Raw genomic sequence first — 124,018 nt, forward strand, 5'->3', positions numbered from 1 at the left:
CGCTTGATTGCTTGATTGGCTGCGCAACTTTTGATTGATTGACTGCTTGATCAAGCGCTTGATCAAGCATCAAGCAGTGCTTGGTTGTGCAGAAGTCTGTGCGTATAGCAGATATCATTCGGTATTGCATTCGATATTTTTTGCGCTCAAGTCTTAAGTGCCGCTCATCTAGGTGTGTGCAGACGCTCTGCGCTTTCTTATTGGATTTGATAGATCAAAGCGGTCAAGGACATGCGGTAACCGCCGTACGGTACACAGAGGGAGAAAAGAACTTCGAAAAGCGAGGTTACAGTAGAAGAAAGGTGAGGAGCACTGACAGAAGCGGCGGAGATGTGTGGACATTTTAGCATAGTACGTTCACAAAAGCTATGCGGAATAGCCCGATCGATCGCTCTGATAGTGTTCTGGGAGCAGAGAAAGCGAAACTAGGGTCGAATTGTCTGGAGAGTCGAATCCTTCCGGTACTACCTAGGATATGTGGATGGATTCGCCTCTTATTCTGTAGTTTGACCTTATGTGTATGTAGCTCACTACCGTTTGCATCTGCTAGCTTACATAGCGTTCTGAAGTGGTGTTCCAAAACTGACCCTTGTCTTTTTCTATGAGGGGGTCAATGTAATGCTTGTTGCCACCCCAGCCCGCACGAAGCATGACAATATCGATGGGGTATAGCTGAATTTGTGTTACAAGGGGCAAAGCTGACTGTGCCCCTTTATAGTGGTGGAAAATGCGCTCCAAGCGAGACCCAGGCCCAGCCTGGCCCGAATACAAGAAAGCAAAAATCTGAGATACCAAACTGGCTTACGACGATATCTAGATCCAGCCGGATCCGAGGATGGCATTCAGGCCGCTAAACCAGGCATCTGCCATTTTCTTGTACCCGGAATCATTGGCGTATAGGAAGTCGGCCAAGTCGTTGTTTCAAGTCAAGAACACTGCTCATATCGACAACTTCAAGCTTTTCCCCTAATTGGTAACGGCTGACAACGATATCTGTCCAAGGAGTTAGAACGCTAATACCCAACGCCGCTATAGGCTCACACTCATCGTTATTTGAGGCTTGGCTCTTGGGAGAAAAACATCCATGCTTCCCGGCCTTGCCGCCGGCAGACAGCGAGTGCTAGATAGCAGCGGGCACGTCTAGGTATCCCTTATGCCTCTTCCTAGGTCCAGCTACTGCCCGGCCTTCGTCATGATCCCCATTAGCGAAGGCAAGGCGCAGACGACTGAGATCGTGTCGTATATCCATGCCTCGACTGTCGAGGCGGATGCGGACGTCATATCGCTTTGTTTCTACATAGCATTCATCTTGGGGTGAGTCACCTGGTACGATATTCAATAGCTCAGATTCGAGCACTAGGTCGTGGAAGATTGGGATCGCCAGGTAGAAAGCAACGGTAGATTGGTAGCGTTCTGCGGACTGTGGTCCCGAGCAGGTTCGCGTTCTGCGTATGGTCTATCAAAACAAATTTGCTGTCTGTGCACATTTGGAGTTTGTATACAAAATGCGCTGCGATCCCGGTACGAATAGAGCCCAGCATTGTGAACTCCCATCCTGTGAGCGTCATGTCATCCAATATGTATATCAAATTGGCGGGTGCGGGACTTCGTGTTGCAGCACACGCTGTCTCTGCTTCAAACAACGCCATCGGCTCTGCGGGCACGTACGCCATCCATACGCCTAGCTTCAGCCTCGAACTCGATGTCGCGAACCAAGTAGCTGATCGTCTCGTCGCCAATCCCGGACCGAATGCGGGCGGCTCCTCCTTCAACTTTTTGCTACCGAAATCGGGCAGAACAGACGACGGTTACTATGTTAGAGACCCGACCACAATCAATCAAGGCATCCTGCAATCTTGCTGAGGGGTCTGCTAGGCTTTGGGGGATATTCAAATCCTATGCGCCCGGTATATACTAACCTGTGGACTGATTTATCTTCACATTTTGCTTGTCAGCCAGTAAATGTCACTCCAGTATACGGAGATATTTTAACCAGCGCTAATCTGACTTCATCGCTTGGGGAAAATCTTCTCATCACTGTGAACCGCACTTGGAGTAGAGACCGGGACTCGATCGTCATGATAGCCCGAGTGCTAACCGCTAATGCCACCCTACCGACTCCATCTTTCGAGTTATATGACTAGGTACTTAGTAATTAGTATACTTAGCGATACTAAGATTATTAATTAAACTAATTACTCTGACTATACTTATATATCGATAGTTACTTGAGAATTTCATAAATTCTATAATTTGCTTCTTCTTCTACCATCTGATCCTTTTTACACATAGCTTACTATTGAGTAGCAAGAACTAGACTGACGTCATACCCGCAGTAGTACTTAGTACCTCGATGCTTACGGGGTATTACGTACACGCTAACTTGTGGAACGAGAATAGATTCGCAATCACAAATTTTCTTCGGCGACATGTAGGCCCCCAGCACCGATGTCGAGCCTACCGCAGCCATCAGCAACTTCCACTGGGCGGAAGAACAGGCTGTCAATAGCCTGTCAAACCTGCCGCTACAAGCACTTCCGATGCGACGGGCAGAAACCCGTCTGTTCACGGTGCTCAATCAACGGCAAACAATGCGTGTACCCTCCTTCACGAAGAGGTAATCTGCGTAATAGAGCTTCACCAAACCCGGCGATACCGAGAGATCCGTTGAGCGACCTTGCGGGAACCAAGATACGTGAGAGCGTTCTGACCGACTATGATGCACCAGCCTTCCCGCCAGGTCAAACTCTCAATCTTGAATCAAGTACCTCGGAGCTCGAAGGCGGCTTAAGGCTCGATCTGTTAGATCTATACTATGAGTTTTTCCATGCAGCTCATCCTTGTGCTCTTCCGCGACGGTTCCTCATGCACCATCTGTTTGAAAACGAGCTTCAGCTTTTGGTGAAGGTGATTCACCACCTCGGGTCTTTGTTCGCTCCAATGGGCCGGCCAGAACGAATACAAGACCTGATTGAGTCTGCTCTGAGTGACTTCAGGTGTGGAACAAGAGTGCCGAACAGCTTCGATGTCCAGGCGGTGCTTCTCTACTCTATCGCTGTTTACTGGAGGAACGAGCCAAATGCCGGCACCGCCTTACTGGAAGAGACCATTCGCATGGCGACAGGGCTGGGAATGCACCGCAGAGAATTTTCAGAGCAAAACGGCCGAGGAATTGCAGTTCTAGAGGAAAGCTGGCGTCGAACGTGGTGGCAAATCTTCATTGCCGATGCCCATATCGCTGGTAGTGCACATACATTTTCCTTCCGCACGAGTGGTGTGGACATGACCGTGGACCTCCCGTGTGAAGAGCATGAGTATGAAGCTGGCGTATGATTGGCCTTGCATTTCATTATCCACGTAGCTATTGACCTATTCGACAGACGATTCCTGCACCCAAAAGCCTACAGGAGTATGATACGCGAGAGTTCTCGTCAAACGAAGAAATACAGTTCTCATCACATGCAGAGCTTGTAGGCTTGACGAGAGGCTTGTATCTGGCTCTATCTTGTGACGGCGAGTCCGTATCCGAGGAAGAATGGTCTACATGCGCCAACGTCGACATCAGCATGAGGGGATGGTATTCATTGCTGCCCCCTTCGAAGCAATGCATACTCCGCCCCGATGGCTCACATGATGAGATAATGTTCAAAGCACAATTCATAATGCACACGTAAGAAGCTCCTTCTGCAGCTCCGTACTCATCTTACTGACCTGGGCAGGTGCACCGTGGAATTCCATCGGCGTCTCTCCTCGCTCAAAGCCAGCCCGATCGAGTCCATCTCCAGGTGTGCGCCCTTAGCTCCGACTGAATCATCTCAGTACTGCAGTCGCACCGGAATTAACGTGCATACCGTCAAATGTATACAAGCCATCCGAAATATCGACGAACTTCTGATCCTGCCAACTAAACTGACCACCCACTCACCCTTCTTGATCTGCATGATCGCCAACGTCACCATCGCAGACTTATCTGCGTGTCGGCTGGTCTTGCAAGGCAAGGAGCTGGCGCAACATCGCGAAAGAATCCGCTTGACCCTGGGTACTCTGAAATCCCTCAGCCAGTATTGGATGCTGGGAAAGCGAACGTACGAAGAAATCGGCATTATCGCACGCGACTCGCTTCTCTCGGTCAACAAAAGCCCTCCATCTGCGACAAGCGATACCCATTTACCTCAAGCTGGCACCATTCCAGTACAGACTTCTGCCGACACCTCGCAGATGGCAGCCACAAATTTTGACGCATATCTGAACGAGGAACTGCCATTGGAATACTTCGATGTTCTGCAAGAGCCACTTTGTACGATTTGAGTAATACCCTGTTGCATGGAACTGGAACAGGGGACGAAAAGTCATGTCGGGAAAGTCGCAGCTCAATCATTCTCATCAAAACGATATTTTCCACAAGCCTTCATCCGACCATGTCAACCTTTTCCGCTATCAACCATATTCCCGTTCAGCGATACTCCTCATCAATTTGAAGCAACGCAGCCATGCCGTTCTTTTCATAATCCTCAGAATCCAGAACCATGGTTGCCAGCAGCGTTGCGGGTTCTGTTGCACTGGCATTGTTGCTGATGCGGTGATGGCAGCCAGGGGCCTCGAACCAAGTCCCGCCCTCTTGAATGACTTTCATGGGGTCGTCATTCATCTTGTTGAGCAAAGAGCCCTTGAAAACGTAGGCGGAGACTGCGGCACCGCCGTGCCGGTGCGGAGGAGTCATGGCGTCTGGGGGGAAGTCGACGCGCAAACCGACAATTATCTTTCCCGGACAGTTGCTAAGTTTGTAAGAGTAGACGATGCTGATGTCCGGCATTGGGCGGCTAGGAACAGTTGGTGACTCGCTGTGCTGAGCTCAGGTCTTCAGATTTGCCACATACCTTGGGTCATACTTTGGTTCTTCCATTGTTTCTAGTGCGATCAACGTTCGACCTGAGTCTGGGGAGGATTAGTGATTGGTAGATCGCGAGAATATTTCAGAAGAGTGCTTTCACTAAATGTACGATGATTATTTTGGTAAAAGTCACGGTCAACATGACCACCATTGTTTAAGTTATAGCTCCGGGTAGCGCCCGCTGTACAGTACACAGCGCGGGTAGCTAATAGCCTATTCGGACCGCGAAGCCTACAGGTTTCGGCCGAAGCAGCCTTCATCCGTCGGCGCCGAGACAAGCTATGATCCACGTAAATTCTGAGTCGGCTATCAAGTAGCCTATGAAACCCTCGCTGGCCTCTCACACGTCGGAACGGAGTTGAAGGCGCACACGTCTACCATGACGAAGCCAGAGCTCTACCCTCTGCGAGGGTCTTTGCGGGTGACCACAATAGGCGAAGGGCGTCATGTTAAAATCTTGCCGTCATCATGTCATTCACGGAGACTCATATGTGATGTCGACAGGTCAGTACAAGATAGCAGCTACTCGCAGCCGCCTCATTGCCAACCGGAGTGTGCATCACCTACAGCGTGTCATTTGCAAGCTCAAAGATGGCGCCAAAGAAGACACAATCTGCGCTCATCGTGCAGGCCAAGGACAAGGCTCAATTGCGACACGATCTTGCCATACCCTCCCCAAACCCCAATCAAATCCTCATCCGCACTCGTGCTGTAGCCCTGAACCCATCGGATTGGATGGCACTGGAGCTCTTCTCACGAGCCGGAGCCGGAATGGGCTTCGATTTCGCCGGCACTGTCGTTGAACTAGGATCTGGCACTCATCAACTTTGGGCGATTGGCGAACGCGTTGCGGGAATGGTACATGGATGTACGTGACACCCTTTTCAGAAAAGGCTGACGAAGAAGGCTAAGAGCCCTTTCAGATCATTCAGCCGACTACGTCCAAGGTGCATTCCGAGAATACATTCTCACGGACGCCGATCTCGTGATGCGTATACCCGCGCACATCTCCTTCGCCGAGGCATCCGCGATTGGCATGGGGATCAGTACGGCTGGCCAGGCTTTGTACCAGTCGCTGATGCTCTCACTACCAGAGGTTGAACCGAAGCCGGTCGACGAGACTATCTTGATATATGGCGGAAGCACTTCGACGGGAAGTCTTGCAATTCAGCTTGCCAAGCTGTATGTGGACTTCACGCTACGTGATGAGCGTTATTGCTGACACAGCCAGATCGGGCTACCGCGTCATCACGACCTGCTCTGCACGAAATAAGGAGTGGCTCCGCTCGTTGCAAGCAGACGAAGTCATTGACTACACTGACGAGGACGCAGTCATGTCAGTCCTCGATTCCATCGGCGCAGCAGGGTTGACAAGCATACTTGACTGCATAGCCAACCCCGACACAGCAGCTTTCTGTTACCAATGCTTGACGCCATCAGAGCGACCGACACCCACATCAGAACCCACATTTACTTATGCATCACTGATGCCAGTCGGAAGCTTGCCGCCAAAGCCGGAGTCACTGCCTGCAGACTCTGTCATCATACACAGAATGAACATGGTATACACGAGCTTCGGACGACGGTTCAACCTCCTTGATAGAACATGGGAGCCTTCTCCTATGGATCGCGAGTTCATGGTTCGATTTTATCGAAGGGTAGAGAATCTTTTGTCCCATGGGAAACTTCGCTCAATGCCTTTCACGACAATGCAGGGTGGTCTGGCGGGCATATCACGAGGCATCGCTGAAGTTCGGGATGGTAGAGTGCGTGGCAAGAAGCTTGTTTATGTGGTCACAGAATGACTTGAAGTAGAAGTGGGTGCAAATTCTCTGCCTAATGAAGCATGAATCTACAACCCAAAGCGATGGGAATGCCTTCGCTCTCGCACCGCTGGGACACTGTTCTTGTACACGTTCGATCAGTCCGTGCTCCGCATGCCAGCAATCACAAAGGCCGGCTTGCTGTCAAGGATTGGCTGCTTAGCAGACAAGCCCTCCTTTCGCAGTGTCCCAAAGCTCGAAGGGTACTCGTTCTCCTCCGCAACTCCGATCGCCTTGAACTTGTCGGTAGCATCATCTGCTGTGAATAGATCCCATTCTTCTTCGTTCATGACAGTCTCATCCTCGAGGCCCATGCCCTTATATGGCTCGACACCAATAATGAGTTCAAGGAGAATCGGGTCGTTTACGTTAAGAACGAGCCGTGCTGTCTCGTGGTTGACGTCTACGAGTACAACAGCAGGAATCTAGCTGTTGCGTGCACCATGTACTCGCTGATGAGCATACCTGCCCTTGAATGGCTAATCAGTATGAAGGGATTCGTGATTGGTGCTTTTTGAAGTAGTATCTCATACTCCTTCCCAATGTTCTATGCTGTCGGCGGGCTCTGCGGACGATCAGAGTTGCGATGACCTAAGCAATCGTAGATGTATGCTAGAAGGTTTTGCGGTAACCACGCAGTGCAGACGCCTAGGACACGCAGATTTGGCGACCCCCCAGACGAAGAAAACGACTGGTGTCGAGAAGTCCTTGGCAGTTCTTCATGAGTGTAGAGTGCGAGGTTGTGAGTGCCAATGTCGACCAACTCCGGTGCCACCATGCTGTCAAGTGAACGGTGAGGATGTTTCCAAGTAGTGAAAGTGGCATTACATTTAACGAAACAGTCAAGGATTACGATGACCATGTCAGGGCATGACAAGTCCTACCAGCGTCCCTCTTCTGCGATATACGCAATACATAGCTTACCGCGCTATCGAACTTTCAGTGTTACAACGTGGTTGTATGCCAGCGTATGGCTAGGCTATACGTGGTCATCTAGTAGAACTGGCAGGTCAAAGCCTCTGCATCGTGGCGAGCGGGATGCTGTTGGATGGCTGCGATTCGAAAGTGTAGAACATGCGCGCGCATCTCTTGCCGACTGACAAATTTCCTGTCCCGACGCAGAATTCTGACAACGCCCTCCCTCCTACGTTCGGCTTCGAGATCCGTGAACTTCAAGAAATCCACGCAGCACCAAGTCGACTCCTGCGGTCGCGCTCACTACCATTCATTCGGCGCCGCCGGCCAATTAAACCTCCGCCATGCAGAAAGTTCTACAGCGCAGCCAGACGGCGAAACGCCAGGCGGACCGACGCCTCAAGAAATTGATCGAGCATCACGAAAAGGGCGAGAGCTGGTCGCGAGCACAGGAAGCCCAGCGCATCCGGAAATTTAACCATTCACTGATCAAAGATGCCCGCGCCGTGCGGCAGGAGAACTGGGCAAGGGGAGCATTGGCGCCGAGGAGAGATGTTGGTGAGATGGCTGAGAGATACGGTGCGGTGCCGATTTTCAACATGGCGCTTCCCGAGAGACCTGAGACGCACAAACTTAAGTGGCACAGCATTGTGGAGGGCGACAGGGTAGTGGTTGTGAAGGGAAGAGACAAGGGGAAGATTGGAGCTGTGGAGGAGTTTTCCGAGGAGAGGCAGGCAGTCAAGATCAAGGACATCAATATGGGCGACGTGCATGTCCCAGATTGGGCGCAGCAAGAAGGCGCAGAGCCGCAACCCGTCATGTCGCTCAGCTTGCACGTCCCGATCGAAGACGTGCGCCTGGTATACCCGCTACCAGACGAGCAGACCGGCGTCGTGAGGGACGTTGTGATTGACCGCCTGGAGCGAGTGGACGAGCAGTGGGACGACGTCAAGCGTGAGTGGGACCAGGGCGAGCGTGCGATCGTTGGAACCAACACTATCATCCCTTGGCCTGAGAGCTTTGAACCAGACGAGCCCGATCACGAGGCCGATACGCTGCGGATCAGCGTCGAGGAGGCGACATTCCGCCCCCACCTGATGAGTCCACCGATGCCGACATCAGTCATCGACGAGCTGCGAAACAAATTCTCCAGGTTCCGTACAAGGCACGACTGGGAATACGTCCAGAAGAAGGAGGCTGAGGACGCAAGGGACGAGAAGCGGAAGGGCCTTATCTCTACCGTGCGCACGCCTTTACAGGAGTTGGCGGACATGCGGGCGAAGCAAAAGGCCGCAGAGGAGAAGCGTTTGACTGATGAACAGATGGCGAAAATTGGAGAGGTTATCGCGAAGGAGAGGGCTAAAGCTGTCCAGGGACTGCGCCAATGAAGGCGGGCAACACTTGTGCTCAATGTCTTGTGCAGGAATCTGAACGCCCTGCATTGTACCATACACAGATGTAAAACTATCCACCAGCGTCTCGAATCTCAGGCGTTTGCCGCTGCTGCTTTGCGAGGCGAAAAGTGCCCCCGTCTCCAGTTTCACACGGAATACTAGCGCTGCCTTTGGGCAATTTGCAAAACAAGTTGTAAGCGTTCCAGCAGTCATATAATGCAGTTGCACTTGTTGCTTGCGTCCTGGTCTACCCTTCATTCTACTTTCCTCGTGCATAATGTCTGTTCGTGAAGGGTTATGATCCAGTTGCCATCACAACTCTTGTCCGCCCGGTCTGATTTGGCGGATCCCTGACATGACCACAGGTTCTAGCGTATTGCTGGCTAGGCCAAGTCAAACCAGCAGCAGACCGGAACGCAATCTCGAATGTCTCTGTTCTCGCGTGTCCCGTACGGAACTAGACGTTGTGGAATTGTTACCTTAGACAATCATGCTGGCCAGCAGCCCTCGGTTGGGTAGGTTTAGCTCATAGTAGGCTTGTTCTTCTCATTGGATGATTCTCTCAAAGAGAGATGATACCCGGATACCACGCATTCCCGATCCGCTCGACTTCTTTGGTGAACCTGGGACTGTTGATTTGAAGTGACGCGGCTCCCTTTGCTCGGCGCGGGTCGTGATCATCAGGGGTGTAGAAAGGGTTGCGTAGTAGGTGTATGTAAGCTGTTTGCAGTGCTTGAAAAGCCTGTGAGAAAGTACGTGTCAGCGATATATACACGACCCCCAGTGACGAGAGCAACACGGACAGGTGTTAGATCTCTATCCTTCAACCCCAAAACGGCCGCTTTCCCTGGTCCGGTAGTACTCGCAGGCCGCCCTTCCATGTCGACTACTATCACAAGCTTGACACCGGTGTTGGTAACCCAGCCATACATGGCGGTTCTCTCGTCGAGTGCGTGCAGGAGTCCGAAATCGTGCCCGACCGTTTTTGCAGGCATACGGGCCTCGAAGATATCCAAGCATGAATTGAGCATGAAGGAGTATTCAAGCTTATTTCGCTCTGATTCATATCCTGGCCCGGACGCAGCAAACAACGAGATGTGAAGGGGATTATTCTGCCACGGATGTGAGTATCAGACCGCGGAAGGGACATTTGGGACTGTAAGTACACTTCGCCCAATCACGCCTATGCAGGCGATTGATGGTGTTCGGCTGTCCATCTCTGGTGATCCAGCAATGGAACTCTGAATTGGCCCTGTCGCTTAAGCAAGGGTTACAATTTTTACAGGGCGGTTCTCGAAAGTTTGGTGGCCAACATCGAATGTAGGTACCGAAGGCCACAGGCCATCTGCAACCCTGAGAGCGGCTGGCTCCAGGCTCGCCGACGGCCGACGCGGGCAGAACGTGAGCCGTGGTGGGCTCAACCAATGAGCGCACGCTGATTCTCGACGCTGATGCTTTGGATTCTCGCCACGGCCGACTTCGATCATAGACACAGACACGCCGCCCTGTCGTCGCCTCAACACTCTCCACTCCACCATCCACCACACCTCCAACCTCACAATCGCGGCCATGTTCTCCACGACAAGGCAGGCGACCGCCATGGCTCTCCGCGGTATGTTGCGCCCACGCGCCCAACCAACAGCGACCAGGAGACTGACATCCACACAGCGAGACCGACCGCCGCCCTCCAGCCTTTCCGCATCGCCAACGCTGCCTTCATTTCCTCCTCCAGCACAAAGCCCGCCGCGCCCGTCACCCAGAGGCCCGGTCTGGTGTCCGGCGCGCCCGGCACTCCGCCTCCCATGAAGGCCGTCACCGGAAAGCCTCACCAAGAGGTGCCATTGCCTAGCCAGGAGGGAAAGCAGGGTGTCATGCAATATGCGCTGTATGTTTGGGGACACTGGGAAACTTGGAGGAGTATTCTTTAGCTGACAATGTGTTCAGCACCACGCTTGACCAAGTCGCAAACTGGGCGCGCCAGGGCTCTCTCTGGCCCATGACCTTCGGTCTCGCCTGCTGCGCTATTGAAATGATGCACCTTTCCACCCCCCGCTACGATCAGGATCGCATGGGTATCATTTTCCGTGCCTCCCCTCGCCAGTCCGATGTCATGATCGTCGCCGGCACTCTCACCAACAAGATGGCTCCCGCTTTGCGCCAGGTCTACGATCAGATGCCCGACCCCAGATGGGTCATCTCTATGGGAAGCTGCGCAAACGGTGGCGGCTACTACCACTACAGCTACAGTGTTACTCGAGGATGCGATCGCATCGTGCCTGTCGACATCTACGTTCCTGGCTGCCCGCCCACCGCTGAGGCGCTCATGTTTGGCATTTTCCAGCTGCAGAAGAAGATGAGGCACACCAAGATCACCCGTATGTGGTACAGGAAGTAAAATAGGGAGTCTGGGGAGAGAAATAGATACGAGAGGATGGGACGAAGGAAAACCCATGTCCTTGCATTTAGGCGTTTTCGGCAGGACTTTCGCGACTGCAAAGTGTACTCTGTTCTTTTGTTGTACATACTGAATTCGACGATGATACCAAAAACTACGACTTCGCTTTCACTTGACGTTGCAATTGATTCGGTAGTGCTGGGTTTGGATCATAAACCATGATGCGAAGGCGCAATGGCATTCATCAGTCCGGCAAATATTTGAATCAAACACGCTCGACACGTAAAGCCCAGACAATACTATGGAATGACCTGGAGTCGCGCACTGTGTCCGGCACTGTTCTGGGCATGCTTCAATGGCTTCATTCCTTCCATTAATATCCTTGCTGTTGTGAGCGCATTGGTCGGCCGTCCCACCATTTTCGCCACGGCTCGGAAGTCCACCAGCAGAAGCTCGTGCGTTTCTGCCTTCGCAAGTTCTAAACTTCCCCTCATCAATTCCACTATCACGCTTTTTCAAGCAATCTGACGATGTAACCTTGACTTGCCGATCTTAGGTCGTGCAGCCTTTTGCTTGCGGCAACATGATTTCACCGCGCCTGCATCTGCGTGCGGGGCGATGGGTAATCATCTCCTCAATGGTAAAGGTAGTATTTGAAGTGGTCTCTTCCTCCGAAAACATCTGGGATGGAGACCTGCTTCTTTTTTCATAAAAATAGGACACGACAGTAAAGCCCGAGCTGGGTTATTTGGCCATGACGCGCTTTGCTGCTGCCTTTTCGGCATCTTCAATTTTACTTTCTCTTAGTATACAGCCATCACATGCGCAAAACGCAACGAACATTCTCAGCTTCGTCGACCCCCTCATCGGCACGATCAATGGTGGACATGTGTTCGCCGGCGCCAGCTTGCCGTTCTCTATGGCCAAAGCCGTCGCGGATACCAACGGCGGAGAACTCCAAGGAGGCTTTGCGAGCGACGGGAGCAACATTACAGGCTTCAGCCACATGCACGACTCGGGAACCGGAGGTGTAAGTCTCTCACCGTTTTATTATTCGACAACATACCTTCGCTCGGTGCGGCTTGTGGTTTCCAAAGTGATGATCAACTTTAGACTCCTTGACTTAGATCTTCGGATCAATGAGGTGTTGATAGATGTTTGACTGACACCATTCCGTACCGACTGCTTGCTCGTATTGTTGACAACCTACTGGGAACATTACTGACGCGCAGAACAAACAGTCTCCCTCCCTTGGAAATTTTCCCATCTTCGCTCAGGCAGGCTGTCCGGACGATGAGCTCAACAACTGTCTCTTCACAAAGACCGACCGCGCTACTCCTCGGATAAATGGCACGGTCGAGGCGAGCCCCGGCTACTTCGCCATCGAGCTCGCATCGAGGGTTCGTGCGGAGATGACGGTTGCTAATCACACAGCATTATACCGCTTCACCTTTCCCGAGACCCCCGTCGAAGCCAACGCACCCTTGAGCCCTCTGATTCTCGCCGATCTCTCGGACCTACCAGAATCCCGCATCAATGGATCCATCGCCGTCGACGAGCACACCGGCCGCATAACCGGCAGCGGCACATTCAGCCCAAGCTTTGGCATCGGCTCCTACACCCTGCACTTCTGCGCTGATTTCTCTGGCGCAGCCGTCCGCGACACAGGTGTCTTCATGAACAACCGCGCCGGAAGTCAGCCCAAGAACCTCAGCGTGACTTCAGATGGCATCAACAACTCGCCGGAAATCTTGCCCGCCGGCGCCTGGACGCGCTTCAACGCATCGACTGAGATCCTCGCCCGTGTCGGCGTTAGTTTCATCTCCGTGGACCAAGCATGTTCCAACGCCGAGCGCGAGATACCGTCTTTCGACTTTCCCGCCACGCATTCCGCTGCTCGCGACGCCTGGACTTCCGCCCTGGACGTCGTGTCCATCAAACCCGGCGGGGCGAACTCCAGCCTACAAACGGTGTTCTGGTCCGGCCTCTACCGCGCCATGCTCTCGCCGCAAGACTACACGGGCGAGAACCCGCTGTGGTCAAGCGATGAGCCGTATTATGACTCATACTACTGTATTTGGGACTCGTTCCGCAGCATCCACTCACTGATCACATTGGTAGACCCTGCAAGCCAGGCGCGTATGATCCGGAGTCTGATCGAGATCTACCGACAGGAAGGCTGGCTGCCAGACTGTAGGATGAGCTTGTGCAAGGGGTTCACGCAGGGCGGGTCGAATGCCGATGTAGTGTTGACGGAGTCGTACTTGAAGGGCATCAATGACGGCATCGACTGGGAGACGGGATTCGAGGCTTTGCTGAAAGATGCAGAAGTAGAGCCGCCGAACTGGGCGGTTGAGGGGAGAGGCGGGTTGAAGAGTTGGAAGGAGTTGGGGTTCATCCCTACGGATGATTTTGATCCGTACGGTGTCGGGCCTTTTACAAGAAGCATCAGTCGTACGGTCGAGTATGCATATGACGACTTTTGCGTGGCGGAGATGGCGAGAGGGCTTGGCAGAACGGCCGAGTATGAGAAATATGTTGAGCGGTCGGAGTATTGGCGGTGAGTGGGCTTCAGGCGATTGACCTGCCGATGGAGACGTTTATGCTGACTATATCTCGCAACAGCAACATGTATCAAGCGGACTCGACGAGCGCCATCAATGGGACAGACACGGGCTTCGTCGGCTTCCTGCAACCCAAGTTTCTCAATGGCACCTGGGGCTACCAAGACCCGATTTTTTGCTCTCCCCTGCTAAACTTCACTTCTTGCTACCTCAACCCTGACGGTCACGAAACCTACGAAGGCAGCTCATGGCTGTACACCTTCTACGTGCCGCATGATATGGCCAACCTGATCACGACCCTCGGCGGACCTGCAACCTTCACGAGACGGCTAGACTACTTCCACGAGTCTGGGTTGCTTTACATCGGCGACGAGCAGGGGTTTCTGGATGTCTTCCTGTACCACTACGCCGGAAGGCCAGCAAAGAGCGCCGAGCGCGCGCACTTCTACATCCCTTCGCAATTCAACGACACCGTGAACGGCATCCCAGGCAATGACGACAGCGGCGCGATGGGCTCGTTCGCGGCGCTGACGATGATGGGGATATTCCCTAACGCGGGCCAAGACGTGTATTTTATCACGCCGCCGTTCTTCGAGGAGGTCAGTTTGAGGAACAAGGACACGGGCAAGACGGCGGTGATCAGGAATGTCGGGTTCGACGCGAGCTATGAGAGCATCTACGTGCAGAGCGCGACGCTGGATGGGAAGGCGTATACGAAGAATTGGATTGGGCACAGCTTCTTCAGGGACGGCGGAGTGCTGGAGCTGACGTTGGGACGGAACGAGAGCTCATGGGGAACGAGGGAGGAGGATCTCCCGCCCAGCCTGTCGACGAGAGGGCGAATGGGGTACTAGACCACGTGGGTTTTGTGTTGCTGGGATGCGGCGGCATGTCGCAGGCTGGAGGTCGGTATGGCACGTGAAACGCGGGTGAGGCGTTGTTCGCAGAAGCCGAGATGGCAGGCAGGCTGCAGGCAGGGTGGAACGTCTGATGAAACGGCGCGCTTGAAGAGGCGCCTTGTTCGCTGAGGTGCGCAAGTGATGTGCGCGTGCTTGCCGCATTGGTGCCTGCACGCCACGCCTTCCTCCTTTGCAGTACTGGGTTGCCATGCGTGCCTGAGGTTCCCTGCGTCTATACATGCTTCACTGTTGTGCCTGAGGCGGTGCGCCCTATACACGTCCATACCAGTACCTACCGCCAATTTCCATCTACCTAACACCCCCTGAGCTGTTCGTCTCACCTCGCCTATTCCTATTATTCACGGCTTCTGCCCCTGGATGAACGATCAGCCGCCACGATGGCGATGTCAGCAATGCTGCACCACGAGGACGCCCAGCTGCGCAACGAACACGCCGTGAGCGGGCTCGAGGTACGTCTTCACACAACCCATGTTCTTTCTGCCGCTGCTTCACCTCCTCCTCGCCCTGGCCGTTTGACGGCCTGCCTCGCTGCCTCGCCGGCGCGCGCCATACCAACCCTCCCGCCCGCCAGCCAATCCCAGCCGTGCGCGCCGTAGCGTGTTCCGAACTTGCCCGCGGCCTGAGCGCTGCCCGTCAGAGCTCCCCCGGCTGCCCAGCGGCGCAAAACACGCCGCCCGCCCGCGCTCGACTTCCACCTCGTCCTCCTGTATATCGTCTTTTATTGACACCACCTCCTAGACCCATCCACCCCACCGCAGCCTCTTCAGCCGCATCACCACAATGTCTTCCCCGCTCTCCTCCGACATCCCCAAGCCCTTCGGCAGCACCGAGAAGCTCGCCAAGGACGTCAACAAGGCCGTCGCCCTCCCCGTCCCGGCCTTCGGTGACCTCAGCAAGGCCGCCAACGACGTACGTATCGCCAATGTCTTCCGTCAGGTAATAGGGCCATGCGCTGACGATTCGCAAAGCTCATCAACAAGGACTTCTACCACACCGCCCAGGGTTAGCATGCGCAAACAGGTGGATCAAAAAACAGCAATGGCATACTGATGCGCGGATACAGCCACCCTTGATGTCAAGCTCAAGGCTCCCAACGGCACCAACGTGACCGTCAAGGGCAAGCAGGGCTTCGACGGTGTCACCAGCGGCTCCGTGAGTTCCCACTGACAAACCCTCGTCTAAACCGAGCGCATGGCGGCTGACCAGCTATTCAACAGGTCGAGGGCAAGCACACTCTCAAGCCTCAAAGTACGCAAGACACCAATCCCCCTCCCCTTCCTTTACGGGATCGCAAGGGCTTCGTCAGCGCCATCATGTTCTCTACAGCGCTGCCGACGCCCTTGCGAATACCCACCTACATGTCTATCATGCACACACCCTCCAACAAAACCAACCATTCCACTCGACTCGTCCTAATGTGTCGACCTCGCACAGACGTCACCGTTACCCAGGCCTGGACCACCGCTTCCCTCCTCGACACCAAGGTCGAGCTCGCCAACGTCGCCAGCACTGGCGTCAAGGTTGACCTCCAGAACCTCTGGAACCCCAGCAAGCCCAACAGCGCCGCCCAGAAGCTCAACCTCGCCTTCAAGAACCCTAACATCCACTCCCGCGCTTTCATCAACTACGGTCTTGCCAACGGCAACCTTGACGCCGTCCTTGACGTGACCGCCGGCCACGAGGGTTTCCTCGTCGGTGGTGAGGCTGGCTACGATGTCCAGAAGGCCGCCATCACCCGCTACTCCCTCGGTCTCGGCTACCAGGCCCCTACCTTCACCGCTTCCCTCGTCGGTAGCCAGAACCTGTCCGTCGCCGCCGCCTCCTACTACCAGAAGGTCAACTCCTCCGTCGAGGTCGGCGTCAAGGCCGCCTACGACGTCCAGAACGGCAAGCCCTCTGGCCTCGAGCTCGCCTCCAAGTACAAGCTTGACCCGCTCACCTTCGCCAAGGTAAGCTTGACCATCTCGTTTCGCAGAGCCATGCTCCATGCTAATCACTCGCAAAACAGGTCAAGGTCAACGACCGCGGTATCGCCGCCCTTGCCTACAGCACTAAGCTTAACGCCGGCACCACCCTCGGTCTCGGCCTTTCCCTCGACACTGCCAAGCTCAACGAGGCCGGCCACAAGATCGGCACTTCTCTCACTTTCGAGGGTTAAGTGTATGATACCCGAAAGAGCAGTTTGATGGAGGTGGTGAAGGATGGTGTGAGAGTGTACATTATGCTAGATGAGATAGCTTGCATGTGAATTGCATAGATTTTTCTCTACAGTATTCGCGATTGTGCAGGTCGATTATTGTCCTAGAATGATGCGGTAACATGAGCATGGCTTTGGATTCTCTTGTCGTCGAGAATTTGCTACGCCTGATATTTTACATAATCCTGCATTCACACATCTTACAGGTTCTATAGTGTAGCGGTTAGCACTTCGGATTCTGATTTCTTCGGCCTTCCGGCAACCCCGGTTCGATTCCGGGTAGGACCTTTCCTTTTGCTCTTTCCCTGTTCCCTTTTTGTGCAAGGCCAAATATGATGTGGTCGCAGGTCATTAGTGCAATAAAAGTGTCTAGCCGTTTTACAAATTTGGCAAGATGGATGACCCGCGCGTAGCGTCTTGCAAGCCATGAGCGAAAGCCTCCATGTGGCACCCATAGCGAGTCGACATTTGTATATCTGGGAAAAAGGTCTAGGATTGCTTCGTTGAAATACAAAATGATGACTATGACGTATATCTTTCACACAACGCTATCGATCATGGAGTTACCGACCGACATATTTCTCACACTTTCTTCAGAAGTATCTCTGTCTGTTTTCAAAACAAAGCTCTGAGCTTTAGGCGCAATGCTCGAGGATACAGCGAGGTCGGGAGATGCTTTGGAGACAACCTCCTCCATTCATTGACCATGCTGCTCGACTAGTCCAATACTTCGAAAGAGCGCCTAATGCAACTACATCTCTCGCAATCACCCCTGAGAAGGCTCGTAGCCTCGCTGGTAGGTTCAAAGTGAAATATGGCATTGCTTACTTGATTATTGAAAAAGAAGAAACGATGTATCTTATATCATAACAGTCTCATCTCAATTACTCATCAGTCCATCAATTAAAACCACTGGCCAGGTCCCAAATCAACTTCTCTCCCCGCCTTCAGATCCCCCATAATCTCATCAATGCTCCACGGCTCAAACTTATAACCCTTCGGGTAGTTGGGCGGGATACGCTCGTCGTCTTCGAGCCTCAGGCCCTTTCTCATGGCATCAACACACAGCTGGTAGTTCTCATGCGCATACTTCTCGGCGTCGTGCTCCCAGATCCATTTGGGCAGGCGAGGCGAGGATTTCCGCGGATCAATCTTGACTTGCGCCCAGTCGGTCTTCTGCAGCAGTTCTGCATTGGCGAACCCGATCTTCTGCGCGCAAGCTGTGCGGGTGAATCTGCAGCCCTTGTCAGAGAAGCCATTCGCAATTGGAGTTGAAGTGTTGGAGAAAAGTCTTACCTCATCATCTTGTGCACCTGCACCGCTTCAGGAATCTCGTGCTTGCCCGCAACCTCCAAGCAGGACGCGAGCGAGACGGCGTCTTCGAACGCCTGTGTCGCGCCGTTCCCGGACGATGGTAGGAAGCTGTGCGCACTGTCGCCGATTTGTACGACACGAGACGAAGGCGACGCCCAATTCATTTGCGGGTCACGCCACCAGAGATCGAAATTGACGATGCTGTTGGGTGGGCTGCATTTGACTAGGCGTTGGAAGATGGGAGACCAGGGTGGGATGCTGTCGGGGGTGTCGTTCATGGCGTTGATAACTTCGGAAGCATCGATGGTGTTGTTCCACGATTCGGCTTCAGAGCCGGTGACCTGAAAGAATGGTCAGTCGGACTGGGTTGGTGACAAAGTGTTGGACGATACTTACATCGTGATTGATGATCCAGACGACGACGTCGTCGCGTGTAAGTGTCAAGGCGTACGAGCCAGGACTGTTTCGAGCGTTAGCGTTGTCTTGAATGAAAGCAGAGTTAGCACTGACGCAAACCAGGTCCTGACGATCGGATCCACTCCATCCTTGAGCTCAAAGAACTTTTTCACTTCCGGATCAGCATCGAGACATTCGACAGGCATGACTGCCCGCCACATGGCGCGGCCCGAGGACCTTGCTCGAACTTCTCCGCCGACTAGCTTGTTCGCTTTGGATCCAATGCCATCAGCAGCGACGACAAGGTCGGCCTGCATGCTCGTGCCGTCATCGAGCTCGATACCGCCCTTCTCAGACCCTTCATCAAAGTAGTTGACGACTCGCAAGCCATACTCGATCTCAATGCCGAGCTTCTCAACCTGCTCTAGCAACATCTTGTAGACAAGTGGGCGCATTTGGAAGGCTCCTGGCGCATTGCCAGGGTCAAGACCGGCAGCGTGCAAGCGGTCGGCAACCTTCTGCGGCGGCAGCATCAGATCGCCATTGTGCTTGTAAGTCTCGATCCAGGCATCGTGGAGGGAAATCTCATCGTAACGTTTCGCCATCTCAGGCCAGTGCCGGAGGAATCGAGTGGCACTGAGGCCCATGAAGTACATGTCTCCTTCAGGGGACGTCAGTGACTTGACCAACATTTGATAATGACAGTGGCTTACCAGAGATATCGGGGCCAGCGTTTCGTTCGATTATTCGGACGTTGTGGCCTTTACGAGTGAACTCCAAGGCTGCTGTGAGGCCGCCAAAGCCGGTTCCCACGATAAGGACATCGATGCCGGAGCTTGGGTAGGTTCCCACTGGAGCAAAATCCATTGCTTCATCTTTAGAGATGGCGGAGAGATTGCGCCCGCATGATGCGTGTTGGCTTGAATGAGAGTCGACTCGGACAAGGCATTCGAGACACATAATGTTGAAGTCCCGTTTTGATCTGACAAAAAGAGTACAGCAGCGAGTGATACGAAAGTGGGAGATAATTCGTTCAAGGAGAACGCGACATGAGGCAAGATATACCTACGTCCCAGGCCTCAACACAACGGCTTCATAGACTTCTACGACTTCCATGTCCGAGCTGCGACATGACATGAGCATGCCGGGGTCCAGAGGGTGACGCGCCTCCCTTGCACTCAAGGATACCAAGGATAGCTAAGCAGTGGCATGTTACGCTTTTGCGCACGCAGCAAAGAGGCTGTGTCTTCGCCAAGGGAATACGGCAGAGGGTGTTCGCAGCGAGTCCTGTAGCATGCAAGCGTGAAACACAGTGTTGAGTCTGGCCAAGGCGGCTGGAGTGACATACGCGCCACGGCTCGCGGTATAGTGATGTTGGTCTTGGCTGACTACTGAGACTGGAGCCAGTTTGTTGATCATCGAATGCTTGGAAGGGTATACCTTGAAGACGATCAAGTGGCGTCTGGCCGCGTGAAGAGCTGGGAGGCTGGCCATGAAATTACCTACATCACCTCAAGCCGGAATCGAAATAGAAAGCCTAGGTTCTCGACACCGTATAGGCCAATGTCCAGAGCAACCCACATTGGGACACGTGCATCGGTGGTGAGTTTTTGAGCCATTTTCCTGCGAGGTCCTAAGCTGCCAATGCTTGAGTTGTGTCGATACCGAAGTCGAGATCCACGGCGGGCAAGATTCCGTCTCAATGTCTTGGGAACTCTTATAAGCTTGATAAAATCTTGAATCTGCTAGCGCGGGCACCAGGGAACCATTGTAAGCTACAAATGGTTGGGGTGATTTTGGTCGACAACGAGCGCAAAAGCACACCCAGCACTCGCTTCTACTCCTTCAAAATGGAAACCTTCCTGAAACGCCTCGACAGACACTGTAGCTGCAAGTATCTCAGCATACCCTGCAGGTGAAGGAGAGCATGCGCGGCAGGTGTGTTCTTGGAAGTGCGTGGCATCGAAAGTCTCCACTGGTGAACATAGATTGCCTCAGTCCATGATCAGGCCAAGATGCTGGGCATCGTTGTTACTTCAAGGAGGTCTACGCGTCTGATGACGGGGAGAATCGTGAGCCGTCAACATCCTACTGATGAATGTCGTCGGACAGGCTTTCGGAGTCCGGAGAAGGTGGAGGAGCTCCGTGGTGGCGGCGGTTTGGAACGCCGACTCACCGACTTCGCTATAAAGAAACATTTGGCACCCAAAAGTGTATCTGCGTTTGATGATAGATGATGATGAGACTTTGATATGCCTAGAGACATGGGTGTTAGTCAAAGATGATTGCGCTGTGATATTGGCTGTCGAGCTTTCAAAATTTGGCAAAGATCACGTGATATTATGAACGGTGGATTGGACGTTGGTGTCTTTCAGGGAATATATCTTACAGCTGTATGCTTTCGGTTCAACGTCATACGTCTTGATCGTGAGAATGTATTTTTTATTCATTCCGTGCATTCCATGCACCCTCTTTTCAACGTTCTGCATTATATCTCCGCCAGCTCTTGGAACCATCGCCGTTGTGGGACCAACCGCATCTACCGAAAAGCCGTGAGGGACGATCCGCATTGCGCATTCGGTAAATTCCAGCGCCGATTTGTATCGTATATGTTCATCTCGTATGAAGCTGGTAAATGGGGCTTTGAGGTGCACCGTGGAAGATTTCACCCTTTTCTGTGCTTGCTTCGGGTCTGGTGCCTTCAGAGAGGCATTGTCGAAAAACCAGAGCCACTCGAGAGGTCATCTGAGTGATAGCACTGTGTGGCCCTCTTTCTTGACCGAAAGGAACGCCGAGAAAAAAGAGCCGTTCATCGCGCATCTATCCATCCTCGCCATCCTTCTTCTTCGAATGACTCTTGGGGCTTCCACCTAGAAGTAGCCCGCTGACACTCACAATGACCGCCAGAGCACCGCTGATCATTATGAAATTGAACAGCGGACTCGCCCCACCCCCGGAATAATCCAAATCATCCAGCGTCCTCTCCACCTTCCTCCTCGCCCTATGCCTGGTCTTCTCAATCTTCTCATGCCTCACAAAATGCCCTTGCTGATCAAAATGCGGTACATCGTGGTCGTCTCCTCTCGCAAACCCTCCTGGGCCTGTCCCAGCCGCAGAAGGATGGTCTCGCGTTTCCCCGGGCCCATGCGAAGCATATTGCCCTCTCTTCTCGCTGTGCGCACCCCAGCCGCCAGAGCGGTAGAATGAGGGCGGCGGGCCCTTGAACTGCGTGCGACGCTTACTCAATCCGGAGGCGGGTCGGCCGCCCGCAGGCGTGCTGTGCGAGGAGTACGAACCGCGGTGGCCAGCATGGCCGGAGCTTTCGGGCGCGCTGGCGGGGAGGAAGTCACGGTCGTAGCGCTGGCGTTTCTCGGGCGATCCGAGGACGGAGTAAGCTTCGCTGATGGCGACGAATTTCTTGGACTTGGAGGGGTCATTGGGATGAAGGTCGGGGTGGTGGGATTTGGACAAGCGATAGAAGGATCTGAGATGGGATGTCAGTTGGATTCCAGCATGAGGTTGAGGAGGACGTCATACTTCTTCACCTCAGTGGGTGTCGCGTGTGTCGGCAGTTCCAGTGTCTGGTAATGGTCTGGCATGTGACTAGCTTGAAGGAAAGCGGATTGGCGAAAGGTGCGCTGGAGGATGGGCTGATTGGGACATAGTGGTGGTGGCTGCAGTCGCCGGAGCAGGCTGGACCGCACGAGCATGCCTTGAATGCGGCATCTGAGTGTCAGAGCAGTGTTCTCGACCTACGGGATGAATTACTGGCCTAGACTTTGGACTTTGCGCAGGCACGCGTAGTGAGTGGTGATGTCAGCCCTCCGTCTGTGCTCGCTGCTTGCTATCAGCGAGATCGGCCTTTCAGAGCGCCGGTTTACGGAGGAGGCACGCTGAAACAATACCATCACCCATCATTCGAAGCGTCTCTCTCATCAATAACACGGCAATTGAGCATGCGCAGCAAAAGCGCAGAATTATTTAAATGTGCCAAAGTAACTTCCAGGTACCAAACCTGCACATAATCTGCTTTACTTGTTCCTGATCTAGGTCTAGGAGCTTCTCAGGCGCTCTCCTCGTCATCCATTCAATGCTCTCTTGAATAGCTCCACTTTGCTGCCCACAGTGCGTGTGCATGGCCGAAGAGGACTTCATGTCCCAGACCCAACCGCGCGATTGTCTTTGGTTCTACGCAACCGGATTTCCAACTTGTGATACCCTTGATGCATCGTCGTGTGACATTGTTCAGTTCTCCGACGGCTGGAGCAATTACCGCGTCTAATCATGTGCCTCAGGTCATCTCGAACGCCCTCAGACGAGGTTGAGTATTCGTGCCAGCACATGTGTACTAGCACACGATTGGCGAAGCTTGTTGAGCCGTGTACTACCATTGATCTTGCGAAGACATTCTCGTGGGATTGTCAAGTTGTCAGGGATAGACCATCACGACTTCCGCCAGCATCTCCCCAAGAAACCTAACAACGTTGCAAACTAAGCATACGCTTGCCACATTGAGAGGACACACGGACACTGTTACGAGTTCGTCCAGGTAGGCCAGTGCTTTTGCCTAGGTATGCTGCTTTGAGTCAAGCCGCTGCTCTTCCGTGGGATCGACTACGGCTGACTCGCAGATTATCAGCTCCTCGCATTCTCCGGGCCTTGGCCGAGCATCACGCAGAAACGCAGGCAGTCCAGCCTACCCGGCAATGTCGCCACATGTTTGGGTACAATGATGATGACTTCAAAGGAGTCTCTCAGCCCGCTTCCACTGGTTTTTAGTGTGATCTGCAGGATACGGTTCGATGGCCTTTCGGTGCAGGTGTGATCCGGAGAGCACCCGGGGGTACACGCGCTTGGTAAATCCAAATCTTCTGGTGCGGACTCTCAGGCCAAGATATTGGGACGATACACCCGAACCATTGATCCTACTCACCACGTACAAGTCACCGGCCGCACCAACAAGCCACGTGGTACGATGTTGCTTGGACGCCCGCATGATCCGGCAATTCCTCACGCGGTGCAAGGAGGATTGTCACAGCTTCCAACCTAGGGCATTGTTTCATGTTTGAATTCACGCAGGAGCTGAGTTTCGCTGTCGAAAAGTTAGTTCCTTAGCCAGTGGCGCTACTGCAAACAACTTGCGCAAACAATGCACCCAATAGAGCCTGGCGACGTCCGCGGAAGACTGCCAGGGCTCGCATGTGTACCTCCGTCCGCATGTGATACAAGGCGATGCAGTCCCGAACGCTTCATTGCCAGTCGCTCCATGGGTGAATAATGAAAACAATCAGCCATGCGCTGGACCTGAGCTGAGAGCTGCTGCAGAAACGGAGTGCTGCACGCCCGCCGAGCTGGGAGGGCAGAATTTCGGCATACGCTCCACAAACGTCTGGCGTGGCCTCGTGCAGCCAATCCGCTCCACCACTTGCCCGAAGCCAGGTGCGCATCGAAGAAGCTAGTCCCAGCCTCACCCACAGCACTCTCCTTCACTACACACTACTGCATGGATTGGCTTCGACCCGCTGCTCTAGCACAAAGCAGTGCTGGTCCAGATTGGGATCACTGCATAACCCAACACTCCGTTCGATCACAAAGACGCCAACATGAGCGATGTCCAGGAGCAGCGCCGCGCGCCATGTGCCGTGGTCAACCTTGGTCATTACCCTTCTAAAGCATGCCCAGCCCCTAAATGACTCTCGAGCACACCGTGGGCTTCTCACCTCCACACGATCTCCTCTTAGGGCCTCCGGGTGCCGGGATGATGGGCTGCAGGCTTCAGCGCACGACTCAGCTCTTGCCGTGCCGCCGACCTTCCCCAAGTCTTCTCCCATTATTTGCCGGGTGACCGCACGAATTGGATTCGCTCTGACGGCGACGAACGAGTAGAGAGCCAATAGTCGAAGCTTCGTATTGCTGCCTGGCCCGCCGCGCACATGGCTCGGCGATGAGATCTGCACTCTTCACCACGCCAAAATGTCTCGACGAAGCTAGTGCACAGATTGTGGCTCCTAGACGCTACGGCAGATCCCCCATGGTGAATCTTCCGATGCCGTCTGCATGTCGGCACTAGCCCTGTCTCGCTTCTCATTAATACTTAGGCCCTGCTGCCCTGCAGCCAGCGCCTACTGTATTGATCCTGCAGGTGCTCTACACGTGGGCAACGCAAGATGTCGTCGGGCGGTGGCAGCAATATCGCACATCTGACACCGGAAGCGATCGCAAAATGGCCTGCACCAAATTACGACAACCCGGACAGGAAGACTTGGATGGCCCCGTACTCGATCATCTGGTTTGCAGCTGGCACTATCATGCTGGGCATGAGGTTCTGGTTGCGCTTACGAGGTCATGCTGGAAGATTGGGCTTGGATGATGTATGGCTTCATGGCACCTTCCAAACGCCAGAGACCAAGCTGACTCCCAACAGGCTATCCTATTCCCTGGCTGGCTGGCCGGATTAATGTTCACCATCGTCTCGATCGTTTACACTGAACACGGCGGCGATCGTCACGTGTGGGATGCGAAACCCGACGAGCGAACAAACCTGGTACTCTGCATGTGGCTGGGCGAATGGTCGTTTCTCATCTGTGGAGGCCTCACGAAAGTGTCAATCCTCTTGTTCTACCGCCGATTGGTCTCTGGCACATACTCGCTGCGCTACAAATGGGTCATCTGGTCCGCTATTGCCTTCACAGTGGGGTACACCATCGCCTTCTGCATCTGTCTGCTCGTGAACTGCACGCCGACTGAAGCATACTGGATGGCCTTTGACATCGTGTACGCTCTGACTCAGGACTACAAGTGCCTTGACACGAGCGTCATCAATACAATGGCTGGAGTCTGTGCTGCTGTCAGCGATTTGTACGCCGTGGTGCTTCCCTGTGTTCTGACATGGCGCCTCACGATTCCACCTCGACAAAAGATCGCTCTGAACGTCATCTTTTGCCTCGGTCTGGTAGTCGTCGCTGCCAGTGGCGTCCGGACATACTGGTTGATAAGTGCGTCTCTTGGTGTATTTCCAAACATTGAAACCTGACGGCTGCTGACACACTCTCACAGAAACGGGCTCCTCAAAAGACATCACACGTTCTGCCTTCAACCTTTTCGTCTGGGCTCAGTTCGAGCTCCAAGCAGGCATCATGTGCGCATCTGCCCCGTCCCTCCGCATCTTCTTCCGCCGCTACCTCGGCGGCAGCTACGGCTCGCGGATCACAGAGACCGCCACGGGTCATCTGGACAAAAGCCTGGCGACAAGCAAGTCCATTACCGTCGTGCGTGACACGACCGTCACGTTTAAGAACGGTGATGGCTCGGCGGATGAAAAAGTCTCCGGGGAGCAGCAATTGTGGTCGCCGACGCGGAGCGAGGAGCGGCTGACGCGGTACTCGCATGAGGAGGACGAGGCGTACGCCATGAGCGACTTGGGGAACAAGTCAGAGTCGAGCACAAGGGGGAAGTGGCCCGGACAGGTGTAGAGATTAGCGCCTTGCGATTTGTTTGGCGTCTTGGTTTGGGATACCACAGTACACTTTTGCGGATCGGGCGGCGGAAATGCTAGCTGGGACCGCTCGCTGGATGCGCTTCTTTTAATGATTTAATATATGAACACAATGATACCCTAATTCACATTCCCTCTTTGCGGTGTGAGGCCGCCGAGGCTGCCTCGGAGCTGCTCACGGTTGGCGTTGGGAAAAACGGTGCACCCGATGACTTTTACCATTGAGTCGACCGACCGCACAAAACATCAAGGATTGTCACCTCAATTGCATGAATCCCACCTTCTCGATTCGCGACCTCGTCCACTGGACCTCGACGTTTGAAGAGCCGCTCCGTCAGTTCCAGTGATGTGCCAGGGGCTGATGCAAAACTTGAGCCAACAAGAGCGTCAGCGTCGCGCGCGCGCATCTCGCACTTTCGAGGAACCACGTGCTCTCTCCGGACATAACGATTATGCCCGTTGTGATGAATGTGCGGGGATGGTTCGGACTTCCTCGCCAGATGATCGTCGCATGCAGATCCGGCGAGCACAGCTCCACAGCAGCTAGCGCACCTTCACGGAGGGGCTAGAAATACAGTACACTGTCAGCGGCAGTCTTCCGCGCACCGCCGACTCATGCAAATGTGATGGCCCGACGAAGCGACGATGTTGATTGCCGTTTTGGAAACGCTGTGATATTGGATGACAAAGGGCAGCGAGATCAATCTCAACTCCCGCTACGCAACACGTGCGCTGGGCGCGGCTCAGCGGAATGATCGACCGGACGACAGGAGCAAGCGATCCTGCAGGATCAAATGGCTTCTATGCATGAGAGGACTCTATTTCGAAGAAAAAGTATATTCTATTGTCTATATGTCATATCTCGTCTCATCGCATACGAACAAGCGCGCTCTAGTTCTTGAGCACGAACCTGTACCTCGGCACGCCCTTCTCGAAGTCCACAATCGCCTCGTTGGCTTTCTCCATCGGCCTCTCGTTGATCCAGGGGTGAATGTTCTTGTCAGCTGCGAGCTGCAGCATCTCCCTGATCTCAGCGGGAGAGCCGATCAAGCTGCCGCCAATCTTGACCTTCTTCATGATGAGAGCGAAAGCCATGAACTGAGGAATGGGGTCCTCGGGAGCGCCGACCTGGATGAACTGGCCGCCGATGTCGAGGAGGCCGAGGTAGGACATGAGCGGGAGGCCGGGGCCGGAGACGGTGGAGACGATCAGGTCGAGGCTGTTGGCGTACTTCTGCTCGTAGCCCTCTTCGGCGGTGGCGATGAAGTCGTCCTAAGGAGAAGGTCAGCTGATGGCCTCGGAGGTAAGGCGTCTCGATGGGTTTACTTACAGCTCCGAGCTTGAGGGCGTCCTCGCGCTTAGCGTTGGTGCGGGAGATGGCGACGACCTTGTCGGCGCCGAGAGCCTTGGCCCAAAGGAGACCGAAGTGGCCGAGCTGCAAAAAATGTCAGATTCCGCATTGTCCCAGCAGCACAGGAGCTAAACTTACACCACCAATACCAACGATACCGACACGCTTGCCAGGACCGCAGCCGTTCTGCTTAAGAGGAGAGTAAAGGGTCACACCACCGCAAAGCATGGGGGCGGCCTCGGCGGAGGGAACAGCGTCGGGGATGGCGAAGACGAAGTTGTTGTCACCGCGCCAGTACTTGGCATAGCCACCGTAGGCCTTCTCACCGGTCGGCCACTTGCTGTTGTATGTGTGGGTAGGCTGAACCATGCAGTAGTTCTCAGAGCCAGAGGCGCAAGACGGGCAGTCGCCCTTCAGGCAAGCACCGGACTGAGCACCGACACCGACGCGGTCGCCGACCTTGACACCGTTCTTGACGTCCTTGCCGACGCGGACGGCCTTACCGACGATCTCGTGGCCAACGACGCAGGGGTAGTTGGTCGGGCCCCAGCCGGAGGAGAGGGTGTGGATGTCGCTGCCGCAGATACCGGAGTGGGTGATCTCGATCTGGAAGGGTGTAAGCGACTGCGGTGCTCGATTCCACAGGATTACGGGTTGCTCCATACATCAATGTCGGTCTCCTGGAAAGCCTTGGGCTCGTAGGACTGCCAGACCATGTTGCCCTTGGCGGCGTTGGCGTCCAGGCCAACCCAGCCCTCGAACTTGTAATCGGTAGACATTCTGAGGATGTTTTCGAGACTAGAACGCTGTGCTGCGTTTGGAGGCAGGAGGAATGAATGAGCAAAAGCGCAATGGCAGCGGCGGTGGGACTTTTTGTTTCATTCACGTCACTCCCACTACCGCCATAACATCCGCCACTACGCTCCACGTCGGCGATAGTAGGGTCTATCGCCGTGGTGCCCCTCCACGCGGGATCCGTGCATCGCGGCCGCGTGCGGTGTGTGGCGGCAGAGCGCGTGTGAGGGCGGTGGTGGGCAGCACCGAGGAAGAGCCATGCCCACGGGTTGGCGTCATCGCGGCTTCAGGCGTTGCTAAGGGACTGCTGGCGAAGTGCAGACGCAGGCAGACGAATGGCCTGGCCGCACTGCTCGGTCCTGGTCTGGCAGAGCTGCCTCCTGTTTCATTCGGCTTTAGCCCGTTACAACCGACAGCACCACGAGGCATCTGAAGCTGATGTCGCACAGCATGGCGCACACGTGTGCCGGCATGTGCAAAGTTCGGTTCTCGGCTGCTCCCGACGCGCGCGCCACGCTGTCCATCTTCAACTTTTTTCGCCCTACCGCACTGTCCGCGCAGATTTGTAATCCTTGCCCTGCCCTTCCACCTGGCAGCGACCCTGCCACCCTGCATATGTACCAGATCCTGGAGATAGCGGTGTGTTTGCCCGCGAACGTCATCGTCGTCTTTCTGGAATTGGCCGGGTCCTCCATTGTCAGCCTGAGGCCAGTGTTCCTCGGTCCCTGCAACTCGCCGCGCTGCGCCGTGGCTTGCTGGCAATCGCGGCCGTCTCACCGCATTGCGGTCTACAGCAAAGCGACCTCAGCAATGGATGCATGCTTTGCTTGTCGTGCCAGCTTGAGCAAGGTCGTTGCAATAGCGTCTCTGGCGTGGCCTGCATCCTGGCGCTGCCGGTGTTGACGCGATCATGACACAGATCTTGCTTTCCGTCGACAAATCGATGCTGCTTAATTACCCGGAGAGCCAGGAGACATGCCGTGGTTGCTGTTGATGAGATGATCGCGACATGGCTGCATCGTCATTTCTCAGCTGTATCGCAACGCCTTGTCCATGATTCGCGGTCTTCGATTTCCAGGTGGTTTGGGCTCACGTCGTTCTGTGTCCATCACTTCGAGTAATCGTGCGCCGCATGCTTATTGGCGAATTATCTAGGCTTGACTTGTAAGCCTTGCGTCGAAAACGGGCTCATGAGAGTCGACGGCAACGCTATGTGGTGAGAAAACAGATACGTAAAAGAAGCAAAGGACCACGCGTTAAATGTAATCGTCAGCTGCCTCGCTCGTGTAAAGTTTATATGGATGCGAGTGGCAAGTACATTGATGGTTGGCGGATCCGAAAGCAGTCCGTCACTCGGCACTCCCCGCACCTGACGCCGAGGTGTTTCGCTATTCACACCAAATCTCTTGGAGTTGGAAGAGAGCATTTTGACTACTTCTGTTTGTGAACCTTCATCAGCGCTCTCCTGATTCTCAAACTCGTAATATGGTCGCAGATTTCTCGTGCTGAAGAGCGTTCTTTATACCTTCGCTTCCTCCAGATGGGTCCTTGTATGCCTAATTTAAATGTCACGCAGTGGCAATGGCATGTCCCGCAAGCGGACAGGGATCCTCTTTCATTATCCATATATACTCAGATCCGCAGAAGCTTATCTACTATCGATCTGCCCAGATCATCACGACGCTTCTGGGAAGTATGTGTCTCACGTAGGACATGCATGGGCACCTCATTGCCACCCATTACAATCGCGTTTTCGGCATTCCCATCAATTTGGCTTCGGCTGTGGCCAAACGTCGCCAGTGGACGTTGAGTCAACATTTTCCAAGATGCTGGCGTCTAGATCGGATCTGCGGCGCATCCAAAGCTTCCATCTCAGGCAAAAGACGTAGCTTCGCATCAGTGGTACTGTGAGAGGGAAAAGTATGGAGCAGTACCACCAAGTATGATCTTTGCACACCTCATTCGGATGCCAGACACGACATGTCGGATAGCAGAGTAATGCAACAATGGCTCCCAGGAACAGGTAGCTGTATGACTTTCAGCTTCAAGGGCCTAGAATATCATTTTCGACATCCACTATACGTACGCGTAGTAATGTTGGGAGACCGGAATGATAATGTTATTTAGGAGGAGATCGCGGGGATACGCTTTCACTAGCTTAAAATGTGAGATCTTCGATATCTCATTGAACGAATCGGGCGGAGGGCTCCTGTCCAGTGTTCGGCCAGCCAGTTGGTCCTGCAGCTGTCCGGCCATGACATGACGGTGATGGTTAGGTTGAAAAATTTGGTGTCTGCCTTTTGCAGCGATGATACCTGCAGCAAGAGGTGGGCAAGAAGCATTTGTGAGGATACTGGCAGTGCTAGGCTAATTGTAACACCCCGACGTTTGATAGAAGTAGTCAATTCGCTGAGTGCGTTATCGGTTCGCGGTGCAGCCGAGACTATTGATGACGAAGTGGGGTGTTCGGAGAAGAGTTCCACACAGTTTCCTAGTTCTGTTGAAAATATGTGTAGCACTAATTTCCCGAAGTGTGCTGGATCGGACAGAGTTCGCTTTTAATCACTGAGCACGTAGGATTGGTCGCACCGAGCAGTATGGGGGTAGCTTGCGCTATACATCATACGAAGCTAGGCAATTGCGACTGAGATGCTTTCTTCAGCCTACATTCATGCTCCACCCTCAGCACGCCAAAAGCTTGGTCTTCGAGACTTGCAAAATTCAGTCATGCCCATTCTTCCTCATTTCAGTAAGCTCGCTCTCATACACATCCAGCTCGTATCCTGCAAACTTCCTTGCCGGAACCTTTCGATCGAAGAGTACGTCGAGCTCCTCGTATGTACGACCACGAGCTGCGGAAGTGTCAGCGGGGAAGTCTTCAATGGAACAAGTGGCACATACCTTCCGGCAACCTGAAAAATGCCCAGGTAGCGGCAAGTAGCGCCGTTCCAGCCCAAAAGAAACCAGCCTTGCCCTTCAAGTTCAGCTCGGTCGGGTTGATGAGGTACGGATGAATGATGTTAGCAATGATTTGAGTTATGTTGTAGATGTTGCGGCTCAGGCAGACCGACTTCGCGCGCAAGCGAATCGAGCTAGTTTCACTGATGATAGTGTAGCATATGGGACCAACAGTTGTTGAGTAGGTGAATAGCCAGACCAAACACAGAGCCACTTGCGCCCATCGTGCGCCGGCCGAAGTAGAAGTGGCGGCGATGATACCGATCAGAAGAAGGTACAAGCAGCACAGGCACATGCCGGTGAGGTAGAGTGAGCGGCGCCCGAAGTTCCCAAGGAGGAACCAGGAGATCACGGTACCGACGAAAGCAATGCCTGTTCCGCCTACGGCGACGCCGTAAGAATCGTCGGTGGAGATGCCAGCTTGTTGGAAGAAATAGGTCGGACCTGCATGTAACCCAATCAGCTTGCTATTCTTGACCCGTCAAGGCCACTCTGATTGACGGACCGTACGCGAACGTGCTACCAGAAAGCACCTGACCAGCGAAAGTCAAGCACACAATTTCGGTCCTCCGACGATCAACGCCCTTGAAGAGGTCGAAGTACGTTGAGCCGCTTGAGATGCTCTCCTCAATGTCCAAGGTGTGCTGCATCTGAGCAATGGTCTTCATGTGTTCCTCTGCAGTCTTGTTGTCCAACTTGCTCAAAGCCTTCTCAGCTGCTGCCGTGCGACCGTTGCGGACAAGCCACCTAGATCAAGTCAATTACGATGGTTAATAAGACGACGTTTCCCTTCGTTGGACCAACCATGGCGACTCAGGCGCGAACCAAATGATAGCCATCAACGGAACCGGCCATGCCCACTGTACAGCGTATGCAATGCGGTAAGCCCAGCTGTTGTCGATCTTCAGGCATCCATATAACACTCCAGCGGCAACCAGTTGACCAATACACCAACACAGGTTGACGTAGCATGTCAAATAGCCACGAAGCGCAAGCGGGCAGACTTCGGAGGCGTATCTGAAAGATATCCATCAGCAAACGCCAGGACCAGGAAATGTCTCGCTGTACCTACGCAGGTGCCGATGTAGCGAAGATCCCCCAAGTAAGACCGCACAGGATCTGCCCAACAAGTAGCACCTCTGCCGAAGTAGCGAAGAAGAGTACGAAGATGAACCAGTTGAGAAAGAACAAGCCTGCAAGCACGACCTTTCTGTAGCCGAACTTCTGCGACAGGTAGCCGTTGGCGAAGCCTCCAATGATTATACCGACACTTGCGCCGTTGCTCAATCCAGCCTGCCATGGGCCCGAAACTTGCCATCCATTCTCTGGAGTCTCGCTCCCGAATGTCCGGGCGAAGGACGGATAGGCGAAAAATTGGTAAATCAGGCCTGCTTCATTAGCAAATTGCTGGTCCAATCACAACACTGCTCATACCGACGTCGTACCCTTCCATGATGATTGTCATGGAAAGGAGGGCAGACCAAAGAGCGGCTTTCTTATTCTCCTTCAACGCCTGCCAGATTGTCTGTGTACGCTCGATCGCGGCAGCCTCAGCTGCCCCCTCGATATTGTAACCATGTTTGCCAGCTTCCTCGATATGAGTCGCCCTGAACTTGTCATCAGTCTCCATTGCGGATCCTGTCTACGCAAGGCGGTGACAGTATAGAAGTTTGTGGGGAATGCGGAGTTTCATCTGGGGTATGGGGCAATAGCGCCTAGTATCTCTTATGTACCCACGTGCATTGTAGCACTCGCTATGCCACTTTCACGTTTGAGATCGCATAGCCTTCGGTAGCTGTTCAGCCGAGTTTCGTGAAATTGCACTCGTTTGACTCGCTCTTACACCTCCAAAGAGGCTCGAAAGCTCTTTGGGAAAACAGCTATGCTTTCACCCCTCAAATGTGTTATCTTGGCCAGCGATTCAGCCTGAACAAAGCAGGGCTTAGGTACGTCGCTGGAACCCTCGGTGAGATTGGATAGAGAAGATCTCGGTGCTACGCCACGGTGGAAGGCATGTCGCATGCCCAAATCTGGTATTCCACGCGTTGGAAGCCTAAAACTTGGCGTGAGGAGGTTGTAACAAAAACCCCACGAATGTCAGCTCGCAGCCAGAGGACTCCAAAATGCGGGGATCTTTGGCGTCCTCCTTTCAGCAGTGGCTGCAAGGATCTAACACTGACTATCAGTTTGGCAGGATTTAGCGCAAGTCAAAGGCTCGTATCCAGCTTCTGGTCACTCACGTGTGCAAAAAGTAGGTTCTATGGTTCCATGTGGAATTCAGGCTGATGTCAAACGTTCCTCGTGTGCAACGTCAGGATAGCATTTTCCGTCAGTTCGAAGTGTTGCAAAGCTATTCAAAGCTGCCGAAGCGTTGGTATGAGATGTAACTGCGGTCAAAGGTTCGGTACAGTGCTGCCCGGGCAGCTTCGCGGCTCATTGACGCGAAGCATGATGTCCAACGCATAGCTCCGCTTTGCCATGTGCTTGATCTACAATGAGCCGAGCTTCATCATTTAAGCAGGTCTGTCTTCTCTTCCTTGAGCCATATAGCACCGCTATCGCTTTGCCCAACCCTCGTAACTATGCTTGTCCAAGATGGCAACAAGCTCGTCTTCACGTTCGACGACCACAAGCTCTGGGTTGAGCCATGGGGTCCGAACGCTCTGAGAGTGCGAGCCACGAAGGTCTCCGAGATGCCGAAGGAGAACTGGGCCCTTCTTGAGGAACCGAAATCCTCCCAGTCGAGTATCAAGATCTTCGAGAAATCCGAAGGCGAAATCACGAACGGCAAGATCAGAGCGACGGTGTCGCGGCGAGGAAAGCTCATAATCTACAATGACAAAGGAGAGCGACTGCTTGAGGAGTATGCTCGTCACCGACTCGACCTTACAGATCCCAAGTGCAGTGCCCTCGACATTGAGGCTCGCGAGCTGAAACCTATCCTTGGAGGCGACTACCACCTGACCATGCGCTTTGAGTCCATCAGCCCGGATGAGAAAATTTATGGCATGGGCCAGTATCAGCAGCCTTATCTCAACCTCAAAGGAGCCGACATCGAGCTCGCGCACCGCAACTCACAAGCCAGTGTACCTTTCGCGCTCTCCTCTCTCGGATACGGATTCCTTTGGAATAACCCCGGCGTTGGGCGTGCGGTGCTCGGCAAGAATGTCATGAGTTTTGAGGCTCATTCCACTAAAACTCTAGACTACTGGGTTGCGGCTGGCGACTCTCCCGCAGAGATCGAAGAGGGTTACGCGGATGTGACGGGCAAAGTTCCCATGATGCCAGAGTACGGCCTGGGCTTTTGGCAGTGCAAGCTAAGGTACTGGAACCAAGAACAATTGCTGAGTGTTGCAAGGGAGTACCGAAAGAGGGAGCTACCGATCGATCTTATTGTGATTGACTTTTTCCACTGGAAGAACCAGGGCGAATGGAGCTTTGATCCCAAGTTTTGGCCAGATCCAGGTAGGCTGTCAATGTCCTTGGGTACACCTGAGGGATGTACTGACCTTCCCAGCTGCAATGGTCAAAGAACTGAAAGAGCTCAAGATCGAGCTCATGGTCTCCATCTGGCCGACCGTAGAGAACAAGTCCGAGAACTACCCCGAGATGCTGGAGAGAGGCCTCCTAATCCGCAACGACCGCGGTGTACGCGTAGCGATGCAGTGTGACGGCGACGTCACGCACTTTGATGCCACCAACCCCGAGTCTCGTGCCTTCGTGTGGTCGAAAGCAAAGAAGCACTACTACGATCTCGGCATCAAGGTATTCTGGCTTGACGAGGCCGAGCCCGAGTATTCCACATACGACTTCGACCTCTTCCGCTACCACGCCGGCTCGAATTTGCAAATCGGGAACACGTACCCGAAAGAATACGCTCGCGCCTTTTACGAGGGCCAAGAAGCCGCTGGACAAAAGAACATCGTCAACCTGCTCCGCTGCGCGTGGGCTGGAAGCCAGCGCTACGGTGCACTGGTGTGGAGCGGCGATATCGCGTCGTCTTGGGGAAGTTTCAAGAACCAGCTAGCCGCTGGGTTGAACATGGGCATCGCCGGTATCCCGTGGTGGACGACAGACATCGGAGGCTTTCACGGGGGTAATCCGGATGACCCTGCTTTCCGTGAGCTACTCATCCGCTGGTTCCAGTGGGGTACGTTTTGTCCTGTAATGCGCCTGCACGGTGATCGTGAGCCAAAGCCAGAGGGCGAGCCGACGAGTTCAGGCGCAGACAACGAAGTCTGGTCGTATGGCGAGGAGGCCTATCCCATTTTGGTGAAGTATTTAAAGATTCGTGAGGAGCTGCGAGAGTACACTCGTGAACTCATGGGGGAGGCTCATGAGAAGGGTTCGCCGGTGATGCGGACTATGTTTTACGAGTTTCCCGAGGACAAGGAAGCTTGGAGTGTGGAGACGCAGTACATGTACGGCCACAAATACCTTGTTGCGCCAGTACTATCATCTGGTCTGAAAGATATCGAGGTCTACCTGCCTAAGGGTGCCAAATGGCAGCGTTGGGGTGAGAAGGACCTTCAAGAGGGAGGCCAGAGGATTACTGTCGCCACCCCGATCGATTCGATGCCAGTGTTTGTCAAGGGTTAGCGATAGATACAAGAAGTATAGGGGAGAATTTGGATGTCGCGAATAGAGCTTCGGAACCCTCAAGAATGTGTTGCGTCTGTTCCAGCAACTTAGCTTCGTGGGAAGGCGGCCGGTCAATACACGCTCTGTCGAGGCTTTTGTAGATCAGCGTATCGCATGCCTCGAAGCACTCGCCAGTGTTGAAAGATCTATGATTCACCCGTCGAACTCCTCCGCCATCTGTTCGGCCAATGCGTACAGCCCGTGTGCTTGTGATTCTTCCGCGCGTAGAATCGAATACGTACAAGAATCCGGTGGGCGTATTCTGACGTCAATAGGTATCCCAGCTGCTTTTTCTACGTGGATGACACTCTGGCACTATATCAGTCCTACCGTAAAACATCCGCAGTGTCTTTCATGTATTTCGCCTGCAAATGACACGGCTGGCAAGCGTTTGACAAGTGGCCGCTGATCATCGTCTCATTTGGCGCTGAGCAAATTCCACATTGAGGGCTGCGGCCCAATGGAGGCGAGAGGAGCGGGCGTTTTGGGCGATACGAGAAGGAGATCAGTCCAAGACACGCGGATTCACGACGTTTCCTCGCTCACGCCGCCCTCGCCCGAACTTGGTGTGTTGCGCGTCCCGGCGGAGCTGGCTGTCATTAGACTATTCAAGCGTTCGGCGGATGACGGCGCCCACCGACCCGAACGCCTCCAATGAACATCGTCTCTCCCGGAACAAGCACCGTTTGGTCATTGCTTGACATGGCGATCTCCCGCAGAGCCGGCGCGCTCCTCCAGGATTGCCATCGCCGCCTGCACACGCAATGCTCGCCGCCCACAGACCGCAACCAAGTGGTTTTCCATCAAGGCATGCGCGATGCAACCCATCGATGTCGAACTCTAGAACATGAGATAAGGTATGTTCCATCGCACAGCTGACGCTCTTTAGCATGCAATCTTCCCCACCGTCATGACTTCTCCGGCCAAACCGCACAGGTTTCCAACGCCTCGAGGGAATTCGCAGAGTGCCGTTGGCGAATACGAACCCTCCGCTGGTAGGTATATGATGATCTGCTAATTGCCCCCACAAGTCACCGTTGAAGTCATGCATGTGTTGTGAAGACCATTAGTGATGCCAATCTGGCAGAGAGAATAACTACTCTGCCTGCTGCACGCGACAGCAGAATCATTCCCACCCAGGTCGGTTTTTCACCATCGCTTCATCGCCTATAATGCCATTCTCTTTCCTCTCTGGACTCGCCCTCTTTGGCGCCTGTGCCTGGGCCCAGCAATATGCTGGTGACACCATCTCTGGATCCCTCCCCACGGAGGCCGGTGCAGAAGTCGCATTCTTCCGTATCTCTGATCCTTCTGGCGCAAATGACCGCCTCACGCTTGTCAACTACCAGTCGCTCGGCAGTGATGGCCAGCGTCTGAAGCCATCCAACATCCAAAGAGCGGTCATCATGATGGCCGGTCAGCGAAGGGACGCCAACACCTACATTGGCTACGTAAGTTCTCTCTCCACCTCTCAACCGAATGTGTGATCTCTGACAGTGTCTTTGCAGGCAATCAATGCTCTGGCGACTGCCGATCCTGCATACGGTCCCACCAAGGACAATGTGGCTATTACCGCGCCTCTGTTTGCCAACGAGCAGGACAAGGGAACCGCATACCCATTCGACGATGCTTCTAACTCTCCGGGCTCAAACGCTCTGGCCTGGTACGATACTGAATGGGCCTATGGCCGCAACAACATGTACCCGTACGGAAGCAACAACATCTCGACTTTCCACGTTCTTGACGAGATCGTCGCCTACTACAAGGACCAGAACCAGTTCCCCAACATGCACGAGATCGTGGTTGCTGGCCACTCGATGGGATCGCAGCTGATCCAGCGCTACGCCGCGCTCACTAGCGTTGGTAGTGACGACCGTGTGCAGGTCACTTTCTGGCCGGGTAAGCAATTTCCAATGTGTGCTGGTAAGAAGACCATAGCTGACCATCTGCGAACAGGTGATCCCAACTCCCTCGTCTGGCTGAGCACCGACCGCCCGCAAGGACCGTATGTGGACTGTGATACCTACGACAACTATCCAGAAGGCTTCAGCAACTACGAAGCCGACAACCAGCAATACGGTGTGTCGCTTGTGATGCGCGGCCGTGACGCCATCCGCCAGAACTACGAGTCTAAGCAGATCTCCTACCTGCGCTCCCTTCAGGATACTGGCGACTACACCGTCACCGGCTGCGGCGCGTACAGCACTGGCCCGAACCGCGACGTGCGCTTCCTCAACTTCATGAACACGTTCCCTCCTTCTTGCGACAACCCGTCAGGTGGCAACTGCGACACCGTCGACTACGTGGACGAGTCGCACGACGCGGCTGCTGCGTGCAAGTCGTCGCCTGGCATGTCGCGTCTTTTCTACGACAACTTTGACGGCAAGGGAGGACGCGCTCACGACTTCGGCGCGAGGAGGACGCAAGGCGACAGCCCCTACCCTGCGTAGAGCAGTTGTCACCATGAGAATCACCCTTTGGAGGCGACTTACACCGAAGCGCGATACGACAGAAGCGCTTAGTCGTCAGCCGTCAACGACATTTCTCTTCTCTCTTACATTTCGTATAAATATCTAGTAGTCTAATTCTTTTCAAAATACACTCTTCGAAAACAAGCCGGCTTCATCTTCCTTTCAGCAGCCGTCCGCTATCACTTACGCGTGAGGGTACTCTTGATCCCGATGTTGAAGGTCGCATGGTAAGCTTTACCAAATTAGAAGTCATTATCGACATCATACAAATACATCGTAGACTCACGGGATGTAGAACCATGCAATTCACGCAGCCAATAACCATACGCTCAAAGAGAACGTTAGGTCGACTTTAACGGCAATCCATTAGATCTAGCCTCACTGTAGGCAGAGCATGCAACTTTCCTAACCGTGTCCCAGGAGCTTCGCGACAACGCGCCATCATCACAGTCTCACATATCGATTCGGCAGGCACGCAGAATACACGGACAGCTCGTTCGAACTCCCAAAACTCTCACACTCATCTGCGCCGAGCGCCTTTTCTTGAAATGTATGGTGGCGGTCTTTCATGGTCGCGATCGGTCGCAAGAAATAGAGGCACACGCTACAACAGTGCCTCAGCTTCAGCCTCGCCCTGCCCGCTCAACCTCATGTTGCCAGCGATATTCCCCCAAGTACTGCTCCCAAGTAGCTTGCTCCGATGGAAGACGTCAGAGACCGCGATCCCAAACTGCAGCCATGGCTCTTCCAGGTGGAGGCCACAGTTACGAGCACAGCGTCATCAGCGGCCTTGCGCGAGTGCATTTCGGCGACGTGCACAATTGTCAGTTGAGATTGCCACGCGATGCGCTTAAACCTCAGTACTGACACAAGACCTGAAGATGCAGGGCCAACGTCAAACACAGGGACGGGGAAACCCTGCCTCCAAGCTCTATTCCTCACAGACCCCGCCATCGACCGCCAAAGCCTCATCGACAGGAAAGGCAAAAGGGTGCCGGGAACATGCGGATGGGTCAGAAAAGACGAGGCCTTGAAGTGCTGGCTTGAGAGCGACCCCAACCTTCTGTGGATCTGCGGCGGGACGGGCAAAGGAAAGGCCATGCTGTCCATCTACCTAACCCAGAAGCTGGCAGCCAAGTTCGGGGATGATGTTATCTACCACTTCCGCAGCAGTGAAGACGAGAAACGGAACCGCTCCACTGCAGTGCTCCGGACGCTGATATGGCAGATGGTAACGAAGCAGCCAGCTCTCGCTCGGCTGGTCATTCCGTACTTCAACCTGGCCGAGGAAGTGGGCGCTGTACTGGCCTCGCCTGGATCCCTTTGGCAGATTCTACTCAAGCTGATTCAGGATGCTTCGTTCCGGATAACTTACTGCATCATCGATGCACAAGACGGATGTGAGGACGGATCGACGCGCTGGCTCGCCAGTCAATTCGCTGAACTTCACGAAGAAACGGCCAAAGGCCGCATGCACGTGTTGATCGTCAGCCGCGGGTTGCCGGAGTTCAGCGGCGTCAAGCAGATTCACCTGAGTTCAAAGACCGCCAGCCACGTTGGCAGCGACGTGGAAACGTTCATGTCGGCGAAGATGCGCACGCTGTCACGGAGGCTTCAACTCTCCGAGAAGTTCAGCACTCACATCCAAGCCGAGCTCCTGCGTCGAGCCGAAGGCACTTTCCTCTGTATTGGCCACGCCATGGCTGAGCTGTACACGCTAAAGACCAGCGTTGAGATAGAAGACGCCGTGAGCGAGCTACCAACAGCTCTCCCCGCTGTATACAGCCGTATGCTCCTCAAGATCTCCCCTGCCCGACGCGAGATATGCGTCACGATATTACACTGGGTGGCAATAGCCTCAGAAACAATGACTATGGAACAGCTATGCGCACTGACGGCGTGGGTGGAAGCGATCCTGGAGGACAAGAGGGATCCGTGGGAAGAAGCGATAGCCCTCGCCAGGGCGTCGGTCGACTCTGAACAGACCTCTCAGGGTCCCAAAGATTGCCCACCACTGACTCCGCTCGAATGCCTGACTATGTCCCTCGGGAGATCACCGAGGAAACCGAGAAGATTGTCGACACCGGATGACTGTTGCTCGCCCTCACGAGTCGATCGGTGACAGGAAACATTCGGTCACGAAGCCACGTTTGCTCCAGCACTGGCGGTCAGCTAGCAGGATACGAAGATCAGCTTCTGGATAGGAGACGAATGTGCAACAGATGCCACAATTTGCCACTTTACTGGTCTAGACGTTGGACGACTGGGACGACGACGACCATAGCGTTGCTGCTCGACCCGCAGGCAAGCAACCTCCGGAGGGACGCCGGGCGGCGACGCGAAGAGGGTCTGTGCGAGCGAGCGAGTGTCGGGCGTCACAGTTTCATGGGGAAGCGCTCGTTTCCCCAGACGGTCGCACCTGGGCAGCCTCCAATGGATGGCTCGCAGAAGTGAGAGTCGCGTATAAGGACTCCGTGTGTGCGATATACGTACATAAAGCACAGGTACAGCTGGAATGCCCTCGCGTGAGGTACGAATGATTGGCTTTCACAACCAATCAATCACGCAGCAACGCTGACGAAGGTTTCCGTGGCTGGGTTGTTGAGCGTGAGTGGTGGATACGTCGCAAGCACAGCGCCATGTGGAGCCCGTTGATGTCGTGATCGACTTTGTAGGCCGTGAGGCAGGGCAAGAGACAGGCGATGCCAAGCGAGGCAGGCTAGCACAGCGACAGCGGAGTAAGCGGATGTGCAGTGCAGAGATTTGCTAGCGGCCTCGCAGGCAGGAGCGTGAATGGGCGGCGGTCGAGCAGATAGCGCGCATTGCATTGGGGCCAGAGTGATGGGAGAGTTTTGGCTACGTGGAGGGTTCATCAAGAGCTCAGCAAGACCTCAGCGAGCGGCGCCCCGCGCGTGGTACGATATCGGAGCCAGCGACAGAACGCGATGAGTAAAAGCGCGGGCCGGCGCGGCGCGAGGCTCCTCAGCCAATCGCACCCCGCGGCTGCCCGCGCCGACTGCGCTTGCGCTTGGACCCTGGGCGGGCTGGGCGCGCACAGCGGCCCAGCGCGACAATCAGCGCCGGCCGGGCAGCCCACGCAGCCCACGCAGCCCCTCCATTCCTCACCCCACCTGCTCCTCCACGCAACTTTTCTCGCCCGCGTCACTGCACATAAACACCCTTCCCCTCCTCACCCGTTTTCTTCCCTCCTCCCTCTTCCTCCTCCTCATTCTCCCCTTTCCCTTTCACCACCATTCTCCCCTTTACCATCAGACACACGTTCAAGATGGTGCAATCCGCAGTTCTCGGTTTCCCGCGCATGGGCCGCCTGCGTGACCTGAAGAAGGCCAACGAGGCCTACTGGGGCGGCAAGCTGTCTCGCGAGGACCTCCTCGCCGAGGGCAAGAGGCTCAGGCTCGAGCACTGGAAGATCCAGAAGGACGCCGGCGTGGACATCATCCCCAGCAACGACTTCGCCTACTACGACCATGTCCTCGACCACATCCAGATGTTCAACGCCATCCCCGAGCGTTACAGCAAGGACAGCCTCCACGAGCTCGACCAGTACTTCGCCATGGGCCGTGGCCACCAGAAGGACGGCATTGACGTGCCCTCCCTCGAGATGGTCAAGTGGTTCGACTCCAACTACCACTACGTCAAGCCCACTCTCCAGGACAACCAGACCTTCAAGCTCGCTGCCGACCCCAAGCCCGTCCGCGAGTTCAAGGAGGCCAAGGAGGCTGGCATCACCACCCGCCCCGTCCTCGTCGGTCCCGTCTCTTTCCTCGCCCTCGGCAAGGCCGACCGTGGCCAGTCCGTTGACCCCATCTCCCTCCTCGACAAGCTCCTCCCCGTCTACGAGCAGCTCCTGAAGCAGCTCAAGGAGGCTGGTGCCGAGACCGTCCAGATCGACGAGCCCGTCCTCGTCTTCGACCTTCCCGCCAAGATCAAGCAGGCCTTCAAGCCCGCCTACGAGAAGCTCACTGCCCTCCAGGGCTCCGCTGGTCCCCAGCTCGCCGTCTCCACTTACTTCGGTGACATCGTCCACAACCTTGACGTCGTCGACAGCGCTCTCAAGAACGCCTACGCTCTTCACGTCGACCTGGTCCGCAACCCTGAGCAGCTCAACGAGGTTATCGCCCACCTCGGTGACAAGCAGATCCTCTCTGCTGGTGTCGTTGACGGCCGTAACATCTGGAAGACCAACTTCAAGAAGGCCATCGAGGTCGTTGAGACCGCCGTCCAGAAGCTCGGCAAGGAGCGTGTCCTCGTCGCCACCTCCAGCTCTCTCCTTCACACTCCTCACACCCTTGCCAGCGAGAAGAAGCTCGACGAGGAGGTCAGGGACTGGTTCTCCTTCGCCAGCGAGAAGGTTCACGAGGTTGCCCTCATCGCCAAGGCCGTCTCCAACGGCCCCGACTCCGTCCGTGAGCAGCTCGAGGCCAACGCCAAGAGCATGCAGTCCCGCGCCACCTCCAAGCGCACCAACAACCCTGAGGTCAAGAAGAGGCAGGAGGCCGTCACTGCCGCCATGCACAACCGCCAGTCGGCTTTCGACACCCGTTACGCCCAGCAGAAGACCCACCTGTCTCTGCCCAAGTTCCCTACCACCACCATTGGTTCCTTCCCTCAGACCCAGGACATCCGCATCCAGCGCAACAAGTTCACCAAGGGCGAGATCACTCCTAAGGAGTACGAGGAGTTCATTGAGAAGGAGATCCGCGATGTCATCGCCATTCAGGACGAGCTCGACCTCGACGTCTACGTCCACGGTGAGCCCGAGCGTAACGACATGGTCCAGTACTTCGGTGAGCGCCTCGACGGTTACGTCTTCACCACCCACGCCTGGGTGCAGTCTTACGGCTCCCGTTGCGTGCGTCCCCCGATCATCGTCGGTGACGTCTCCCGCCCTGAGCCCATGACCGTCAAGGAGTCCAAGTACGCCGCCTCCGTCAGCAAGAAGCCCATGAAGGGTATGCTTACTGGCCCGATCACCTGTCTCCGCTGGTCTTTCCCGCGTGACGATGTTCACCAGTCCGTCCAGGCTCAGCAGCTCGCCCTCGCCCTCCGCGACGAGGTCGTCGACCTTGAGGCTGCTGGCATCTACGTCATCCAGGTTGACGAGCCTGCCCTCCGTGAGGGTCTTCCTCTCCGCTCCGGCTCCGAGCGCGAGAAGTACCTCTCCTGGGCCGTCGACAGCTTCAAGCTGTCCACCGCCGGTGTCCAGGACTCTACTCAGATCCACTCTCACTTCTGTTACTCTGAGTTCCAGGACTTCTTCCACGCCATTGCCGCTCTCGACGCCGACGTTCTGTCCATCGAGAACAGCAAGTCTGACGCCAAGCTCCTCAAGGTCTTCATTGACGAGGCCTACCCCCGTCACATCGGCCCTGGTGTCTACGACATCCACTCCCCGCGTGTCCCCTCCGAGCAGGAGATCAAGGACCGCGTCGAGGAGATGCTCCAGTACCTCAAGCCCGAGCAGCTCTGGATCAACCCTGACTGCGGTCTCAAGACCCGCCAGTGGAAGGAGACCAAGGCCGCACTTACCAACCTGGTCAACGCCGCCAAGTTCTTCCGCGAGAAGTACGCTTAAGCGACTTCTTTCTCTGTACAACTACAACCACCCGCCTAACGCGGGCGTCGGACATTTCCACACATGTCTGACCAAGGCAAGCACTTAACTGCTTTGCCCGGATTTTAACGAGTTTGATGCTTCAACACTGTGATACCCAATAACTGTTCAACATTAGCGAGGAGTTCAACAAAACGGAAAAGATACGAAATGGGGATGATGACATTATGGCTTTTTTACGATGACTCTCAACGATCATCCTAAAACCCGAAAAGCGAGCATTCAATCAAGTGGTGTTCTGGGTTTGGCTGATTCTGTTTTTATGATGGGAGGGGAGAAGGGCAATGGCAACATGAGCTATCGCGAGCATCGTTCGTAATTTCATGTACTTGCTGGCTTTTCTCATTTTGTGTTCCGCTTTCGCATTTCTTCTCTACTCGTATCGCTCTTACCGTTTGTATTGCTGTTGGCCTGCAACTTCTAGTTGGACGCACGTGACTTTCACTCCGTGCAGCAGGTCCTCCCGAAGTGGTCTTTCCCTCGATGAATAACAGCCGCGTCTCCGTTCAAGGTCATCACTGCCAGTCCTAACTACAACGGATCGTACACAACAGCGTCTCACAGCAGCACCTCTCACCCTGCACAACTCATCAATCACCAACATCACCCACCACCACTTGCACTTGGAAACCTCACCAACACTTGGATTACCAACAACCCACCTTGGATCACAAACATCCCATCCCACCCCATTACTACTTCCAACGCCCACATCCCACCCACGCACCACCCAAACCATGCTCCCACCCCTCTGCTGCACGCGCCCAACCGACCCCACCCGCCCGCTCTCCCCCCTCGACCCTCCCCGCCCCATCAATCACATCTTCGCCCTCGCCGCCCTGCCCGACGACCACCCGCACGCGAACGCCCTGCGGCTGCCCGCCCGCCGCGCGCCGAAACTGAGCAAGAGCATCGTGCGCAGTCCGAGTTTCGCGGGCAAGATCCGCGGGCAGCTGAGGAGGCGGAGGACGGTGGCTGATTTCGGCGTGGAAGTGGCCGGCGGTTTCTTCGATGGCGATGCGAAGGTGTTGGGGAGCGGGGAGGTGTTGGCTGCTGTGGGGTTGGAAGCGTGAGTTGCTTTTTCTTTCTTTCTTTCTTTCTCCGATGGTTTCGTTGGCGATCGGGCGTTTGGTTTGGTGGCTGTTGATGTGTTGCTGAACTTGCTTGCTTAGGACGCCTTTGGACAGTGGATCCGTTTTGAGCCGACTAGGAGTCGCTCCGCTTGCTGGGTCGGCTAGAAGGGTGCGGTCGTCTTTTGCTTTGGGAGCTGGACGGGACAGGAGCGAGAGGGAGACTTCTGAGGTGTCGATGGTCGAGCTCCAGGATTTGGCTTTGCTGAACTTGGATCTGGCGGCTAGTCAAGTCGATGGAGCTGTTGAACAGTCGGATGGCACAACTCCTCCTGATGCGGAGGCGGGAGTTGATGATCGACCGAGTGATGGTGGGAGTGTTGAGACTTTGAAGCAAGCAGAAGGAGGGTCAGTCCAGGTCACCCCTGGGTTCGAAGGAGCACGAACAGAGAACGAGAGCGTGCTAGTCGACGATGCTTCTCCTCAGGACCCCGGTTCCGTACACGACGATGACAACAACAGATCAGAGTCACACATCAGCTTCCACCTCTCGAAGAAGCACATCCCTCAGCAGCTTCGCTCGATGTCACAGTTGTCAGGCGCTCCAACAGACGATACCGACCGGCTGACACCCGAAGCGTGGACTTTTCACCGTCGCGAGAGATCAAATTGCGGCTACGGCGCGTCTACAATGAATGCCGACTCCAGTCGTTCCCGTCACATGCATCAGACGTCCGATTCCGGGATCAACAGCACCCATGTGCCGACATCGTGGGGTCGCGTGGTCCGAGATCGCGATGCTGCCTCGTCAATATACAGTCGCCCGACTAGCCCAGAAATGCCTCTACCCTACGACATACCAGCTGATTTGGCTGCTGTGGCAGACTGGCCGCTCACGGGTGGCATGGGTGATTTCACAGGCACAAGCGTTGTAGATGGTGCTGAGACGGCGACAAGGTGTTCGGCAGATCAGACGGAGACTCGCATCACCATCGTCGAGCCTGAGCAAGATCCTGTGCTAGACATTAGTGCTACAACTCACAACACAGATCCAGAGACAGAAGCTTGCTTTGTTATATCCCACCTCGATCCGTCACGTAAGAGCAGCTCAATCTTCACGGACAAACGCAGCAAATTTTCGGAACGCTTCACGCCACCCAAGAAGCTGGTCAGGAAACGGCGTTCCTTCTTCAAGTTTCTGCGCGCGGGTAGCCGCCGACTGCAACATCGTAGTATCAGCACTCCAGTCTTGCTCAGTACTGCGTCACAGCCACTCGTCGACGGAACGGCCGACGAGAATGAGCTACTTACCGTGCAATACGAGCTTACAGGCTTGGAAGGAAACCCTGTCCGTTCTGTCAGCCTAAACAATCTCCCCTCAGCAGCTACAAGCGCAAACGAGACCCAAGACGTCACTCCTTCTCCTGATCTGAGACGCAAACCTTCTCTTGCGGATTATGAAAGGCATTTGTCAGTCGTCGGAGACAACCGACGGCGGCCTTCCGCGAGAGACCTCAAACGCCTGAGTCAAATCGAAGAGGATGATCTCCACGAGCCAGTAACGACGACCAAGAAGTCTTTCAGCCTCCATTCAAAGACACGAGAGACCGATCCTTTGATGGCTGCGGCTTTGGAACGGCAGTTGAGTGAGAAAGCACTCTTCCGGTCACCCAGCAAACGAAGTGTCCCAGTCAGTGAAGGGTCTTCAATGAGCTTCCTCATGACACCTTGGAACGAGCCATCTTCCGCTCAGCCTCAAAGCCCCGAACGCGATCCTCTTGATACATCTTTCAAAAGCTCAAGCGATACTCACCTGTCTCCTCCGCTCACTCCTCTAGGCAACTACACCCCAACGGCTAGCCCCAGCCAGCAGCAGCAGAAAGGCTCCAAGAAGCCAGTCGTCCTTCACACACCTTCTTCGATGTCCCGCGACTCCACTAGAAGCAGAATCGGCTCGTCACTGGAATCATGGACCCGCTACCCTTCACACACCCGCGGAGAACGATGCGCTTCCGCAGGCGCAGCGGACAACGTGCTTGCTCATGATTTCGCGATCGACGGCGCTCACAAGCGCTTAGGAAGCGCCAACGAAACCGATTCGTTCGATCCTGATAGAAGAACACTCAACAAGCAATCGACCAAGAGCTCCAAGACCCCTCTTCGGAAGAACCGTTCGGCCACGTTCACGTCTTTCATACGCTATTACAGCAACCTTTTCAGCAGTCCAGACTTCCACGGGAAGGGTCGGCGTACTTCGATCGCAATGGCAGGCAATCTTGCACGTCCTGAGTTAGAGATCTTGCCACCGGTATTGCCAACATCGGCCACTTCCCCATCATCTACGCATTCTCATTTGGACGCGAAGATTCGTCAGAGTCCCCTCGCCCACATCAGCGAGCAAACGGAAGTCAATGGCGAAAGCGATAGACAAACATCTTCCGTGCACGACAATCACCTTCTGCCAATTGACGATTCAGCCGGCAGTTTGATTGCATTCCGCGGAGACAGCGTCTTCACGACCACTGCCCGAAACAACCAGCCGGAAACACAAGATGCGGACCCCACGAACGACTACTTTCTAGAAAATGAAGTAGATCGCCACGAAACATCCACAGCAACCTCCACTTCCACTCCGTCAGGGAAACAAGCCCGCATCACCGACCTTGACGGCACCTCTGACCCCACGTCCACCGAAGCAACATCCCCCTCCTCTCCCACCTCAAAAGCCCAAACCTGGAGCACAGCCTACCAATCCTGCCTCATCATTCCACCAAGCCCACCCTCCCAGCACTCAGACAGCCTCGCCATGCCCCCGCCAGCTCTCAAGCCTCAGAAAAAGCGCTCGCCACAGCAACTCGAAAAGCACACCGCACGCCTGTACGCCGACGCTGCGATCAGGCGTTTCCCGTCCGTGACGGTCGTGGACGACCGCAAAGGGCACTGGCGCAGCGTGAGCTTCATCTCGGTCAAGTCGGGCAAGTCTGGGGCGAGCGATGGTGGGTTTGTGCGGGAGAGCTCGAATGATCTGCTGGCGCTTGTGGAGAAGAGGGAGGGAGAGGAGAGGGAGAAGTTGTTGAGGGCTGTGGGGTGATTGCTCGTCTTGTATCTTTTTCCTTTCCTTGGTTTTGGCATGATTTTCTTTATTCTTTTCACATGCATTCTGCTTCGGCGTTGGGAGGGTTGGATGCATCATGGGCAGAGGGAAGCTGATGTATCTCTTGTCGCTCAATAGCTCGCGAGCACTGTGATAACAGAGCATCGAATGGATAATGTGGAATTGCTTTTGACATAGCTCAACTAACTTGACCTTTCTATGTGAGCGTGGGTAAAGACCTCGTGACATACTCCCGTCATGAATCTCCAGGTAAGTCATATTCCCATACTCTAATAGCTGAACTTGAAGCCGCCGTTGGAAGAGATCACGCTGCCGGTAGTCCAAGCGCAGTCAGGCGTGCAGAGCATAGCGATGGTGCCAGCAATCTCCGACTCGTACGCCTGTCACACCATCAGCAACAATTCTCCTCGGGGAGGAAACATTAACAAAGGCACACGACTTACCGGACGCCCACCAGCAAGCTCTGCATTGTCGACCAGATCCTTCCTGTCCACCTGCGGCCTGATAGTCGTGAGAGGCGAGTTGATAGTCCAGTGGCTCATCTTCTGCTGGAACTCCTTCGTAGTGCCGGCGTACATGTCCGTCGCGACGGGACCAGGGTTCACAGCATTCACAGTGGCACGCTCGGCAAGCTCGCGCGCCCAAGACCTAGTCATGGACTCCAACGCCGCCTTGGTGCCGCCGTAGACGCTCTGGCGCTCAAAACCGAGCGAGGCACTGACACTGCTGACATTGACAATGCGGCCGCTGCGGTCGTGAGGCAGGTAAGGCATGGCAGCCTTCATGAGGAAAAGCGGACCGCGGACGTTGACGTTGTAGAGGTTGGTAAAGTCCGCGGCGTTGCACTCTTCAATTGCCAGGTTGCTGGCGATGCCGGCGTTCTGGACAATGATGTCGATCTGCATCTTGTTGCTCTTGGGGTGAGAGAAGTGGTTCTTTGTAATGTCAATGATGTGGGCGGGACTGTTCTCGGAGCCCATGTCGGCCTGGACGGGAATGCATTTGACGCCGTAGGTGTCCTGAAGTCTTTGGGCCAGTTCCCTTGTTTTCTGTTTTGAGGAGTCGGAGGTGTAGTTGATGACCAGGTTGGCACCCTTGGCTGCAAGGTTCTCGCATGTAGCCGCCCCAATGCCTCTTGAGCCGCCGGTCACGATGGCCAGTTTACCTTCCAGGACGCGCGGAGCGCTGGTGGTGAGGTTGGTAGAAGCGGATCTCAAAGACATGACGGCTGCTTATGTAATTTGTCGCAGAGATGGGAAATGTAGACGGGAAAGGCAACAATGAAGCCACTTAGGTGTGTATCCGGAAGCACATGCATGTAAACACGTATGGTGGGCTGGCGGGGTGGGCTCAGTTTAGGCTTTCGTGGTGATGCAATCTTGCAGAACTTGTGGAGCGGCCACAGGTGAGTTATCGACGCTTCGGTGACGGTCTGGAAATTGACAACAAAATAATGAATCCCTAGAGCGACGGAATACAGGTAACCGCGATGGATTATATCGTTGCCCACACCCTCTGATACCATACAGCTGAAGGGGAAAACTAATGGCGGCAACTCGTGCAAGAGTATGGGAAGCTAGACGAAATCGACGTGTCCAGTACGCTGAAAGGAGTCTCAACGTCTTACACTTCTTCGGCTGGTATTTAAGAACAGAGGATGTGAACCAACGTAGCCTGGACTGCGGTGACTGTGAAAGTATCTCTCCCGTTCATATTGGCCCTCGCGGACACCTCGCATCCCAGCGAATTCAGGATTTCTGGCGCCCGAGGAAAACGGAGGCAAGGTAATGCGACCTCGTGGACTAGGAACAAACTGCTGAGATGCATAAGATCGATTGGCTGGTGTAAGATATTGTCGACTGGCCTGATCTCGCTCTTTCTGTGTATGTCGTTGCAATCGCGGCCTTGTCTCTCGATCAGAGCGAGGCGTTTCTGGAGGCTGATTTTGATCCCAACTACCATGCAATAATTGCGGCCTTTCAGAGTCCCGTGATCGATCATGGATGTTTGCATTGATGCTATTGTTTTGCTTCTGGGCGGTAGACCATTGTTGACCGTACACTTTGCTTGCCTGACTGACATTTGATCCCCTTGTTGGCGGGCGAGCCAGAGGCGTTGAACGAGGATTACTTTTGCCATTTCGGAAGAAAGGACTACTGATTGAGGCGGTGGTGTTTCGCCACTCTTTGTAGGGTGAGGTGGCTGCTTTCGGCTTGAAGTTGAAATGTGAAGATCCCAAAGACCCACCACCATTTTGGTTGATAGGAAGCGGACGCAATGGCTGCCTTTGGTTCATCAAAGCACCGCTCGTCTCCGGCGGAAAATTTGCTTGGTAGAGGTCTCTCGACGGAGTATTTGCTTGTGGAGCAAAGTTGCCTGGAAGGAATCGCTCGGATGCTAACGCATCTTCTTCATTGTGCTTACCAAGATTCACATTCCCCCGAGGGTCGCCATGCGCAAGCGGGTAGGGCATATATGTATCGTTATCAGAAGACGGATGGTCAACTAGAATTGGTGCGCTTCGTTCAGGCTGTCGTGACCATTCGCAGAGTGATGCATCGTTCATCTGCCGCAATCTGCCAGGGTCAGACAGCTGCTGGGTCACATCGCGTAGTCTTGGCGCATGGAGTGTCCGCTCGTAGGACGCGCGATGCTGTAGATCACTCTTTCGCAATCCGGTCATGTCCTCGTACTTGTACGAAACGTCTTGTTGCTGCCTCTGCAATGGTGGCGGTGGCATCATGTCACGGCTGCTCATACGCTTCGGATGTGAGATCGCTGGCAGAAAAGCGGCACCGAGATCGGTATCTCGGTCATGTTGTTTGCGCTTTCTTGATGACGACGAAGGACTCTTCGTTACGAATACTGCATGGAAGCAGGTTAGCTCGCATTATCAGTCGGCCACGGAGGACGGCCGCCAGAAAAAAGCACAGATTGACTTACATCGCGTCTGGCTATTGACATAGTTGGTATTCGCATCAGCTCCTTGTTGATCCTGTTCGTTTGCTTCGCCAAATCCGTAAGCCTGGACAGGTACTTCGAAGCCCAGTTCTAGCAATTGTGAGCGCATGTGTCGAAGATCTCTGAAGAAGGTATTAGTCAAAAGTATTCAGCATTGGCTGAAGAGCAGTACAAACTCCGTCATTGGTTTGACCGCAGCCATCAATTTGTTGATGATCGGCATCCGTTCTCCCCATTTCTTCAGTGAGACATTCGCCTTCGCTAGCTCTGCTGAGTCAAAAGCCGCTTGAACCTTCACTTCTCGCAATTCGGCTTGTACGCTCTTCCGCAATGATCTCTCGCGGCCGATGGCCTCACTGGCTACCACGTGTTTCTCTTCGGCTTCTTTCCATCGCGCATGGACTTTCTGTGAGTAGCGCGCCAAGGCCATGTATTGGAACTGCAAGGGAGTTAGATCGCATAATCGCATACAGCCCGTCATAAACCCTACCCGCATTGCATCCATTCCAGGCGCGGTACCGTCAAGTCTGATTGGCGGGCATTGAAACCATGTCTGAGGTATCGTCGGGTCATGCTCGCCTTCTTCTAGTCCTTTGATGCCATACAGCTTTTTCTGTGTCTCGTCTCCGAGTCGCTGGCATTGAGGACACTTCGCTTGAGGCTGCTCGCCCTGTGGATGAAATGGTGCGGCTATCAGAACGCGTCAATTCCCGATCTTCTCGCCCTTTCACACGTCTGTGACCTACCTCCTCCGCTCAAATGCTTGCCACACGTTACGTGTGCGCATTCCGCGATCCATAGACGCGTCACAGTACCGTCGTCGTCGCCAGAGCCGCTGTGGAAGCCCTTGTTGCTCTCTGGCGTCGCGTAGACTTCTGAGACGCTCGCCTGGCAAATTCCACAGCTGAAAATGACTTCGGGCAGTGTCAGGGTATCCGCAGATGGCGCGTCGCTGACGGTATGTGCTGGAGCCATTTTGGTGACAAGATCGTGTTGCTGTCGGGATGTGAAGAGTACGGCTGAGCGCAGTATGCGCGCCGTGTGTCGGGTTTGAGGTGTCGTGGGAAGCTGCCTGAAATCGGAGTCGCGCCTTCCTCGTCCTGATCCGCGTTAGATCCTGCTATGAGCATTTATCGCGCCTCATGAGAATGCGCGAAATGTAGTGTCTGGACGGAGAAAGTCAATGAAGGACAAATGAAATTGTATGGCATCAATTCGCGACTAATCTATGTACAACCCTAAAACTCCGGTCAACCGCTCCTCGTCTAGATGAAAGCCCTGCAAGGGTAGCTAAAAATTGGTCAGCGTTGAACTCCATACACGAATAGCCACATCATGACTTACTTGGGGCCGTATGCCTGCTCCTCGTCCTTCGCAAGGTTGTACTTCACGGCTTGCCTGTGTCCACCGTAGCGGGCGGGAAGAGGCGGCATGCCGTTGGGTCCAAGAACGCCCTTGGACATGCTCTTCTCCTTCTCGAAGAAAGCACTCAGCCCCTTCTCGCCCTCCTCCTTCAGCGCCACAAGCTGCTTCTTGCCCGCCTCGCCAATCTGCAGCTGATCCTCCTTAGGCTGAGCGGCCGAACCAACCGACAGCAGCGCAACAACATCGGGCTGCTTCACAACCGAAAGCTTAGGGTATGAGCGGCGCACATCGCGCTTCCAGTAGGGGTTCTCTGCAATATCGCCGGCGGGCACGGTGACGGGGTCGTCGTAGAGGGTAGGGTCGTTGCCGCCGGGTGTAGGAAGGCGGTACTGCGGGTTCAGAGGGATACCGGTGGAGCGGCCAGAGTCGACAGCAAAGAAGTCGTTGATCTTGGCCCAGATACCAGTTGGCTGGACGGTGTATTTCTGCGCGCCAGGTTAGTCGTGATTGTAGAAAGTCACGAAGGCACCCGGCCGTACCTTGTATTGGGCATTACGCCTGCCCATGGAAGCCAGGGTCTTTCCAATCTTTCCTGCTTCGGCCATGGCGACGGTGAGGGCGGTAGAGAGTGGAGAGGTGGTGGTTTTCCGTATGCGCGACACCAATGGCGTTCTGTACCTGGTTGCGCTTGAGGTACGCCGCCGCCAAGTCTGAGTAAGCTCATGCCTGAGGCATCAGCTTCAACTTCACATACCGTTCTCAGCCGCCATTGGCTCGACGAGACGAACATTGACATATATTAGGCATATCGTTTGACCCAAAGATATCAAGTGCCCTGAATTCATAAAGCTGTTGACATAAGAATCCATCTTCTTCCAAAGCTTCTACCGATCATTCATCTAGCTCCAACCAAACATCCAAGCATACTGATGACAGGAGCCATCATGCCTTTCAATCGCGCTTTGTATCAACACCTACCCACCCAACTCTCAGCCGCCTTAAAGGACTTCCAAGCCTCAAAATCCACCTTCCGCCTCCTCCAGACTATCCATCCCAACGACCCTACTCCACAACCTGCGACGCCACCCATAACTACTCCACCCCGGACCCTCTTGATTCTCGACTCATCCTTCAACCCTCCAAGTATAGCACATTTGACCCTCGCTCGCACTGCACTGCATAAGACAAGCAAGCCAATCGCCACCCACCCAGGCCCCCACCGCCTGCTCCTGCTGTTCAGCACTATGAACGCCGACAAAGCGCCCTCAGCCGCGAGCTTCGAACAACGTCTAACGCTGATGACCATCTTCGCCGTCGACTTGCAACGCACCCTCGCCTCTAGCCCGGACCATGTATGTCCACCGATCGACATCGGCGTCACGACCGCTCCTTACTACACAGATAAATCCGCCGCGATTACTAGCTCGCCTGAAGGACAGCACTGGTACCCTGCACCTGCCGGCTCCGAACCCGCAAAGCACATCCACCTACTAGGCTTCGACACACTGACCCGAATTTTCACCCCCAAATACTACGCATCTTTCTCGCCGCCTCTCTCCGCCCTGGCTCCCTACTTTGACGCAGGACACAGTCTGCGTGCGACCCTACGACCGGGCTCCAGCGACGAATACGGTGACGAGAGCTCTCAGCGGGGTTTTCTAGAAAACATCGCGTCAGGTGGGATGGAGAGCGATGGCGGAAAGCCAGAGTGGGCTGACCAAGTCGAGTTGGTGTCGCCGACGGAGCAGGCGGGAGTGAGTAGCACGGCGATTCGGAAGGCGGCGAAAGGTGGGGAATGGGGAGTTGTTGAAGATTTGTGCACTGAGGGAGTGAAGGAGTGGGTGAAAGGTGAGGGGCTGTATGATGAGGATGCGAGGGGGGCGAAAATGGGATGATGAGGTCAAGACAGGTGAGGGGCTGTATGATGAGGATGCGAGGGGGGCGAAAATGGGATGATGAGGTCAAGACGTGGTGTGAGGTCCTACGAAGGAGGTTCAAAAGGTGTGCTGACTAGCCACGTACGATCAGTGCATACATAGGCCATAGAGATCGTGTACACCTAGCGTTCCTCCAGATAGCTCTGTCACTGAGGCTCATCTGCGGTCCTGTCATATCTCCGGCCTGCTGCAGTTTGTGTTCTGTTTTCTGCGTAACCTCTGCTGCGCTTGAATACAATCAAAATTTCTTCAGGACCTGGGAAGGGTTGTTGATGAACCAGGAGCAAACTTTCGTATGGCACTTGAGATGTCAAGGCCAGACGTGGCTTCGGGCGAGTGCAATCGCGTGTCCCAACCTTTGGAGGCTTTGGAAGACTACGACGCGTCCTTATACAGTCAACAACAGAATTCATGGGTGAAAAGTCAGCCTTGATAGCCGATGAAAACAGGTATCTAATCCGTGATTCCTCTTTCTTTGGGAGAATAGCAATAATTAAGAGGTAATGACATTGTTACAATACCTTATAGACCTCAAATTTTTGGATGAGCGATGGGCATTCGTCTGGTTCGATATGATACCGCTCAGCACCACGGAGTCACATACCGCGAACTGCCGGTTTGCGGACAGGCGTGTTTCCTGGAAAAGTTGCCGCGGCTCCTTGGATACGGCCGAACAGAGCACACGAGAGGCTTTTCTGCACACGACAAAGGGGCAATGCCCCCGAGAGGTCATGAAAATCTTGAACATTTCAAATTCAATGGATCGCATGCTACGGCACGTATCATCGATAGTACAAAGGCCACGATACCAGTTTCCCTGACTGACAATGCCATACCTTGATCTCAACGCTCTCGGTGTTTGAATCAGGGTCGAGAATCGAGCCCGTGGGGAAGAACGCCACTCTCCACGAAATCACGTGTCCTGACTCCGGCCCCAGACCAAAATTGGCAAGAGCCGAGGCTCGACAGATCGCCGAACTTCCCGAGGTGGTCTGCCGTCGTCATTCAATTACAAGGTGCCAGGCCTCCCAGAAACATGCCCGTCTCTGCCCGCGTTCACCTTTCATAGCACTTTCCTCCTCGTTAACCCTTCTCTCCTTACCCCCAATCACTACTCTTCCTCCATACATACCGCCAACATGGCTCCCGTCCCTCAATGGGTCCGTGACCTAAAGGTCCCCTCTGGCTCACAAGGCACAGAACTCCTCACGCAGGAGCGCGCCAAATCAAATGTCGACGTCGACAGCGTTTCCAACTTCCTCTTCACCAAAGCCGGCCTGGAGAAGAAGCATGCCATACTTAAGATCCTCGAGGCCGAGAAGGTCTTCGACAAATCACAGAACTACTTCGCCGGCCGCGTCGACCGATTTGAGACGGCGCTCGCTCGTGCCAAAAAGCTGAGGCAATTGGAGGTGAAACACGGCTGGGAGATGCAGGAGAAGTCTATTGCCAACGAGCTCATCTCTGAGCCCGGTCCTTACGGTCTGCATGAGAGCATGTTCTTGATCACGCTGAGAGATCAGGGCAATGCGGAGCAGCACGAGAAGTTCCTCAAGCCCGCACAGGCGTACAAGTACATAGGCTGCTACGCTCAGACTGAATTGGGCCACGGCTCGAACGTAAGAGGATTGGAGACTACTGCTACATGGAACCCCGATGACAAGACCTTCACCATCCACTCGCCGCATCTCACAGCGTCAAAGTGGTGGATCGGATCTCTCGGCCGCACGGCCAACCACGCCGTCGTTATGGCCCAGCTCATCATGAACGGCAAGTCATTGGGTCCCCATCCCTTCGTGGTCCAGATTCGCGACCTTGAGACGCACCAGCCTCTGAAGGACATCCACATTGGTGACATCGGACCCAAGTTTGGCTACAACACCATGGACAACGGTTTCCTCCTCTTCAACCACGTCAAGGTTCCCCACATCAGCATGCTTGCACGTTTCTCCTCTATCGACCCCAAGACCAACAAGTATGTGCGTCCTGCCTCGCCAGCTCTCGTGTACGGCACCTTGACTTGGGTCCGCTCCAACATCGTCATGCAAGCCGGCGGCGTCCTCGCTCGTGGTGTCACCATCGCGACCCGCTACTGCTCTGTCCGCAAGCAGTTCCAGGACCGTGACGCACCCGAGTGGGAGCGCGGTGAGAACCAAGTCCTGAACTACACCATGGTCCAAATCCGTCTCCTCCCTCTGCTCGCTGCTACCTACGCTCTGCACTTCACCGGCAAGGGCATGATGTCGCTCTACAACGCCAACCAGAAGAAGATCGCCGCCGACGCCGGCAAGGCCGGCAGCCAACAAGGCCGTGGTGCAGGCCCCGAGGAGACCAACTCCAGCTCCGACCTCCTCGCCGACCTGCACGCCACCTCTTGCGGTCTCAAGTCCCTTGCCTCTTACACCGCCGTCGAAGGCCTCGAGATGTGCCGTCGTGCGTGCGGTGGCCACGGCTACTCCTCCTTCTCGGGCATCGGCCCGTGGTACTCCGACTACCTGCCGACTGCCACCTGGGAGGGTGACAACTACATGCTAACACAGCAAGTGGCACGCTACCTGCTCAAGACCGCACGCTCCGTGCTCAAGGGCAACGAGCCCACCAACGACACCATGTCGATCCTGTCGAACTTCCTCTCCCGCCAGGACCAAGGCGCCGCCTTCGACGTGCTGGGCAACGACGCCGACCTCGTCAGCGCCTTCGCGTGGCGCTCCGCCTTCCTGACCTTCGAGGCCCTCCGCCACCGCGACGAGCAGAAGCGCGCGTGGAACAGCCTTCTGGTCGACTTCTATCGCCTCAGCCGCGCGCACAGCCAGTACATGGTGGTGAAGAACTTCTACGAAACCCTTCAGTCCCCCTCGTCCTCCTCCGACCTCAACCCCGAGACGCTCGCGGTCATGCACAAGCTCTTCCGCCTGTACGCGCTGCACACGCTCGAGCAAGAAGCGAGCGAGTTTTACACCTCGTCCGCCGTGACCGTCCGCCAGATCCAGCTGGCGCGCACGAGCAGCGTGATGAAGCTTCTCGAGGAGGTGCGCCCGCACGCCGTGCGCCTCGTCGACGCCTGGGACTTCCCCGACTGGCAGCTGGACAGCTCGCTTGGCCGCAAAGACGGAAAGGTGTACGAGGACATGTTCTACCGCGCGAGCGAGCTGAACCCGCTGAACGACATCGTCGTCGACCCCTATCCGGAGAGTCCGGTGCTGTTCAAGAGCCGGGAGCCGAAGAGCAAGTTGTAGATTGTAGATTGAGGGGCATAGAAAGAGGGGAGAAGAGGACTCGCGTCCTCTGGGGTTATAGACGCGGTTTGGTCATCTAAGATTTGTTCGGCGTTCTGTCGGTGGTCTTGTACAGTCTAGTACTATGATGAGATGTGAAGTTTTCTTCAGAGCAAGTTTAGATATTTTCTTGTATGTGTGCTATCATCAAAGACCAATGCATCAGATCTAACTCGATATCGTCACATGATGCGATAGCGAATGCATTCGCAGAGAAAAGATCTCATGATTCCCCCTTCGTTTCCCGCGCATCGTAGTCATCATTAAACCGATGAAGCCATCTCCCAGCTCGCCTCAGACCACTTCTTTCGCCAACAGATCCACATCCTCCGTACGATAATGGTCCGCGACGATCCTGTAAAGATAACTGGGGGCATGCGCGCCCAGATTCGTAATGTAGAGATCGACCAGATCGGCCTCGACATGGTCGAAAATCGGGTTGACGACATCAACGGCGTCCATGAACTCGCCATCCTCGAACGGCACGACTTTTCCCGGGTCGCCGAACTCGATAAGCTCGTCTGTATCGAACGGATAGACGGGTGAGAGTTTGTAAATGCCGGACAAGACGACGACAGGGACGCGGTGCGCGCGGGCAGCGCGCGCGATGGTGGCTGCGCCGGCGGCGGCGATCAGGCTGCCGTTTGCGAGGACGGTGTGCGGGGCGAGGATGACTTTGTTGATACGGGACATGAGGGCGAAGACTGCGGAGTCCGGAATAAGAATCACCGTGATGCCCATGCTGGTCAGGGGCTTCCAGCGCTCATCGGCGTCGGAAGGGTTGGAGTCTGAGTCGTCGGCCTTGCGGTTGCCGTTGACAATGGTGGCGTGGGTGGCGAGATGGTCGTTGGGGTAGGCCTCTGCGTGGACGACGGTAAACTTACGCTTGCGGGCAGCGGTGGCGAGGAACTTTTGCACAGTCTGCGAGGAAGTATGCGTGAGGATGATCTCGTTGCTGTGGATGTGGTCGAGGGCGGACTCGGCGATTTGCGAATCGACGACTTCCAGCTCGTCAAGGAGTTCTTTGATGCCGTCGATCACTTCGGCTTTGATGTCAAGCTTGCTGTCCGCCGCAGCGTCCTTTTGACGGGGTGCGGGCTTGCCAACGGGCGATTGGGTGCCTGGAGGCGGCGTCCCGGCGGGAGATGCGCCTTGAGGGGTGTGGAAGAGGCCGAAGAGGGAGGTGACTTGGGTGGGACCTTGGCCGGCGTAGGAGGGTGATGTGGCACCGAGCTGGGGTCGCTGCTCGGCCGAATCTTGTGCTAGGGGAGTGATGTCGCCGCTTGACATCGGTCGTGCGTGCATGTCGTGTGGCAGAGCGCCGCCGTGGTGTAGCGGGCTAAAGCTGGAAATGGTGGAGGAGATGCCGGGCCGGTGAGGAGTCGCTTTTGACGCGGACTGGCTTGGAGAAGTGGGCGTGGAAGTGTCGCTCGTGGCGGACTGGTCTTGGTCCTCTTCTGCAACCTCGCGAATCACACCAAGAACGCGGCGGACAATGTTGCCCACGGCCATCTCACCAGGCTGGGCCGCTACCAATCGCCGACCAACATTGCGGATGCGTGTGATGAGGGCCTGGGCATCTCTGGTGCGCTCTCCGGCTACGACGCGAAGGAGAAGCTGTGTCGTGGCAAGCGCACAAGGTCTGGAGTTCCTGATCTGTCGGCGTTGCAGAAGAGAGATGAAGAGCTCGATTGACGTTTCAATGTCTTTGGATTTGAGCGTCTTGAGGAAAGTCGAGAGAGAGGGCGCCTGCCCAGGGACAACAGAGGGCATTGTGGCAATGTGTCCGAGAAGGTGCGTGTGGAGTGCGATATGCCTTGGTGTTCCTTTGGTAGGGCTGTGAGATATGTCTTGCTTGCGCTCTGACTCAGGCCCGGATTGGAGGTCGAGGAATTTTGACGATATTCGCTGGCGTGATATCGTCGGTAATGTCCCGATTGGCGGTGTGCGATCAATGTTCAGATACTCTCGATGGTCCACGAATAGTTTTGCAAGGTGGTGCTGTGTAATGTTGCCCTTGGGTCGCAGCGAGGGGCAAATATCAAATGCAGTCTCTACGATTGTGTCGCATGCAGCGGAAGCGAAGCCGCGGGGCTGGCGTCGACAGCCTCAGACAGCCACCCCGACGGCGGCCGGAGTGCAGCGCTGCCGAGCTGCGCGAGCTCGCACGGCGAACTGCTTCCCCCACGTTGTCCGCGCCTCTCCCCGTCGTCACCATCGTCTGCACCACCACCGACCCTCTCCACGGCATCTGCCTCCCGTCCTCTCCGCCCTCTCGCCCTGGTGTGCTCCTCCCTCCTCTTCTTCGTGCGACTTCGTTTCTTCGGCGCTGCCTCAACCAAGCGCCTTGTCTTCAGGCAGCGCGCAAACCAGCGCCCGTCAGCCCTAGCCCTCCGCAACCTCCCGGCATACCCATACACCCAGCGAGCATATCCCAGCCCTTCAGCATACATAGTCGCTTTGGTCCTTTCCGCTTCATGGCATCTTCAGCGTGATGAACAGCCTCAATATCTTGTCCGGGCTCACCACCACCCCGCCCTCCACTCCTCCCAGGTCGCGCACAGGCAGCTCGGCAAACGTCGAATCGCTCTCCTCGTCCCGCCGGGGCCATGATGATTCCAGCTTCGATTCGCTCTCGGAGAAGCTAGGCCACATCAAATCGCAAGATTTTGCGGATCGCCAGAACGCCGAGCACATCGATCTGGATGAGAAGACACCTCTACTGGATCGTGAGGACGATGAGAAGCCCAAGCCCAGTGGAGGTTGGCGACTTCACAGGCGCATAGCGGATGCCGTAGTCTACAGTGTCAAGGTCGTCTACAACACAATCACCGCGCCTGGTCGATATGTCATTGCCTGCTTCTACGACGAGCACGGACGCTTTTCTGCTCTTCTTCCGATCAGGAACTTCAAGAACCTCATATCTCGGAAGCGCCGGAAACATTCTGCTGCCTCCGTTGGACTTGATTCTGCACAGCTGCAAGAGGCTCGGGAAGAGAAGGCACAACGTCGAGAAGCAAAAGCGCAACGAAGGTCTTCACATCAGCGCTCACCTTCCGTTGATACCGTTTCCTCAGTTTCCACCTACGCAACATCAGACACCGAACCCGACATCGAAAGACGCGAAGACAGTCCGGCGAGGAACACGCGCTCAAAGACTGCTGCGGCAGCAGCTGCGGATAGAGACGAAATCAAACCCCACAACAAGACCATCCGCATCAAACTCCACAACGAGGAAGCCTTGCTGAAACGCAAGGCACAAAAGGCCCAACAGAGGAGCCGGGCGAGCAACGAGGACGTCGAAAAAGTGGCTTCTTCCCTCAAATCGCCGTCTTCTGGTACTACAACCAAAATGACGCGCTACCCGCGCACCCCTGCTCCTCCTCGGCCTCTGGTCCCTCGTCGCCAGCCATCTTACGCCATGTCATACTCAACTGAAACCCCGAAAAAGACCCTCATCATCGATCTCGACGAGACTCTGATCCACTCCATGGCCAAAGGCGGCCGCATGTCAACCGGTCACATGGTAGAAGTGCGACTCGGCGGGCCTGTGTCCTCCTCGGGCGTGAGTTTGGGCCCCGGTGTGCCCATCCTGTACTACGTTCACGAACGCCCAGGCTGCCACGAATTTCTGCGGAAAGTATGCAAGTGGTACAACTTGATCGTCTTCACGGCGTCCGTGCAGGAATACGCCGACCCCGTGATCGACTGGCTGGAGCGCGAGCGCAAATACTTCTCTGGCCGCTACTACCGGCAGCACTGTACGTTCAGGAACGGGGCGTACATCAAGGATCTGGCGCAGGTCGAGCCCGACCTCAGCCGCGTCATGATCCTTGACAACTCGCCCATGTCCTATATTTTCCACGAAGGTAAATTCTGTCCTGCTTCTCTTTCTGACCCAAAGTCCGAGTACTGACACTTCCCCCAAAGACAACGCAATCCCCATCGAAGGCTGGATCAGCGACCCAACCGACCACGAGCTCCAGCACCTCGTGCCCCTGTTCGAAGGCCTGCAGTACGTGACGGACGTCCGAGCACTGCTCGCCCTGCGGCAAGGGCAAGCACAGCAAGCATAGCGGATCTGTTCTTGTTTTCCGGCCTCCGAGTCGATCAAGCGGACGGATGACATGCATTTTCCACGTTTACTCCCTCCAATTTTGGGTTTTGGATCATAGCGAAGGCGCAATGGCGTTCTTGAGCGCGCGTGGCTCTTTCAAATCATACTTTAATCAAAAGCTTGTACCATAGTACAACCATATTTTCTGGCACAGCAACGATCCCAGAAACTTATTACTTTTGCCTACCGAATGCTCACTTCGATATTCCTCGTCTTTCACTCGTTCGCTTTCTCCAGTCACCGTGGACTCGAATCCACTCAGAATCGCAAGGGGTAGACAGGAAGTGAAGAAGTGTTGGGGAAATAAGCACAATCAATCATACACCGGCGCCAGCCATGCAAATCCCAGATTCCCTATCCCCACTCCATATTACGTACAAAATCCCCTTCTCCAATCCCTTCCCTTTTTGTAGTCCCTTCACGACCCCCACACCTATCGCCCAACCGAAGCCTCCTTAACCTCATTCTCCAACTGCTCGCTGGGCGCATCCCTCCCCGTCCCAGCGCCAGCGCCAGCACCAGCACCAGCACCACTCACAGGCCGTCCCCTCCTCCCCCTCGAACTCTCCTCGATCGGGCTCTTAGCCTCCGGGCTGTCGTCCTCGCCGCTATTCGTGGGGCTCGGGGCGCGGCTGTCGGACAGGTTGCGGCGGTTGCTGCCCTGCATCCAGCCCTTGACGCCGCCGATGAGGCCCATGGCGTAGCCGGCGGCGAAGTCGTAGTTCTTGCCGCCGTGCTTGCCGCTGCCGTTGGGCGTGGAAGCGCGCTGGGCGGCGCCGGCGGCGTCGAGGGGCGACAGGCGCTCGACGGCGAGCGGGGATTTGGCGCCGGAGCTCAGGCCGCCGCCGGGCGTGAGGCTGCGGAGCGACGGGGCGGGGGAGTTGTTGCGCGAGGGTTGCCAGAATTGCTTGAGCTCGCGGGACAGTTCTTGGCCGGTGGTGGCCCAGTTCTGGCGGATGTTATCGCGGAGCTCGCCGACGTGGCGTTTGATGTCGAGTTCGTTCTTCTTGAGCCAGGAGACGTTGAGCTCCTGGCGCGAGGTGCCGCGCTTGAACTGGCGGGCGATGTACTGCTCGTAGTCGCGGACGACCTTTGTGATGATGCCGGTGGTGCTGACGCCCTCGGTGCGCTGCGTGACGAGGAACTTGCCCTGCTCCTTGATGGGCTTGTAGATGTCGTCGCCCTCGGAGGCGCCGTAGGGGATGTCGTCGTGCGCGACGTAGTCGATCGAGTGCTTCGCCAGGAAGTCGACGTTGATGACCCAGGGGCAGTCCTCGACGACCTCGTCGACCCACTTGCAGTGGCGGACGGACTCGGCGCGCTCTTTGGCCGAGAGGACCGTGAGGCCCTTGCGCTTGTGCGTCTCTTCGTCGCCCGTCACGCCGACGATCAGGTAGGTGCCGGGGAAGGCTTCCTTCGCCTGTTGGAGCTGACGCATATGTCTGTGTTACATCCCGAAGTCAGCCTTCGATTCCCAGTTTATCCCATCGCACACCTCAGCTCGAGGAAGATACAAAACTCACCCAAGATGAAACAGATCAAAAACCCCGTCGGCGTAAACCCTCACCGGCCTTCCGGTCGGAGGCTTATTCGTCTTGTATCCTCCCTGGGGATCAACCGCGCCAGCCTTAGGCGGCGGAGCCATGCGCATCTTGCCCGCCTCGCCGTGCTCGCCGGCCTCGTTGACGGTGGTGCCATTGGTCTTGCTGGAGCGCGTGCGCTTCGCGGGCTTGGAGTCGTCCTCGTCATTGTTGGCATTGTTCGCGTCTGTGGACTCGTCGGCGGAGGGAGCGGCGGCGGCGGCGGCGGCGGGATACTCAGCCGGCTGCTCGTCCTTAGAAAGCGTGCCGGCGCGCTTGCGTTTCGGAGCCATTGTGTGATGTGAGAGTGTTGAGAAGGCGGTATTAGCTTTCGGCGAGGCTCGTTGCGGCGTGGGTGGTTGCAGAAGCCGGAGGGAATATCTCAGGAGCTCAAAAGATCAACGCAGAAGCGATTAAAATTACCCCAGCTCGGCAAGCGATGCGGGTACTAGCGAAATAGAACAAGCGACGCGAAATCAACAAATCGAGGAGACAAGCGGAGGGCGGAGGTCTGGCGAGCGAGTAGTTGACAAGCAGGACGCTCGAGCCCTGGGCGGGAGTGTGGAGAGAAGTTGAGGGACACGGTGACACTTTCTGCCGTCTGCGTTCTTTAGCGGCGGTTGGCTTGTTGAGCTTGGGCTTGCTTTGACGGCTGCTGACGATGCTGGTCTGAAGAGTCGGTCGAGTCGCGCTGCAGTAACGGCAGGCGTGTGTCAAAGGCCAGAAGATCGGAATATCTGCGAAAGATAAGTTTCTCTGGAAAACGCGTCGATCAGCAGCAGCGCCTCAACTCAAACGACGTAGCCGGTTGGCAAGTTGGCAGCACGCACTTGGCAGGGTACGTCACTCTGAAGGCGAGCCGCGACCTCAGGGTACAGTAGTTTCAGCCGAATAATGCAGAGGGTGAGACGTGCAAAATAACCTTAGTTGGACTTCACTTGCTAGTCACGAGATGCGCAATGTTAGGTGTAGATGGTCAGTGGTTTCATGCGACTGAGAGAAGCCATATGCTCATTGCATCTTGTAGAGGGAAGGCACGTTGAGCACACAATCGCAAGTGAACCTGATCGTACGATCACACGGCAGTGGTCGGTCACATTCATACAAGACACAGAATCCACATTTCACCCGCATGTGTAGTAAACACGCACACTTTCGAAACCACGTGCTGCAAGATGGGTATCATTCATGCTTCATTTCCATGCTTCTGCTAAAGTATAAGTGAATTTCGAGAGAGACAGGGGTCGGAGTCAGGGATAGAGAGAGAGCAAGGGTGGAGTGTGGTGGCGTGAAGGTAGGAAACTACTCCTTCGCGGGGCCGTCGGAGGGAGCCTTCATCTTGGGTTCGTCAGGCGTAGCCGAAGAAGAAGCGTCCTGCTGAGTCTTCTCTTCGGTCTTGGACTCGGCCTCGCGGTTGGGGCCAGGCGTCTCTTCCCGCTGCACTCGCGCGGTGCTGTCGTTTTCACCATTGGTGTTGCTGCCCTCGGCCTGACCCTTCTTGACCTGCTCCTCGACGTCGCTGTCGTCCGCTTCCTCTGCCTCACCGCGGTCCTCCATGTCCACGTCGTCGTCGCCGTCGCCGTTGTCGGTACGGATCTCCGTGCCGTCGCCGAGGAGGATGATGCGGCCGCCACGCCCTCCGAGCACGCGCGTGCGCTGGTCCATGTCCATGTACTCGTCCTCGTCCGAGGCGTCGAAACGGTGGTGTACGCCGGGGCCCCTAAACTCCGCTTCACAGATTGTCAGCCTAAGGCTCCGACCTTCCGCGCCGACTCCACTCCTGCACGAGCACATCGAAGCGAGCGACGGGTTGGCACGCACAAAAGCAAGTGCGCGGATGGATCAAGACTTGCCGTACTCCGGTGGCGCGCAAGGCCCGTCTCCATTCGCAACCCGCTCCGCGATCATGTTGTACCACTCCTCCTGGGTCTTGCCGTTCAGGAGTGCAATCACACTCATCGTCATGTTGTCGCAGCCCACGCCACCGGTGTCGCTGTTGGACGCCAGGCAGTTGTCCATCATGTTTTCACAGATGGCTGCGAGGTCTTGCTTCGCGGCAATGCCTCTTCGGACAAACTCGATCACAGCTTGCGAAGATTGGCAATCCCAGATGCCTAGGTGCGGTTAGCGGAGGATGTTGCTTCATTTGGAGAAATCAACATACCGTCACAGGCAATGACCAGGAACTCATCGTCCTCACCCATCTCGTGGACGGTGACATCGGGGAACGCAGTAACGATCTGCTGCTCAGGCGGAAGATCGGCACTCTTCTTGAACTCAAAGTCGCCAATAGCTCTGCTCAGCGCAAGGTTGCCGTTCACTCTGCCGAAGTCGACGAAGCCACCGGCGGCGCAGATGCGAGCCTTCTCGCCCTCATTCTGGGGCTTGTGGTCGAAGGAAAGCGGCTTCGCGCGGCCCTTGATGCCAAGGACTGATCGCGAATCACCAGAGTTGCCCTGTAAAATTCAGTCATGACACTGGCGCAAAGCAGGAGGCGAAGTTGTACGTACCACATAAATCTTGTCGTGCGTGATGATGCCGACAGATGCTGTGCACCCAGAGACTTCATCCTCGTATTTGGGGTCTGCACGCCCAAACCAGTCAGCCGATGTCCACAACTTCGCGCCCACGCTCTTCTCGTCTACCACATACCAGAGAGGATGGCGCGGTCGATGGCCAAAAAGCCATCCTTGAGCGCCTGCTCGAAGTTCTTCTCCTTGAACGCCTCTTGCTTCGCAATGATCTTGTGCAAGTTCTCGCCAGTGTAGATGGCAACCTTGTCGCCTCCGTGGCCGTCGTAGACACCGAAGAAGGATATGCGAACGTCCGAGGCGGCGGGCTTGAGCTCCTCGTCGCCCTCGAGCGGCTGCAGGTCGAGCACGGCGGCGTGCGCGTCCTCCATGCTTATCCGCCAGCCTTGCATGGCGCTGATGCCGAACGCGACGCGGTCATCTTGGCCCTTGTCCGAGTGCTGCGAGCGGGCACGTGGTCAGTTCTGGGGAGCTGGGTGGGAAGTTTTCTGTGCCTCACGGGCGGCGGGGAGGCGGCGATATTGGGAGGCGGCTGCTGTGCGCCGGCGACGACGCGGCGCGGCAGAGAAGGTGGCCGCGACGGGGATGGAGGCATACCTTTTCGGTGACCGGCTCCGACAGTGTCTGACCCATGATTGCGAGAGTGCGGTGGGCGGGAGTGCAGCAGGCGGTGCGGTGCTGCTGTGTGAAGTCGGCGGCGGTGGTCTGGCGTGGTGAAGTTTGTGTGTCGTGTGTGGGGAGCGGCGGGCCTGGTGAGAGAGGGGCGATACAGCGGCTAGCGTGGCGGGCGAGGGTGCGCGCGCGCGGTCTATGGGGAGGGGATGGGCGAGGTGTATGTGCGGACGGCGGTGCAGGCAGGTGTAGGGGGCGCGCGCGAGTGTATGCGAGTTGCTCTTGTGTGTGGTGGTGGTGGTGGCAGACGGCAGTGCGCAGAGTCGCCGGGCCCGTCGCCGTTCACCGCGGCCGCTGGTGACTCTGACGTCGAACGTGGACTGGACCTGCTGGCTGGCGCTAGCGTGGGGCTGGAATCTGTCATTCATCTGGGCCCGTCTGTAACCAGCTGCCCGCCAAAGCCTCCTCTTCAATAGACAGGAGGCGCAAAGGTAATATCTGTTCCTGCTTATCTACGTCTGCCTGCTGCTTGACTGCACTCACAGGAGGCTGCGTGGTCGCTCAAATGTCAAACCATCAGAACCTGGATGCGGGGCTCCGTCTGCGTGTCCCCGGAACACTTTGCCGGGAGGCGTTTGAATAAACACGACAGCGACCTCGACGGACTGTAAAGCCTGGACCTTTCCCAAAAGATACGGCTGCGTGATACACAGTCAAGTATCGTCAGTCTCAGACTCCTAATAGACACGACAAGCCTGTCTATGTCTTGTCCACTAATCAATGGATTTTTCTCTACCACCGGATGACATCCCCACATGGCCCGACGAAACGGACTCCGCTCCATTTTGTGTGTGCCATGCGGACCCGTATCCGCCCAAATCACAAAGACCAAACTCGCCGATACTCCTCGATGAAATTTGGATCATTATGATTGCTCGACGGCTTGAGTAGCGAAAACAATGAATCGCTGATCCAATCAGCAATCGTGCTGAACCGACGATTGGAACTCGCTTTGCGCTTACTAGGGTTAGGGTTGGGGTAGCCCCAATCGACTTTGCTGGCGGAAGAGCATCTACTGATACTTTAAGGGACGGCCGCATGGCATTGTTGGCCTCTATGCGAGGTTGGTAATCTGTGCTCGTGGGCTCATACGCGGCTGGTTATGCAGGGGGTTCTCATGCTGAAGTCGTCCATTCCTTCGTTTGTGCATCAGTCACATCAAGCACACCCTCCCAGCATATTCATCAGTCGCGACGCATTGCCATAGATTTCGATGGAGAACCCGTACGTGTCCACACAAATGCCGTGGGACTCATTCTTGCGGTGGTTGAGTCCTTTGGTAAACATTCGGATAGCATTCTCTCGTATCCGATGGTCTCATCCCCACGGTGGAGAAAATGCCAGATCCGATGAGAAATTCCACGTAGTAGACTACCGGCCATACAAAAGCCCATCTGACCCATTGAAGCAACACGGACAACCCAAGCAGCCATGGGCCAGGGCATCAGACCACAGCTTGCACGAGATAACCATATTCAATACTGGATCAGTGATCACGAAGCAGGTACATTCCTCATCCCGTAAGCTGACGTGGGGAGATCCCCAGCCATCAGCCGCAGGGTGTGCAGACGGCGAGATCTATGCAAGGCTGACAGATGTCACTACCGCATGATACTGGGTGCATCGCAGCTGTACGCTTTATGTACATAAGCCAATGGCAGCATAACGCACACAGCGACTCGGCACTGGAGGCCGTGAAGTAGATCGATCGGCCAGTAGTGAGGCATGATGCGTACATGTACGTTGTTCCCGGCCTGCGTGGGAGTGTGATCGACGTGAGGAGACAAAGACCTCGGTAACAGGCACAGTCACAGTCGCGAAGGCGATCAGAAGTGTGTGCTAGGCAGGCAGCGTGATACAGCAGGGTATGTCAATATGAGACAGGCAGCATAACAGCATCGTCAAGCATGGCGTTAATATTGCGACAAGAGGAAAGAGGGTCCGGACTGCAGATTGGCGGGATGGCTTGACACAGCAGGCCGAGTCATCAGCCGGGCGAGGGGGAGCAGAAAGACTCGAGGGCTCGGAGTGGCCTGCGGGCGGTGCGTGGGCAGAGAAAAAGGCTATTCGTCCCATGAGCCTCGTCACCCTCCGCCGTCGCCCGCGTCGCCCGAGGGGTCCCACTTCGCTCCGGGCTAAACGCCGTCCATTACCAAGCCATCTCAACCACCCATCCGCGCCATTCCCCCTCCGCACGCCCATCCGCGCTCATACCACCTGCCCGCCCACACCACACCACACCACACCCGATCCGCACCCACACACCCACATACATACACACCCCCCCGACTCCGCGCACACGGCTCCGCGACACCTCCCAGCGACGTCGACCACCGCCGCCAGCACGCGCCCGCCGCCTTTGTCCTCTGCCGGGCCCTCCCGCCTTGTTCCCACGCCACTGTGAAAAGCGCAGACAAAGCCCGTCGGCGGCCTTCATTTCACGACCCGAGTCCGCAGGCGCAGATTGCTCCGCCAGTCTGCGTCGCAACCCGACAACCCGCTGCGACGCGAGAGCCATGTCCAGCTACAACAGCCGCAGGGCACCCAACGTGTCTGCGTACCTCGCCAACCTCAACACCATCCCGTCGCAGCAGGAACTCTCCGCGCAGAACGACTTCGATTTCGGTGACGAGGGCCTCGACTTCCTCGCCAACACCGAGTTCCTCGACTTCGACGGTCCTTTCGGCGCCCCTGCTCCGGAGCCCGATTTCGCGCAGCATGCGCCCGCGCCCCAGCAGCCCCAGCAGAACACCGTCCCAATGACCGGTAAGGCTACCTGAAGATATTGCTATATCGCTCAAAGATGTTGTCGCTAACCCCACCTCCAGGCCCTGGCTACCAGTTCTCCGAGTTCCAGACCTTCCCGCACTCGCTCGCCAACTCGCCCACCAACATCGCCCCGAGCCCGCCCAACGGCCTGCAAGGCAACTACCCGCCGCAGCAGAATTACAATGCTGGTGACAAGCGCAAAGCCTCCGCCTCCAATGTCGCACCCGTCGCCGATCTGGAAGAGCAGTCACGTCTCGCAGCCGAGGAGGACAAGCGCCGCCGCAACACAGCCGCATCCGCGCGCTTCCGCGTGAAGAAGAAGCAGCGTGAAGCCGAGTTAGAGAAGAAGTCCAAGGACATGGCGGACAAGGTCAGCTCGCTGGAGAACAAGGTGCACCAGCTGGAGATGGAGAACAAGTGGCTCAAGGGCCTGATCACGGAGAAGAGCGACGTCAAGGGCATGGAGGAGCAGTTCAAGAAGTTCGCCGCCGAGCGTGCCTCGCAGGAGAAGGAGGCCGAGCGAAGTAGCGAGCTCAGGACTGACGGTGTCGGTACGGATGCCGTCGAGGCCGAGGCGGCTACGGCTTGATCGAGCCGATGTTTTTGGACACGTTGTTTTCTGAAACATTCCCGCCATGCTTTTACGTCTTTTTTCTTGTTATTCAACACTCGCCCTAATGTGACGTTCCTCTCCGCCTTTGAGCGGGAGAACACAGAGGGACAAGCAAAAAGAAATACACTCGGCCGTCTAAGTGATGACGATTTGCCACGAGAAGTGCTGTTCACATGCGATACCATCTAGACACACACCACAGACACGAAACGAACACCCAGAATATTTACCATTCTACATTAGACCTTTTGGTCACTTCCTACATCCCTACCGCAATTGTTCACTTACATGTACAGCACGCCAGGAGCGAACCGCACTGGACTGCAAGTTACAACCAGTGCTCCCTCCCTCCCAACCACCCGCACCCATCCCAACACCAAGGCCTCCAAAAAAAACAAAAACCGCAAGACCCCCACCAGCCACCAGCACCTCACACCTCGCGAATGAAAATTTGAGCCCCCCATCCCAAGAACAGACCAAGCACAGCTCCCTCCAACGCAGCAAGCAGAAGCCACCACAAGAGAGACCCCCCCCACTCAAGACGATTGCGCCATCCCTCGCAGGCGAGACACGCCCTCGCAAGCGAGGCCAGGCCCCAGCAGGTCCAGCCACGCCAGCAGTCTCCCTCACTCCCTCGCTCGAGACCGGGCTCGGGACGTCTGCGGTCGCTCTACTGTGCAGACCGCGCGCGCGGCCGCGGATGGGTCCTTGCCCTGCCCTGCCTTGCCCTGTCTCCCACTGCCTCGCTCAATGGGCGCGAACAGGGTGAGGAAGCGAAACCCCACCGGGACCACAGCTCGCGACCGGCCGGGAGCGGGCTGAGGCTCTGCTGTGTGTGACCTAGCTGCTGTAGAGAGGAAGTCTCTCCGATGCTGAGGGCGGGTTCGCGTGCTGTGTGCATGGGATGGGCTGGGATCGGTCGGGTGCTGCGGGTTCAGGAGCGGGAGGGAGGAGAGGGCGAGTGGAGAGGGAAGACGGGTCACGCCATTTCACGTGATGTTTTCACCTGTGCGTTGCGTTGCGTTGGGCAGGGTAGGGTAGGATAGGGATGAGATGGGGGGGTGAGGTGAGAGTGCCTCAAGAGGATCGATATCTGGTGTCTTTGTCTTCCATCAGCAGCTCGTACAAGTAAGCAGCGAGATACGCAAGCAGATTTCCGTCGACTTCCAACAACGGAGTTGCTTCCTCTCTCTTTCACCCTCTCTCGCATGTGAACGAAGCAGTTCAAACGAAAAGCGGGGCGGTTGAGTTCCTTCGAGCAAGCACAGTCGCAGCAGTCGAGCACGCCATCGCCTAGCCAGATTGCTTTCCCCGAGCAGTGGACCTCGCGCAGGGAGTAAGGGCCGCAGATGGTATTATTGCATTATCATTTCATTATCGATTGAAAAACGGTAGGGAACGGCAGCCATGCATGAGCACGACATCGCGGGATGTTTCTTTTCGGGTGGCTGGTTTCTCTGATTCGAATCTTGCATATGCGACGCTACCTCATTCTACTGCTACACCACCTCTGCATTCTGCATGTCCAGTTCCGTACATGTGCGTGCATACATGCAAGCAAGCCTGCGCGCACGAGAAGGAAAGACCCATTACATATCTGCATATCCTCCAACATGCATCGCTCTCGTCTCCGGAGATTAACGGGGAAATCCATACCACGAGTACTTCATCGGCTCAAGCAAGGACCGAATAAAGAGGAAGACGGGATTTACGTTAGGCAGGCAAAGGAACGGATTACAAGTACAAAGACTGGGCGGCGACGATGTCTCTGCGGACCTTCGTCAGGGCCGTGTCGAACTTCTGCTCGAGCTCCTCGCTGCCCATGACCTTGGAGGCCTGGCCCATCTGGCGCAGCAATTCTTCCAGGCGTCTGAACAGGCGGATCAAGCTGCCTTCGTAGACATCCGTCATTTTGCTGTGAAAGTGTAATAGTCAGTTGAACAATAACAGAAAAGTCACCTGAAAGTGACCACAGAAGTAAAGTACAACTTACCAAATCTGGGCGAAGCTCGCACCGTTAGTCCAGGCGAACACAACCTCCATCAGCTCCTTCTTGAAAGTCTGCACATACTCCTCCTCGTTGAGCGGCACCTTGCTCTCCATGCTGATTTTGGCGATCTTGCGGGCCTGCTGTTGGATGTCCTTGAAGGGTTTGGCCAGCTCGCCCTTGAGTGCGACTTCCTCCTTGGTCTTCTCCTCGAAGATGAAGCAGGACAAGGCGGCGGCGCACAGCTCGGGCGACAGCTCGTTGAAGAAGCGGTTGAAGAGTAGCTCGGAGAGAACAAGCTCGTCACCGGTGCTGATCTCGCAGGCGACGCGAGCCTTGAGCTGCACGACATCGGCGTCGTTGACGAAGTCCAGGCGGCGCAGCACGCGCTTGCGGTTCTTGAGCTCGTCGAGCTGCAGCACGGACAAGGCGTCTTGGATCTGCTTCTTGAGGCCCTTGATCTCATTGCCGAGCTCGACCTTGGCGGCGTACTGGTCGTAAAGCGAGGGCAGCTGCTCGGATTCGTGCATGGGGTGATTGAGGAGTCTGTGCTCCAGAACTTCGATCTTGCGCAGCAGTCTCTTGAAGCTCTCATCCTCAATGTGCATGTTCTCGATGGGGTCGAGGACCGCAATGCCGTCAGGGAAGCGGACCTTGACCTCCTCCATCTGCTTGCGCACGGTGTTTCTCTGTTCTGCGGTGCGCAAATCTTTCGGCAGGTGAAGGCGGAGGTGTCCGATAGACTCGATAGTGCCGTTCAGAATGGGCACAATTTCCATCTTGCCCTTCTCGCCATTTGTTGGTGGGCGAACGCCGGGTGGGAGGTTTCCTGTAGGCTTGGTACCCTTCGGCGGCGCGGTGGAGTCACTGGCGACCAGCATCAGAACGTCAATTCTGTACTGCTGGCCAGCAGGAATATCCTCCTTCTTCTGGCCCTTCTGGGGCTTCTCTTCGATGTAGTTGACGACAACACACCATCCGAAGTCATGATCCTGGTATTTCACCTTAACCAGGCGACCGCCCTGCAGAAATCTGAGCAAATATTGAGGGTGAGTTATGACAGCCCTCATGTCTTGTGTGTAGCCACTGATGTTCTGACGGAGCTCATAATACTCCTTGATGTCAGCCTCGTTCTGGATACGCATGTTGGCACGCTTCTGTTCCTTTTCGAGCAACTGCTTCTCCAGGCCAGAGACCGAAGCGGCGTTCTGGAACTGGAAGAAGCAGCGCTCGAGCATGAATTCTGGGCTAATAGCTTCGACACGCATCAAGTTGAGAATCATGTTGTAACCAAGGTAGAAAGCACTGTTGAGCTTGTCCTGCTCACCACGCACGATCTCCTTGGCAGCGCCAGGCTCCATCTGCTCATCAATCATCATGATGACAATTCCGCGTTCATCCAAGCCTCTGCGACCAGCGCGACCAGACATTTGGATGAATTCCGACGGCGTGACCCATCTCATGCCTGAGCCGTCGAATTTGCGGACGGAAGTGAAGACGACCGTCTTTGCGGGCATGTTCAAACCAATGGAGAAGGTCTCTGTCGCAAAGAGCACCTTGATCAAGCCCTCCTGGAACAAAATCTCGATTGTTTCCTTGAGAATAGGGAGCAATCCAGAGTGGTGAATACCGATACCCCTTCTGAGAAGCGGGAGGACATGCTGGATTTGGGGCAACTCCTTGTCCTCGTCTGAGAGCATCTCGATCGCAGAACTGAAGACCTTCGACACCATGTCCTTCTCAGACTCGTCGTTGAACGCCAACTGACTCATCTGCAAAGCATTCGTCTCGCACTCACGCTTCGAGAACGAGAAGACAATCACAGGGTTGTAGTTCTTCATCATGATCATCTTCACGATCTTGTAAATGTCAGAGGGACCGTCCTGTTTGCCGCCCTTGTTGGTCTTTTTGTCTTTGCCTTTGCCCTTGCGCTTCGCCATGGGGTCTGAACCATCATCCCCAGCTTTCGCGCTGACAGCAGTCATCGCCTTGTTGAAGTTCTCATCTCTAAAAACACCCTTCTCGTCAACCACCAAGTGAATGCCTTCCGCGCCCGCGGGGAAAAGGTAGTGCTGGAGAGGGGTTGGTCGGAAATCGGTATAAACAACGTGACAGGGCTGGTTGTGCGTCTTCGTGATCCACTCTGCGAATTGCATGGCGTTGGGAATGGTGGCAGATAGGAAGACATAGCGGACCTTGTCAGGTAGCAGAATGATGGTCTCCTCCCATACGACACCACGCGACTTGTCACGCATATAGTGAACCTCGTCGAACACTACCCATGCGACTTCACGCATAATCTCAGAGCCACGGTAGAGCATAGAGCGCAGAATCTCCGTGGTCATGACCAGGCAGGTTGCGGTGGGGTTGATGGTGACATCTCCAGTCATCAGACCGACATCGCCAAACTCTGCCTGGAACTCACGGTATTTCTGGTTACTCAGCGCTTTGATCGGGCTGGTGTAGATGACTCTCTGGTTGTTCCGCAAACACTGGGCAACCGCGTACTCTGCCACCACAGTTTTACCTGCACTGGTATGCGCAGACACAAGTACACTCTCATTACGCTCAATGGACACGATCGAGACCTCCTGGAATGGATCGAGCGTGAACGGCCACGTGCGGGCGGGCTTCTCCGGGCGCTTGTGCTGCGAGATGGGCACGTATTCATAGTCCGGTGGTAACGAGACTTGATGGCGGACTTGATGCGACAGTACGACCGCGGCATCGTCCTTTTGTGCTTGCAAACCGGCAGAAGCCGCGATCTCGCGCGACTGCTCAGTCTCGAAAGTATCCGTCACCAACGGCTCAGGTTCATCGTCTTTCCGTTGGCGCTTTTGGTCGCGCTCGTTGTCGTTGTTCGCGCCATCCTCGGTCGCGTCGTTCATCGGCTGGTCTCCTGCGGCCTGTCCGTCGCCATTTTGCTCAGCCTGTGGCGACTTGATGTCGCCATTCAGCGAGCGCTTTTTCGTCCTCTTCTCTTTCCTGCCGCCGGCCTTGGCGGCGCTCTCGTTGAACACGTCGAACAGCTCGTCCTCCATGGTCAGGTGACCTCCGGGTGTCGCAGTCTTCGAAGGTGCGCTGCGGCGTGCGCGCGAAGGATTAGGATCGACCAGATTGCGAAGGCGTTGGGCAAAGATGAAGGCGTTTCGATAAAAGCTCGAACTAAGAAGAGGTAAAGACCGGAAAGGAAAGGCTGCGGGACGGCGCGCGAAGCTTCGTCACAAAGATGGGGTTGCGGGAGCGGCGATCGGGCCTCTCGCAAGTGGGACGTTGGCGCCATCTCACACTTCAACGCTGAGGCCTTCTGCTCTTCATCTCACTCTACTAAATGAATATAGCCTCTGTTAAGGCGCTGTGTCTCTCTTCAAGCCTGCAGCGTCGTCATTCTTCAACGACCCCATTTACCTTGTGCTCACTGCCCAACGCTCACATTTGCCTTTGTGCTCAGTCTGCACCGTTCCGTCAGCGTGGTGCCAGACATCGCGCAAGACATCGTTGCCGGCTCATTAGACATGTCATTCTCCCACGCAAACCGCCCGCCAACATTGCAATGTCAATCTCGCGGTATGGAGAGGAGACGCCTCATTCAGGGCGATCAGAGGTAGGCCGCGTCGACTTCAAATACATGCCATCTCTCTCGCTGTTTCATTACTGTCTCTTACTCTCAACACACTCTCTAATCACTCATTTCTCTGCTCATTCTTTTGTGTCTTTACTCACTCAGACAGTCTTTACTTTTGTTCTCACTACTCACCTCAGACAATCTTTACTACTGTATCTTGACTCACAATGGCTACCACCAACTGGGGCCTGCTTCTCGGCCTAATCTTCGCCGTATTGCTATGCTCAATTGCGATTGCTTTCCTAATTGCGTACTGCTACAACCGCTTCATCCGGACCGAGGAAGAGGAAGAGCTCAACGAGAAACATCTGTCTCTTCCTCGTCCTGCGACCGCGCCCACTGTCCCTGAGACACCAATCACTGGCACTGCTATCCAGTTCAACTTTTCTCGTCCAGTTTGGACCAACCGACTCTCGCTTCCCAAGAGACTGTCGCAGTTCACGATCCCAGAGCACATGGCCGCAGGTGCCATTCCGGAGAACGAGAGCGTGACGACGCCAGCACGCACCCACCGCAGGAACAAATCCAGCCGCTCGGGCTGGACGCCGCACCACAAGAGGAACCACTCTCGCGCACAGCACTCGCGTGGCCGCTCGAGGCAGATGGTCGGCGACTTCATCATGGCGCCTGCGTACATCAAGCAGCACCAGCGTAACCGTCCCAGCATGCACTCTCGCACTACGTCTGGCCACACCAGACTCGGCAGCGGTTGAGGCATTGCGAGAAGCCGGCAGATGATGCCGAGCACGAACACATTCTTTACTTTTCACGACCAATTTCTCTATTAATACTACTACACCCACACGAACGCAAAGCAACAACAGCGCTTCCTGTGCCAGTGGATACCAACTCCACCCCCGCCACATCTTCGGCGACGGCCATTGATATCGCCGTCTCTCAAGCAATGCTCCGAAACATAGCCCAGCCACAGTGGTTCTGGCGCGGGCACAGCAACCGAGGTCGGCATCATTTGGACATGTGCTCGACCTGACGAGAAAAGTCTTGCAAGAGCGCATGGTTCCATGTGCCGAGAGACGGCAGGTTTGGGACATATCGCACATGATGGCGAGCACATGACAGGGTGGGAGCAAGGCATAGAATAGACATGCCAATGCTTGGAAGCCATACATGATCGATGGCTGGGGAGGAAAGCCGAGGGATGACCAGATACTACTGGTATAATGTCAAATAATGCATAGTCTAATCAGCAAAACCGTTCATCACTACAGATTTTCCATTCTCCAAATCGTTTGCACCCAGGGCGCTACATTCGCTTCTGAAAAGCCGCCATAATATCTTCCCGAGGCCTAGAAGGGCTAAGGAATGGAGCCGCGAGGTCACTGATACCGAGTGCCCGGCAGATGGGGTGTCTAGCTCAGCATGGGCCGTCGATCTATGGCCGGCCAAGTAATTAGCCTGCCATCGTCGCCCGCCGAATGTCTACCTATCCAGCCACATCCACATCCACGGCCACGCCGCCCTCACCCTTTTCACCAAACCCCCCGAGGGAGCAGCTTCGAAAACAAACTCACTACGCGTCTGGCGGTGCTTCGTTGAAAGTGTACACATGGAACCGGAAATCATCTGCACACAACATAGAATCCAAAATCTCCCCCTGACTCTCCAAAATCCGGCACCTAACGTCTGCTGTTGCTGATTCCTAATCTCCGCGTGCCGTCTCCACGTGGCGGCGGACTGCCGACCGCGCGCGGCAGAGATCACTCCTCCAAGAGCCATCGCACCGCACCATTGTACAACACCCTCGGCACTCCGTAAAGAAACAGAAAGTACGCCGTGCCTTGAAGTCTCCAGTGTTACCGCGTCCTGCCTTTCCCAGCCCGCGGGCTGGGATGCGAGCGCTTCGCTCGGCGGCGGTGAAACAACGCCGGCGAAGTTCAGTTGCCGACTCGCCGTCGCGGCAGCTCACGAAGGGGACTGGGCGACTTCTCCAACCACCAACCTCGTCCAAGGCGCTGGGGCGGGGAGTTAAAGAGCTCTAAGCTGGGCGCGAGCGGAGAGGAAGAAGGTAATATTCACACTTTCCGTGCAGACTCTAGGGCGCTGGACGCTCAGGTAGGCAATTGTACCTCGTTTCATCGAACCCGGATTCTGGCGCACTGAGAGAGGAGCATCCACTCCCACTCTGCCAACCTGCGTAGAAGACCTGACGACCCAAAGAAGCGGCTACACTCACTGCAGCATCCAACCCGTCCCGGCCGTGCCAGATCGCTCACCGAACAGGAAAGCGCAACTTAACGCAGCGATAGCAAAGTTGGCCTGAATCGCATCGCGCGGTTCTAGAAGCCCGCGCTCCGCAGCACTATCGATTCGACCCGCGGCCGAAGCAGACTACCGTCGCAGGACCGCAAATAGCTACAAACCCTCTGCAGGAAGACGGGACGCTGTTTCTTCCAAAGAAAGAAAAAGTGCCGCCTCGGGTGAAATACATAAGCGGGCCACGTGCAAGCACACATCAACTTCATCCATTGTACGAATCTCACGACAACAGAGCTGACCCAAAAAATATCGTACCCAGCACACATCAAGCTACCCAGAAACTAGGCACCAATCATGGACGCTATGGACACGATCACCCTGCACCACGCCCTCCAGCACCCACACTCCGAAAACCTCTTCTCGGGCTTGGTACTCATCGCGCTACTGACCTACTTCTACGCTGCCTTTGCCAAGGTGCTGAAAGCGGGACAGGGCGGAAAGCTCCAGCTCGGGAGTCGGATCTACTACTCTGAGGATGCTGCTGTTTGAGAAGTGGGAGCTGGGGCTGGGGTTGGAGGGGCATGACTTTACGATTTTGACGTTGATGCGGATTGAGGATGAGGGGTGGGAGGGAGTATGGCGATCATTTACGACAGGTACGCAGGGTTTGCATTGTTCTGGACCAAAAGCACACAAGCGCCACGCGATTGGGACTGGTTCTGCCGAACGGGCCAAACCAACGACTTGAGAGGAAAACGACATTTTACGATCGGCTACGTACGGGCGGCGGCAACTGCAAACAGTAAGGGCTGTCGAAATCAGTGTTTCCCATGCCCGAGTTCCTCTTTCGCCAGCAGGGCGAAAGCCACCATGATCAAGGTGCCACCGATATAAGTTGCTAGTGAAGGGTCGAGGCCGAAGACCAGCCAGTCCGCGACGGCCACGAAAAAGACGCTCAGCCTGACGACCGTTAGCAGATTGGACAGAGAGTGCAACAGGATCGCGACTCACACAGAGGCAACTGAGGCAAAGACGGGGCTCGTCCATGTGACAAGAGCAAGGAGCGCGGTCATGGCCACTGCAAATTTGTCAGAATTGCGACACAGGCCGAAAGCGATTCGCTTACCTGATCCCGCCGAGACGGAAAGCAGAACATATCCAAGAACGTGCAGACTGGGCAAAACGAACGGCTCGACGCCGATGAAATGCATGATTACGAGAACGATCCAGAAGAATGAAAACGTGTATACGCCGGTCAAAGCCGAAGCAGCAAGTGTCAGGTTCAAGCTCGACTTGGGGCTGACAGATTGGGAAGGGCAGGCCCATTTTTTGAATAGCACTTCGTAGAGACCAAATGCAATGGCGCCAATGAGGGCGATGATGTTTCCGAACAAACGGGATGCACCGAGAGCGGGAGTCTCATCGGCGCTGTCGGCAGAGTGAGCGGTGGTATCACCATAAGCGATCGTGAAGGTGCCCATAATCGAGAGCGCCACGGCCAGAATGCCTATCCAGCCCACTTTCTGGCGCAGGATCGGCACACTGAAGGCTGCAGCGAAGAATGTAGAGCAATTGTAAATTGCGGTAAGATCGCTTGGTGTCGTGAAGACCAGAGATAGAAACCACGAGACACCACTCACTGTCAGTACGACGGTGACGATGCCCATCGTCGTTGCCAGGTAGTCCAGTGGGCCTCCTAGGGAACCAGGTCGCTTGAGCACAATGGATGGGCCGCTGACGGCGAAAGCCTCAACGGTAGACACAGATGCCCGCAGTCCATTGTTGTAATCCCTGACCCAGATGGAATAGGGTTTATCTCGTTGATTGAAGCGAAGATAGGCCAGATGAATGAGCCAGGGTAAAGCTATTGAGCTGTGCATGATATACAAGCTGCAGAAAGGCTTCTTCCAGCCGAGGATGTCCTCATAGTAAGCTGCGGATTCGGTCTGAGTGACCAGTCCAGCAATTGCAATGATCAGAGCACCGGCCACGAATAGCTTCGGTGCGCCTTTTTGTGGTTTCGACTCGGACAATGCGAATGATGGTCGCCTGTTGCCATCCAGATGATAAAGCTCAACGTCCTCACTCGATCGCCCACTATCCAGCAGTGGCTCTTGATGCCGTCGTTGATCCATATTTGATGAAGAGCCCGGCGTGCCTGGGAATCCTGGCCCCGTAAACACTGGGACTTGGGTGCGGTGTGGATGTCGTGGCTTGTTCGGCCGAAGCCAGCAGGGAGTGAGACGCTTTGTTCACCGGGCCATGATGGCTGAAGTGGGACCGGCCAAGAAGACAGACGGCAACACTATTCGCCGGCAGGTAACAGAGGCCGCAATACTGAAGCTGATGCAGGCAGAATGTGCACTGCCTGCGATGCTCAGAAAGCAATAGACGCCTGCCACCGCGAAGTGCAGCTGCCAGTAGGGACGCTCGATTTCCATTGTCTTCTGATGCCATTGACTATGTTAGCGCCGGCTGCTCCCGCTTAAGCTTGACTTTAGTCGCCGGCCGACAAGTCACCCGCGCTCCGCATCTGGTGACCACTCACGACTGCAGCACTTGCTTCGCACGCCACAAACCTCTGCACCCATCCAGCCCTTGCGCCCACCACACACACCACCCCTCACACGCACTCGGCCGGCCACTGTCGCCTCCCACTCCCACACCTCGCGGAGCAAGCCAGCCTGTCGCCATGAGCACGGTGATTCCAAACAACCCGCTGGCCGCTCCGCATCTCTTCCAGGACCCTCGCCTTTCGCCCGCCCGCTCTGGTACGTCAGCGAAGAGCTTATACCAGCTCCAAGCACACAGCACGACTGCGAGCTTTGGCGGGTGGCAGCAGGCTAACACGAATGCCACAGACGGCCTTCAACAGCATAACATGTCCGGTCGCAAGAGAAAGGCCGACGAAGAGCTCGACAACGACCGCAGCCACGACCGCATGTCCACCTCACCCACTGCCTCGCCCTCCATGCAGCACCGAGCTCTGCCTGCACAACGCACCATCAAGCGCACCCGCACACACACTTCCGCCGGCCGCCCGTTGCCTCTAGGCCGACTCCTCCAAACCCTTTCAGCAGACGAGCTCCGCAACCTTGTGCAGAACATCTGCAATGAACGCTCCGACATCCGAGACACCATAGTTACCAAGGCTCCACGCCCATCTGTCGAATCAACGCTCTCTGTCCTTTCAAAGTACGAACACGACTTTCGCGAATCTTTTCCGCTGGGCAACCGCCCCACTTCCGACTACGCATACAACCGTGTCCGCCAAAGCCTCCTGCAGCTTATCGAAGCACTCCGCGACTACACACCCTACTACCTCCCGCCTCAAGAGACTCAGACCGGCCTTTCGCTTTCATATCTAGATGCGGTCACCAATATCATCCACCGACTGCCCGACTGGGACACATACCAGCACCAAAGACACAAGAACGACGCATATGACGAGATCGGAAGGGCGTGGGCTCTTGTTATCCGGGAGGCTGCCAAGACTGCAGGCGGATTCAGACTCCAGCTCGGAAACTGGGATCAGAAACTGATGGAGCACAACAATAAGAGCGGAGGCAGAATAACTGAAGCCGTGAACGAATTGCAGGGTGCCATGGGATACACACAAACCGGCGCAGCCGATCCTGGCCCCTCGCAGCCAAGTGCTATGGACCAGCGCGCAGCCATCCGCCAGCAGCTTCTCTCTGGAACTTACGGCGCTCCGGAGCTGGGCGTTGGCCCTGGGCACTGGTAGGAGCATTGTCCCGGAATTTGGGCTGATTCGGATTGATTGACTGAAACTATTTGGTTTGCTTTTATTCACTGCTAGCGCGGATTGGCACGGAGTTTTGCTTTTTCACCACTCGGGCATATTGGGACCCAAATCAACGACTACACTACTTTTGCCCACTAGAGGCGCCTGTGCGTGACCGCAGGGCTGAGATTGACGACAAGTGCAACACTCACTGCACAAACTAGCATAGATCGAGCTTGAGAAAAGAAAGGCTCCATATATACCCACAATAGGAAATGTTTCTTTTGTTGCAAGATCTACATGTCCACTCCGTGCTGTCCTGCCCATCAACATTACCGCCTTGAAGCTTCTGATCAAACTATCAAGGCATGCTGTGTCGACAAGACCGTTCTCTAGTCTCTGTATAAATACACATGCACTCGCTCAAAAACGCTAAACCACTAAACTCCATCCCCAATCGAAACTAACCCATCCCCTCCCCCAAATTCATCTCATAATACGCCTGCACCACCCTCCTCCTATCGCCCCCACCAACCCTCTCAACAACCCACCTGCCCTCCTCCCACCTCTTCCCCGCAACCACCCTCCCAGCCTCCCCATGCGTCATCGCCCACAGACTCCTCGAAATGCCCAAACCCGGATACGCCACGACGCCCAGCCCCGCACTCACACTCTTCGTGACAAAACTCCCCCCGCCCCTGCCCAGCCCTTTCACACCGCCCCAGAAGCCCTCCCTCTTCGCGCCCGCGACCGGCTCGCGCGCGAGGTCCATCGCGCCGTCGCGCAGCCCGAGCACCAGCGACTTGCCCGCGACGAGGAAGCCGGACTGCGCGTTTGTGATCGGGGGCCCGTAGGTGGTCACGGGGGAGTTCCAGAGGCGCGGGGCGGAGCGGAAGCCCTCTGCTGTCGCGAGGGGGAGGTCGACGAGGATGCCTTTTGTGTAGGAGCCGAGGACGTGGGCGAGGGATTTGGAGGAGGCGAGGGCCATGTTGGCTGCGAGGTTGGGGTTGGAGGGGGAGGTACTGGTGGTGGTGGTGGTGGTGGTGGTGGTGGCGGAGGGGTTGGGATTGGAGGAGGAGGGAGTGCTGCTTTTGATTGAGGAGGTGGGGCTTGAGGGCCGACTTTTGCTTTTGGGTAGATGTGTTTTGCTGCTGCTTGGTTGGGCGCTGCGGCTGCGGCCGCGTCGGTATTCTTCGGCGGGTTTGAGGAAGATGTTGGAGGTCGCGGTGAACATGTCGGCGCCTATGCCGAGGGCGGAAGATGTCGTGCCTGTCACAGGGTCCCAGCGGTGGTTTTCGATGAGGATTGGATTGGAGCGGTAACTGGGTGCGTCAGTTCTGTTGATGTGAAGAAATGGAGGACCAAGGAAGGCACTCACGGCTTGAAATTCTTCGCATCCACGCCCTCATCTCGCGCAAGGATCTCAGCGGCGACGCGAGATATTCGCTTAGTCTTCTTGTTCACTTTCACCGTCCACGAAGCAGGCTGGTCGGGCAGGAAATCGCAGCGCATTTTCTCCACCGGCAGGTTGTTCACGAAAGACAGCACAGCAGCCTGCACGCCGTCTTCCTTCGCCATCTGCGCAGCGATACCCGCCGCTGCAGCCTGCGCTGCGTCTTCGAGGCAAAACCGGAGAGCATCAGCTAACTTCTCGGCCGTCAGAGTCTTGTGCGGAATAGGCGAGGGGCCTGCGCCGGCTGCGGCGATCATGTCGCCCCAGAAAGGTTGGTCGCCGAAGAAAGGGACGACGACAGTCGGACGGGAGTTACGGAGTCCGCAGGCTGCTGTGCCAGCGCCGCCGTGATGGACGACGGCGGAGACATGCTGGAAGAGCCACTCGTGAGGGCAGTCGTCAAGCCAGTAGAGGTCTGGGCGCGCGGGACCGTTGAGTCGGCTCCAGCCATGGGAGATGATGGCGCGTAGGCCGCAGGCTGTCACGGCCTCGAGGATGAGCGAAGACATGGCGGCGGCATTGTCGAGCACGATGGAGCCGAAGCCGATGTAGACTGGTGGTGGGCCGGCGGCGAGGAAGTCCGCGAGGGCTTTCGGGGGCGTATAATTAGGTGCTCCGCGGAAGAAAAAGCCTGATACGTCGATGTAGGCTGGCCAGTCTTTGGGTTTGGGGATGAGAGCAGGAGACCAGCAGTATGTGAAAGGGATAGACAGGGTCGACGCCAGCATCGGCCCTTCGGTATTCGGCACTGGTTCCAAACCAATCCTCTTACGCCAATCATTGATCACATCACCAAGACCTTGCCAGGTCATAATCTCGACCAAGACATACGACAAGTAGTTCGCGGCCTTCGGATTTTTCTTCCCGTCAGTGATGTTAGCCAGGGGGTGCGGAAACGACGACGTTGCAGTCCACGGCATCGTAAACATCATATGGAGAGGGATGCCCAGCGCCTCGGCGCAGTGCATATGAGCAAAACTCGGCGGGTTAGCAATAATAGCGTCCGCAACGAACGGGTCGCCCGTCAACGGATCCGCCTCAATACAGCTCCTCCAGCATCCCTCCAGCATCTCCACGATCATCTGCCGCTTGCGCGAGATATCGCCCGCGCGGAGCGACTTCATGCTCGGCATGAGGCCGGGGTTCTTGACCATATAGGACATCAAATCCTCCGGATCGCCGCCAATGGGATAGAACTCCAGGCCAGCGTCGTGGACGAAGGATTCGAATTTCGCGTGAGTGGCGAGTCGGACGCGGTGGCCGTACTTCTGCAGGCCGTTGGCCAGCGCGACGAAGGGCTGCACATCGCCTCGACTGCCGACGACTTGGATCACTATATTCAGCCGGAGGGGAAATTGATCGGGCGAGGCGAAGCGGATGTAGTCGGGAGGCGGCGCGGTGTCCTGACTGTCGGGCGGGATCGTCACGAGCTTTGAGAGAGTCCTGCTCAGGCGAGAGTCTATGTCTATGTCGATGCGGCCATCATCGTCTGCTGAGTGGTTAGTTGGCCTTTCTTTCGCGTGTAACGGAGCGAGGGCCTTACGCATCGTTGCAGTGTCTCCGACGCCTCCGACGACACCATCCAGAGCGACTTGTACATCCTCTTCATTGTACGGGGGCGGGGTGAGATCTCCAGATCTCGGATCCCTCTTGTCCATCGTTGTGGTGAAATTGTGCAAAGACCTTACCAAGTCAATGGCCGCCAGGCACCAGGATAGCCTACCTTAAATAGAGGTGAGCGATAGCTCAGCCTTAAACCCTACCAATGCCCCACCAGGCCACCACATTTCTTCAGACGGCAGCATTTCGACGAATGGCAAGGAAAAGCCAACGCGAACTTGCGTGGTGTGATGGTAGCGTCAGGTCTGCGAGGCTTGAACCTTCGCGAGCAGCTTGCGAACGTCGTGCAGAGACCCGCCTCGGGCTTCCTCGGATTCGAAAGCGAGGGTGAATGCGAGGCGCTCGGGACGAGCACGCGTATCCTGTACGCAAACACAACATAGCCTCAATAACAGACGACACAAATGGTATATATGCAGACGATAGACAATGAAGATGAAGAATCATCCTAGCATTTTCATCAGCGTTCACTGCCATCGAAGAACTACTGCATCGCTCTCTTGAACCATTTCAATTGAAAGCCAACATAAAATCGATCGCTCCATCGGATCGCAACCCCAATGCTCGCCTCAATCCTCACCTTCAACGAAACCTGGAAATTCAAAGTCCACATCCTCCAAATCGCCCTAATCATCCTCGCCATAACCCTCTCCATCGCACGAGTCACAATCAAAAACCCGCCAGCCTCGCGAGCGAACACCGTCGCCATAACTCTAGTAAACAACAACTTACCCCATTTCAAAACCATCGAGCCTTCCGACTGACGCGAAATTAACACCAGGGCCTCAAATCCCTCCTCGTGATAGCCTACCAGCTGCTGACGGAGCACACGCACCGCTTCGGCAAGTGGGCGAGCACGAAAGCGAACGCCATCCTCAACAGTCTCGAGGTCGTCTTCTGGCTCGCCGTCCTCGTCGTGACGGGGAAAACGCTGTCGGGGACGAAAGGCGCGGCGGCGGGGCTGAGCGCTGTTGTGCTGGTGCTTGCTATCGCTTTGGAGTAAGAGTCACTTTTTCCCCATTGAGTAGAACCGAGCATCATGGCTGACGAGACTTTGGCAGAATCCTGAGCATCTGGGTGGCGGCGTGCTCGATCAAAGTGCACAGGCGGGCGAAAATGGGCGGCAGCAGGATTGCGGCGATGCCGGACTACGCTGCTTATCCGAAAGCGGCGGGGTCGATGCGCGAGAGGAGGTAGGCTGCAGGGTTGGTGTTTGGGGTTGTGCGGTTGGTGAGTGTGGTGCGCTGGATGCTGTAGCTTGCTTTGAGATAGATGGGGCGTCTGATGCGTTGGGCAAGCTTTATGGTAGATGGCTACGCGTATCGGATGGCTGAGTCTTGGTAACGAAGATGATTCATGCCTAGCTTTAAATGTTGATGATACCAGAGACTCTGGTTTCTTGAGGAAACTCATCGCTTGTGGGACGATCATGTAAAAGCGTACAAGGAGTACGCCTTCCGTCGACAACTGGTCTTTGATGAGTCAACTGCCTAAAATCATTCGAGATCCTTCTGCGACGTTTCACCTAGACAACAGAAGAAGGGCATTCGTCGGATCTCGTGTGTAAGTGAATACGCGCGTAACCACCGTATGCCGTGTACCGCCACGTGGATGTACACTATCAGACAAGGCGACCAACACAGCATCAGTATCGCACTGCATCTCCCGCGTGCAGAGCTGACGTCGGCCTCACGGCCACAACAGCTTCGGACGCTGCCCGACACTAACAACCTACCAAAAACAAATTGCGGTGATCGCCTCACGTCATGCCGTGCGAAAGGTGGTGCAATAGCCACGTGCGGCCAGCAAATGTCGATGCGCAACTCTACGGCGAAAAGTCGCTATCCAACGGCCAGCAAATACAGCTGACTCGCAGCGTAGATGATACACGCCAGGGGATGCCTGTAGTCGGCCGGGCGTCTGCGCGCAACGATGCGCTGGTCGAAGCTGCGCACGTACTGCACTGCAATAGTGCGTATTCGATGGCGATGCGGTGAACGGGCGAGATCGTGCTTCGCCTCGCTTGTCGTGATGGGCAATACGAATGGGCATCCATTGGGTCGGTGAATCATGGGGCCCAGCGACGCGGGACAGATGCCTGTAGGATCTGCGGCTTATCAGGGCGTTTTATCGCGGAGTTTGGCCTAACGACCTTACAAATTGGGATTCTGGTAGAGGGCAAGGCAGGTCGCAGGGCAAAGTGAGGCGACGCTCGAGGGGCTGCGGCGCATAATACTGCGATGTTGTATGTACGGCGTGCGGCGCGAGATTGCTGCTGTCTGAGAGCATTGTGCGACAACTTCTCAGCCACTGCTCCAGGCTGCCGATGAGGCGCGAGCCCAGCCTCAGATGAAGAGGTAATCGATCGAGGCCGTTGCAGTCAATGTGTTGTAGCTGTTGGCAGAGCGATCAGCTCGCTGGGCGATGCCTGTCGAGTAGCCGGCTGGGTGCAGACGCAGTCATCTGTGCTGCTGGCTGGAAATTGCTTCACGGAGCGGTGCGTGGACGGGCTTGCGAGTCACGGGCAACAGCTGCGCATGCAGACACCCTGCCGCTGATGCTGCTGTGTTGAGAAGCACATTGCGGCCGGGGCGAGCACTAGGAGGACGACTTGTGGCGGGGCTGACGAGAGTATTTATACAAAGGGATGTAGACGTACACCCATGCTACAGTCAGCTCAGCGCGCGACAGAATAGGCGGGCTGAGGCAGGAGTGAAAGAATGATGAAGCAGGCGAGTGCGGTAAGCAGGGTGCTGAGTCGGGCGCACGAGAGAGGGATGGGTGTTTGCCTATTCATGCACGCCCGTTCTGACGCGTGCGGCCGAGATGAGGAGCCGAAATGAACCGGGGCGATTGGCACGCAGTAGCAGCGGTAGCGGCGAGCAGACAGTAGTGGAGGAGCGCGCGACATGGCCCGACGACTAGGTTTGAGACGTGGTCGCGCGCGCGGGAGGATGGAGAACTGGAGGCGGGAATATATGGACTAATATAATGGCGCGTGGCCGCTGCACGCGAGCTCGACGAGGCCGCTGCGATGGAGTGAAACCGCGCGTGCGAGGATCAACTGACAGCGGGCGGCGGGTGCACAGGACGTGACACAGGGCTAGGCCTGCGAATGTGTGTGTGTAGTGCCTTGGTGGTGATTGCGGCGAGTAATGCGGTATGTACCCGCGTACACCGGTGGCGAGGCGTGCGGGTGGTGGTGGCGTGTGGGTGTGAGTGCTTGTCGTCTTGTCTTCAGACATGGCAGATGGCCGAGCGGAGATCTCTGACGGAGAATGCTCGGCGTGGGAGGCCTTAGGTTGTATTGCCAGGCACAACCATGCAGCCAGCCTTAGGACTGGAAAGTCAGGCATGCAGCCAGCCTGAGGTACCTAGCCAGGCATGCACCCAGCCTGAGGTACCTTACCGAGCCAGGCATGCAGCCTCTGCGCGCCATCCTTTCCACGGTACCGCGGCGCATCGCGCATGGCTCGCTGGACGCTACTGGACCTTATATACCGCCTGAGGCACCCACTAGCAATGGCGTACCTAGTGGCATCGTCCCTGCAGTAAGGCAGATCTCTCGCCGTCGTGCCGGCTGATCTGCCCTCGCGCCACCGCCCGCCACACCTCGCCCGCGAGTGAGACAGCCCGACAGCCCTCGCCCCTGATGCGCGCGCGCCGCCCGCAACAGCAACGTAAGGGCGTCCGAGCGACGACGGGAGTGCGCACTGCGGCACTGCGGCACCGCGGCACTGCACATCCAACACCAGCGCCGGCCTCCGCGCCCGCGCCTGTGCCTGTGCCTGTGCCTGTGCCTGCTGCTCCAACGGGCGACCGCACTGCACCTTGCGTTGCCTGTACCTGGCCGCGCCGCTGCTGCATCAACAGGTGACGTGGGACCGAGTCCTGCCCTGGCTCCCGCCCTGCATACATACTGGGTACCGCACTTTCTTTGCCAGCCCTTCCACCCTCCCCTCGCCTCGTTTCCTTAAGCTATACCAATCGCCCGCCAGTCCGCCCTCCCCTTCGCGCTCCGCCGCCCACTCCGCTCATTCGCGCGCCGCAGCCCCAATCTGCCGTTCGTCACTGTCGTTCCCTCTCGCGCTCTCGCCTCGTTTCTTTGTTCACCTTTAATACTCTCGCCCGCCCGATTCCGCCCTCGGATGCTTGCGGACGTCTAAACCCCCCCAAACACAGCAGTCTCGTCCGCGCCGACCCCGGCGTACAGGTATGTGTCCAAACTTTGCATTTACCGGTTCTCGAATCGCACCGTGGCGACATCGTGGTCCTGAGGGACTCTCCCGTGCTCCATGCGGCTTTCCGTGACATCTACCTGCTGTGCTTTTGTTTCACGTAGTGTGACTTCGGCGCTTTTGCTAACGCATCTTGTCTAGCTTTTTGATTTGCGACCTCGCATTTGGGCGGCTTTCTGCATTTCGTCCGGTCTTCTGCATCGGACTTCCCTAGATCTGGTCCCGCTCCTTGCTCTTGCCGTCTCCTCGCGACAATAGTTTTCTCGCGCAGAAGGCTTTCTCTTCTCAGCTGGAGGAAGCGGTCACTATCGCGACGCCGTTGCCGGCAGAACCGACGATATCCTTCCGTGAAAGCACGGCTGGCGATCCAACTCAACACAAACATGGCGCCCTCCGCCAATACAAACAGCATGTCCAACCGCGAAAAAGCGTCCCCGGCCTCACATGGTAGACAGCACAGCACTTCCATGGACGTCCAGGATCGCTCAGCTGCGGGTAGAAACCGGACCTTGTCTGACGCTCGTGAATGCCGCCACGTCACAACGGAGTCCACGGGGCCCATAAAGCCAACACAACAGGACAACGGATGCCTTTTCGCAGATTCAAAAACCACGACGCCCTCAATATCCATGACCACCAATCTCGAACACGACATCCAACTCGAAATTGACAGGCATTTGCAAGAAAGCGGAGAGCGAGGCATGGACAGATTCCTAGCCTTCCGCAATGCCTCGTTACTCCCCCCCATAACACCCGATTCCCTCGCCGAACTCGACATGCTGCGCATAGTCCACAACCCCAAACTCCGACACGATGTGAACTTCGACCGAGAGCTGCACTTTAGACCCAATCTTGACGGAGATCGAGGGAAGAAAAAGATCAAATCAGCGGACGACTATTGGAAGGCACTCGAGGCGGAGCTGTACATGCTCGATCTTGCACAGAGGGCGCTGTTGCAGCCCGATGGAGTGACTGACCCCGCGTATTGGGTAAGCGTCATGCGAGAAAGCCGGAAAAGATTACCCACCGTCTTCCAGGTGGTGCTCGAAATCCTCAAGACTCTGGTTCCGGATCAAGATCAGGCCAAGATTGAAGACCGCTTGGACGTAGATCTGCTCATTCAGCAGATCGACAAAGGTGTCTGTGATCTGGTGGAACTTGCAAATTGGCTTGGGAAAGTTTTGAAGAATCACTGCGCACCGATGAGGGATGGACTTGTGGATAAGATGCGCAAAAGCATCACAAGAGGCGCACAGCAGGCCGATCCGAAGGTGATGGTAGACGGTTTGAAGAAATTGCTCAACCTGTTGGAGGCGATGAAGCTGGACGTAGCAAACCACCAGATCAGACACATGCGGCCTCTGCTGATTGCCGACACCATCAACTTTCAGAAACGATACAACGACCACCGCATTGGTCTCGGCAAGCTGGATCCAGACAGCTCCCGGTCATGGCTGGAAAGGGAGTACGAGTCCCTCAGTCTGATCGAAAAGGCGCCCTTCACTTATTTGGATGCTCTGACGCATGCACTCCTGCGCGACCTGATCTTTTGCTCGAGTACCACCAGCCTGACTGCCACATTCTATCTCGATCTCGACCGCCTGCGTACCATTCGCGTGGACTTGCACAACATCATCTGCCATGGCGTCTGTGGCGACGTCCTCGTGCAACTGCTCGAGCGTGGTACGATGAGATCCGAAGTGCCGAAGGCCCTTGCGGCTTTGCGCAAGTCTCTCACTGCGATTGTTGGCTCTCAAGGCCTCTGGATTGACCGAGTCGAGAACGTCGCCGTGGAGATCGTGCGAATCGCGCTGGAACTGGAAGGCCGCGCGCATCCTTTCGATGCAGACTTAGCTGGACTGGCAGAGCAAAGGCTCAGGCAAGACCTCGAGCCCACATCCTTGGCTTTTGGCAAGCACGCCCAAGACATGCTCGAACGTCTTCTGCCCCAAGCAAGGCAGTGCGTGAACACACACTGCAGGTTACCCGCCGTTGAGCTGCAAGAAGCGCTCGTACCTCCTCTTCTGCCTCCCGCTCCCTCGCACTCCTTCGGCATGGGCGCGATCTTGGAGCCCGTTGGCATCGCGAGATCCAACGACCCGGAAACCGAACTCGTCCGCCGTTTCACGCACGTCGTCGTGCTTCACTGGCAAGTCTGGGCCGACCTCGTCTACCTGGTGGAACCTGAGCCAGAGTACGGTCTTTCATCGCCAGCTCCCTCGAGCTCTCCAGAGCCCGTCGTGCGAGCTTTCTTCGAAGAGGGCCACAAGTTCCTCCCCAAACACGTCACTACAGAGTCAGAAGACCACGGCATGCCAACACCGGCACCTTCTCCGGACCCAGAAACGGACCTCACGGACGCCGATCCCACGGATTTTATGGAGGGCCAGACACCGTTTTTCCCGTCGGATGATCATCATTGATCGAGCTAGCCTAATCGCCTTGAAAAGACACATGTCTTGACTTGGTGCGCTAGTGCTCTCATTGATTCCCAATGCGATCATACGGAGGGATATCGGGGTCTCAAGACTATTCAACGGATATTCCTCACCTCCATATCATCTAAAGAGGTCCTGAAATCGGCCTCCTGTACAGACTGCGGCTCTAAGAAACTTCAGCATTGCGCCCGGCTCAACCGGACGCATTCAAGAATATTTCCTTCACCAGTCTGTCAACTACCCAGCATCGGCATTTCAAAATCAGCCGTCACCGGAAGAAACCCTGCCGGGCCTGCGTCTCCTCTCTGGAACCACCTCTACTTTCCCTTACCTTATTGGATTGGACACCAGCATTCAGCTCCTGCTTTTTCTGTTCCGACCCCGCCATCGACGAGGAGCACCAAAGGCCCCTTCTCTTTTCCTTGGACCTCAGCAACAACGGTCGGCCTGTACACATTGATACCCCCTTTTTTCTTGTTTTCCCAACCACCATTCTATTGGGCTATTTCCTTGTTTCTGCTTCTTTTGATCGATTCCTCCAGCATCGGGCCACGGACGGGCTTTTTTTTCAAGCCTCTGTACAGATTCTCTAGACTGCTTCTTGCTTTTTTTTTTCTCTCTTCCATACTGTCCATCGGCAAAACTTGGGATATTCGGTTCAGGGAGATCGGATAGGATCGGTCTCGGTAATAATTTTTTGTTTGGGGAGACGGATGGGGAAACTGGCGGGGACTCATTATAGAGGCTGCTTTAGTTTTCTTTTATTTATTTTTTTTTTTGGAAGGGGAATCGGTTCTGGGTTATCACTGAGCTGTTGGGCAGCAGTCAGGGGGGGTTCCTGCTACTTACTCTGCATGTAGTTGCACTTTGTTTTGGGATGGGCGTGGTAGCGATTGAAGTGAATTGAAATGAATCGAAGCGAATCGAAGTAATTGGAATGCAAATTTTTGGACCTTTGTTCTATTCCGTTTCCACGACGTGATGTGAGGGCTTTGGAGGAGCCGCTTTACAAGATGCCTAGGTAGTAGACTCGAGATCTGCAAATTTCTCGTTCTTGCAGGCTGCTATCAACGCCTCCCTCGATTGCCGGCCACGCGTGAAAGTCTGGAAGTCCTTTGGTGTGGCCCGACATATCTCAATGGCGAGGGAGCTCGCGGGTTATAGGGCAACGTTGGTACTGGCTTCCAAGGAGGTGATGCAGTCGCAGTCATTACATTCGACAGGAGACGCGAACAGTCTCATGTTTCCACAGTGAGGCTTTTCAGGACTTCCGATAGTGACCGTTTTATTCACACCCTTCTCAGTTGACTCGCTGTCGATGTAAGTTTCAACTCAGCGAGCAATCACAGGGCGTTCTTTCAGTCATGATCCAGGGCCCAGTCGGTGTGCAAAGCGATCAGATCGGCACGATAAGCGTCGACGTACCCTTCGATCGACTCCCACGGCGCATAATGCATGCTTTTCGCGAGGCGAAGCAGACCCACTATCTTGATATTCTCAGGGCTCGTGTTTGCCGCCAGGCCCGTGAGCTGGTCTTCTGTCGAGCGAACGAAACGTAACTTGTTGCGGTGCACCGCCTGAGCCCAAGATTTCAATTTGCGCCAGTCGCGCCCGACGTGGATTTGCATTTGGACGTGAATGAACGTCGCGCCGTATTGGTCCCTGACGGCCCTTTTCTTCCGCGTGAACATGTCCATGGTGGTTTGGTCGAACCCGTACGTGGCCAGGGTGAAGTTGCTGACGGCGTAGCACAGACCCGTGGCTTCTCGACGGACAGCGCTGCATGTTCGCAGGAGCGCTGGCTCTGGGAAGTCCTTTGAGGCCGCGATAATGTGGCCGTTGTCGGCTTTGAATGCGTGTTCGTAGATGCGCGTGCGGAGCTCGGGAGGCAGCCTGAAGAGAGGCGACTTGTAGAGATTGTAGAGGTGTGCCACCGTGGTCTTTAGGTCGTTCCCGCTTTCGGCGCTCGTCCTCCAAACAACCTTACTGGGAGGATGCTGGTGGCCGGCTGGTGGTGGGTCCATGACGGCGTTGTTGCAAACAGCGCTGAAGCGCTGCAGAAGTGGAGATGACGGTGCGATGGGGTTGCGAGTTTGAGCGAGGCGAAGAATGAATGCGGTTGGGAAGTTTGAATCTGCGGCGGTTCAGTCTGTGTGGTGGGCGAGACTGTGGTTGAGGCGTCGCGTGTCGGAGAGATCGTTACACGCCGCCGGATCTGCAGTCATGTGAATGCAGGGGACATGTGTATTCACTTCTCTCGTACATCTGTTAGGCACTCACGAACCACAGCCCGCGTGCCTGAGAGAGAGTCACTTCACCACAGTCTGGCCCTATTTCTCGAGTAACAAGAGGATGCCCATAGAACAGGATCCGTTGATAGTGAAGGTGGGGTTTCGCAGCATTCACTTCACCTAACCTCACTTTTGAAGTTGCTAGCTCCGTGACCTCGACTGCGCCCCAAAGTGCAAAATGCCTGAATGTCACGTTTAGCCCTTCTTCACATCATCGTCTGCATCGCCTCCAAGCTCCAGTCTCTGCTCGATCACTCGAACGATCTCTTTCCAATCTCTCATCGCCCCAGAACCTGTGTCGCCACAAGCGAGCATCTTCTCCATAGGCCTCAGAACCTTAAACCATCCACCGTTAGCAACGCCCCATTCATCCTCCAGGACTGCCAATTGCTTCTCGGTAACAGGATGCTTCCACATAGCCGTGTTCATCGCCGGAGCCACAATGATCCCCTTCCTGCCACCTGCCCTGAACTCCTCCGGCAACCCCTCCAAATCTTTCGCGGACTTGCCAGAGTCGTAGGGCAACTTTACACCCGGCCTCGCACCATCGATCAAGCCGCTGAAATCCCACGCTCGAATCACAGATGTCACCAAGTTGTCAGAGAACCCTTGGCTTACTTTGGCAAGGCCGTTGGCCGACAGCGGCGCTACGACCAGGAGGTCCACCCACCGCCGAAGCTCGATGTGTAGAATGCTGTCACCTCGTACCCAAGGTTTCGCCCATTCGTCTTCGTCGAAGTAGATGCCATCGAGGTTTTTGATCTTCGAAATTTCTTCCAGAGAAGGTTGCTCCGCCGACTGGGCCTGCAGAAATTGGCGGGCAGAATTCGAGAGAATCAGACGGACTGAGAGGTTGGTGTGATGCGAGAGTGCGTGTAAGATCAGAGGGATTTTGATTGTTGCAACCGAACCGGTGGCAGCGAGGAGAAGGTGATGTTTGTGATCGGAGAAGTGGTCCGAGGCTTTCAGTGGTTTTGACTTTGTTGCGACAGATGGCGAAGCCTGCTGTTGATCAAGCGAATTCATGAATGGCGGTATTTCTCTGTTCGAATAGTAGCAATAAGCTCCTCCGATTACGCAGATGGCTAAAAACATCAGCACGTCCTCGTAAGGCGCTTTGCCCTCTCTTGTGCTCATTTTGCTGGCGACGGAGCAGCCGGCGGCTCACAAAGAAGAACACAAGTGTTTTTGAGGGAATCCGAACCAAAACGGTTCGGATCACCTAATCATGAGCTGAGCGCATGACAAGTGTTAAGACGGACGTTTGGATCGTCGGCTCTTGCTCCACATCCCCGAAAGCGCTGTAGTCAGCATCTTTTGCGTCACTCTGCGGCGGCGAACTTTGGCGAGCTCTGGATCCAAGAGCGGTGTTTTTGACGGCTACCAAACTTCCATACTTCCACTCACCATCACACCAAACAACACAATCACCGCCAACATGTTCTCCAGAACCGCCTTCTCGGTATGTTGCCATTCTAATGCGCCCAGCTCTTCAGGTAGCTGACATTCGCGCAGGTCGCTTCCCAGACCCTCCGCCCGCGCCGCAACCCGCTCCTCTCCCCTCGCTTCGCCGCTCTTCAAAAGTCCTTCCTGTCCACCGAGGTTCGCTCCGCGATTGACAAGGCCGTCGCTTCCGCGCCTGTCGTCCTGTTCATGAAGGGCACACCCGAGACGCCGCAGTGCGGTTTCTCGCGCGCCGCCATCCAGATCCTCGGCCTCCAGGGCGTCAACCCTCAGAAGTTCACTGCCTTCAACGTGTTGGAGGATGAGGACCTTAGGCAAGGTACGTGGGCCAAGCATGGAGCTTTCGCGCGAGAAGGGCAAGGCGCTGACATTCTTCAAACAGGCATCAAGGAGTACAGCGACTGGCAGACGATCCCCCAGCTCTACGTCGCCAACGAATTCGTCGGCGGCACTGACATCCTTATGTCCATGCACCAGGATGGCTCTCTCAGCAAGCTTTTGGAGGAGAAGGACGTGCTCGTCTCCGCGGACGAGTAATGGGATTCGTTGGAAAGATGGAATTCGATTGCGGAAGCCGCCATTTGTATAATTGATGTGTCTGAATATACCAAAGGAATGGGAATGGGAGTTGCTATTACATCGAGTACAATCTCAAGATGCCCAGCTCTTGAAGTCTGCGAGGCGAGTCGTGCCTTCCGTCAATTGTCGCAAGAGCTTAAAGCCACCTCACCCGTCATGTCGGGCCTGATCGATCATATTACCAACGTCAGGAACACCAGCCGATACCAAATTCATTGCGCGCGGAAACGAGATGGCCAAACCGCTGACTGCGAGCGACAAAATAATTCCTCAAAAGCGAGCGGCTGCCGCTCCAGCGAAGCAGCACGACGCAAAGAAGCCCAAGACGGTCATCTCGGTCGCTGGGCTGTTCGCAAAGAAGACTCGCCCCGAGCATGAAGACGGATTGCCAGAGGACGCCACTACCCGTAAGGCTCTCCGTGCCAAAGGGCTCGACGACTTGGAGACGGCCAGGGCAAAGCGCCATCCAGCCTTTCTAGAAGTCAAGGGTAGGCTCAGACTTCCGAAGACTTCAGCATGAGCTCACAACCCTTGCAGAGGCTACCGAAGCGTATCTTCAAGCAACGAATGGCTCCGTAACCGACCAACTTGACGCTGTCCATGACGAGCTCGTCTCACGTATAAACGGCATGGACATCAACGGGAAGCCACTGAACATTGCTGGGGTGCCATCTCAGAGGCAACTGAATGACCTGCAAGCGGACACCTACTTGATGCGCCCACTGACCGAGGATACTGTGACAATCGCTGTCACTGGCCGTGATGGAACCGTCATCAACAAGGTGAAGCTCGGTGACAGCATGGACAAAATGCGCAAACTCTTCGACGAGACTGAGGCCAAGGTCCTTCGGCTGACGGCTGAACTGGACGAAGTGGACGAAGAGATCAAGAATACTACCCATGAGTACAACCTAGCCACGAAAGCCGTCGGTGACGACCTGCGAAAGAATTTGAGGCAGCTCGAGTCTGATGCCAGCGCCTACTATAAACAGACGGTGGAGGATATTGAGATAGCGAGGAAAGAAGACAAGGCGTACAGCATTGAGGCGAACAGAAAGCTGCAAGAGTTCATGGCTTCGCTTTAACGTGCCTAGGTCTATAGTCCACTGTTGCGAGAGCTACAAGTCTAATAGCTTAAGATGTAGGCGCAACACCGTGCTTAATTAATGTCAATGGATTACAAACATCCGCTGAGTCTTTTAATATATCCTGTTATCTTCTCTAATCATCCATGAAAATGCTATGAAGATAGCGCTTTTGAATCCATCAATGCTCTGTCGTCTTCTCATCGGTAGAGGCATATAGATGCCTGAGGCATCCATCGCCAAGTGCGGCCTGCTCCGAAGCTGTCGCAACGCCGATACATGGACGGCGTCAGAGCACGCAGTTGACCAGCCGAAGCACCTCCATTGTCCTTTCAGCGCCACACAAACCCTCACAACAAAGTATGCGCTATCCGCAGGAACTTCTGCTGCATAGCTAATGGCAAGCCAGATGTTCGCCCGCTCCGTTGCACGCCTCCCGGCGACCGCCGCCCGCCGTGGCTTCCACACCACCCCTCGCCAGATGGGCTCCCCCTTCCACTACCCCGAGGGCCCGCGCAGCAACATTCCTTTCAACCCGATGACCAAGTGGTTCGCTCTGAGGTACTGGAGCTTCATGGGTACGTAGGCGCATAGGAGGAAGACCTGGGGAAGATTGCGGACAAGGAACTGACGATTGGAATAGCTGTTGGCTTCGGTGCTCCCTTCGGCATTGCTGGTAAGTCTCGCAGAGTGTCAACAAGGAATACACGGGTCTCTGACCACAGATACAGTCTGGCAGACCTACAAGAACTAGAAGGAAGGCGGTTGAAGTTGGAAGAAGGAAGCGCTCTTTGGTGGCAACGACGGCCAATGCCGGTGATAGAACACAGAAAACGACACGTCGGTATCTGCAATGTGTATAACACGAGGTCCTTAGCAGCCCTTGCCAGACACTCTGTACATACAATAGCCATTCATCATCTCTTTTGTCACGCGAACTGTGCCAAGCCCTATGCTTCGCGCGTCCTCCCGACGCTAGTAACTTCCCAGACCTTAGATTCTATCAAACTGTGTTCGACGAATAGTGAGTCCATGATTACGCCCATGCGAAACTTGAAATGATACAGCGAATTCCTTAAACGACGAAAAGCGTTTTCGCATTACTGGATCTGGTATCGAGGAACACCTGCTGTCGTGTTGGGTCAGCAAGTCATTTGAGAAATTTTGCGGCGCTGCCAGACGCTGGAGGCTTGAGACAGGATGCGCAACCTGCGGAACATCAAGCATAACTGCTTCGAATATCCCGATGGAGCCGCAGCAAAGACATCATGGGATCCCTCGGATGACTCTTTGATTTGCGCCTTTGGTCCTAGTCGGAATGACCCATTACTTTCACTCAAGCGCCTACCAAAAGACGCTGCGAGCCCCGAAGACGCTCTCGCCATAGCATCATGGGACGCACCTTCTCCCAATTCGGACCTCGAAGTCGATGAAGTGTTGAATCTTCACTGTTTCGCGGACGCAAGGACGATCGTACTGGTTCTCAAGGGTGGCGACATCATCTTGGTACGGGAGGAACCAGAGCCTGGCCAAGACTTGATCGAAATTGTTGGATCTGTCGATGCCGGAATTGCTGCAGCAGCATGGAGTCCGGACGAGGAGCTCTTAGCAATTGCCACCGGCGGAGACACGATGGTCTTCATGACGAGAGATTTCGAAGGTCTTGCAAACGTCACCCTATCACCAGAGGACGTCAAAGTGTCCGATCATGTCTCTGTTGGGTGGGGAAAGAGAGAAACTCAATTTCAGGGCCGAGGAGCAAAGGCCCTGCGGGATCCCACCGTGCCAGAGCACGTTGATGAAGGAACTCTGAGGGACGGAGAGGATGGCCGTGTCAGCATTACGTGGCGCGGAGACGGACAGTTCGTCGCTGTGAACGGCGTTATCAAGGAGGAGCCTAAGCGCCGCATTATCCGCGTCTATTCCAGAGAAGGTGTGCTCGAAAGTGTAAGCGAACCTGTGAACTACATGGGTCACGCGCTGAGCTGGAAGCCGACTGGACAGCTTATCGCTGGCATTCAACATCTCCAAGACAGAACAGACGTCATATTCTTCGAACGAAACGGTCTTCGGCACGGCGAGTTCACGCTGAGGCTCAGCGATGAGCAGCGACAAGCCGTTGGCGACGACATCCAGTTGAGCTGGAATATTGACTCTACAGTTCTTGCTGTCATCATTGGCAACTCGGTACAACTGTGGACAACAGGAAACTACCATTGGTACCTAAAGCAAGAGATCAAATTGGCCCACCCAAGCGTCTCTGCAGTTTGGCACCCTGAGAAGCCGTTGCATCTCGCTTGCGTTGACGGTGCGCAACTCAGGTCACTTGATTTTGCTTTTGATATCGCTCGAGGCCCTTTGAATCCACCTGTAGATACTGGCCTTGTGGCAGTCATCGACGGCCAGCAGTTGAAGATAACGCCACTGCGAGCAGCCAACGTACCTCCTCCTATGGCTTTCGATGAAGTTGACCTTCCGTCGAACGCCGTCGATGTCGCTTTCAGCGCGACAGGTACGGAGATGGTTGTACTACATGAAACCCAGGTCTCTTTTTGGCGATGCGATTACAGCGCAAAGCCAGCCAAGCACGCTGAGCATTTCAAGACAGTCGAAATTCCTGAAGTGGATGGTCGCATCCCAGTAACCCGCCAAATAGTCGCTTCACCAGAAAGACAAATACTCATCACTTCTTCGACGACAAACGAGGCGAACACGACTATAGTGGCCGCGTCTATTGATTCTGATGACTGTGTCACGTTGCCCGCAACAAATGCTGTCAGATCGATATTTGCTCGTTCAGATCATCGACAGATCCTCTGTCAAAGCAACGATGGCGGCATCTCAATAGCGAACATCACTGATGGGGAGATTTCTCTTGATGCGACTGAGATGATGCTTCCGACCGCATGCCCGAGGGTCGAGGTCTGGCACGGCACCGAACAGGAAATCACAGTCGGTCTCACAGCGAGCGGCGTTCTGCATGTCCTTTCGGACTTCAAGCCTCTGAAAATACCTGGCTGCACCTCATTCTCTCTATCGCCCTCACATTTGATCTACACAACAAGTCAACAATTGCTCAAATTCATCCATCTACACAATGGAGAGCTTGAGGTACCACCGGATGAGCCGGAGAAGGACGAGCGCTGCCGCAATGTTGAGCGCGGAGCCAAGCTGGTGACAGTGATGCCCAGCGCCTATTCGCTAGTGTTACAGATGCCTCGTGGCAACTTGGAGACTATCTATCCCAGGGCTCTTGTGCTGGCTGGCATACGATCTAGCATCAATGCCAGAGATTACAAGAAGGCGTTCAACATCTGTAGAGTGCAGAGAGTTGACATGAACATCTTGCACGATTATGCGCCACAGCAGTTCATGCAGGACATCGAGCTGTTCGTCAAGCAAGTCAAGAAGACGGAATACATCGATCTCGTTCTCTCCTCGCTCTCAGAAGAGAATGTGGCGGAAACGATTTACAGAGAGACTTTGACTGCCACGGTTGAAGCGCCTGCCGTAAATGGCTCCGCCCTTCCCGCCAGTTCGGGCATCGAAGCGCCGTCGAAGATCAACTCAGTCTGCGACGCGTTCATCTCTGTACTACAGAAGGATCGCGCGAAACACCTCCAAAGCATCGTGACCGCACACGTTTGCAAGAGCCCGCCGGATCTGGAAGCCGGCCTGCAACTCGTGTCCGAGCTGCGAAAGCAAGGCAATGAGGAGCAGCTCGACCAGGCTGTCGACCACATTTGCTTCTTGGCTGATCCCAATCGACTCTACGACACTGCCCTTGGGCTCTACGATCTCGACGTCACATTGCTGGTAGCTCAGCAATCACAGAAAGACCCAAAGGAATACTTGCCATACCTTCAAGGATTGCACGATCTCCAGCCCTTGAGACAACGTTTCGCAATCGACAACGACCTTCGACGGTACCGCAAGGCACTGACACACCTGTTCGAGCTGGGAGAGTTCGAGGAGTTGAAGAGCTACGTTCACAAGCATGAGCTGCACGGCGCCGCAATGGAGCTCTACCGGTACGACAAAGCGAGGATCTACGAGCTCATGGGCCTCTACGCGGACTACCTCAGCAGTCGGAACCGCTACCAGGATGCCGGCATCGCATACGACTTTGTGAACGACTACGCGCAGGCCTACGAAGCCTACCGGTCGGCCAGCATGTGGCGCGAGAGCTTGGCGTCCGCGGCTCTCGTTCCCATATCAGACAGTGAGCTGTCGACTTTGGCACAGGATCTCGCTGAAGGACAAGAAGAATCCAAAGACTTCGTCGCAGCCGCCACGATCCATCTGGACTACCTTGATGACCTGCCCTCTGCGCTCAGGCTTCTCTGCAAGGGCAACCGCTTCGCCGAAGCCATCCGCATTGCAGTACAGCGCAGAAAGCCAGAGCTCATCGCCGAGGTGATTGACGTGGGCCTCATCGAAAGTTCGGCCTCCATGACGGAGCTCCTGGCGGAGATGAAGACACAGCTGGGTGCGCAGGTGCCACGACTCCGGGAGCTGCGGCAGAAGAAGGCAGAAGACCCCATGGCGTTCCTCGGCGAGGCCGACGAGGCTGACGGCGACGTGCCCGACAACCTTTCGCTCGCGCCCTCGGAAGCAACGACATCCGGCGGCACGCTCATGACCAGGTATACGAACCGCAGCACGGGCACACTGGCTACAAATGCTACAAGGAAGACTTCGAAGAACCGCCGTAGGGAAGAGCGGAAGCGCGCGAAGGGCAAGAAGGGCACGGTTTACGAGGAAGAGTACCTGGTCAACTCTATCGCGAGACTCATCGAGCGCCTGAACTCCACTAGCGAAGATGTGTCGAGCCTCCTCGAAGGCTTAATGAGGAGGGCTATGCGCGAGCGCGCCGTCGCCGTTGAGGCGGCCATGTCTGATGTCGTTGAAGCTTGCAAGGCTTGCATGGCGGAGGTGTTTGCAGCGCCTTCGGAGGCTAGTAAGCCTGCGGTGCCCGAAGGAGAGGGCGGCTACAGACCTTGGGGTGGACAGGGTGTGCATTGGGAGGCTCTTTCGGCGGCCGGGAAGAAGACGGAAGCGCCAGTATTGAAGGTTTTTGAACGACTCAGTTTGCTCCATTAGATGGGTTTTAATTTGTTCGGCTGTCTAGGTCTAGCATACAAAGTTTGTATGTCGAATGACGACAAAACGAAAGTCAGTACACTCCCAATTCAGACATCTTCTGGGATTTACCCTTTTTTCTCTTTTTGGTTTTCATTATCTGTATTTCTCCTAACGAGCCAAACAACATCATGGAAAGCCAAAAATAAAGAAGTGAAGGGAACCGCGTGGTGTATTCGAAGGCATTAACGAGCAAGAAAGTGTATTCCGATAGAACTGTAGCAAAGCCAGCGGATTGTCCTGTGGTCCAGCAACGTCATTGGCAACGTTAGAGAGAATGCAGCCAGCATAGCGCAGGAGCTGTATTGGCTGCATTCTCTCTAACGTGGTTATTCAATACTGTGCATGATCGCTCGGTCTCGTGGGAAGAAGGTCCAGTGTTGTCAGAGTGGTTGGAGATTAGACTTAAGGCGATAGTTCCCAGTGCGGAAGTCGTAGAGACCAGTCAGCTTCGCTATGTCTGAGACTTGGTCTGTTTGCGGATCTTTTTTGCGGCACGTATATTCTTCTGGGAAAAGCTTTTCTTGGCTTGCCGGCGGTACGTCTTGTGTGCGCCTTTTACGTCGCCTGCGAGATATTTGTCGATAGCTTGATTCGTGGCGTCTCTGCCGACCAGGGTGCACTGGTACTTTTCGTGATCACGCAGATGGTCGCACAACTCCCGCCTCACCGCGCTGCGCGACGGGTCTTGTTCGAGGAGCGCGCAGGATCGGAGACAGACTCCGGTAATTTCGAAGTCGGACTCTTTCTGCGCGGCCGCTTGCGTGCCTTGCGAATTTGCGCCGTAGGCAGACACTACGGAAGCTTCCATGACTGGGCTGATCGACGCATGCCAGGCGTCTGGTGCGACTGGCATGAGTGCCTGCGGGGTCTGATTGTTTGCAAGGCCGTCGTGCAGAGGGATTGGCGGAAGAGGAAATGGTGATCCTGCCAGCGAGGGCCCCTGGGATGTGCCCGGTGATGGCATTGGCGGGGAAGATGTGGCTTTCACTGGTGGATTCCAGAAATTGGTAGCCGGTGCTGACAGCGGAGACAACAGATTGCCATCCACCGCGTAGCCATTGCCAAGCAGAAATGTATCATCGAAATTGAAGCCATTATCGAAGTCAAGCGGCGTCTGAAGATAGCCATTCTGCTCAGCCATCTGGGGCATAGGATTTTGATCGTTCACCAGGGCAAAGTCGCCATCCAAGCCCAGTGGCATATCTTGGTAGACAAAGACCATGTTGTCTAGCATCGGCATTTGCGCCATCATGCTTCAGGTAATTGCGTGAATCGGTACGACTCCCGGGCGTCTGGATTTGCTTGGTTGCTGGCTACTCAGAGATGTATTGTGATCCCGGTGTTGCCCTATGGTCTTGATGGCAAGCGATCGAATACATTTCGCAGTACTTGAAGGGCGAAACAGACAGGCAAAAAAGTTTAGAGTTGGCGAAACACCGAGTTTGTCCTATAGTCAGCTTATTTTTGTCCTCATGATGTCCTCATACCAACCTTGTTTCTAACGACGGTTTTGCGGTCTCCAATCTGTGAAGCGCAAATGGCTTTCCAAGATTATCCTGAGATACGCCAATGGACCATGGTGATATAGTCATGAGTCCATTTGCACCGTTTTGGGCATGTTTCCAGACCAATGGCCGTGGGTTCAACAGAAACGCAATGACAAAGGCACACCGTGGAAGCCTACCTGTCGCTGACTAACGATCACTATAGAGAGCCTGTAATCAAGGCGCGGTCTTGCTGAAATTGAAAGGTATCCTTCCAATGGGAGGCTACCATGATTGATAGGCACACCGAAAGTTGGCGGTGCAGGGTACGCCGTAGTGGGTCGTCATATCCTCACGTCGGAGTCTGATTCTCCGCATACCTGACCATTAGCAACCTAAGAATCCACCGAGTTCTGGCATGCTCGAACAGATTGAAGCAAGTCGATGGTCACTCAGTGTGAATGGGATGATACCAGTCCTAGATGTCATGATCGTTATGGGCGGCTGCAGTGACACGTAAGTCCTTCGGGACGAATGCTGTTGAGCGATTTCCAAAATCCCAACGGTGTCGAGCCAGCAGCAGCCAGATCCGTCGAATCTTGCCAGTATCGCTTTCTAATCTCTTCTAGAGAAGTAGTGAAGTGAATGTGAGGTCGAAGTTGCCGCGCCAAGGCTGCAGTCGAGGCATCGGCACGGGCGCTTCCGCAAGCCGCCGGCAATCGGTGCAGCGCCAACATCCTGGGGTGACACGCGAGTGGGCTCGATCCTCTCGATTGCAGACAGGGCAGTTTGCGCGAGGACCGCGCTTCGAAGAAACGCCAGCCGACCACACGACTTTGCATGTGACGGAGCTGGAGCTGGACGAACACACCATACCAGACACGAAGCATCGACGTAGAAGGCGGCACGCAGCGACGTCGCCTCCCTGGCTGAATCAGCCATCAGCCACCTCCATCAGCAAACGCCGTCTCCTGGCATGGGAGAGGTCGAGGCAGCATGAGTGTCATTCTTTGCACGGGTCAGTGTTCTCCTCAGGCATGTGTTGAAGACTTCCACTAACGTGCTTCAAGCGGGCTATGACCACACAATCAGGTAGGTTTATTATCAGCCAAATTGTTTCTTTCAATCTACGGACAAAGGATCCGTGGTTGCACGACATGCGCGAGCTCTTATATACACGGCCCTGGATCTTCAATTCGCGCATTTGGGTTTTCATACGCTTTTGGGGCCCGAGCACGGTGTATTCTTCAACGAGAACGACGGAAGTGACGGCCGGCCTCCTCTTGCAATTGGCTTTTTACCGCTTGCGAGAGACCGCATGTCTCGAACTAGAGGTTTCCTGGAATGTTTGGAATGCTTCGTCGACGGACAAGATCCAACAATTGATGCTGAAGGATCGCGACGCTCGATGCAGTTGACCTCAGGAAGACATTGCAACTACCGGTCTCGCCCATGTATCGCACAGGAATTCAGGCTTCCTCCCTCGGCAACTTTTGGAGCTGTATGCAGTCAACGCGACAGTTGCTGATCAGCTTGTCTATCTAGATTCTGGGAAGCCCTGAGCGGCATCTGCTCAAGAACAATCCCTCACCCCGATTCGCAGGTGAATCGCCTATGCATTTCACCAGACAAGAGATTTCTGGCAGCAGCCGGTCACCACACTGTCAAGCTATACGACATCAGATCAACAAATCCCGCCGCTGTCCTCACATTTGAGGGTCACACGGGGAATATCACAGGCGTCGCATTCCACTGCGAAGGCAAATGGATGGTAACAAGCTCTGAAGATGGTGAATCACGCTATACCCATGCACAATCTGAAGGCTACTGACATCAGCGAACAGGGACCGTCAAAATCTGGGACACACGCAGTGGGCACATCCAGCGCAACTACTCGCACGGCGTGCCCGTCAACGACGTCGTCATCCACCCCAACCAAGGCGAACTAATCTCCTGCGATCGCGGCGGCAACGTGCGCATCTGGGACCTCGGCGAGAACAAATGCAGCCACCAGCTCGTGCCCGAAGACGACAAGTCCGTGGCCTCCGTGACCGTCGCCACCGACGGCTCCCTCCTCTGCGCAGCCGTCAGCAACAGCGTGCACGGCTCCGTCTTCGTCTGGCGCCTCGTCACCGTCCGCGACGTCACAACCCTCATCCCGGTAACCAAATACCGCGCCCATGGCACCTACATCACGCGCGTGCTCCTCTCCCCAGACGTCCGACACCTCGCGACCTGCAGCGCGGACCACACGGCGCGAATCTGGCAAGTGGACCTGGAGCGCGCCCAAAAGGCCGCCCTGAACTCCGACGGCAACGGCACCGGCGAAGACGAGGGCTTCGAGCTGGAGCAGGAGCTGGACGGGCACCAGCGGTGGGTGTGGGACTGCGCGTTCAGCGCGGACTCGGCGTACCTGGTCACCGCGTGCTCGGACCACTACGCGCGGCTGTGGGAGTTGCAGAGCAAGCTGATTATCCGTCAGTACAACGGGCACCATCGCGGGGCGGTGTGCGTTGCGCTTAATGACTATTCGGAGACGCGGTGAGCAGTTGCTGGGCTGGGGAGGTGACGGGGGGCTTCCTCGCATGGGCGCTGGCGTGTGATGGAGTTTTGGGGCGTTTTAGTTTCATTTCTGGGGCAGGGCCGGTTTGGCTGGGTGCGGAGATGATTGCGAGGGTTTCGGCGGCCCGCGTGCGTCAGGATGTATTCGGAGTAGCCATACTGCAAGCAAAATGACAAGTGTATCGAAATTGATGAATTAGTCTGTTGCGCCCAATCGGAGTGTTTGTGGGGGCCCAACTTCGTGATGTACGTGGCATAGATGCGCTGATTCCTTCAGAACTCAGTCAGGGCACGTCCTTGACGGAGATAAAGGTAATGTCAAGCGCTAATAAGCGTACAAACAGGAACAAAAAGAGGTGACGTGAAGGAATTTGGCATCTATACATGACAGCGTTGAAAGTCTAAAAGGTGGCGGCGACGTCTCCTCGCCCATTTCTACCCAACCTATATAATCTTTTCTCTACTCTACTTGCCCTCACCAGGCTTGTAAGCAGCATCGTGGGAAGCGATGGCGCGGCCGGAGGGGTCGGTCTGCTTGCTCCAGGTGGGCGTCCACCTCTCGACGGTGCCGGCGCACTGGGGCGGGAAGTGCTCGTCGAACATGCAGCGGTACCAGTAGGCCTCCTTGGAGTCGGGGATGTCGTCGCCCCAGTGGGGCTTGTCCTTGCGGATGGTGGCCTCGACCATCTGCTCGTCGGTGACCATCTTCTTGGCCTCGTCCTTGAGGCCGTCGATCCAGCCGTAGCCGACGCCGTCGGAGAACTGCTCCTTCTGTCGCCACAGGATGTGGTCGGGGAGGTAGGGCTTGGCGCCGGGCTCGCCGGTGGTGTCGAAGGCCTTGCGCATGATGTACTTCTCGATGCGGCCCTGGTCCTTCTTGATCAGCTTCTCCTCGGGGTCGATGTTCATAGCGACGTCGAGGAACTCCTTGTCGAGGAAGGGAACGCGGGCTTCGACACCCCATGCGGAGGTGGACTTGTTGGCGCGCAGGCAGTCGGCCAAGTGCAGGTTCTTGACCCTACGCACGGTCTCCTCGTGGAAGGCCTTCTTGTCGGGCGCGTTGTGGAAGTAGAGGTAGCCACCGAAGGCCTCGTCAGAGCCCTCGCCAGAAAGGACCATCTTGACACCCATGGCCTTGATCTTGCGGGAGAGCAGGAACATGGGTGTTGAGGCGCGGATGGTGGTGACGTCGTAAGACTCGAGGTGGAAAATGACATCGTAAAGGGCGTCCAGACCTTCCTGGATGGTGAAAGTCATGGAGTGGTGCTTGGTGCCGAGGAAACGGGCCACCTCGGCGGCAGCGACGCCGTCGGGAGAGCCGGGCAGACCGATGGAGAAACTGTTGAGCTGCGAGAGAAGGGGAATGGAGTTGAGGTGGTAGTTTTCGTCAATACCAGAAAGCTCCTCAGGCTGCGCCGTGGTGCCGTTCATAATTCCAGGGTTGAGGGGGCTACCGTAGGCGGTAGGAGTGTTTGCGCCGGACTCCCTGATCTGCTTCGCGTACTCGCGCTGCAGTCTCAGAGTCTCGCGCTGGGCAATGGAAGCAACGAGCGAGCTATCCAAACCACCAGAGAGAAGGACACCATAAGGAACCTCAGCCATCAGTCTCTTTCTTACGGAGCGCTCGAAAGTCTCTCTCAAAAGCTTGTAGTCGATCGGGTTGGTGGGGACGTTGGAGGGCTCAACTAGCCACTTGGGGTTGTAGTAGCGGGTGAGGGAGTCGGTCTTGCTGTCGTAGACGTGGCCAGGAGGGAAGCTCTGAATGGAGTCGCAGACGGGGTGGAGGCACTTCAGCTCAGAGGCGAAGTAGACGGCGCCGGGAGTCTGCGAGGAACGGCCCATGTAGAAAGTGGTGATGCCGATAGGGTCTCTGGCGGCGATGACGCGGTCGAGCTTCTTGTCGTGCAGGACCCAGCTGAACATGCCGTCGAGGTATTTGGGGGTATCGATTCCATGCTCTTGGTACAGGGGAATGATGACCTCGCAGTCGGACAAGCTCTTGAAAGGGTAGGTTTTTGAGAGCTGCTTGCGGAGGATCTTGTGGTTGTAGATCTCACCGTTGACGGCGAGGGAGACGGTCTCATCGTCGCTGACGATAGGCTGGGCGCCAGACTCTGAGAGACGTTAGCATCCATGTTGCGATTGAGTACCAATTGGCGATTTCTGGTGCTCTCCACATACCGACACCGACGATGCTCAAGCGCTCGTGGACGAGGATGGTGTTGTTGGCGATGTGGTTGCCGCTCCAATCCGGGCCGCGGTGCTTGACCTGCTTGCCCATGCGAATGGCCGTGGGCCTGAACTTCTGCACATCGGGATGGCTGGAGGTGGCAGTTGGTCAGCGCATTTCAATGGGCGGCGGTGGAGGGCGCAGCGGCGTACCTGTGACACGCGAAAATACCACACATCTTGCCGGTGTGTTTGGGGGGTGTTGCTGCTGTGTGGACTCGGAGAGCACAGAAAAACGTGACTCTCGGCGTTTATGTACAGGTACACAGGGCGTCGGCGGCGCAATAATATGAGTCAAGCAATCCCGCAGTCGTCGTGAGTCGCACACACCAAGCCCCGCGCCACGCCCCCAAAGTTCTCAGATATTTGTCCCGCGCGCGCCGACTATCGGCCCCTTATCGGCGCCCACGCGCGATAAGCCGGCGGGCCGGCGCGCAGACAGTGCCGCGCCGCCTGCCGCACTCGTCCGCCCGCCTCTGCGATTCCTTCCTGCAGGCGTCCGAGCGCTAGCGAACGCTTGGTCGGTGGGTGCGGGCGTGTTTACTGGAGGGTCGCAAGGGCAACGCTCCATTGTGAACACCAGACCACCCCTCATTGTTATCTGCCACTCTTCGCCTGCTCTGCAGACCACCTTATTCTACGCATTGCCACCTCTCTGGACCCCTGGCCATTTCTAGTCAGCCCACTTCAGGCTTCCAGGGAAAAACTCGCGGGCGACGTCGTCACCTAGGCCGTGCCTGGCTAGATCGGCTTACTGGCCGCGCACGACAACGTCCACGAGGGTGCACTTCTTCCACCGCAGCATGTCGTAGCTGCTCGTTCGTCACATTCATACCTTACTCTCTCACCATGCGATCCGCCCTTGCGTCTGTCACCCACCGCCGAGGCGCGAGGTCTAGGAGCAACTCCCTCACAACCGTACCACCTGCGCAAAACTCTACCGACTTCGATCCCCAACTCGCCTCACTAGCTGCTTCGATCATACACAAATCTCCTCTGCCGTCCGAAGCCGGGCTTCCAGTCTACATTGTCAATGCTGCCGCTTTCCCCGATGCTTCCGAGGTCGACTATAACAGCCTCCTGCCCTACGTGCTCGCAAGACTACCCGAGGAGGACGAACTTATAAGCGGGACTGAATATGAGATCATCTTCTTCGCAGGTGGTCAGCCGGAAGGTGCCACGACAGAGAAAAAGCAGGGACCCGGAGTGGGCTGGTATTTGCAAGCGTACCAGGTGCTTAGCAGAGCAACACGGAAGAAGCTACAGAAGCTCTACATCGTCCACCCGAGGACATGGGTGCGGGTGCTCGTGAACGTGTTCGGCACCGTTGTGTCACCGAAGTTCAGGCGCAAGATCGTACATGTCAACACTCTCACTGGGCTGGCTATGCTCATACCAATTGAGAGGCTGCTCATCCCTCCCGTTGTGTATGTACATGACAGGAAATTATGTCCGGATATCGACGTGCCCTATGCCAGCGGCCGGCGTGCGTTCACGGCGAACCACCCTCTGCCCACGAATCCAGAGTCTGGCAAGTCCAGATTACCACGAGTTCTTCGAGAAACCACCAGCTTCATCCTCCTGCCAGTAAACGTGAGAACTGAAGGCTTGTTTCGAATCCCACCGCATACGGTGCTCACGGGAGTTTTGAGGGAAGCTTATGACAGGGGGCAGATGTACATCATCTGGAAAGAGGTCGGCGCAACTTTCGTGGAGCCTGGTGTGGACCCGGCCCTGGTGAGCGAAGTCAAGATTGAGGACGCATACGGTGTGCATTCTGCCGCCTCTCTCATCAAGACATGGTATCGGGAGCTTCGGGACCCGATCTTCCCAGAGTCAAGTTACTCCATCATACGTGAACAATTCGGGAGCCCGGACGTTCAGATTACACTCGAAGATCTCGAGAGTATGCTCTCCTTGAACTCCAAGCAGTCGCCTTTGAGCGTGACTAGCCGAGAGATCCTCCTCAGACATTTGCTTCCTTTACTATCGACGGTGGCGGCCCGTGAGCCAGAGAACAAGATGGATGCAAACAACCTGGCCATCTGCTTTGCCATGACGTTGGTATGCGGCTCGAACCAGCTCGAAGATGCCAAAATGACAAGCGTGATCCGACGAATCTTGCAAGTGGCCATCGAATCCTGGAAAGAACTGCAACAGCGACTGGGCATTGGTAGCGACGACTTCTGGAAGGATATCCAGGCTCCTCGTGATGCCAAGGAATACGAAGATCCCCTGGACGAACCTAGGTCAAAGCAGCAATTCGCGGAACACTCAGCGGACGATGGAAGCCACAAAGTACACCTCCTCGATGCAGAATCTCCGACTGGCGATGATTATATCGAATTGGAACGAGCGCCGACATTACCACCTCGACCGCTCGGGCGATCCGTTTCTGCCTACTCGTCCAGTAGGCCACGGGAAGAACGCCATCCTCCCATACCAAAGCGCAAGCCGGCACCCGAGCCACCTCGCTATTCCACACTGTTTGGCGACAACGAGAAGGTTTCGCCAGTCGGAAACTCACCAGATGGGTACACGTCTGCGGATAGCCTGACACATGGCTCACTGCAATCTCATGGATATGGCATAGATGAGAAGAAAGCACATGCCATGCCCGCTGCCGAGTTGCACCATCTTGAGGTGCCCAAACGAAAGGCGCTGGTAAGTCACCATGACGACGGGCTCGCGTCAGGCGTAGCAAGGAGCGCCTCTGCAGCAACCTCCGCGCATCTCGCGCATCTAGCTGCGCAACGAGCATCGTCCGCTTCGTCACAAGGGTCGTCTATTCCAGAGCCAATGTCCGCACCAGGCGCATTTCAGGAGAATGAAAAGGCGCAGACGAATGACGAGACGGTCTTCCGCAAACCGGTCTGGCCAGCGTCGCGGGCTAATCAGCAAGGCATCCCGACCCTTGCGAAGCCGATCATCCCTCATCGTCCGCGGTCTCACGAGCCAACCTCGATAGCGATGCTCTCCGCTTCCGACGAATTCAGGAACGGCATGCCCAAGCTCAGATCGACCAGCACTGGCATCGTGAAACGAATGGCTTCCATGGAGTCGGCCAACGGCAGCTCGCAGCATGGCAACACACTGCAGCCGAGCAAGTTGAATCTTCGGAAGGCAAGCGTGGATGACCTCAGGCGAATTTATGAAGACCGGGCTAGCGCAGCGGAAACTCTTGTGGCGGCGGGTAGGAGGAGTAGTCACAACTCGCAGGGCAGTGGTGCTGTGTGAGAGTGTTTCGCCTTGGAGCGATGGAGCTGGACAGTACACGGCGTGCCGGGTTGGAGATCGCATGGCAGGCTTGAGCATTTTCGGGAGTTTATCATGATTCTTCATTCCTATTTCCTTCTCCCGTAGCAGCATCTGATACCCGCTTCCTATATTAATGCTAATGATATCACGGCTGACCTCCGTTCAACTTAAACTCCCTATTTCTTGTTTCTTGTAGCTCTCCGACCAAGGGCGGAATTAGTTCAAGAACTGGCGTCGGCGATCTCCAAGGCGCCGAAACCGCGACGATGTACCCCACTAAAAAGTCTGGAGGGGCCTGAAAGTCGACTCACAGACTCAAATTACTGGCGTCACCCATTGGCGCGATCCACCCATTGTTTGTGACTACTGCAGCAGCTCTGCTCTTCTTCGCTGCGACCCATACATCGTTCACCCATACAGCACCACCAACATGTCGACCTTCGGCCAATACTTCCGTGTCACAACCTACGGAGAGTCGCACGGCAAGAGTGTCGGCGCCATCGTCGACGGCGTGCCTCCGGGCCTCAAGCTCACCGAAGATGACATCCAACCTCAGATGACCCGCCGCCGTCCTGGGCAGAGCGCCCTCACAACACCTAGAGATGAGAAGGACAGAGTCGAGATCCAGTCTGGCACTGAGTTCGGCGTTACCCTGGGCACCCCGATCGGCCTGCGCGTCATGAACCAGGACCAAAGACCCAAGGACTACGGCAGCAGCACCATGGACATGTTCCCCCGACCCAGCCACGCGGACTGGACATACCTGGAGAAGTACGGTGTCAAGGCTAGCTCTGGCGGTGGAAGGAGCAGTGCAAGAGAGACGATTGGCAGAGTTGCGGCCGGCGCGATCGCCGAGAAGTACCTCACAGTCGCGCACGGCGTGGAGATTGTTGCTTTCACCAACAGCGTCGGTCCCGAGCACCTGTTCCCTCCGACCAGGGAGCACCCTACACCGAGCACAAACCCGGAGTTCCTGGACCTCATCGGCAAGATCTCGCGCAACGAGGTGGACGCGAACCTGCCAATCCGCTGCCCCGATGCCGAGGCAGGCAAGAGAATGGCATCTCTGATCGAGGAGTTCAGGGACAAGAACGACAGCATCGGCGGCACCGTGACCTGCGTAATCCGCAACTGCCCCTCAGGCCTCGGTGAGCCGTGCTTCGACAAGCTCGAGGCGACCCTCGCGCACGCCATGCTCTCCATCCCGGCCACGAAGGGCTTCGAGATCGGCTCCGGCTTCGGCGGCTGCAGCGTGCCTGGCTCCATCCACAACGACCCCTTCATCAAGGCGCCCTCGACGACCGACCCTCTGCGCCCCGGCGTGACGCGCCCGCGCCTGACGACCAAGACCAACAACTCCGGCGGCATCCAGGGCGGCATCACGAACGGCGCGCCGATCTACTTCACCGTCGCCTTCAAGCCCGCCGCGACGATCGGCCAGGCGCAGCAGACCGCGACCTACGACGAGGCAAACGGCGTGCTCGAGGCCAAGGGCCGCCACGACCCCTGCGTCATCCCTCGCGCCGTTCCCATTGTCGAGAGCATGGCCGCGCTGGTCATCATGGACGCTGTTCTGGCACAGAGCGCGCGTCAGGCCGCCAGGACTCTCCTGCCGCCTATCCAGGACGTGACTATTCCTGTCAGCATGACGCACAACAACCTGACGACTTCGAGCGAGAAGCCTGAGGAGAAGGCTTGAGTTTGCGAGCTATGACGATGGTTATGTTTCTAGGATACATGCATATACGCATTGACGAGCAGGTGTCATGTCGCGTGGCATAGCTGTGGCGTTTGGTCGCGGATGGGAAAATTGCGGCGTTGCCTGATTACAAAAGTAGACACATGTGAGACTCTTGAGTCTCGAAGCGGACAAAAAAATTGATACCACTATTTCCACAGACCGAAAAGAGATTCCGTCAGCCTCACCTCGCGATGTCGTTCACGCCACGATCCAGGCATGTCTCTGCTTTTCGGACGGCTGTCTGCAGGCGTTCCTTTTCTGCCAATCTGACTTCAAAGGAGAAGGTAAAACAGGAGCGGTCCGCCATGTGTGCATTATTCTGAGGCAGGACCTGGCTTTAATGAACCCATGGCATCATGGGTAACATGAGGATGATGTCGTGCCTTTTCGCCACAGATATGCGAGTAGCCGGACTGTCTCGTCCTAAATAGCTCGAACCTCTGCGTCTTGCGTGAGAGATTGGTCAACAGTCAGCAGGTACGGCAGCGCCTCACCCAGCAATGCCCGCCGAAAACCTCAACCCCGTCTCACTTCACAAACACATCACTTCTCTCAGCTCCCTACTTAATCCCCTCCCACACCCTCCTTCATCTCCCTTCCTTTCTCTCCAGGCCGGTCCTCATACTTCAATTCGACTTTCACACCAACGAAAAAAAAAAAGCATTCCTTGCAATCTCTTGTTCCATTTGTCACCTTTTACTTCACCACCCCTGACCAATCAAACGAACCAAAGAAAATCAAACCACCATGCCTTTCAGCGCTCCCATCCACTCCGACACCACAGTCCCGAGCCCCAACAACACCCCCGGCCTACACCAAGGCAACCCGCGCCCACCGCCAAAGCGCATGCTCCGCTTGACGCCTACCCGTCAGACTCCTCCACAGGCACACGCCGTTCCAACCCCAGAGGATCTGCCCTCTCCGCAACTCGGCTCCCCTAACGACGCTAATGCCACGGTCCAACAGCAATTGCTGACGCCGGGCTCAAACGGCTCGTCGAGCCACGGAATGACGACTAGGTCTGCTACATCCGCTGCCCTGGAGCGTGGTGCTCCGCTGGACAGCAACTCTCCAACCACGCCTTCTGCCACGCCATCGTCAAGCAACAGCAGCGGTGCTGGTCCGAAGCGCTGCAGATCAGACACTGAATCCGACGAGAAGATTCACGAGACCAGATCCGTTGCTAAGCGTAGGAAGGGTGCTGAGAGCTCGAGCCACAGCGCGCCGCTGAGTGAGCAGTCTGTTGCTGCTGCTGCTTCGGGGAGTGTCGGGCATGGCGATGGTCTTACTGTGCCGCTGCCGGTGCTACAGCGGACTCGTGGTGCTCAGAGGGAGTTTGAAGAGGGATTGAGGAATGCGGAGTGATGGGTGCGGGATGAATGTCTGTTGTCCGTGCTGTTTTGGCTGGTTGCGGGTTCAGATGTGGGTTGTCATAGCTTTGGCGGTTTTGGGAGGTGTTTTGCTGTTTGTATTTGCTTGGATAGTCGTGCGATCGATGAGAAAAGGAGTTAGAAGCCCCATCAGTACATAGTGTTTAATAGGAGCTGGTCTCTGGAAATTGCTTTCGTCTCTCAGACTTATGAGGATACGCTGATAGTGTTGATAGTGTAGTGAGTCTGAATGATGACTGCTGGGTTCGATTGCAATGTTCTGTGCGCATTGAGTGTGACCTGTGTTGGCCTTTCATCTCCCCAATGCTGGCATCGCATTTTGGGTCTTTCTAGAACGAACAACAACACACAGGGCTTCCAAATACATATGAGTAATACCTGAATAATCTTTGTCGTTCACTTCTTGAGAAGATGCAGATTCCGAGGCCGGGCTAGATCGTCGGAGGCAAGGTCACAGGTCCTATGGTGCAGTCGCTTACCCCAACCCTAACCCTAAGATGGTCAGTCTCTGCTGTATTATAGCCTGCTGAGCCGGTATTATGTTGAGCGGCACAAAGAAGGGTCTGCGATCAACATGTGAGAAAGCAAGAAGCCTTGTAGTTCGAACAAGAATCGCCCTTGTACGGTGTGGCGTCAGGCGGGCCAATCCGTTAAGATATATTTGCTCGTGTATACATCAGGCCATTGATGGATTGCCTCGTTTCAATCGCCTGCAAGGTTGAAGCTATTGATCGAAAAAGCCCCCGGGATGTTGAGATCCGCCTGGCAGACCTGCGGCTCGCTTCTGGGTGGTTGGGCGCACGTTTGCAGATTTCGGACTGAACTCCATCTGGGCCGTCACGGACGAAGAAGTGGCTGGCGAGCCGGGAGTCGCGCACTCCGGAAATAGCTCAATCAATGCCAGACATGCAGACTCATATTCTAGCGTACCGCTAACATCACAAACGTGACAAAATAACGACGGCTCATCGAAACGACATGACTGGTGGCCGCGTGGTTGTCGAGGTGAAGTCGAAGGACAGGGCCAAGGCAGAGCTCGGCGGAGGTTGGTGAGGCTTGGTGCTCTCGCTTCGTCCGCGGGCTTGACAGCACGGCGGATCGCCGTGTGCCGCAGCTGCATACCATACCACTCTTTCGTGCATGTCCTCTATGCATCCCGGTGTGAGACACTGTCTTGCCTGCAAGGCTGCGCTAACTCCAAGATTTTTTTTCCAAGGGTATGGGCGATCTCTCGGCAGCAGCAGCCGTCAGCCATCGTCCGCCGGAGCGTTGAGGCCTTGCTCGACGGTACAGACCACTAGCGACTTTGATCTTGACAGCCTCACAACAGCGTTGCCCCGTCGATGATGTGGCTATTCAGTAACAAACTCCATATAACGGAAACTCTCGGACCGAAATCCAATGTAGAGGTGCTTTGACTGGATAATCGAACGCGGTCCATCAGAATCGACAGGCATGTCCATCGCCACCGCTAGCTTGCAAGCATGCCGTGGCAACTTGTTTCAAAAACAAAGAGGTTGACAGGGCAAGGTTAACGCCAATGGCTGGTTGCAAGTTGGATCTATGCCGATCGTCTCCACTCTATCGCGTCTTATCGTCCGAAGCAGATGTCTTGACGTCCACTGCACGCGAATTGTGGGCCTCGGCGGGCTTCATCCCGTCGCTCACCTTGGAACGCCTAGTCACTGTGACCTTCTTTACATCAACGAAACGGCTCTACTTGCCGGCGTTGGCTTTACCGGCTTAAGAAACCGATGCTAATGGCTAGCCGAGTGGCCTTGGAGCCCGCGGAGGGCCATGATCCTCGTCCAAGCTAGGTTGGCGTCTCTGGCATGCAGACGGGGAGTCGGACGAGCGGCGTGACACTGGTAGAGGGAGCGGCAGAGTGTTGGCTCGCATATGCAAGGGCACCGGGATGCTGTCCTTTCACGCGTCACTACGCAGAGAGTTTGCACTGCTTCCGTCCAGGGCTGTCAATCGTGGATAGAGCTAGGCTGATAGTGCAAAAGGCCCGAGGAATGAATCGTTGCAGCGATGGCACTTCAAATAGTAGAGCGCCGCCTTTCCACCTGGCGATCTTCGGTACGCGCTTTTTGCAGCTCATACAGTCGCTACTGCACTGCCCTTGTCGACAATGGTCTCCCCGATCTTGTCCGTTGCCTCTTTGGCTACACTCGCTATGGCACAGGACGTTCCTTGGTCCGGCTTCGATAAGTGGTCGCACAACTCATACTCATCGCTGGGTTCAAAGCAAGCAGACCATTTGCCATGGTTCATGAAAAACAATGTGCGTTCACAGACACCTGATACGGGAAAGGAGCTATCCTAACGCTTTACAGCCACTACCTGCCGGCAAACCTTGGGGCTTGAGGAACGCGGACACAAACTACTACACTGACTACCCTATCACCGGCGTGGTCCGTAGCTACGACTGGGAAGTCAGCAAGCAGTCTTGTGCTCCAGATGGTGTCAATACGACGTGTCTACTCGTGAATGGACAATACCCTGGCCCAGCGATCGAGGCAAACTGGGGTGATACGATTCAGGTCAAGCTGACCAACAACATTGCGGACGAAGGAACTGGCATTCATTGGCACGGCATCTTGCAAAAAGGCAGCCAGCCCTACGATGGCGTTCCTGGCGTTTCGATCTGCCCAATCGCCCCAGGGGAGAGCTTCACCTACTCTTTCCCTGCAGAACTGTACGGCTCATCGTACTGGCACAGCCACTATAGCTCTCAGTTCGCGAGCGGCCTCAACGGTCCGATGATCATCTACGGTCCCAACTCGAGCTCTTACGACATTGACCTTGGCCCTGCTCAGCTGACTGATTGGTACCACGAATACTATGAGGACCTGCTTGGGAACCTCGCCAAGCCTCTGTCCGAGAACCCGCAGTACCCATACTCCAAGAACATTCTCATCAACGGGAAGAACCCCTACGACTGCGACTATGCCGACGGTAGGGACTGCGAGCAGGCTCCCATTGCGAGGTTCAACCTCACCTCTGGCAAAACCCACCGTCTGCGTTTGATCAACACCTCGGCCGAGTCGCTGCTCAAGGTGTCTCTCGATGGCCATAAGCTGAAAGTCATGGCCAACGATTACGTCGAAATCCAGCCCTATGAAACCGACGTTGTCACTCTCGGTGTCGGCCAGCGTACCGATGTCCTCATCGAGGGCAAGACTTCTAGCACACAAGGTGCGTACTGGCTCCGCGCCGTCGCTCCTCATGACTGCGCGGCCAATGACGGCCAGAACGTCGGTAAAGCAGCCATCTATTACGAAGACGCCGACGACAGCCAGCTGCCCTTCTCTTCGCCTAACGACGGCTATGATAATTCTGACTGCTTCAACGACCCGCTGGAAAAGACTGTCCCCGTCATGGCTCTCGACCCCGGTGAGCCGGGCGAGTCCGTCGACGTCAGCATGGAAGGCCACAGCAATGGCACTCACGGCAAGTGGTGGATGAACAACGTCACCGCCACCGTCGACTACTCCGATCCGATCCTGCTGCGCGCAAAGATGGGTTACACCGACTTCCCGACCCAGCGCAACGTCTACCAGTACGACAGCAGTGTTGACTCTGTCCGCTTCATCATCAAGAACAACAATGGCAACTCTCATCCGGTAAGTTGTGATCGAGGGCTTTACAATAAATAGTGAATCAATGGAAACTGACCGACCCCGCCAGATGCATCTCCACGGTCACAACATCTTCGTGCTCGCCGAAGGCGAAGGCGACTGGGACGGCACGATCATCAACCCGAGCAACCCGCAGCGCCGCGACGTACAGCTCGTCCGCGCGAACGGTTTCCTCGTAATCCAATGGTTCCAAGACAACCCCGGCGCCTGGCCCGTAAGTTGTTCCACGACCTTCGCCCCGACTGAACGTAAAGCTAACCAAGAGATCTAGTTCCACTGCCACATCGCCTGGCACCTGAGCCTGGGAATGATCATTGAGATTCTCGAGAGCCCCGAATTGATCCACAAGGACGTCAAGGTGCCCAGCACCGTCAGCCAAACATGCAGAGACTGGTGGGCGTTCAACGAGCACACGCCGATCGACGCGCTGGACTCCGGAATCTAAGGTGTTTGTCGCAAGAGAGAAGAGCGAGGATGTTCGTTTCGAGGTGCAGGTGGATCTGCGGTTGCGCCTCCCCCGGGTAAAGCCCTAGACGCCACGCCGAGGGTTGCGGCTAAAACAGCCGGCCTGCTGGGGAAAAAGCTTCGAGGTCCTGCGTCACCAGGATGCAGCTGTTTCGGCGGCGCTAGGCGTTCATGATTATAGTGAGGCGTTTGGCCTTTTGGGATACTGGACGTGCTTAGCCGGCGGAGTTCGTTGCGGCATGGTGGGGAAGAGGGGTTGCGTCTGCACGAGAGAGCGACCACCTTCCAGTGTCGACACGGCAACCCGGTTGATTGAATAATGATTGATGAGAGGGGTCGGTAATGTAATAATGAATCAGGCTGAAAAGAACGGGAGCACTAGGTAGTAATGCATTAGCGTAGCGATCAAGACTTGTATAAAGATCAATTGAAGTTATCCTGGGAGAGCGTCGTCTTGGCCAGTCTCAATTAGAGCACATCGAACCAGCTTACTGGCAGCAAGTAAGCAACAATGCTTGTCTCCTTTATCGCGACCGCGCTCCTCGCGCAGGTGTCGGTTGCTTTCCCACACCCTCACGACAACAAGCCAAGACCATGGGGCTTCTTCACCAACAACACGATCTACCAGACGACCGGCTCCGAAAGCATCACCTACCCACGCTACACCGAACTGCAAGACGGCACCATCATCGCCACCTCCTCGCTCTCCGGCCACAGCCCGAACTACTTCCCCGTCTTCGAGAGCAAAGACGGCGGCGCCAACTGGAAGTACATCTCGAACCTGACGGACCAGGTCAATGGCTGGGGCTTCAGCGCGCAGCCTGCTCTGACGGAACTGACGAAGCCGCTGGGTGGCTTTCCCGCTGGCACGATCCTAGGCTCGGGCAACAGCTGGAGCAACAACGGCACGAGAATCGATCTGTACGCCAGCACCGACAGGGCGAGAAGCTGGAAGTTCGTCAGCCATATCGCTGAGGGCGGACGGCCCAACACTACCAACGGCGCGGATCCGATCTGGGAGCCATATCTCCTGTAAGTCGCCATCGTGTTACAAGCATCCTAGTGAAGCAAGCAATGCGAGTGAAGTGTCGCTGACGAGGGCTCCGCAGGCAATACGAGGGCCAATTGGTCGCTTACTACTCCGACCAGCGAGACCCGAAGCACGGACAAAAGCTCGCGCATCAGACTTCACGCGACCTCCGTCACTGGGGACCTGTCGTGAACGACGTTGCGTACGACCTGTACGAGGCCCGCCCGGGCATGACTGTCATCGACTACATCAAGCCGATCAAGAAGTGGATTCTCGTCCACGAGCTGCCCATCGGCAACTCCTCGAGCTATGGAGTAAATTACCCCGTGTATTACGTGATGGCAGACAGTCCGCTCGATTTCCGCAAAAGCGAGGGAAGACCGATTGTGATCAATGGAGTCGCGCCGAACGCGTCGCCGTACGTTGTGTGGAGCCCTGTTGGTGGGCCGCTGGGGACCATTGTGGTGTCCGACGCCGACAAGCGCTCCGTTTTCACGAACAGGGCTGGAGGTGATCCGGACAAGTGGGAGGAGCACGCGACGCCGGCGGGAGCAGTGTACAGTCGTGCGATCCAGATCTTCAAGAAGAGGCCTGACCACCTGATGATTTACGGTGGTGAGACGTTTGATGGCAGGGCGCTTGGCCTGCACACGCCCTTCTCGGCGACGGTGGTGGATCTCAAGAAGGTTTTGAAGGCTGATGCCACCGAATGGTAGACGTGTGATGGAAGTGCATCTTATTATTAGCTTGGTAGCACGAGGCAGTCAGCGCAGGTGATGTATATGAATTTGAAATAGCACGGCGTCATAATGAAACGCGGTCCAGATGGGCAGTGCCACGCCTCCAATGCTCGGCGCTGCGTGGCAACCCCGCTGAACCAGCGCGCCTGCTGCCACAGCATGCACGGCTGCTCCTCCCGACGGCGACGCACAACGCCAGGCCCAGCCCTACAGCGCAGCGGATGCATACTCCCAGACGCAGAACGAGGCCGGCGAGGCGGTGATGCCGGAAGAACGCATCGGCCTACGCAGCGGCAGCACGAGAATGTCGCCATAAACCTGCAGCAGCCGCGCTCTTCCCCTCCAGAACCGCCCCGAGGCTAGGACTTCGCGCCTTGGCGACCACGACATCCTCGCGCAAGGGCCGCGAGTTTGCCCGAACCATTCGGGTGGCAGACTTCACTGCTGTATACAAAGTACATTTGCTTGCCCCCCAGGGCGCTGACTCCTCTGCTACCGGGGACCGCGCGGGACAAGCTGATCTCGATACCATGTTTCGCCGACAAGACGACGGCGTGGCCTGCCACTCCGGCCGCGCCTACGACCCCTCTGAGTACCACCTGGGGCTGCACGTGGCGTCACTGTTCGTCGTCCTCGCCGTGTCTTCGCTAGCATGTGCCTTTCCTCTGCTGGTGCTGAGGTTCCCTCGCCTGCGGATCCCTTCAAGCGTACTCTTCACCGTCCGTCACTTCGGTACTGGTGTCCTGCTCGCCACCGCTTTCGTGCACCTGCTGCCCACCGCGTTCATCTCCCTGGGAGACCCCTGCTTGTCAGGCTTCTGGACGGATGACTACCCTGCCATGCCCGGAGCCATTGCACTGGCGGCTATCTTCCTCATTGCCGGAATCGAGATGACATTCAGCCCGGAAAAGCGATGCTGTGCTGCGCCCATTGGCTCTAGCGGCATTACCACGAACAATGCCCGCGGAGAGGGCGATGAGGAGCAGCGTAGCGGCAGCGTTGCTCGACAGTTGAGCGACACTCCTACCATTACTCGACCCCAGCAAGGCCGCAACGAAAGCCACGAGCACTCTGACGAGGAGTTCGATGACTTCAAGATCAAGCTTTCCGCGGAGCAAGAGTACCACAAAGCGTTCTTGCAGGTCGTGCTGCTTGAGTGTGGTATCCTGTTCCACAGTGTTTTCATTGGCATGAACCTGAGTGTGTCGGCCGGAAGCGAATTCATTATCCTGTGGATTGCGATTGTGTTTCATCGTAAGTCGGCCTGGCCCAATGTCGTGTGGCAAATAAAGTCTCCAGTGCTGACAAAATGGCTTGTAGAACTGTTCGAAGGCCTTGCTCTTGGAGCCCGCATTGCTGCGCTGAAGTGGCCCCCCAATGCTGTCAAGCCGTGGGTAATGTGCTTAGCGTACGGCTGCACGTAAGTTCCGCAGTCCTCTCGTAAAGGCAGAATTCCTCGCTAACGCCATTCCAGAACTCCCATCGGACAAGCGATTGGTCTCGGTCTGCACTCTTCGTACAGTCCAGACTCCGAGGCAGGGCTGCTGTTGGTTGGCATCATGAACGCCATCTCCGCGGGCTTGCTGATCTACGCTTCGTTGACCGAACTGTTGGTGGAAGATTTCTTGAGTGACAGGAGTTGGAGGACTCTGCGTGGCCTCCGGCGTGTCGGAGCTTGCTCGTGGGTAGTCCTGGGAGCTATCGGGATGAGCCTCATCGGTGCATGGGCATAGAGGTAGATCGAAGATGCGATGCTCATGAATCTATGATAGCCAAGAAATATAATCGTAATCCTCGGTATGACTAGTCGCACTCTGACACTGCGCTGCCGTGCCGAATGTGAGGTTTGCGTCAATTATCATCTTGGCAATATGAAGGCCCGTTCGTCTTGTGCGCAAGGCTTTTGACCACACCTAGCTACTTTACCCAGGACAGATGCCCATATGGTAGTGACATGGCAAGGTCCTCGCAGGAGCCCACAGCAGCCTTCTACAAAAGTTCATCTTCGACGACTCGTCTTCAAGAAAACGACATGCGGCTCGATCTGTGTCCATGTCGATGTTGATAGCCAGACGATCGAGCCAAGAAGTTCTGTCCCGTCTGCTCAGCGGCACAAATTGGAGCTCGGACTCCGCACGCTCTCCTCCTCTGCGGGGTTGACAACCCACGACTCCACTTCCCGACTCCAAACAATTAACCTGCGTGTAACAGACGCGAGCTAGTTCGTTCTTCCGCCTATAGCTGTACGATTCGGGATTATACCATGTAAATCGTTGCTTTTACCCGGCTTGGGATCGACAGACCGACAGGTAGGCTGCAAGCGAATATCAGCATCATTTAGCTGAGGCACAATGACAGCATCAATCGAGACTGGATGAAGTCTGTTAAGATGGATACATATACGATGGTCGTGTCTCCTCCACGGGAGGACGACAGGATCACAGTCAAACTCCCTGATCCTTCACCACGATGAAGCTGAAGACCGCGGTTTACGCCACGGCGGCTGCCATGAGTGGCATCGTCGCCAGCCAAAACCAGACGTACACCAACCCCGTCCTGTGGGAGGACCTTGCCGACATTGATGTCTTCCGCGTTGGCGATGAATACTACTACTCGGCCTCCACCATGGCCTTCTCCCCGGGCGCTCCCATCCTCAAGTCCGGCGACCTCGTCAACTGGCAGTACATCGGACACTCCGTCCCGCGCCTCGACTTCAACGACCCTGAAGCCTACAGCCTCGAAAACGGCAAGCAAGCGTACGTCCAAGGCATCTGGGCCAGCAGCATGCGGTACCGCGAGAGCGACGACACGTGGTACTGGATCGGCTGCGTGGACTTCAACAAGACCTACATCTACACGGCCTCCAGCCCCACGGACGACTGGACGCTCGCGCAGACCATCGACCGCTGCTACTACGACTGCGGCCTGCTCTTCGACGACAGCGACGACATCTACGTGGCGTACGGCAACACGAACCTCAGCGTGGCGCGCCTGAACGCCGACCTCTCGGAGCGCGACGTCACGCCCGTCTTCAACGCGACCTTCTACCTCGAAGGCGCCCGCATGTACCAGATCAACGGCACCTACTACATCCTGCTCACGCAGCCCGCGGACTGGGAATGGGTGCTGAAATCCTCCGACGGGCCCTTCGGCCCCTACGAGCTGCAAATCTTCGCCGACCGCGTCGACCCGCCCTCGCCCGAAGGCGGCTACCCGCACCAGGGCGGGATCGTCGACACGCCCTCAGGCGACTGGTACTACCTCGCCTTCATGGACGCGTACCCGGGCGGCCGCGTGCCGGTCCTCTCGCCCTTCAGCTTCGACGAAGACGGCTGGCCGCGGCTGCCGGCGAACAACAGCTTCGCGACGCCCAACGCCTACCCCGTCACACCCGTACCCGTGGAGCCCTACGAGCGCAAGACGACGT

At 55.7% G+C, this 124,018-nt stretch overlaps 49 protein-coding genes across 49 annotated transcripts in view; 30 read left to right on the forward strand and 19 right to left on the reverse strand.

Moving 5' to 3' along the window:
* Positions 1–2,386: 2,386 nt before the first annotated feature.
* On the forward strand, positions 2,387–5,019 carry WHR41_06956 (uncharacterized protein). Its single transcript, XM_069375561.1, has 3 exons — positions 2,387–3,327; positions 3,381–3,670; positions 3,720–5,019. Exons 1-3 carry the CDS (start codon positions 2,449–2,451, stop codon positions 4,306–4,308), a joined length of 1,758 nt encoding a protein of 585 aa, XP_069227728.1. The 5' UTR covers positions 2,387–2,448; the 3' UTR covers positions 4,309–5,019.
* On the reverse strand, positions 4,250–5,012 carry WHR41_06957 (uncharacterized protein). The gene is made up of 2 exons (XM_069375562.1): positions 4,878–5,012; positions 4,250–4,820 (listed from the first exon to the last, which is right to left on the reverse strand). Exons 1-2 carry the CDS (start codon positions 4,901–4,903, stop codon positions 4,454–4,456), a joined length of 393 nt encoding a protein of 130 aa, XP_069227729.1. The 5' UTR covers positions 4,904–5,012; the 3' UTR covers positions 4,250–4,453.
* A 214-nt stretch (positions 5,020–5,233) lies between the features above and the next one.
* Positions 5,234–6,696, forward strand: WHR41_06958 (uncharacterized protein; the record flags this gene model as incomplete). The annotated part of the gene is made up of 4 exons (XM_069375563.1): positions 5,234–5,395; positions 5,461–5,759; positions 5,815–6,073; positions 6,123–6,696. Exons 1-4 carry the CDS (start codon positions 5,271–5,273, stop codon positions 6,694–6,696), a joined length of 1,257 nt encoding a protein of 418 aa, XP_069227654.1. The 5' UTR covers positions 5,234–5,270.
* A 116-nt stretch (positions 6,697–6,812) lies between these two features.
* Positions 6,813–7,028, reverse strand: WHR41_06959 (uncharacterized protein; the record flags this gene model as incomplete). Its single annotated transcript, XM_069375564.1, has 1 exon — positions 6,813–7,028. The coding sequence occupies one exon, from the start codon at positions 7,026–7,028 to the stop codon at positions 6,813–6,815; it is 216 nt and encodes a 71-aa protein (XP_069227727.1).
* A 945-nt stretch (positions 7,029–7,973) lies between these two features.
* Positions 7,974–9,017, forward strand: WHR41_06960 (mitochondrial 54S ribosomal protein uL24m; the record flags this gene model as incomplete). The annotated part of the gene is made up of 1 exon (XM_069375565.1): positions 7,974–9,017. The coding sequence occupies one exon, from the start codon at positions 7,974–7,976 to the stop codon at positions 9,015–9,017; it is 1,044 nt and encodes a 347-aa protein (XP_069227697.1).
* On the reverse strand, positions 8,996–10,339 carry WHR41_06961 (uncharacterized protein). Its single transcript, XM_069375566.1, has 3 exons — positions 10,190–10,339; positions 9,827–10,135; positions 8,996–9,765 (listed from the first exon to the last, which is right to left on the reverse strand). Exons 1-3 carry the CDS (start codon positions 10,238–10,240, stop codon positions 9,586–9,588), a joined length of 540 nt encoding a protein of 179 aa, XP_069227696.1. The 5' UTR covers positions 10,241–10,339; the 3' UTR covers positions 8,996–9,585.
* A 159-nt stretch (positions 10,340–10,498) lies between these two features.
* G17A4.170 (NADH-ubiquinone oxidoreductase 19.3 kDa subunit, mitochondrial) lies at positions 10,499–11,589 on the forward strand. Its single transcript, XM_069375567.1, has 3 exons — positions 10,499–10,635; positions 10,692–10,908; positions 10,968–11,589. The coding sequence occupies exons 1-3, from the start codon at positions 10,593–10,595 to the stop codon at positions 11,416–11,418; spliced, it is 711 nt and encodes a 236-aa protein (XP_069227653.1). The 5' UTR covers positions 10,499–10,592; the 3' UTR covers positions 11,419–11,589.
* Positions 11,590–11,945: 356 nt separating this feature from the next.
* WHR41_06963 (uncharacterized protein) lies at positions 11,946–14,836 on the forward strand (the record flags this gene model as incomplete). The annotated part of the gene is made up of 3 exons (XM_069375568.1): positions 11,946–12,448; positions 12,660–13,978; positions 14,044–14,836. Exons 1-3 carry the CDS (start codon positions 12,173–12,175, stop codon positions 14,834–14,836), a joined length of 2,388 nt encoding a protein of 795 aa, XP_069227652.1. The 5' UTR covers positions 11,946–12,172.
* A 443-nt stretch (positions 14,837–15,279) lies between these two features.
* On the forward strand, positions 15,280–17,175 carry WHR41_06964 (uncharacterized protein; the record flags this gene model as incomplete). The annotated part of the gene is made up of 7 exons (XM_069375569.1): positions 15,280–15,351; positions 15,641–15,811; positions 15,871–15,904; positions 15,966–16,054; positions 16,120–16,150; positions 16,337–16,851; positions 16,911–17,175. The coding sequence occupies 7 exons, from the start codon at positions 15,280–15,282 to the stop codon at positions 17,058–17,060; spliced, it is 1,062 nt and encodes a 353-aa protein (XP_069227701.1). The 3' UTR covers positions 17,061–17,175.
* Positions 17,176–18,002: 827 nt separating this feature from the next.
* On the reverse strand, positions 18,003–19,676 carry WHR41_06965 (uncharacterized protein; the record flags this gene model as incomplete). Its single annotated transcript, XM_069375570.1, has 5 exons — positions 18,003–18,333; positions 18,396–18,754; positions 18,810–18,873; positions 18,924–19,470; positions 19,523–19,676. 5 exons carry the CDS (start codon positions 19,674–19,676, stop codon positions 18,003–18,005), a joined length of 1,455 nt encoding a protein of 484 aa, XP_069227700.1.
* Positions 19,677–21,144: 1,468 nt separating this feature from the next.
* Positions 21,145–22,569, reverse strand: WHR41_06966 (uncharacterized protein). Its single transcript, XM_069375571.1, has 2 exons — positions 22,347–22,569; positions 21,145–22,293 (listed from the first exon to the last, which is right to left on the reverse strand). The coding sequence occupies exons 1-2, from the start codon at positions 22,517–22,519 to the stop codon at positions 21,630–21,632; spliced, it is 837 nt and encodes a 278-aa protein (XP_069227699.1). The 5' UTR covers positions 22,520–22,569; the 3' UTR covers positions 21,145–21,629.
* A 2,198-nt stretch (positions 22,570–24,767) lies between these two features.
* Positions 24,768–26,437, forward strand: WHR41_06967 (uncharacterized protein). The gene is made up of 3 exons (XM_069375572.1): positions 24,768–25,180; positions 25,234–25,804; positions 25,866–26,437. The coding sequence occupies exons 1-3, from the start codon at positions 24,977–24,979 to the stop codon at positions 26,279–26,281; spliced, it is 1,191 nt and encodes a 396-aa protein (XP_069227698.1). The 5' UTR covers positions 24,768–24,976; the 3' UTR covers positions 26,282–26,437.
* Positions 26,438–27,121: 684 nt separating this feature from the next.
* On the reverse strand, positions 27,122–28,553 carry WHR41_06968 (uncharacterized protein). Its single transcript, XM_069375573.1, has 4 exons — positions 28,321–28,553; positions 27,794–28,261; positions 27,635–27,739; positions 27,122–27,576 (listed from the first exon to the last, which is right to left on the reverse strand). Exons 1-4 carry the CDS (start codon positions 28,432–28,434, stop codon positions 27,196–27,198), a joined length of 1,068 nt encoding a protein of 355 aa, XP_069227703.1. The 5' UTR covers positions 28,435–28,553; the 3' UTR covers positions 27,122–27,195.
* Positions 28,554–30,986: 2,433 nt separating this feature from the next.
* WHR41_06969 (uncharacterized protein) lies at positions 30,987–33,038 on the reverse strand (the record flags this gene model as incomplete). Its single annotated transcript, XM_069375574.1, has 6 exons — positions 30,987–31,302; positions 31,352–31,852; positions 31,914–32,155; positions 32,213–32,425; positions 32,481–32,796; positions 32,843–33,038. 6 exons carry the CDS (start codon positions 33,036–33,038, stop codon positions 31,172–31,174), a joined length of 1,599 nt encoding a protein of 532 aa, XP_069227702.1. The 3' UTR covers positions 30,987–31,171.
* A 716-nt stretch (positions 33,039–33,754) lies between these two features.
* WHR41_06970 (uncharacterized protein) lies at positions 33,755–36,214 on the forward strand. The gene is made up of 2 exons (XM_069375575.1): positions 33,755–34,873; positions 34,926–36,214. Exons 1-2 carry the CDS (start codon positions 33,991–33,993, stop codon positions 36,005–36,007), a joined length of 1,965 nt encoding a protein of 654 aa, XP_069227716.1. The 5' UTR covers positions 33,755–33,990; the 3' UTR covers positions 36,008–36,214.
* A 612-nt stretch (positions 36,215–36,826) lies between these two features.
* WHR41_06971 (uncharacterized protein) lies at positions 36,827–38,643 on the forward strand. Its single transcript, XM_069375576.1, has 3 exons — positions 36,827–37,500; positions 37,558–37,948; positions 38,006–38,643. Exons 1-3 carry the CDS (start codon positions 37,222–37,224, stop codon positions 38,497–38,499), a joined length of 1,164 nt encoding a protein of 387 aa, XP_069227717.1. The 5' UTR covers positions 36,827–37,221; the 3' UTR covers positions 38,500–38,643.
* A 615-nt stretch (positions 38,644–39,258) lies between these two features.
* On the forward strand, positions 39,259–40,642 carry WHR41_06972 (uncharacterized protein; the record flags this gene model as incomplete). Its single annotated transcript, XM_069375577.1, has 2 exons — positions 39,259–39,343; positions 39,402–40,642. 2 exons carry the CDS (start codon positions 39,259–39,261, stop codon positions 40,640–40,642), a joined length of 1,326 nt encoding a protein of 441 aa, XP_069227718.1.
* Positions 40,643–41,806: 1,164 nt separating this feature from the next.
* Positions 41,807–44,116, forward strand: WHR41_06973 (uncharacterized protein; the record flags this gene model as incomplete). The annotated part of the gene is made up of 1 exon (XM_069375578.1): positions 41,807–44,116. The coding sequence occupies one exon, from the start codon at positions 41,807–41,809 to the stop codon at positions 44,114–44,116; it is 2,310 nt and encodes a 769-aa protein (XP_069227719.1).
* Positions 44,117–44,892: 776 nt separating this feature from the next.
* WHR41_06974 (uncharacterized protein) lies at positions 44,893–48,316 on the forward strand (the record flags this gene model as incomplete). The annotated part of the gene is made up of 2 exons (XM_069375579.1): positions 44,893–45,224; positions 45,436–48,316. 2 exons carry the CDS (start codon positions 44,893–44,895, stop codon positions 48,314–48,316), a joined length of 3,213 nt encoding a protein of 1,070 aa, XP_069227720.1.
* Positions 48,317–48,492: 176 nt separating this feature from the next.
* WHR41_06975 (uncharacterized protein) lies at positions 48,493–49,653 on the reverse strand. Its single transcript, XM_069375580.1, has 2 exons — positions 48,784–49,653; positions 48,493–48,720 (listed from the first exon to the last, which is right to left on the reverse strand). Exons 1-2 carry the CDS (start codon positions 49,561–49,563, stop codon positions 48,610–48,612), a joined length of 891 nt encoding a protein of 296 aa, XP_069227721.1. The 5' UTR covers positions 49,564–49,653; the 3' UTR covers positions 48,493–48,609.
* A 1,580-nt stretch (positions 49,654–51,233) lies between these two features.
* WHR41_06976 (uncharacterized protein) lies at positions 51,234–52,276 on the reverse strand (the record flags this gene model as incomplete). Its single annotated transcript, XM_069375581.1, has 4 exons — positions 51,234–51,423; positions 51,478–51,740; positions 51,792–51,991; positions 52,048–52,276. The coding sequence occupies 4 exons, from the start codon at positions 52,274–52,276 to the stop codon at positions 51,234–51,236; spliced, it is 882 nt and encodes a 293-aa protein (XP_069227722.1).
* Positions 52,277–52,485: 209 nt separating this feature from the next.
* On the reverse strand, positions 52,486–53,296 carry WHR41_06977 (uncharacterized protein). Its single transcript, XM_069375582.1, has 3 exons — positions 53,206–53,296; positions 52,646–53,151; positions 52,486–52,591 (listed from the first exon to the last, which is right to left on the reverse strand). Exons 1-3 carry the CDS (start codon positions 53,269–53,271, stop codon positions 52,567–52,569), a joined length of 597 nt encoding a protein of 198 aa, XP_069227723.1. The 5' UTR covers positions 53,272–53,296; the 3' UTR covers positions 52,486–52,566.
* A 314-nt stretch (positions 53,297–53,610) lies between these two features.
* On the forward strand, positions 53,611–54,622 carry WHR41_06978 (uncharacterized protein; the record flags this gene model as incomplete). The annotated part of the gene is made up of 2 exons (XM_069375583.1): positions 53,611–54,514; positions 54,576–54,622. 2 exons carry the CDS (start codon positions 53,611–53,613, stop codon positions 54,620–54,622), a joined length of 951 nt encoding a protein of 316 aa, XP_069227725.1.
* A 1,120-nt stretch (positions 54,623–55,742) lies between these two features.
* Positions 55,743–57,839, forward strand: WHR41_06979 (uncharacterized protein; the record flags this gene model as incomplete). Its single annotated transcript, XM_069375584.1, has 1 exon — positions 55,743–57,839. One exon carries the CDS (start codon positions 55,743–55,745, stop codon positions 57,837–57,839), a length of 2,097 nt encoding a protein of 698 aa, XP_069227726.1.
* A 333-nt stretch (positions 57,840–58,172) lies between these two features.
* Positions 58,173–59,651, reverse strand: WHR41_06980 (uncharacterized protein; the record flags this gene model as incomplete). The annotated part of the gene is made up of 1 exon (XM_069375585.1): positions 58,173–59,651. The coding sequence occupies one exon, from the start codon at positions 59,649–59,651 to the stop codon at positions 58,173–58,175; it is 1,479 nt and encodes a 492-aa protein (XP_069227643.1).
* Positions 59,652–60,095: 444 nt separating this feature from the next.
* Positions 60,096–62,160, forward strand: WHR41_06981 (uncharacterized protein). Its single transcript, XM_069375586.1, has 2 exons — positions 60,096–61,747; positions 61,809–62,160. The coding sequence occupies exons 1-2, from the start codon at positions 60,373–60,375 to the stop codon at positions 61,952–61,954; spliced, it is 1,521 nt and encodes a 506-aa protein (XP_069227642.1). The 5' UTR covers positions 60,096–60,372; the 3' UTR covers positions 61,955–62,160.
* Positions 62,161–62,428: 268 nt separating this feature from the next.
* On the reverse strand, positions 62,429–64,352 carry WHR41_06982 (uncharacterized protein; the record flags this gene model as incomplete). The annotated part of the gene is made up of 2 exons (XM_069375587.1): positions 63,519–64,352; positions 62,429–63,437 (listed from the first exon to the last, which is right to left on the reverse strand). The coding sequence occupies exons 1-2, from the start codon at positions 63,866–63,868 to the stop codon at positions 62,429–62,431; spliced, it is 1,359 nt and encodes a 452-aa protein (XP_069227645.1). The 5' UTR covers positions 63,869–64,352.
* Positions 64,353–64,751: 399 nt separating this feature from the next.
* WHR41_06983 (uncharacterized protein) lies at positions 64,752–67,187 on the reverse strand. Its single transcript, XM_069375588.1, has 6 exons — positions 66,704–67,187; positions 66,228–66,546; positions 66,086–66,159; positions 65,740–66,031; positions 65,429–65,689; positions 64,752–65,305 (listed from the first exon to the last, which is right to left on the reverse strand). Exons 1-6 carry the CDS (start codon positions 66,737–66,739, stop codon positions 64,878–64,880), a joined length of 1,410 nt encoding a protein of 469 aa, XP_069227644.1. The 5' UTR covers positions 66,740–67,187; the 3' UTR covers positions 64,752–64,877.
* Positions 67,188–68,926: 1,739 nt separating this feature from the next.
* WHR41_06984 (uncharacterized protein) lies at positions 68,927–70,399 on the forward strand. The gene is made up of 2 exons (XM_069375589.1): positions 68,927–69,544; positions 69,607–70,399. Exons 1-2 carry the CDS (start codon positions 69,295–69,297, stop codon positions 70,134–70,136), a joined length of 780 nt encoding a protein of 259 aa, XP_069227647.1. The 5' UTR covers positions 68,927–69,294; the 3' UTR covers positions 70,137–70,399.
* A 1,192-nt stretch (positions 70,400–71,591) lies between these two features.
* Positions 71,592–75,284, reverse strand: WHR41_06985 (uncharacterized protein). The gene is made up of 2 exons (XM_069375590.1): positions 72,154–75,284; positions 71,592–72,075 (listed from the first exon to the last, which is right to left on the reverse strand). The coding sequence occupies exons 1-2, from the start codon at positions 75,186–75,188 to the stop codon at positions 71,895–71,897; spliced, it is 3,216 nt and encodes a 1,071-aa protein (XP_069227646.1). The 5' UTR covers positions 75,189–75,284; the 3' UTR covers positions 71,592–71,894.
* A 3,449-nt stretch (positions 75,285–78,733) lies between these two features.
* Positions 78,734–80,392, reverse strand: WHR41_06986 (uncharacterized protein). Its single transcript, XM_069375591.1, has 3 exons — positions 79,116–80,392; positions 79,001–79,067; positions 78,734–78,949 (listed from the first exon to the last, which is right to left on the reverse strand). Exons 1-3 carry the CDS (start codon positions 80,122–80,124, stop codon positions 78,808–78,810), a joined length of 1,218 nt encoding a protein of 405 aa, XP_069227649.1. The 5' UTR covers positions 80,125–80,392; the 3' UTR covers positions 78,734–78,807.
* A 134-nt stretch (positions 80,393–80,526) lies between these two features.
* On the forward strand, positions 80,527–82,029 carry WHR41_06987 (uncharacterized protein). The gene is made up of 2 exons (XM_069375592.1): positions 80,527–80,760; positions 80,851–82,029. The coding sequence occupies exons 1-2, from the start codon at positions 80,682–80,684 to the stop codon at positions 81,732–81,734; spliced, it is 963 nt and encodes a 320-aa protein (XP_069227648.1). The 5' UTR covers positions 80,527–80,681; the 3' UTR covers positions 81,735–82,029.
* A 168-nt stretch (positions 82,030–82,197) lies between these two features.
* WHR41_06988 (uncharacterized protein) lies at positions 82,198–85,010 on the reverse strand (the record flags this gene model as incomplete). Its single annotated transcript, XM_069375593.1, has 3 exons — positions 84,731–85,010; positions 83,113–84,676; positions 82,198–83,056 (listed from the first exon to the last, which is right to left on the reverse strand). Exons 1-3 carry the CDS (start codon positions 84,843–84,845, stop codon positions 82,198–82,200), a joined length of 2,538 nt encoding a protein of 845 aa, XP_069227641.1. The 5' UTR covers positions 84,846–85,010.
* A 233-nt stretch (positions 85,011–85,243) lies between these two features.
* Positions 85,244–86,038, forward strand: WHR41_06989 (uncharacterized protein). Its single transcript, XM_069375594.1, has 3 exons — positions 85,244–85,523; positions 85,589–85,806; positions 85,869–86,038. The coding sequence occupies exons 1-3, from the start codon at positions 85,368–85,370 to the stop codon at positions 86,002–86,004; spliced, it is 510 nt and encodes a 169-aa protein (XP_069227640.1). The 5' UTR covers positions 85,244–85,367; the 3' UTR covers positions 86,005–86,038.
* Positions 86,039–89,428: 3,390 nt separating this feature from the next.
* WHR41_06990 (uncharacterized protein) lies at positions 89,429–91,468 on the forward strand (the record flags this gene model as incomplete). The annotated part of the gene is made up of 1 exon (XM_069375595.1): positions 89,429–91,468. One exon carries the CDS (start codon positions 89,429–89,431, stop codon positions 91,466–91,468), a length of 2,040 nt encoding a protein of 679 aa, XP_069227714.1.
* Positions 91,469–92,841: 1,373 nt separating this feature from the next.
* WHR41_06991 (uncharacterized protein) lies at positions 92,842–93,507 on the reverse strand (the record flags this gene model as incomplete). Its single annotated transcript, XM_069375596.1, has 1 exon — positions 92,842–93,507. The coding sequence occupies one exon, from the start codon at positions 93,505–93,507 to the stop codon at positions 92,842–92,844; it is 666 nt and encodes a 221-aa protein (XP_069227715.1).
* A 462-nt stretch (positions 93,508–93,969) lies between these two features.
* On the reverse strand, positions 93,970–94,911 carry WHR41_06992 (uncharacterized protein; the record flags this gene model as incomplete). Its single annotated transcript, XM_069375597.1, has 1 exon — positions 93,970–94,911. One exon carries the CDS (start codon positions 94,909–94,911, stop codon positions 93,970–93,972), a length of 942 nt encoding a protein of 313 aa, XP_069227712.1.
* Positions 94,912–95,081: 170 nt separating this feature from the next.
* Positions 95,082–95,775, forward strand: WHR41_06993 (uncharacterized protein; the record flags this gene model as incomplete). Its single annotated transcript, XM_069375598.1, has 3 exons — positions 95,082–95,236; positions 95,290–95,557; positions 95,621–95,775. The coding sequence occupies exons 1-3, from the start codon at positions 95,213–95,215 to the stop codon at positions 95,773–95,775; spliced, it is 447 nt and encodes a 148-aa protein (XP_069227713.1). The 5' UTR covers positions 95,082–95,212.
* Positions 95,776–96,049: 274 nt separating this feature from the next.
* WHR41_06994 (uncharacterized protein) lies at positions 96,050–97,042 on the forward strand (the record flags this gene model as incomplete). Its single annotated transcript, XM_069375599.1, has 2 exons — positions 96,050–96,305; positions 96,355–97,042. The coding sequence occupies 2 exons, from the start codon at positions 96,050–96,052 to the stop codon at positions 96,900–96,902; spliced, it is 804 nt and encodes a 267-aa protein (XP_069227710.1). The 3' UTR covers positions 96,903–97,042.
* Positions 97,043–97,214: 172 nt separating this feature from the next.
* On the forward strand, positions 97,215–97,840 carry WHR41_06995 (uncharacterized protein). Its single transcript, XM_069375600.1, has 4 exons — positions 97,215–97,262; positions 97,312–97,480; positions 97,546–97,578; positions 97,634–97,840. The coding sequence occupies exons 2-4, from the start codon at positions 97,312–97,314 to the stop codon at positions 97,654–97,656; spliced, it is 225 nt and encodes a 74-aa protein (XP_069227711.1). The 5' UTR covers positions 97,215–97,262; the 3' UTR covers positions 97,657–97,840.
* Positions 97,841–98,102: 262 nt separating this feature from the next.
* WHR41_06996 (uncharacterized protein) lies at positions 98,103–102,005 on the forward strand (the record flags this gene model as incomplete). Its single annotated transcript, XM_069375601.1, has 1 exon — positions 98,103–102,005. One exon carries the CDS (start codon positions 98,103–98,105, stop codon positions 102,003–102,005), a length of 3,903 nt encoding a protein of 1,300 aa, XP_069227708.1.
* A 2,286-nt stretch (positions 102,006–104,291) lies between these two features.
* Positions 104,292–106,293, forward strand: WHR41_06997 (uncharacterized protein). The gene is made up of 4 exons (XM_069375602.1): positions 104,292–104,549; positions 104,602–104,623; positions 105,077–105,321; positions 105,376–106,293. The coding sequence occupies exons 1-4, from the start codon at positions 104,528–104,530 to the stop codon at positions 106,074–106,076; spliced, it is 990 nt and encodes a 329-aa protein (XP_069227709.1). The 5' UTR covers positions 104,292–104,527; the 3' UTR covers positions 106,077–106,293.
* A 157-nt stretch (positions 106,294–106,450) lies between these two features.
* On the reverse strand, positions 106,451–108,646 carry WHR41_06998 (uncharacterized protein). Its single transcript, XM_069375603.1, has 3 exons — positions 108,476–108,646; positions 108,275–108,414; positions 106,451–108,207 (listed from the first exon to the last, which is right to left on the reverse strand). The coding sequence occupies exons 1-3, from the start codon at positions 108,499–108,501 to the stop codon at positions 106,559–106,561; spliced, it is 1,815 nt and encodes a 604-aa protein (XP_069227706.1). The 5' UTR covers positions 108,502–108,646; the 3' UTR covers positions 106,451–106,558.
* Positions 108,647–109,171: 525 nt separating this feature from the next.
* On the forward strand, positions 109,172–111,559 carry WHR41_06999 (uncharacterized protein; the record flags this gene model as incomplete). Its single annotated transcript, XM_069375604.1, has 1 exon — positions 109,172–111,559. One exon carries the CDS (start codon positions 109,172–109,174, stop codon positions 111,557–111,559), a length of 2,388 nt encoding a protein of 795 aa, XP_069227707.1.
* Positions 111,560–112,010: 451 nt separating this feature from the next.
* Positions 112,011–113,279, forward strand: aro-2 (Chorismate synthase aro-2; the record flags this gene model as incomplete). Its single annotated transcript, XM_069375605.1, has 1 exon — positions 112,011–113,279. The coding sequence occupies one exon, from the start codon at positions 112,011–112,013 to the stop codon at positions 113,277–113,279; it is 1,269 nt and encodes a 422-aa protein (XP_069227734.1).
* A 2,678-nt stretch (positions 113,280–115,957) lies between these two features.
* On the forward strand, positions 115,958–119,267 carry WHR41_07001 (uncharacterized protein). The gene is made up of 4 exons (XM_069375606.1): positions 115,958–116,999; positions 117,052–118,341; positions 118,406–118,570; positions 118,628–119,267. The coding sequence occupies exons 1-4, from the start codon at positions 116,847–116,849 to the stop codon at positions 118,799–118,801; spliced, it is 1,782 nt and encodes a 593-aa protein (XP_069227733.1). The 5' UTR covers positions 115,958–116,846; the 3' UTR covers positions 118,802–119,267.
* Positions 119,268–119,332: 65 nt separating this feature from the next.
* Positions 119,333–120,567, forward strand: WHR41_07002 (uncharacterized protein; the record flags this gene model as incomplete). Its single annotated transcript, XM_069375607.1, has 2 exons — positions 119,333–119,853; positions 119,931–120,567. The coding sequence occupies 2 exons, from the start codon at positions 119,333–119,335 to the stop codon at positions 120,565–120,567; spliced, it is 1,158 nt and encodes a 385-aa protein (XP_069227724.1).
* Positions 120,568–120,974: 407 nt separating this feature from the next.
* Positions 120,975–122,391, forward strand: WHR41_07003 (uncharacterized protein). Its single transcript, XM_069375608.1, has 3 exons — positions 120,975–121,845; positions 121,912–122,011; positions 122,066–122,391. The coding sequence occupies exons 1-3, from the start codon at positions 121,122–121,124 to the stop codon at positions 122,322–122,324; spliced, it is 1,083 nt and encodes a 360-aa protein (XP_069227732.1). The 5' UTR covers positions 120,975–121,121; the 3' UTR covers positions 122,325–122,391.
* A 669-nt stretch (positions 122,392–123,060) lies between these two features.
* WHR41_07004 (uncharacterized protein) overlaps positions 123,061–124,018 on the forward strand; it is a gene marked incomplete at both ends in the record, with an annotated part of 1,557 nt that continues 599 nt past the window's right edge. Inside the window, one exon of the mRNA XM_069375609.1 lies at positions 123,061–124,018. This exon is cut by the window's right edge and continues 599 nt beyond it. Coding sequence (XP_069227738.1) covers positions 123,061–124,018 — 958 coding nt within the window.

The sequence above is a fragment of the Cladosporium halotolerans genome (assembly GCF_011745625.1).
Source record: "Cladosporium halotolerans strain TM138-S3 chromosome Unknown Sca25, whole genome shotgun sequence".
NCBI lineage: Eukaryota > Fungi > Ascomycota > Dothideomycetes > Cladosporiales > Cladosporiaceae > Cladosporium > Cladosporium halotolerans.

What these genes read in the sequence shown, in the direction of transcription:
- WHR41_06956 (XM_069375561.1), top strand. Translation starts at nt 2,449, where the DNA reads ATGTCGAGCCTACCGCAGCCATCAGCAACTTCCACTGGGCGGAAGAAC. An exon ending in AGCATGAGTATGAAGCTGGC is followed by an intron (nt 3,328 to 3,380) that starts GTATGATTGGCC and finishes CCTATTCGACAG; the next exon opens with ACGATTCCTGCACCCAAAAG. An exon ending in GCACAATTCATAATGCACAC is followed by an intron (nt 3,671 to 3,719) that starts GTAAGAAGCTCC and finishes TGACCTGGGCAG; the next exon opens with GTGCACCGTGGAATTCCATC.
- WHR41_06957 (XM_069375562.1), bottom strand. Translation starts at nt 4,903, where the DNA reads ATGGAAGAACCAAAGTATGACCCAAG. An exon ending in GAACCAAAGTATGACCCAAG is followed by an intron (nt 4,821 to 4,877) that starts GTATGTGGCAAA and finishes AACTGTTCCTAG; the next exon opens with CCGCCCAATGCCGGACATCA.
- WHR41_06961 (XM_069375566.1), bottom strand. Translation starts at nt 10,240, where the DNA reads ATGGACAGCCGAACACCATCAATCGCCTGCATAGGCGTGATTGGGCGA. An exon ending in TAGGCGTGATTGGGCGAAGT is followed by an intron (nt 10,136 to 10,189) that starts GTACTTACAGTC and finishes CATCCGTGGCAG; the next exon opens with AATAATCCCCTTCACATCTC. An exon ending in AGGATAGAGATCTAACACCT is followed by an intron (nt 9,766 to 9,826) that starts GTCCGTGTTGCT and finishes ACTTTCTCACAG; the next exon opens with GCTTTTCAAGCACTGCAAAC.
- G17A4.170 (XM_069375567.1), top strand. Translation starts at nt 10,593, where the DNA reads ATGTTCTCCACGACAAGGCAGGCGACCGCCATGGCTCTCCGCG. An exon ending in GACCGCCATGGCTCTCCGCG is followed by an intron (nt 10,636 to 10,691) that starts GTATGTTGCGCC and finishes ACATCCACACAG; the next exon opens with CGAGACCGACCGCCGCCCTC. An exon ending in GGTGTCATGCAATATGCGCT is followed by an intron (nt 10,909 to 10,967) that starts GTATGTTTGGGG and finishes CAATGTGTTCAG; the next exon opens with CACCACGCTTGACCAAGTCG.
- WHR41_06966 (XM_069375571.1), bottom strand. Translation starts at nt 22,519, where the DNA reads ATGCTCGTGCGGTCCAGCCTGCTCCGGCGACTGCAGCCACCACCACTA. An exon ending in ACACCCACTGAGGTGAAGAA is followed by an intron (nt 22,294 to 22,346) that starts GTATGACGTCCT and finishes ATCCCATCTCAG; the next exon opens with ATCCTTCTATCGCTTGTCCA.
- WHR41_06967 (XM_069375572.1), top strand. Translation starts at nt 24,977, where the DNA reads ATGTCGTCGGGCGGTGGCAGCAATATCGCACATCTGACACCGGAAGCG. An exon ending in GAAGATTGGGCTTGGATGAT is followed by an intron (nt 25,181 to 25,233) that starts GTATGGCTTCAT and finishes GACTCCCAACAG; the next exon opens with GCTATCCTATTCCCTGGCTG. An exon ending in CCGGACATACTGGTTGATAA is followed by an intron (nt 25,805 to 25,865) that starts GTGCGTCTCTTG and finishes ACACTCTCACAG; the next exon opens with AAACGGGCTCCTCAAAAGAC.
- WHR41_06968 (XM_069375573.1), bottom strand. Translation starts at nt 28,434, where the DNA reads ATGTCTACCGATTACAAGTTCGAGGGCTGGGTTGGCCTGGACGCCAAC. An exon ending in TCCAGGAGACCGACATTGAT is followed by an intron (nt 28,262 to 28,320) that starts GTATGGAGCAAC and finishes ACACCCTTCCAG; the next exon opens with ATCGAGATCACCCACTCCGG. An exon ending in GTATCGTTGGTATTGGTGGT is followed by an intron (nt 27,740 to 27,793) that starts GTAAGTTTAGCT and finishes CATTTTTTGCAG; the next exon opens with CTCGGCCACTTCGGTCTCCT.
- WHR41_06970 (XM_069375575.1), top strand. Translation starts at nt 33,991, where the DNA reads ATGCTTGTCCAAGATGGCAACAAGCTCGTCTTCACGTTCGACGACCAC. An exon ending in CAAGTTTTGGCCAGATCCAG is followed by an intron (nt 34,874 to 34,925) that starts GTAGGCTGTCAA and finishes TGACCTTCCCAG; the next exon opens with CTGCAATGGTCAAAGAACTG.
- WHR41_06971 (XM_069375576.1), top strand. Translation starts at nt 37,222, where the DNA reads ATGCCATTCTCTTTCCTCTCTGGACTCGCCCTCTTTGGCGCCTGTGCC. An exon ending in CCAACACCTACATTGGCTAC is followed by an intron (nt 37,501 to 37,557) that starts GTAAGTTCTCTC and finishes GTGTCTTTGCAG; the next exon opens with GCAATCAATGCTCTGGCGAC. An exon ending in GCAGGTCACTTTCTGGCCGG is followed by an intron (nt 37,949 to 38,005) that starts GTAAGCAATTTC and finishes ATCTGCGAACAG; the next exon opens with GTGATCCCAACTCCCTCGTC.
- WHR41_06975 (XM_069375580.1), bottom strand. Translation starts at nt 49,563, where the DNA reads ATGTCTTTGAGATCCGCTTCTACCAACCTCACCACCAGCGCTCCGCGC. An exon ending in AGCTTGCTGGTGGGCGTCCG is followed by an intron (nt 48,721 to 48,783) that starts GTAAGTCGTGTG and finishes ATGGTGTGACAG; the next exon opens with GCGTACGAGTCGGAGATTGC.
- WHR41_06977 (XM_069375582.1), bottom strand. Translation starts at nt 53,271, where the DNA reads ATGGCCGAAGCAGGAAAGATTGGAAAGACCCTGGCTTCCATGGGCAGG. An exon ending in GGCGTAATGCCCAATACAAG is followed by an intron (nt 53,152 to 53,205) that starts GTACGGCCGGGT and finishes CCTGGCGCGCAG; the next exon opens with AAATACACCGTCCAGCCAAC. An exon ending in GAGCAGGCATACGGCCCCAA is followed by an intron (nt 52,592 to 52,645) that starts GTAAGTCATGAT and finishes ACCAATTTTTAG; the next exon opens with CTACCCTTGCAGGGCTTTCA.
- WHR41_06981 (XM_069375586.1), top strand. Translation starts at nt 60,373, where the DNA reads ATGAACAGCCTCAATATCTTGTCCGGGCTCACCACCACCCCGCCCTCC. An exon ending in GTCCTATATTTTCCACGAAG is followed by an intron (nt 61,748 to 61,808) that starts GTAAATTCTGTC and finishes CTTCCCCCAAAG; the next exon opens with ACAACGCAATCCCCATCGAA.
- WHR41_06983 (XM_069375588.1), bottom strand. Translation starts at nt 66,739, where the DNA reads ATGGGTCAGACACTGTCGGAGCCGGTCACCGAAAAG. An exon ending in CGACCGCGCCATCCTCTCTG is followed by an intron (nt 66,160 to 66,227) that starts GTATGTGGTAGA and finishes TTGGGCGTGCAG; the next exon opens with ACCCCAAATACGAGGATGAA. An exon ending in CCTGGTCATTGCCTGTGACG is followed by an intron (nt 65,690 to 65,739) that starts GTATGTTGATTT and finishes AACCGCACCTAG; the next exon opens with GCATCTGGGATTGCCAATCT.
- WHR41_06984 (XM_069375589.1), top strand. Translation starts at nt 69,295, where the DNA reads ATGTCCAGCTACAACAGCCGCAGGGCACCCAACGTGTCTGCGTACCTC. An exon ending in GAACACCGTCCCAATGACCG is followed by an intron (nt 69,545 to 69,606) that starts GTAAGGCTACCT and finishes CCCCACCTCCAG; the next exon opens with GCCCTGGCTACCAGTTCTCC.
- WHR41_06985 (XM_069375590.1), bottom strand. Translation starts at nt 75,188, where the DNA reads ATGGAGGACGAGCTGTTCGACGTGTTCAACGAGAGCGCCGCCAAGGCC. An exon ending in GCGAGCTTCGCCCAGATTTG is followed by an intron (nt 72,076 to 72,153) that starts GTAAGTTGTACT and finishes ACACTTTCACAG; the next exon opens with CAAAATGACGGATGTCTACG.
- WHR41_06986 (XM_069375591.1), bottom strand. Translation starts at nt 80,124, where the DNA reads ATGGATCAACGACGGCATCAAGAGCCACTGCTGGATAGTGGGCGATCG. An exon ending in TTCCGTCTCGGCGGGATCAG is followed by an intron (nt 79,068 to 79,115) that starts GTAAGCGAATCG and finishes ACAAATTTGCAG; the next exon opens with TGGCCATGACCGCGCTCCTT. An exon ending in TTTGCCTCAGTTGCCTCTGT is followed by an intron (nt 78,950 to 79,000) that starts GTGAGTCGCGAT and finishes AACGGTCGTCAG; the next exon opens with GCTGAGCGTCTTTTTCGTGG.
- WHR41_06987 (XM_069375592.1), top strand. Translation starts at nt 80,682, where the DNA reads ATGAGCACGGTGATTCCAAACAACCCGCTGGCCGCTCCGCATCTCTTC. An exon ending in CCTTTCGCCCGCCCGCTCTG is followed by an intron (nt 80,761 to 80,850) that starts GTACGTCAGCGA and finishes CGAATGCCACAG; the next exon opens with ACGGCCTTCAACAGCATAAC.
- WHR41_06989 (XM_069375594.1), top strand. Translation starts at nt 85,368, where the DNA reads ATGCTCGCCTCAATCCTCACCTTCAACGAAACCTGGAAATTCAAAGTC. An exon ending in ACACCGTCGCCATAACTCTA is followed by an intron (nt 85,524 to 85,588) that starts GTAAACAACAAC and finishes AATTAACACCAG; the next exon opens with GGCCTCAAATCCCTCCTCGT. An exon ending in GTGCTTGCTATCGCTTTGGA is followed by an intron (nt 85,807 to 85,868) that starts GTAAGAGTCACT and finishes AGACTTTGGCAG; the next exon opens with AATCCTGAGCATCTGGGTGG.
- WHR41_06995 (XM_069375600.1), top strand. Translation starts at nt 97,312, where the DNA reads ATGTTCGCCCGCTCCGTTGCACGCCTCCCGGCGACCGCCGCCCGCCGT. An exon ending in GAGGTACTGGAGCTTCATGG is followed by an intron (nt 97,481 to 97,545) that starts GTACGTAGGCGC and finishes CGATTGGAATAG; the next exon opens with CTGTTGGCTTCGGTGCTCCC. An exon ending in TGCTCCCTTCGGCATTGCTG is followed by an intron (nt 97,579 to 97,633) that starts GTAAGTCTCGCA and finishes CCACAGATACAG; the next exon opens with TCTGGCAGACCTACAAGAAC.
- WHR41_06997 (XM_069375602.1), top strand. Translation starts at nt 104,528, where the DNA reads ATGAGTGTCATTCTTTGCACGG. An exon ending in GAGTGTCATTCTTTGCACGG is followed by an intron (nt 104,550 to 104,601) that starts GTCAGTGTTCTC and finishes ACGTGCTTCAAG; the next exon opens with CGGGCTATGACCACACAATC. An exon ending in GGTAACAAGCTCTGAAGATG is followed by an intron (nt 105,322 to 105,375) that starts GTGAATCACGCT and finishes ATCAGCGAACAG; the next exon opens with GGACCGTCAAAATCTGGGAC.
- WHR41_06998 (XM_069375603.1), bottom strand. Translation starts at nt 108,501, where the DNA reads ATGTGTGGTATTTTCGCGTGTCACAG. An exon ending in GGTATTTTCGCGTGTCACAG is followed by an intron (nt 108,415 to 108,475) that starts GTACGCCGCTGC and finishes TGCCACCTCCAG; the next exon opens with CCATCCCGATGTGCAGAAGT. An exon ending in CTTGAGCATCGTCGGTGTCG is followed by an intron (nt 108,208 to 108,274) that starts GTATGTGGAGAG and finishes AACGTCTCTCAG; the next exon opens with AGTCTGGCGCCCAGCCTATC.
- WHR41_07001 (XM_069375606.1), top strand. Translation starts at nt 116,847, where the DNA reads ATGGTCTCCCCGATCTTGTCCGTTGCCTCTTTGGCTACACTCGCTATG. An exon ending in CATGGTTCATGAAAAACAAT is followed by an intron (nt 117,000 to 117,051) that starts GTGCGTTCACAG and finishes AACGCTTTACAG; the next exon opens with CCACTACCTGCCGGCAAACC. An exon ending in ACAACCCCGGCGCCTGGCCC is followed by an intron (nt 118,571 to 118,627) that starts GTAAGTTGTTCC and finishes CAAGAGATCTAG; the next exon opens with TTCCACTGCCACATCGCCTG.
- WHR41_07003 (XM_069375608.1), top strand. Translation starts at nt 121,122, where the DNA reads ATGTTTCGCCGACAAGACGACGGCGTGGCCTGCCACTCCGGCCGCGCC. An exon ending in GATTGCGATTGTGTTTCATC is followed by an intron (nt 121,846 to 121,911) that starts GTAAGTCGGCCT and finishes AATGGCTTGTAG; the next exon opens with AACTGTTCGAAGGCCTTGCT. An exon ending in TGCTTAGCGTACGGCTGCAC is followed by an intron (nt 122,012 to 122,065) that starts GTAAGTTCCGCA and finishes ACGCCATTCCAG; the next exon opens with AACTCCCATCGGACAAGCGA.